The 120,526-nt window shown below is 42.6% G+C and overlaps 4 protein-coding genes, 1 non-coding gene and 1 pseudogene across 6 annotated transcripts; 2 read left to right on the forward strand and 4 right to left on the reverse strand.

Annotated features, from left to right (window-relative positions):
* Window positions 1–6,467: 6,467 nt before the first annotated feature.
* On the reverse strand, window positions 6,468–39,807 carry TTC33 (tetratricopeptide repeat domain 33). Its single transcript, XM_040977489.1, has 5 exons — window positions 39,707–39,807; window positions 35,096–35,317; window positions 19,315–19,396; window positions 15,538–15,669; window positions 6,468–8,239 (listed from the first exon to the last, which is right to left on the reverse strand). The coding sequence occupies exons 2-5, from the start codon at window positions 35,314–35,316 to the stop codon at window positions 7,880–7,882; spliced, it is 795 nt and encodes a 264-aa protein (XP_040833423.1). The 5' UTR covers window position 35,317; window positions 39,707–39,807; the 3' UTR covers window positions 6,468–7,879.
* LOC121154690 lies at window positions 15,273–15,375 on the forward strand (annotated as a pseudogene).
* Window positions 39,808–45,435: 5,628 nt separating the features above from the next.
* PRKAA1 (protein kinase AMP-activated catalytic subunit alpha 1) lies at window positions 45,436–67,853 on the reverse strand. 2 transcript variants are annotated; one of them, XM_040977492.1, is made up of 7 exons: window positions 67,746–67,853; window positions 52,800–52,944; window positions 52,138–52,225; window positions 49,383–49,607; window positions 48,429–48,915; window positions 48,200–48,326; window positions 45,436–47,064 (listed from the first exon to the last, which is right to left on the reverse strand). In XM_040977492.1, exons 2-7 carry the CDS (start codon window positions 52,873–52,875, stop codon window positions 46,820–46,822), a joined length of 1,248 nt encoding a protein of 415 aa, XP_040833426.1. In that variant the 5' UTR covers window positions 52,876–52,944; window positions 67,746–67,853; the 3' UTR covers window positions 45,436–46,819. The 2 variants fall into 2 exon arrangements, with proteins under 2 accessions (XP_040833426.1, XP_040833425.1); XM_040977491.1 differs by lacking the exon at window positions 67,746–67,853 and adding an exon at window positions 59,580–60,718.
* A 186-nt stretch (window positions 67,854–68,039) lies between these two features.
* CARD6 (caspase recruitment domain family member 6) lies at window positions 68,040–107,514 on the forward strand. Its single transcript, XM_040977490.1, has 5 exons — window positions 68,040–68,302; window positions 70,682–70,784; window positions 98,509–98,830; window positions 100,804–101,392; window positions 104,659–107,514. The coding sequence occupies exons 3-5, from the start codon at window positions 98,567–98,569 to the stop codon at window positions 106,908–106,910; spliced, it is 3,105 nt and encodes a 1,034-aa protein (XP_040833424.1). The 5' UTR covers window positions 68,040–68,302; window positions 70,682–70,784; window positions 98,509–98,566; the 3' UTR covers window positions 106,911–107,514.
* RPL37 (ribosomal protein L37) lies at window positions 91,196–93,207 on the reverse strand. Its single transcript, XM_040977493.1, has 4 exons — window positions 93,129–93,207; window positions 92,497–92,632; window positions 92,321–92,405; window positions 91,196–91,310 (listed from the first exon to the last, which is right to left on the reverse strand). The coding sequence occupies exons 1-4, from the start codon at window positions 93,129–93,131 to the stop codon at window positions 91,241–91,243; spliced, it is 294 nt and encodes a 97-aa protein (XP_040833427.1). The 5' UTR covers window positions 93,132–93,207; the 3' UTR covers window positions 91,196–91,240.
* LOC121154709 lies at window positions 91,388–91,471 on the reverse strand. The gene has a single exon (XR_005883595.1). It is a non-coding gene; the product is annotated as a small nucleolar RNA SNORD72 (small nucleolar RNA).
* Window positions 107,515–120,526: the final 13,012 nt, after the last annotated feature.

Consider the following 120,526-nt stretch of genomic DNA (forward strand, 5'->3'; position numbering starts at 1 on the left):
TAAATTTATTTATTTATTTATGGGAAATGTAAGACAGAAGAGAGGAGGACAGGACAGGACAGAGAGAGAGTGAACTCCTACCCACTGTTTCATTCCTCAAATGCCCTCAAAAACACTGGGCTTCAAGCAGAGCAAGGAGACAGGAATACAATGCAAGTCTCCCATATGGATGCCAAGAACCCTTAATTGCTTGAGCTAGCACCGTTGCTTCTATGAGGCTGAAATGACAGGAAACTGAAAAACCAGAGCTGGAAATCAAACCCAGGTACTGTATGTGGAAGTTGGGCATCTTAACTGTCAAGCTAAATGCCTGCTTGAATGGAGTACACATTGCTACCAAGTGTGTAAGGCTGATGCTACCAGAATGAAAACTATGTCAAGTAGCAAACAATCCACAGGGATGAGGCAAGACTCACACCTTCTCCAAGTTTTCCAGGTTATTTTTGGGTTACATCAGAAAAAGTAAGACTGTCAGAAAAGCACTGTGATGTAATGGGAAAAGTGCCAACTGTGATGCCAACATCCCACATGGGTACCAGTTTGAATCCCAGCTCCTCCTCTTCCAATCCAGCTTACTGCTAATGTCCTGGTAAAGCAGGAGATGGCTCACACGCTTGGGATTTGCACCCACGGGAGAGACCCAGAAGAAACACACTGTTCTTGGCTTTGGCTGCTGCAGACATCTAGGGAGTGAACCAATGGATATAAGATCCCTCTCTCCTTCTCTCTGTTACACATTCAAATAAAAATAAATAAATCCTTTAAAAAATAGGTTTGTCATTTCCACAGACATACCAACAGTGATTCTCAGCTGAGGCAGGGATGGTTCAGCAAAGGAACCTCTAGGCTAAACCACCTGAAGGGTTTCACTCTGCCAGGCTAACCAGTGCCGAGAACCAATGTTTACAGAGAATATCTTACTTAGGAAACAGAATTTCAGGTAGTTTTGTTGTTGTTGTTTCATCTTTTGCCTTCACACAATGAGACAGCAACAAACTTTATATATAAATGTATACACATTTATTCATCAGCCATGTTCAAGGGGGGGAAGCAAGGCCTCATTCAGAACTTAGTATCAATACTACTCCAGACATAATCAGACTCATCTTTATTTTACCTTGGGTGAATCCTTAGTTGAAATATTATACACCATAACATTTAAAATGTTATATCCTTTAAAATATTTTAGTACATTCACAGGGTTAGGCAAATATTACTGCTATCTATTTCCAGAACATGTTCCTCATCCTCAAAATAAATCATATGCTTCTCACCCTTCCCTCCCCCCAGGTCCTGGACACCAACGTATCTACTGCTTTGCACATTCCAGATATTACATATAAATGAGATCATGCTTTACACAGCATCTTTTCCTCTGCCTCCCTTCACCTACTGGAATGCTTTTGACATTCATTGATGATACAGTTTGAATCAGTACTTCATTCCTTTTAATGGCCAAATAACACCCCAATATATGTACATGCTACATTTATTTGTGTGCCTCAGTTAATGGGCATTTTCTCCACTTTTAGTCTACTATTAACAATGCTGCTGTGGTGGGTGCTGTGGGCAATTAAATCATTGTTTGAGATGCCCACCTATCAGAGTGGTTGGTTCGAATCCTAGCTATGCCACTCCCAATCTAACATCCTGTTCATACGCAAACTAAGAAGCAGAGATAATGTCTCAAATACCTGGGTCCTGGATACCCTTTTGGGAAACAGAGATTAAATTCCAGACCCCTGGCTTCAGTCTAACAAATTCCTGGCTCTTGGGGGCATTTGGGGAGTAAGTCAACAGTTGGAAGGTCCTCACACGAAAAGAAGTTTTCAGTTCTTTCAAGCATCTACTTGGGAATGAAATTGCTGGAGCATATGGTAACGTTAAATTTCGGAGGCAATGTCAAACTGTGTTCTAGTAATTATATTCTGTTCCCACCAGCATGTCTATGTCTGCACACTCTTTTACATTTATTATAGTCACTCTAATGGGTATGAGGCGGAATCACACTGTGGTTTTGAATTGCATTTTGCTAATGTAAAATGATAGTAAGAATCTCTTCATCTATTTACTGGATATTAGTATAACTTGAGAGAAAACGTCTATTGAAGCCTTTGTCCTTCATCAGCAGAGACTGCTACAACAGCAGACCACAGCCTGGGAGGCTGTGCATTTCCTCAGCATTCTGGAGGCTGCAGGCTCAACCTCAGGATATCAGCTGGTTATTCTAGAGGCACTCTCTGACTTACACACAGCCCTTTTTTCTAAGTGCATACACTCCTGGTGCCTCTCTCTCTCCTCATAAGGGCAAAAGCCACAGTAGGTTAGGACCTTGTCCTTAGGACATCATTCAACCTCAATAACCTCCTTATAGAGCCTATCTGCAAATATAGTCACAATGGGATTATGGCTTCAACAAACAAATTTTAAGGGCACATGATTCAATTCATAATATTGTTGAATAGCCAAGTAAAAAAGAATTCCATCATTGTTGTCTCTTGTTCCATTTATTGTGTAAAACTTAACAGATAATGCAAGGATTGGCTTTTGTTTCTTGCTAAAGGACACTGGTTCTGGACTACTTCTACAACTTCAAATTTTCTACACATCAAAGTTCTGATGGTCTGACTTTAAATCTTACTTGGTTCTAATAAGATAGAAAAGATGGGAGAGTAATTGTAGTATCATCTCCTAAGCGTTGAGTTAATCTAATCATCCAGGTCAGCCAGTTAGGAATGATAATGGGATTGGTAACACTGTTTGAGTGGAACATTGACCAAGAAGCCATGTAATATAAACATGAGAACAGACTACTTAGTACAGAGCTTCCCTGGGTCCTAGCTAGGTGCTTCTGTAGCCCAGAAGCACCAAGAAAGCAAAGAAATACAAAATAGAAAGCTTGTATTTCCATGCATGCCATCCAAATTGAAAATTAGAATTTTTAAAAACACTCTTAATAACGCAAAAGAGTGATGCACCTTCTGAAAACAAAGAGGCATTCCCAAGAAAAATTAAACAAAAAAATAGCTATACCAAGTGAAAAATTCAAAACCATAATATCGTCAAGTGGGAGTACTTTCTAAACCGATTACAGATACAACATGATTCTGATTAAAATTTCAGTGGGTTTTTACAGAGATAAGCTGATTCTAAAGCATATATGGACATGCCAAGAAACCAGAACAGCTACACGATTTTAGAGGAAAGGCAAAATTGGAAGATTCATGCTGATATTTAAGACTTACTATAAAGCTACACCAAAACAATGAAAGAAAGCACATACAGACAGAGCAATGCAACAGAATACAGAGCTCAACCTGACCCTCAGATGCTATTAACCACTTCCAACAAAGATGCTAAGGTATTTCAACAGAAAAGGATAGTTTTTTCAACAAATGATACTGGAATAGCTAGACATGTAAAAATACACACATCAAACTTTACCATACATCAGATACCAAATTTAGCTTAACCTGGATCACACACTTAATAATAAATGCTAAAACTATAAAATTTTTAATATAAAAGAAAAAAGTCTTTATAATTCAGGGATATGTACAGCTTTCTCAGCACATGAGCAGCACAATCATAAAATCTGTAAAAAGCATGTAAGCTGGACTTTAAAATTTAAAACTACTACTCTTTAAAATGTATAATAAATAACACAAACAAGACATAGATGGGGGCAGGGCAAAACTTGTAGAACACATATCTCATATCCCAGAAACGATACATTCTTACAACTCAAGATAGTAAGACAATCCAAACAAAAATGGGCAAAATATTAGAATAAATAACTTAGAAGAAGTATGCAAATATCAAAGATGAAATAATGAGCAACAAAATCAGTGAAATGAGTACTGAAACCACAATGAGATACTAAGGAGGCTAATTTTTAAAAACTGAGGGTACTAAGCCCTGACAAAGATACGGAGCAAATGAAACTTCTAAATACACTGCTGTTAACACATACTAACACGTGAACACAAAAGCACAGATGCTTGGCAAAACAGTTTGGCAGTTTCTTCTATAATCGTATCATACACTTATTTTAATTAATTCATCCACAGATATCTACCAAGATATGAATACATATGTCTACATAGAATTGTCATATACACAGAGAGCAGCTTTATTCATAATAGATCAACACTTGAAACAACCCAGATGCTCACCAACAGATAAACAATTAAACACTGTAGTTTAGCCACACAACAGAAAATTACTCAGCAATAAAATGAAACATATTACTAATTTACACAACAGGATGGATTTCAAAGCATTATGTATGCTAAGCAAAGAAAAAACTGATGCAAGAAGAATACACACTATATGATCTATTTGAAATTCTAAGAAAATCAGATCTAATTTTTAGTCACAGACAACAGCTAAGCAGATGAACAGGGCTGCCTATTTGAGGTAGAAAGGAGCTGAATGCAAAAGGGCTTTAGACATCTTTCATCCACCACAGCACACAGAACAGGTGGGGTCCACATAAAACACCATAAAGCAAGATGTGTGCAGGCCATCTTATCTTCCATCAGTGTTGCCATATTTATTTGCAAATGACTAAGGGATATAACTTTAGGAGTTAGCTCCTTTATATCATTTTAATTTACTTTGGTAAGCAAAGAGCTTATTATAAATTTCCATATTTTATTACTGGTTAAAAAAAATACTACCTTCATTTCTCAATCCTAAAGTATCATCAATTATGAGTACATTAGTTTTAATAATAAGCCCTCAGGGAAAAAAAAAACATGTTTAACATGTCTACTTTAGATAATACTATGGAACCATGTATCTTGGGTCAATTCATTTAGATACATTTATGTCACTAAATCACAGTTCAACCAATATAGCAGAGCTTCTAACTTGAAATTAAAGAGATGAGTCATAATTCTGTTGACAGAATTAGCAAAATACGTTTTTTGCATCATATAAAATCATAGTGTTGGAGTGCTAGCACTGTGGCATAGTGGGCTAAACTGCTGCCTGCCATATTGGGTGTGGTTCAAGGCCCAGCTGCTCCACATCTGACACACCTCCACAATGCACCTGGGAAAGCAGCGGATGATGGTATACGTGCTTGGTCCTCTGTACCCCAGAGGAACGAAGCTCCGGGCTTTTGGCTTCAACCTGCCCTGTTGTGGCTGCTGCAGCCATCTGGGAGTAAACCAGAACACAGCAGACCTCTCTCTCTCTATTGCTTCATCCCTCTCTTACTCTATCACTACCTCTCTCCCCCTCTCCTTCACCTGCTCTCTAGTTCTGCCTTTCCAAGAAATATAAATAAATATTTTTATAAGTTATAGTTCTCAAATTGAAAAGATTATGCTGCTCAGTTAAAGCCAAAGGAATGCTGGCTAAAACACAGCTTTTTAAGTTTTGATATGTAACATCAATTTAAAAGGCATGTTTGCCTAAACCATTAAGTTTTTTATGTAGGCCTCAATTGTGGCAGATCTGAGTTCTGTAATCTATGTTGCACATGACTGATGCTTTAGGTCCTGTTAGCTTATACCTAATAACTACTCTAGTACCTAAGTACTCTATAACCTAACGATCTGTTTTCTACAGAATGATTCTCAGGAGATCAGGCACGTGTAGTGCTCTAATAAGTGTCTATTCCAACAACTTCCAAACAAGAACAATACAAACTATAGCCTACACAGTTTGAACATTAAACAGTGTCATTTCAAAAAGTTAAACATTTATAATTAAATCATTATCCTTAACTTCAATTATTTATCTTCAGACTGAAAAAGGCGTGTTATTACAATTAACAATCTTATTAAATATTTGTATAGCAATACATCCTTGAAAAACAACAGATGTATCTTTTTCTTTGTGCATAGAAGAGTGTCAGCTAAAATAAGCATCTTTGGGGGCCTGGAGAAATGAGCGGGCTTCCTTCTCCATTATTCATTATTCCTTTTTCCTCCATCTTACAGTGAAACTATTTAATTCTTATTTACATAAGGCTGAAACTAAAGTGGTCCAGCAATGCCAATACGAGCAAACACTGGGCTCTTTAACATGGTGGCTATAGGTAATCCACCCTGACACTTGCCTTCTGTGAAGCTGAAACATAAACTTGATGCCAAGAAAGAACTCCACTGACAAACCACCTGTCCTATCAGAAACACAAATAGTAAAAGCTCACTCCTATACAAGAAAGATTAAGAAGGTCTCCTTTCATAAATCAGAAGAAATTGAGATAATTTCTAAATTAACACTAGTTCCTTATTGAAATAGCAAGCATGAACTGAGCACCTCATATGGGAAGAATCATGCACAAGTTTTACATATACAACTTGCACCAAGAAAAAAGTACACTGATTTTTTAAAGAGCTTACACCACAGAAAAATCTTCAAAAGGCAGAAAAAAAAAACTTTGCAACTTACGCAACCAAAAATAAACACTGCTCCAAACAACACAGGGTACTTTCTTCCAGGTACTTATCTGTATCTATGAGAATATTCCTTTATTAAACAAAATGCATTAATTTTTTTATCATTCCAAAACTGATCTCTCCATTTAACAATGGTAACAATTTCTCCAACTTCAGATAAAAAGGAAGAAGAAAGAAGCATTTCACCAAAATAAATTTTTCAAAAATCTGCCTAACAATTGACTATTACTTATATATTCGTATACTCAACAGCTACAAAAAGTAGTTACTTTTCCTCTAACAAAAATTAACTTAATTTTATACTAGTATCTTCCTGAGTGCCAAAAGTAATAGTATTCAATAGTTCTATGCAATTATACTATTCCACATAAGATACACAAAAAACTCACATCAGCAATCACACTCTTGATTTATGAATTTAATCATGAGTTTTTATAAATTCTTTCTTTAATGTAGTCTCCTACTAGTAGGACAATACTTAAAAATACATCCCAACTTCTATGATTTTGTAATAAAATTCATTAACTTTCATTATAATACTAACTACATTTTTTATTCCTAGAAAGAAAGTAACTACTAGAATTCTAATAATTATTTCTCATTTCACTGAATAATTCCAAAAAAAGTTACCAGAAAAAACAATTCTAAATCATCAGTTGCAAATTCAGAAGCAAGAAGTATTCTGAGTTTCAAAAATAAGAAAAAAATAATGCTTTTTGACTGGGAAAACTAAGTGGCATAATTTTAATACTACATCCATAACATCATTCTTTTAAAACTGGAGATTTCAAAAATTACTCACTGTGGTTAGGACTACTCTAATTACTATAAAAATTTTAAAAAATCATTCTGACATTTAACAGTACTTTAAACTCGTAGCAAATATTGAAGGATAAAATCAATATTGTTACAGAAGCACAAACCAAAAACTAGAAAAAGCTGAGAAGACACACATTTTCATGCATTTTCAGTCACACTTTCAAAGATTCCACATATAATGAAATGACAACTTTAAACCAAAATTAGTATCAAAAACACTCAAACTTTGTGATACACATACTCTAGAGAAACAATAAAAATAAAACAGTAATAGTTTATTTCTAAGACAGAAAGAAGCCAAACACTATCCATAAAACAAAAGTTGATAAGTCCACATTTTAATAACATTTACCATCAAGTTACCAGCTGCACACAAACACACTTTTCAAGCTGCATCATTAAAATGTGTCCAATTACACATTTGGATTAAGTTTATTTATCAAAAAACATTTGCTCAAATTCTAATCTTTACATTATAAGTCATAGCTTATGAAAAAATTCTACCATTTAGCTTTTGTTTCATGCCTCATCTGAAGGACTTACATTATAAGCAGGAGTTCTGCTCTTTTGCCAGAAAAAATATCCCTATGGCTACACTTTTTGTGCCAATCAAAAAGACTCAAACAATTCCTCTAAGCACAGTTTCATCGGGCTTTGATAAAAGCAGAGCTGTCGGGTGGCGTAGCCCCATCTTCCTTCTCGGTTATGGTCTCAGCAGTCCCAGAAGCGGACACAATCACCATAGTTTTATTGGCTGAAACCTGCTTCTGTTTCTCAGCAATAGCTGCACAAACAGCAATAATCTCCTCACTTTCAAAGTCATAGTCGACTTCCGGAATCGACTTCTGCGAAAACTGTGTCACCGCATTTGGTGCTTCACTTCTCTTGATCCTCTGTGCAGCTTTCTGCTGCTCCAATAACATTCTTGCCCAAGAAAGGTCTTCTTTCCAAATTTCAGGATTCATTGGATAGATGTGAAGGGCTACTTGAAAACTTCGAATTGCCTAGAGGGAAAAAAGTCAGAGTTTTTTGTTTGTTTCACAACAAACAGGCTTAATACAATTGGGAGTGTGTGTGTGTGTGTGTGTGTGTGTGTGTGTGTGTGTATACGTTAAATTGTGTACACACATTACATTACACACATTCTAATGCATTTTATTTATGCATTACAACACACAGGATAGAAATATGTGCTTTGCCTAACCAGTGGATAATGAGTACAGTGTCAGAATGTTAGAAGTGTGAAGTAAAATTACTGGCAAAATATTTACAGATTAAGTCAACATACGGAGGTACTGATGTTAGAGTTCAAAGAAATGCAGATAAACTATTTAGCTTGTTCACACTACAAAATATATTGATCTTGGATTTCCCTAGGAAAACCATAATCAGGAAAATATGAGGAATGTATGAATTTGATACTAAGAGCTTGCATCTTAACAATGCTAATATTTGGAGCCAGTGCTGTGTGGCAGAGCAAGTTAAAACACCATCTTTGAGGCCAACTAACCCATACTGGAACCAATTTAAATCCCCTGCTCAGCTTCTAACTCAACTCCTTGCCAAGGTATTGGGAAAGCAGCAGAAGACAGCCCAAGTGTTGGGGCCCTGTACTAACAAGAGAGACCCATTCACAAGAAGTTCTGGGTCCCTGGCTTCAGATCTTACCAGTTCTGGCCAAAGTAGTCATTTGGAGAGTGAGCCAGCAGATGAAAGAGCCCTCGTCTTCTAACTACCCCTCTCTCTATAAACTCTTGTCTTTTGAACAAATAAATCTTGGGTCTGGCATGGTAGCCTAGCAGCTAAGGTCCTTGCCTTGAACGCACCAGGATCCCATAAGGGCAGCCCCGATTCCCATCCAGCTCCCTGCTTGTCGCCTGGAAAGTAGTCAAGGATGGCCCAAAACCTTGGGACCCTGCACCCATGTGGGAGACTCAGAAGAGGCTCCAGGTTCTGGGTTCCTGGCCTTGGTTCAGCTCAGCTCCAGCCATTATGGTCACTAAGGGACTGAATCAGTGGATGGAAGATCTTCCTTTCTGTCTCTCCTCCTCTATATATCTGACTTTGCAATAAAAATAAATAAATATTTAATAAATGAATACCAAATAAATAAATCTTTAAAAAGAGAAAGAAAAGAAAAAAGAAAAATGCTAACATTTAATGTGGTTTACTATGCTCCAGACACTAGAGATCAACACATTTTAATTCAACTTCATGCTTGTCTCATATTAACTCAATCAGCCTGGTGACAATGCAATGAAGTAGATGGAGACATGGTTATTACTTTCAAAGCTTCTTTATAGACACCCGGAGATCAGTTACCAAAGGTGCCAGCTAGGAAGCGGCAGAACTGAGATATAAACCCAGGATGAATTCACAGTGCTCTTATTCACTGTTACAGTGCTCTCACCTAAGGAGCCCATTTCATTGGATTCAAAGTCAACCTAAGCACTACTGATTATCTAGGGTAAGGGGGGCAGGGGGTTGGTCCAGGTTCTGTGGACAGTTTAGCCACATCCCTGACCTACATCCACTAAATGCCAACACAGTATCCGTCCTATATCCTAAAAACTAAAAATGTCTCCAGATGTTGACAACTGCACCCTGGAGGGAAAAGTGCTTCAAGTTGAGAACTGCTAGTCTGCATCTACTGTGTGCTCTTCTCTGAGAACACTCACTCTATGGAGAGAGGGTCTTTATGCAAATGCAGCTTTGTTTTAGGATCTCACATATTCTACCAAACCTGGTCCTTTAGAAATCATCAAAAAAAAAAAAAAAAGAAATAGGTATGTAAAGCAATGAATAAAAAGGTAAGTTACAATCTTTATAATTTTATTTATTGATTGATTTGAAAAGCAGAGAAATGGAGACAAAGAATGAGAGAGAGTGAGAGAGAGCGAGCGAGAGCGCCCATCCACTGAGTCACTCTCCGAACTGTTCAGAATAGACAGGGCTGGATCAGGCTGAACCAAAGAGCAAATCATGAAAATATAATGAAATTCTGATGACTCAACTTTATTCAAAGGTTAAAATCAGTCAATTAGTCAGCAAATATGCAAACATGCCAGAGCCCTATAAAGTTATCATGAATGTTGAATGTTCTTAATATTCTAGGACAAAAAACCCTATGAATATGCAAGAATGTTATAAAGCAGATACCTAACAAAACATTAAAGTGGTGACTGTATTTGTATTCACTAAGTTTTTCAAAATTATTTAATTTTTACTTCAAAAACAGAGAGAAAATTAAAAAAAAAAAAAAAAAAGCCCTTCCATCTGCTGTTTCAGTTTCCACATGCCTACAATAGCAGAATTTTGGCCAGACTAAATCAAGGAGCCAGGAATTCATCGGAATGTTCCCTGTGGACAGCAGGCATCTGAGTACCTCAGCCACCACCCGCCACCTATGAGAGTGGACATGAGCAAGAAGCTAACGTTACAAGTACAGTTAGCGACTCAGATCCAGTACTTCAGTGTGGGGGGTGTGTCCCAAAGTGGTACCTTAACTGCTGCCAGAGCTCTCTCATACCCCCTCAACACTTACACCATTCACGTCATTCAACGGTGCTATGGAGCCATCACCAAAACAAAATTCAAAACATTTTGTCACCCCAAAAAGAAACCCTGCATCTATCAGCATTTCTCAAGACCCCAGCCTTAGGGCAATTATTAACAAATCTTTGTGTCTCTAGATCTGCCTACTTTACACATACAATATAAATGAAACCACACAACATGTGGAGTTTTGCATCAGGTTTATTTCACTTAGCATATTATTTTCAAGGTTTTCCCATGTTGTAATCACTACTTCATTTCTTTTCACTGTTGAATAAAAAATTGTAGAGTTGTATCAAATTTTGCTTCGTCAGCTGGTAGCATTTCAATTATATTAATTTCTTGGACATTATACTGTTACATGAACATTTATGTGCAAGTTTTTGTGTATACACGTATCTTCATTTCTCTTGGATATAAATTTGACAGAACTGCTTTGTCTTATGCCAACTGTATAATTCCATTTTCTGAAAAACTTCGAGAATGTCTCAAGTGTCTGTAACAATTCATATTCTCAATAATACCCTCAGTAACATTTGATGTTGTTCACCCTTTTTCTGACAGCTATCTTAGAGGATGTGAAGTAGCACCTCAATACAGTTTTATATTGTAATTCCTGATGTTCAGGTTGCTTAGCATCTTCTAAGATGCTTATTAGCTGTTTGCATGTATACTTTCTTTGCAAAAAATGATCTTTCGCCCACTTAAAGACTTACTGTTTGTCTTCCTGTTGTTGAGTCGTTTAACTTCTTGATATATCCTTGGGAAAAGAGCCTTTTCAAATACATAATTTCTTACATTCTTTGGGTATTACCTTTTTTCTTTTCTTTTTTTTTTTTCTTTTTTGCTTTTTTTTCTCTTTCTATCCTCTGAGGCAAAAATGCTCCTTTTTGATGTCCAATTTTCCTCTGGTCCCTCGTTACGTAAGCTTTAGATGTCATATTCAAAAAAAAATGGCTCATGCTCACCACTTCTACTCAAAATTGCACCACACAGAGAAATTCGGTAAGAAATAAAAAGACACCCAAATCAGAAAGAAGTAAAAATAGCCCTTTTGCAGACAACTTAGTGTTACATACAAAAAGTCCTAGTCACTCCACTTAAAAATTGTTACAACAAATGAACTGGTTGCAGAACACAATCCAACTGTGTTTTTATACAACAATCATCTGAAAAGGAGATTACAATAACAACTCATTTTACAAAAGCACCATAAATAATGAAAAAACATTGAGGATAACTGTAACTATGCAACACTGCTGGAATTCAAGAAGACACGAATACCTTTCCATGGACCAGACAACTTAATACCATTAAAACATTCACACTATCAGCAATCAACAGATCCAGCAAAATCTCAACTCATCTTTCGATAGAAATGAACAAACTGTGCCTACAAAACACAAGCAACCAAAAGAGAGCCTGAGCAGACAAATGTACCTTGAGAAGAAAAACAAACATAGAAGCACACATCTCCCAATTTCAAGTACATTACAAAGCTACGATAAACAGAAGATGTAACTGGTGAAACATCTTACGTGGACCAATGGAAAGAACAGAAGGCCTAGAAAGTAATTCATGTATACCAAAGTACTTCAAAAACTTCATGGAAAATGGAATTAAAAATAAGTTTATTCCAGTGCAAAAAAAAAAAATGAAATCCATGCATAATTTTTCGTAAAATCCTTTCTCCAAGAATTTTTGAAGACTTCCCTTATATATGGGCAACTGATGTTCAACAAGGAAGTCAAGTGCACAACAGGAAAAGCAAAATCTCTTCAATAAATGATGCGGGAAAAATTGGACATCAACACACAAAAGAATGAAACTAGATCCTCCTCTTATACAGTATGACTCAGAATGGATTATAGACTTACAACATATGAATCAAAGCTATAAAACTTCTAGTGGAAACAAAAAAGCTTCGTGACATTTGTCTTAACAGTGGCTTCATGGACATTAACAACAAAGGTACGTGCAATAAAAGAAAAAAATAGGCAAATATGACTACATCATAAAAAGTGTCCCCTAAGCAAAGGAAACACTCAAGAGTGAAAACAATCTAAAGACTAAGAAAATATTTATAAATTATGTAATTTTAACACATAAGATATGTAAGAATTTCTATAATACACTTGCAATAAACACAAACAGGAATATAAAATGATACTCAATGTCAGTAAATCAGTGGGGAAATGCAGATGAAAGCCACAATGAAATACTACTTCACATGTTTTTTCTGACTTGTAATAATGAAAATAGAGAGTACTAAACAATGTAATACATAGGAGTGATTGTTTTCTCTACTTACTACTTGTTGAATTCTCTATTTAGTGGAGGATTAAGCTTGTGATCATAAAGTAAACTGAAAGTATGTCATCATAAAACTTAAAAAGAAAAATACAGAATCATTACGAAGGGTGGGAGTAAGAAGACGAGAGAGGAAGTATCGTACATTCTACATATACAAAGTACATGAAATCAATCTGCTCCATAGGAGTACATATGCTAGTGACTGTGAAAAACGGGAATTCTTATACCTTGTTGACAGAAATTCAAATGTGACAGCTGCTACATTAACAGTATGCAGATTTCTTTAAAAACTAAGCACATATATACTATGATCCAGTAACCTTGCTTCAGACATTTAGCTACAGAATCGGGATGTCAATGGAGATACTAGCACTTCCGTAATCACTGGAGCACTATTACCAACAGAAAATACATGGAAACGGTCTAAATGTCAACTGACAAATGAACAGTTTACAAAAAAATGAAATAAACATAAGATGGGATATTATCTAACCTTAAAATCCAGTCTGCAATGCACTGTAAATGGGTATAGTAAATGAAATGAGTCAGTTACAGAAGAACAAAAATTCTGTAATTCTACTTATATGAGGTAACAAAAATAGTCAAATTCATGGAATCAAAAAGGAGAACTGGGATTCTCAGCAGAGGGTGGAGGGGAAGAGGAAAACGGGAAGTTGTTAACAATGAAGACGCAATCAAGTAAAGCACACAGGCCTCGGCAGCTGCTGCTGCGCTACTGCACTGCATTCAGTGATCAATACTTACACATACAAAAATTAAATGGGCAAACCTGATATTAAGTGTTCCAAAGAAAATTTATTTTTATATGATAGGACAATAATATAAAGTTCTTAAAACCATTTATTTTTATTTTTTAATTCTTACCTTAAGTTTCAACATGCAGAATTTTTCACTAATAAGTTGTGCTCTTCAAGATTACCAAAGATAAAGCAGCTTGACTCAGACAGAATCTATAGTAGTCATTAAACTAAACATTTATGAGGGTAGGTATTTGGCGAATGGTTAAGTCACTAGTACAGTCCCGTATCAGAATGCCTGACGCAGGCCCTGCTACACTGCTGATGCCAACATCCTGCTGGTGCATGAGACGCGAGGCAACTGAGTCCCTGGCACCCACATGGAACACTTGGACTCAATTTCTAGTTCCCAGCTCCAACTCCAACTCCTGGATGTTATGGGCTTTTGGGAGACACTCAGAGCAAATAGCTGTATTCTCTTCTTCTTTATCTGTCTCTCTCTGACTTTCAGAAAAACAATTTTTTTTTAAGTTTACAACTGTAAATCTTTTTTTTAAGGATTTATTTATTTTTTATTGAAAGGCGGATATACAGAGAGGAGAGAGTGAGGAAGCTCTTCCATCTGATGGTTCACTCCCCAAGTGACCACAACGGCTGGAGCTGAGCCAATCCAAAGCCAGGAGCCTGGAGCTCTTCTGGGTCTCCCACACAGGTGCAGGGTCCCAAGGCTTTGGGCCTCCCTTGACTGCTTTCCCAGGCCACATGCAGGGAGCTGGATGGAAATCAGGGCTGCCGGGATTAGAGCCGGCGCCCATAAAGAATCCTGGGCGCATGCAAGGCAAGGACTTTAACCACTATGCTATCACGTCAGGCCCAAGTTTACAAATGTAAATCTTAAACCTTTCATCTTCTTTTTCAGAGAAATAATCACTTATCTATCCCATTGGTGTAAAATAGTTGTCATTAATTTACTTAATGAAAAAGACTGACATTCCTATGTTAGGTTTACCAATACTTATTTAAAAAGTTAAGCTTTTTTAGCCATAAATCAAAACAAAAACGTGACAATTCTCACAACTAATTCCTTATGCTTAGCCTTTGTTATCAACAAGTAATGGTCAAATTGACAGACACATTTATAACAGCTCTTGGTAGATTTCACACCTTCTACCCTCCCCCATTTTCCCCTCCAGAAGCCAAGTAACTTTGCATTCCAAAAACTCACCACCATTACTTTACCATATTCTCCTTTCTTCCTTTCACTACAAAATCTATTTCCACAATCATACGAACACACTTTCATACTGTGGAAAACTCAATGATCCAAACAACTAAGGTAAAGTTGCTTATTACCTATTTAATACAGCTTATCAACACCAGGTAATGTTTTACTTTAAGTATTATAAATTATATCGCTTCTTGGCCTTTTGGCTAAGATCAAGCGTAGTATTGTAAATTATGTCAAATAACTAAAAAATATTTTGATTATGATACAGTTGTCATTTGTAACCAAAAAAGATGTTCAGCAAAAATCTGATTAGTGTTTATAAGTTAATATCTTCAAGAGGCAATTCTGGTTTTTTTTGCATAGATTTGCTAAGTGGGTATTCACTGACTTGCTGATTCAGTAGATATAAACTTCAATTTTAGCATTCATAATAATCCAAATTCCTTACCAGAAGTATCTCTCCTAACCCAAGCTGAGCACGTCCCAAAGTTTGCCAAGACTCCCATGAATGTGGATTGCACTGGACAGCCATTTCTGCTGCATGTACCGCTGGGAATATTTCATGAAGAGACATTAGGACCTATAAAGCAAAAAGAAGAAAAAAACCCTTACATTAACATTCATAAGCTGAAAAAGCACTGATCGACAAGCACAACCAACTGCTTTTAAATTTTTCAAATAAGTTTGTAATCTGATAAATAGTACTTCACTGGGTTTTTCCCCTCCTCTACGACTGAGGGTCAGGAATTTAGTCCTCTTCACATAAACTATTCTCTCTCCAGTGACTGAACCCTACATTCACAGGTTTAAACCTAAGCAATCACACTGTAGTTTTGGCAGCCCAGAGCTATTTCAACCACCAATTTCATTTCTATTTAAATTCTATTTACACCAGGTCTTGCTAGTAAACTAGGTAAACTAATTTGTTCAATCAGACATTCTGTCCCCAGGGAATATACACGCCCTAAAAATAATCAAAAATTCCAAAGACCATCTCACAGTTATACTTTTCGAATCATTCAAATCAGAAAAAAAAAAAGTCTGTCTGAGGTTATCACAAGGGGCTGAATTTTGTCAATAATCTGAGATCATTAACATTCTAGAGGATTTATGACAAAAACATCATCAGATTCCAAATTAAACAGCTCTTTATAAAGTTTCCCACAAATCCCCTCTCTCCTTTATCTTTCAATTGGAAAGGCAGTTACACAGACAGGACAGAGAGACCATCCATCTCCAAGTTTACTCCTTAAATGATCACTACAGCCAGGGCTGAACTGATCCAAAGCCAAGAACCAGAAGCTTCTTCCTGGTCTCTCCTGAACCCCCAGGTGGGTGCAGGGGCTCAAAGAATCAAGGCAGCCTCCACTGCTTTCCCAGGCCATCAGCAGGGAGCTGGATCAGAAGTGAGCAGTTGGAACTCACACTGGCTCCCATACAGGACACCAGTACTGCAGGTGGAAGCTTAGCTTACTATGCCACAAATCCTTCTATTAACACAAATAATCAGGCTGGCGCCTTGGCTCAACAGGTTAATCTTATACCTAGTTGCACTGGCATCCTGGCATGTGCACCAATTCCTGTTCTGGCTGCTGCACTTCCAATCCAGCTCCTTGATAATGGTCTGGAAAAGCAGCCGAGAATGGTTCAAGTCCTTGGAATCCTGAACCTACATGGGATACCAGAAGAGGCTCCTGGCTTTGGACAGTTCAGCTCTGGCCATTTGGAAGGCTTTTCTCTGTTAAATCTGCTTTTTCAATAGTGAATAAATCCTTAAAACTGTATAATAATTATTTAAGATTAAAAATTAAAAGCATCCAACTGATAAGCCCCAGAGCACCTGACTCAGTGAATTTATTTGGATTTTTATTATCTAAAGTAAAAACCAAATTGGTCACAGGAGTATCTACACCAAAAACTACCATCTGAGAAATATCCGTTAAGGATGGAGACCATGGCGGAACTATCTGACACTGTCTGTACCAACAATGTCAGGATACACTTAAATAACAGACTGCTAGAATTATGATTCCTTATGAAGGACTACACCCATGCAGTAAAATGGGGAAAATCTGTTGGTGAGTGGGAGTTGGAGGGGGAGGAAATCCCATTCTATATGAAACTGTACCACATGATTCAAAATACAAAATAAAAACATATTTTTAAAAAAGGATGGAGACCATGGCTTAAGTATAAAAATTCTCTGTTAAAAATACAACTTGTTAACAATTGAGGCACAGAACAGTTTTAGCAGAGGTTTGCAGAGAAATCTTCAATACCCCAGTGAGGAGTAACTAATCTTTGTGTTCTACCTAGTAAGGAATATGTGAGTCCAAGCTGACCATTTCCTGTCTGTTCTAAGCTTCCTTTATGGTCTCTGTCTATCTAGCCTTATTAGAGTTTTAAGCTTTTTTGGATTATCCTAAAATTTGCCAAATTAAGTAAAAATCATGTTTCAATACTATAAGCTGCTAAATATAAAAATGAAATTAGACACGAGACTGCTGAATAGTACCCTATAACAATTTTAAGGAGTATAGCAGCCTGTTGTGTATAAACTAAATTTGAAACATCAATGAAGTAGTCACAGGATGTGGTTAAGAACTTGCATTTTCTAACATATTGGTCACTCAATACCATGTCAATTAACTCCATAATGTTGTAAATTGTTGCTGATGTTATGCTGTGGCTTTCCATTGAAGGGGATAATATTCTGCCAGCTCTATTTTCAGACTAGGGATGGTCTCCCAAGGAAACGGTTGAACTTATCTGGACAATAAGAGGTTGGACTCTCTGTATGGTACATGCTCGCAATGAAGGAATTATGACTGGATATGAACTATACTACTGCAACAATGTGGAGGAATCCAACATGGGGGGAGGGCTTGGGAAGGAGTTGGCGGAATCCCAGAGCCTATGAAACTGTGTCATAAAACAAAATTTAAAAATAAATAAATAAAAATATGTCTTGTGCTCTGTTTGAGATCTTCAAGAAATCTTGGCTAATGTAACTTTGGTGTTCAGAGACTTTCTTTACAAACTTTTCCATAGGACATTAGAAACCTGTTTTTGAAGTATAATAATCAATTTTATTTTTATATTAGTTCATACTACTTTAAGCTAGTTTACACTATTTTAAACTATTAATAAATCAATTAATATGTCTGACCTTTTGCTAAAAACAAGTTTATTTTTAAATTTCATCCAGATCCCAATCCATGCTCATGTTAAAGAAAACCGAGCCAAGTCTACCACGATCAATTTACAAAGAAAGCAGACATGTTTCATTTATTTAAGAGATCGTCTATAATTTTTTTTAAAAATCAATCTGCTCTCTTATAACTCACTGGGTGGGACACAAAGATTAGTTACTCCTCATTGGGGTACTGAAGATTTCTCTGCACACCCCTCCTAAAACTGTTCACCTAAACTGTTGACATATGTCTTGCTAGAGTTATAGAGTTAGACTACCCGAAAAGCAGCCAGGTTCAGCAAAATCATGCTTCAACACTATAAACTGCTAAATACTAAAATTAAAATAGATGTGAGACAGCTGAATAGTAATCTATAGCCATTTTAAGATGTATAGAACCCGGTTGTATATAAACTAATAACTGAAATGTCAATGTAGAAGTCACAGGATGTGGTTCAGAACTTGCACGTTTTTTTTCTCTTTTAACATGATGGTACCATGTCAACTATTCCATAACGTTATAAATTGTTACTGATGTTATGTTGGGGCTTTTAATTGATTGGGATGATACTCTGCCAGCTCTACCTTCAGATCAGAGATGGTCTCCCCAAGAAACCGTTGAACTTATTTGGACAATAAGATGCTGGAGTTTATGCTTGGTAGATGCTTGCAATGAAAGAATCTCAACTGAATTTGAACTGTGGTAATGCAACAAGGTGGAGGAATTCACCATGGGAGGGGGGACAATATCAGTGCCTATAGCACTATGTCACATAATGCAATGCAATCAATAAAAAAAAATCAATCTGCTCGTATTTTATAATTAGCTAGAATAGCTAACCTCATTGTGAAAACAAATAAATTTCTAATTTGATGCAAAAAACAGAACCACAAATAAAATGGTGATTATTTTTCTCAATATATTATATTTGAAAAAGAAAATGGGAGGATATACTACTTCAGCTCATCACTGTTTATGCAATAAATGTAGCAAATTTCATGAAGACATGTGAAGTTGTTCACAGTTATTACCTGTGCTTTCATCTCATGGAGGGCAGCCTCATTGGGGGTTAAGTGCAGTGCTTCATCCCACCTCTGAATCGCCTCCCGGTACCTGCGGTTGGTAAAGTCGCATTAATATTATCTTTCCCAATGATTCTTTAAGAATACATGACAAAATTTCAAAATCAGTTACTAGTTAACAACTGTTTCATCAGTAAGTATTCAGGAAATGATGACAGTGATTTTTTTTAAAGATTTATTTTAATTTTTTCAAAGGCAGAGGTACAGAGAGGGGGAGAATCAGAAAAGGAAAGAAATCTCCATCCACTGGTTCATTCCACAAATGGTCGCACAGCTGGGGCTGCACCAGGTGAAGGCAGGAGCTTCTCCTGGGTCTCCCATGTGGGTACAGGGGCCCCAGCACATGGGCCATCTTCCACTTCTTTGCCAGACATATTGGCAGGCAACTGGATCAGATCTGAAGCAGCCAGAACTTGATGCCCACATGGAACACTAGCACTGTAGGAGGTGGATTAACTCATTATGCCACAATGCCAGCCCCAATAGTGAAGTTTAAAGGCAGGAAAAATTAAAGTGATGAAAGAAAAGGATAACAAAAAGGAAAAAGGCAAAATACAGATAAAAAAAGATCTTAAAAAACTGTCTTACAAAATTTTACTTTAACTCCTGGGCTTAGAAATCACTACCAGAATTTCTCTTTTCTTATAATCCATTAATCATGTCTATATATGTCCTCATCCATTTCAGATACTTCACGAACGACATGAGAACGTATTACCCAGTTCTAACCTGGGTGCTGTCACAGCAATCTATCTGACATGGACACTGGTTTGAACAGATGCCAATTTTGTAAAGACCCTTAAGTTTTTGCTCATCACTATTAGTAGCCATACAGGAAAAGCTGATTAAAAAATGAATAAAACAAGCAAAATACGGTTTTGAATCTGGTGACTTCCATTAGCACTTTTTCACTGTTGCTCTCCCAAATTTTTTAACTGAGTCCCTGCGCTGACTCCTGAGTGTTCGCAACACTAACTTTAAAAGCAGTAACTACATAACCCGAGAGTGCTTGCACTCCTTAGGCACGGTGTTGACGATTTCAGGCCTTGTTAAGCAGCATTTCCAAATGCTGTTAGAGATACAACCTGAAAAATTCTGGACATTATGTTCTATCTTTAGAAAACGAACTTACGTCTTCATAATAATGCTTCTAGTTACAATTTCCCAACAAACACAGCAGTAAATTCCTTTAGAATTACTAGCAGTAATGTGTTTTCTCCAGTATTAGCTTCTTGAGTTTTTTCCGACCACTCCCCACCCACACCGCATTTCATTCAGCTGGGACCCCCCCCTGTCCCTGTGTCATCCTAAAGGACCCTGAGATGCACAGACCCACGCACTACTGGGATTATTTTCTTCTCACTTATTCAAAGCCTTCTTCTTCTCTACCCCAATTTAAATGCTCTCTCTCTTTTTTTTAAGATTTATTTATTGATCGACTTTTGATGATTTTTACATAGTTAATTAGGGTGATAAGTGTCGAGGGCTACAGGAAGTTGGGTGAGACCATTATTTCCACATTCTCTTTTTCTCCTTCTTGTACCTAGGGAATTTCAATACAATTATTCAACATACAATTATTTCCACAAACTCAAGTCACTTAGTATTCAAAGTCATATGATACTGGCATTACTCTTCTCATTTTACTGATGAGGAAACGAAAGTTGAGAGCAGTTACAGTACTAAGTCTAATAGTACACTGTAATAATCTCACAAAAGCAACTACAACACAAATATTTTCTCCAAACATTCCAAAATTGTCCCCACTTTTTTTTTCTGATTCTTCTATATATTTTTGTCTTCTCTTCACTAAAGAGCTTAGGGCCATGAGCAGAACAGTTTGTATTCTGTACAGAATGCAGACCACTTTTTGGTACCTAGAAAATTCTGCCTGCCTCACACATCCTGCTTTCTCCATGAGAAGGAAAGGAAAGCATGAGAGACATGAGAAGGGATGGAAAGTACCATACCAACAAGACATCAGAAAAAAGGATAGGAGAACAGAAATCCCACCCCCAGAAAAAAAGGTAAATACCTTGTTCCTACTTTGTTCTAACTCATGTTTCAGGTATAGAAATTGTAAGAAATCTTAAGACTATGCGAATGTGAATATGGATTGAAAAGGCAAAACAAGATTACAGTTGTAAGTACAGCAGAGGGATTCTGAGATCTTAGATATTTCGGGCATCTGCAGAATATAAGAAGGGCACTGAGCATCTCCAGAGCAAAGGTTGGCATGGTAAAGGTCCAGTCAGTATTTTTAGCTTTGTAGGAGACATACCATCTGACCCAACCCAGTTCTACCAATAATATCAGCTTTATGCCAGTCATAAACAAATGAGCACAGCTGTTTCCCAATAAATCATCATTTATCAAAAACAGACTGTGGTTTGTCAACCAAAGCTACACTTTTCCCAACAACTATAAGGTCTGTCATATTTACTTTATGTCCTTTTTAGTTTCCATTCTTTTTTGTCTGCCTGACAAAGTCAAAGGCACAGTTATCCCCCACAAGAAAGCACTTACAGAAATATACGGAGGCTGTTTTGGTTATCACTACAACTTGAAAGCACCAGTGTCAGGGGTTGGGGATGTTAATGGCCTACAAGGCAAGGGAAATCTAGTACAATAAAATGTCCACTAATGTTGCACTACTGTTGACCAACACAAAGGCTTACCCCATGCCTATCCAACAAAGCTACCTACACACCTAAGTTCCTAAAGTTCAAAATAAACTAAGGTCAAGATGACATTGACCACAAAACTAGTTTTGTTTTCTCTTTTCACTAGGCAGGTAAACACACAGAAACAAATGGAGCACATGCTGCAAATACCAACACACAATTCTAATGAAACAAACAAAAAAAAGGTCCTCTCTTCTCCACTATGCTTTTCCTTTGAAAACATTCCATTATGCCAACAAAAGCATCACTAAACGTACCTTGTCACCCACCAGGCACAGAAAAGTTCAAAGAAACAGAAGAACTATTTTCTACTGTCTAAACTGGAATAAGAACTACCGGGCATTTACTGACTTCACTATCATCAACTCACTGAATTTTGCCCCTCAATTTCCATTTCTCTCTGTGTTTACTTCTCAGCCTACAGATAGATAAAGGGTGATATCACTTAGATTCTCCATTTCTGAACCATGGAAAACTTGGCACCTAATAAATCAATGGTTGTAACTTCTGCAGAATGAGTATCTCTTAATTCTACTTAGGTCTGTGACAAACTGGACAGATTCAGCCCTTCTGTAGCTTGTTGGATAGAAGTATTAAAAGATAAAAACTTGGTTTTAAGTCACTGTGGTTAATATATGACCAAGGATTGATTCAGCCAGTTAAAGACAAGCTTAACAACATGCAACTGAAATAGCACGCGGAAGGAAGCAAAATGAATAGTTCCAGAGATTACTCAAGGACAGAATGAGATAATACTTTACACTAAGGTAAAGAACAGCTGGTGACCAAGCCAAATAGGTTAGATTGCACACTCATTACCAGACAGAAGCATTAGGGCATTTAGCTACTCTACTCCCAATTAGATCTCTAATTTATAATTTACAACAGACTCAAATTTAATGAGTTATATAGTTAACAACTTAGTCATTTAATAAATATTTATTTGGCTCTTCCTCTGGGTCAAGCAGCATTGCCAGTAAAGATATAGCACTCAGCAAAATAGAAAAGTTCGCAATTATACTTTCACAACTTACTGTCTAGAGTAGCTGCATGTGTGGAGACAGGGAGGAAAGGACAGCAAAGGTCAAATATAAGTGTTATGATTTAAAAAAAAACAACGGAAGGATGGAAAATAGTCAAGCAGTTTCCTGGGCCATGGTTATAGCTGTGGATTTAAACACATGTGTGATAGGGAAATACGGACATGCTCTAATTGACATTTCTTACAGGCCAATTAGGCACAGGGAAGGAAATATGCCATATGAGTATAAAATTTGCACAAGGAGATATTACGAAACTACCAGAGTAATTAGCATAAAAGATAACTTTAAACTAGGATTAACAGCAGTGGAAACAAAAGAGGAAGAAGAAAAGTTCTAAAATATATTAGAACAGTAATGTCAAAAAAAAAAAAACCAGATTGTATATGGAGAGCAAAAAAATGGACATTGAGGATGGTTCTCATCATGGGTTACCTAGCTGGTGTCCAAATCATACTAGCTAATTCTTCACTGAATGGAAACATCTTAGGGAAGCTAGACTTAGAGGAAAGACAAATCAGAAAGGAAGAAAGAGTACAGATGAAGGCGATGCTAAATGAGAAACACCTCCACGAACAAACAGAAATGACTGTTGGTCTTCTGGAACTTCTTCAGGGACTATACAAAGCAAAACCCCTGTGTAATGGAAACAATGCAACAGAGACAAAGAGGAAAGGGATCTATTTTCAAGCTCCCCAACATTTCCTCTCTCCCACTGATAAAACCGTCCCATAAAGCTTTAACCTACTCACATTCAAGCCAGTCTTTCCAGAACCTCTACACATTTAATTTGATGTGTGTCAAGGTATGGTTTCGGCATCACCCACGCGAGTCTCTCTCGGCTGTGCCTGAAGTAGCCAGGCCTCTGTGGTCACGCAGTGTGCACTATCCCAAAGGCGCAGAGCACAAGCCTTGTACAGCTGATTAGCTTTAGAATGGCACATAAACCAACACTTGTAGTTTGGGGCTTATGTAACTGGGTAAATAGTGCCAACTTTTACTGACAGTATTTGAGAGAAAATCAGGCATTTTTCCCTGTGGATGTTAAATGTGAAATACTGATTTTATGTCCAAATAAGTAGAGAGCAAGAATTGGAGATTTAAGGGAAGACAGCACCGCGGGCATACATTTTGCAGTCATCAGTACAGATAGTACTGACTGCAGAAACTATGTAACTTCAAGATGGAAAAGACTGCAGAAAGAGGGCCTTCAGAAGGTTCATGGAGGGGCTAGTGTTGTGGCACAGTGAGTGGGTAAAGCCACTATCTGTGCTGCCAGCATCCCATATATGGATGCCAGTACATGTCCCAGCTGCTCCACTTCCTATCCAGCTCCCTAATAATGGAGTGGGAAAGCAGAAGACAGCCTAAGTCCGTGGGCCCCTGCACCCATGTGGAAGACACAGAACTCCCAACTCTCGCATAAGCCTGGCCTGGGAAGAAACCAGCGGATGAAAAGATCTCTCTCTTTCTGCCTCTCTCTCTCTCTAACACTCTCACTCTCCCTGCCACTCTACCTTTCAAATAAATAAATCTCTCAAAAGAAACGGAGTATATAGCAATTGACCATCAGCCAGCAGTCCACACCTATGTCTATTGGCTCAATGCCCCAAGTTTGCCCATAAACAGACTTCAAAGCAAAAAGAAAGTGCAACCAATGGAGAACCCCACAGAAAGAGGTGAAAAAAATAAACCTGCACCCTTTCCTCTTGGATCACCATCTGCTCCACCTCTACGACCTCCGGGACCACCTACCAGCCTTCCTTCTGGCCCACCTGCAGGGGTTCTTCCATTTCCGAGACCACCCGGAATGCCAGGACCCTGAGGGCCTTGACTCTGATGTTTACCACCAGGTGCACCCCCAAGGTCTTCCTCCTGTTCCTCTCCCACAAAAAGGCTAGACCCCAAAAAGGCTAGACCTCTCCCCACACCTCCAGGCTTCCCTACACCTCATTCTGACATGACAGGCCCACCTTTTTTGCCTCCGCTAAGAACTGCCCCACCTGGACTTTTCCCACCAGCTCCCTTGCAGGACCAAGAGGTAGTGTCCCACCAATTTGATTCAATGATCCAAGGCGCATGATCCAAGGCTGCCACCATGAAGAAAGCCACAGAAACCATCAATGCCATCACTAATCACAAGGCAGAAATCCCTCGATTTGTTGCCGCTGCACTGAGAGTATATCGGGAGAAAAAAGGGGTTTCTGCTCCCCAAAGAATGTCAGAGGAGGATTCTGCTGTGCCTCTTGCCCAAGTCTGGTCCTGCTGCTCCAGTGACCATCCAAACTAAGGATGATGTATATGAGGCTTTCTGAAAGAGACAGAAGGTCTACTGTGACAGGGGCATCTTAGTTATTTCTTCAGACTCCTGTGTGCTGTCGGCACTGGGACAGACCACCAGAAAATCAGTGCGCCTCATCCTCCCTTTTGTATTTTAATTACTTTTAGTAATTTCTTGTAAATATTTTGTCTCACATTACCTGTAGTAAAATGGATCCCACTATCACTTCCTAATAGAAAGCAAGATATATGAGAAGAAAACGTACAATTCTTTGATTAAAATTATTTCCCACTGACCTAAAAAAAACCAGAATGTGTAGTTTAGGGCAAAGAGAAAGATGGTACAGGTTGTTGGACGACAGAAGCAGCTTCTTAAAGAAACAATCTCGGGGTATATTTGTACACCAGCGACAAGGAATCAAACCCTGAGAGGAACAAGTGGTCCAACTATGAGAGGATCATCTTATGAACAGTGTTTCTTGGAAAGCCTGGAACACAGGCCTCCATCACAGCAGAATGAAGAAAAGTAGTATGGCACAAATTATGGCACAAAAGTAGTATGCCACCAGATTAGGAGAGACTGAGACAAAATTTCTGTCCTGAAACATTGCTACACTCAGCAGAACGCACATCACACAGCCATACGGCTCTCCAGTGAACCTTGGCTGGTACACTGTTTCTACAGAAGAGATAAAACTCACGGTAATTTCCTTTCTCCTACTTCAGCCATACATTCTGATCCCAACTAAAATTGGCCATTTAGCTACATAATGAAATATCGCCACCTAGTGGCAGAAATTGTAACAAACCAATTTATCAGTTGAAAGCTACCTTGTGACTCTTTAGGTTACATGGGTAAGTAGTAATTCTAGAGACAGACATATGAACAAAACAAAAAGAAAAAAGTTAATACAGAATGGCATGTACCAATAACATACAATCCTAAAACACAATACCTAAAGTACATTTACTTGGTGCTTACTATTTGCCAGGTGGCATGCTTGAACTTATTACTTGAACTTGCTCTTTAATCCTTTAATATTCCCTAAAATCAGTGTTATTACACATGATACGCAACCAGAAATTAGCAGAGGAATTAAAAATAACTGCCAACAGTTTATAAAGACAGAAACAATAAAATTGGGGCTTTAAAATACCATGGCTTCATAACCTAAATTCTTAATAACTATACTAGCTATTCTCTTTAACCAAAATTATTTTAGAGTTGCACAGGAGTGTAAACAAGTTTTTCTGTTATGAAGCACTCTGAATATTCTAAAGTAGAACTTCAGAATTTTAAAAACAACTCAATTGCTAATTACATTTGCCTAGAAGTTATAATCATTCCTTACTGACAAAGTGTCCTAAAGAGATACTCCATGATGATAAAAGACTCCATAATAGGGCCCAGCACAGTGGCCTAGTGGCTAAAGTCTTCGCCTCGATTGCGCGCCCAGGATCCCATATGGGCACCAGTTCTAATCCCGGCAGCCCCGCTTCCCATCCAGCTCCCTGCTTGTGGCCTGGGAAAGCAGGGGAGGACAGCTCAAGGCCTTGGGACCCTGCACCCAAGTGGGAGACCCAGAAGAAGCTCCTGGCTTCAAATTGGCTTAGCTTCAGACATTGCAGCCACTTGAGGAATAAACCAGCAGATGGAAAATCTTTCTGTCTGTCTCTCCTTCTCTCTGTAAATCTGACTTTCCAATAAAAATTTTAAGAATAAAATTTAAAAACTTAATTAGAAAATAGTTTTTTTTAAAAAAAGATAATTAGAAAAAAAAAAAGGCAAAAGAACACATCCTTGGAAACGGAGGTTCCTCCAGCTCATCCACCTCCCTCTCCTAAGCATTTCCTGCAGGGGCATCCTTCCTGTGTACCACCATAAGCACTCCCACCCACTCCAAATGCAAAGCTCGTCCATGCTTTCTTGCACTTGCTACGGAACAAAAGGATCAGGGTAAGCCATCAAGTGCTACACAGCACCTAGGTGTCAAGCTGAAGAGACCGGATTCAAACTCAAGATTTGTGAACACCTGCAATGGTAGAAAGGCCCATCGCCTTCTAGCCTAACCTGGGATGCCTGCCACTGCCTCACATACGGTACACACGAGGTACTGAAGACTTACAAAGTGATACAACGCCCACAACCCCAGAATTTTCAGTATCTAGATTCAAGATTTTATTGAAATGTAAACTGTAACTTCTACCAATTAACTTTCAAAATAGCACATTCAGAACGAAAATACACTGAACATGCACAGAAGAGTAGGAAACAAACAGAATTATTTCACACATTTGACAAGTACTCAGCACTTTTATTAATCAATTTATTGGAGCAGCACCTAATGTCACTTAAAGCATGCTGCTGGGTGAGTTCTGACAAATGTCAGACCTCATAAATGCTGCCACAGAGAAAGAACATTTTTAGCATCCTGATTGGTCCCCCACCACAACCACCCTGCCTGAACACCGACCCCCTCCCTGTCACTACAGATTACAATTTGTCTCTGGTGAGATTTATATTAACGGAACTAGACAATACAGTTTGTCTTCTTTCACTCAGTATTATTATGCGTATGTCACTCACTTTTTCTCATTGCTCAGCAGCATACCATTGTAGGGATACAACACATTGCATTAATACATACTCTGGTTGCTGGACATTTAAGTTGCTTCCAGTTCATGACTAAAGTAAATAAAGGTGCTAAGAACTAAGAACGTTTTTAGATCAATCTTAGTACTTCTCCTAAGCATCTACTTTTCAAAACAAAGGAAAAAGATTTATTTACTTCCATTGGAAAAGTAGATTTTATACACAGGACGAGACAGAGAAGATCTTCTATCCACTGATTCACTTCCCAAATGGCCACAGTGGCCAGAAATGAGTGGATCTGAAGCCAGGAGCATCTGCTGGGCCTCCCAGATGGGTACAGGGTCCCAAGGGTTTGGGCCACCCTTTGCTGCTTTCCAAGGCTACAAACAGGGAGCTGGATGGGAAGTGGTGAGGCCAGGACATGAACCAGCACCCATACGGGATTTTGGCACCTAAAGAGGGAGGATTAGGCAACTGAGTGATTGCACCAAGCAGCCTAACTCTCTAGAAGTAGCATTTGGGAACTGTATTATAAGGCACATGCTGCTAACTTCATAAAGGCCAGGCTGTTTTTGAAATATAATACTATTTAATTTCATAAGCGATGTATGAAAGCTTCAGTGCTCCATATCCTTCTCAACAGTTGGTACTGCCATTTTTCATTTAGCCAACTCTCACGGTGATTTTAGTCTGAAATTTTCTGCTGACTACTGTTGCTGAATAACTTCCCACATGTTTAGTGGCCACCTATGTACCTTTTTTTGTGAGGCTGTGTCTTTTTCTGTTTAAAATTTTTACCCACTCTTTAGGTGGACAGTTGGTCATCTTGATCAATTGCTAAGACCTCTTCCTACAGTATGGGAACATCCTATGTCAGATGTATGCAATGATTTGCTTCCAATCTGGGGTCTGACTTTTCATTTTCTCAGTTACGCCTTCTGATAATCCTAAATCTTAATCTTTTTTTTTTCAAAAAGGCTCTGCCCCTTACTGTTTTTTTAAAAAAAAATGTGGCTTTTTAATCTTTAATTTTGTGATACAATTCCATAATCTTTAATCAATGATCACATATACTAATATGTGAATCATTTCCATATCTTATATTTTTTACATTACTGTACGTATGTCTATCTTTGCCCTATTACAATAAGGTGCAACATTAGAAACTATAACATGTTGACTGAAGTAACATAAGTTCTCTAAGGCTTTGTTACATAAAACTGTTTTGGCTATTCTAGCTTCTTTGTACTTTCATGTAAATCACAGAATACATTTTTCAAGTACTATAAACACGACTTTACCTAGAGTCTGGTTAAAAATGCTTTAGTTGGGCCCCGCACGGTGGCCTGGTGGCTGAAGTCTTTACCTTGAACATGCCGGGATCCCATATGGGCACCGGTTCTAATCCCAGCAGATGCACTTCCCATCTAGCTCCCTGCCTGTGGCCTGGGAAAGCAGTTGAGGACGACCCAAAGCCTTGGGACCCTGCACCTGAGTGGAAGAGCTGGACGAAATTCCTGGCTTCTGGCTTCGGATTGGCGCATCTGTGGCCAATGCAGTCACTTGGGGAGTGAATCATCAGACGGAAGATCTTCCTCCCTGTCTCTCCTCTCTGTGTATATATCTGACTTTGCAAAAAAATAAAATAAATCTTTTTTTTTTAAATGCTGGCTTTTTACATTGTTTCAAAATATTTATTTTATGCCCTCTGTCCAAATTTTAGTGTTTGGGATTTCCAGGTCTGTATATGTTGTAAACACTCTCTTGTGGTAAAAAGTAGGAGTCCACATTTCATTTTTAAGGTATTTTTATAGGGCCTGGCACATGGCATAGTACGCGAAGCTTCACCCAATGGCACTGGCATTCCACATGGGCGCCAGTTAGTATTCCAGCTGCTCCATTTCCATTCCAGATCCATCACTATCAGAATGGCTTAAGAAAATTGAAGTTGGGGCCAGCATTGTGGCACCGCAAGCTAATCCTCCTTCTTATGGCACCAGCATCCCTTATGGGTCCTGGTTCATGTCCTGACTACCCCACTTCCTATCCAGCTCTCTACTTACCGCATGAAAATGCAGCAGAGGACAGCCCAAAGCCTTGGAAACCTGCACCCACATTGGAGACCTGGAGGAAGCTTTTGGCCAGCTATAGATCAGCTCAGCTCTAACCGTTCTAGACAACCAGAGAGTGAACCAATAGATGGAAGATCATCTCTCTCTTTCTCTCTCTCAAATGTGCCTTTCAAATAAAAATAAATAAATATTGAAAGGAAAGAAAGAAGGAAATAAGAAAAGTAGGTAAAGTTGATCTGGTGGGCAGGGAAGTCTTTTTATTATTATTATTTAACTTCATTTTTTCTCCTTACATTACCTTCACTCAAGTTCAATAGCTCCAGATATTTTTTAACTATTAGCCTTAGAGTGGTCCAACTACTCAGTTCTGCAGGATGCTTTTGGTAGAATCTGTTCAGTTACTTTTAGAGCTTTGTATACATTATCCAAAAGCAAATGCTGAAGAACACTCTCACAGAGTGTTCCACTCGAATCAATATGCAATCCAGTTGATCCGAGTATTATGACTCAATGCTCTGGCCTGTAGGCAGAAACAAGAGTTATTCTGTTTATCTGTAACGTTGATCTCTCTCTTCTGCAGCAGGAAATTCAGAGAGAATCCCAGGGCAATAACTGAACAGCTTTTCCCTTCTACACACTCATGTGGTCTGGAGTAAGGGCAAAAACAACAGTTAATGAACTTTTAACAGGCATTTACAGGAATTTCTAAAGATGTTTTATGGATGTTCTGAAAGTGATTTCATAAATCTGGAAAGTTTACAGTTGGTTTTCTCCTAACACAGAATGGCCAATCTTGTAAACTTTTTGCAAGAAGAAAGTCTTTATGCCAAAAATATCATAAATTCACGCTCCAACATTGTCAAAATGTTCACTGATCTTCATTGTTCTTCACTTCCCTACCCTTCATTCCCGATCTGAGATCCTAATACACTGTAGTATAATCACCATTTTGCTTATATTTTTAAAAACAATCAAAAAATAACAGATTTAAAAGTATTGTCCAGCTATTCAATTTTGATTCATATATGAAAAAAAGGAAGGTCGAAGGGTGGAAGGGAGGAGGAAAAAGGAGGAAGTATGATTCTTTTTTTTTTTTTTTTTCATTGGAAAGGCGGATATACAGAGAGGAGAGACAGAGAGGAAGATCTTCCGTCCATTGATTCACCCCCCAAGTGAGCGCAACGGGCCGATACTATGCCGATCCGAAGCCAGGAGCCTCTTCTGGGTCTCCCACGCGGGTGCAGGGTCCCAAAGCCTTGGGCCGTCCTCAACTGCTTTCCCGGGCAACAGGCAGGGAGCTGGAAGGGAAGCGGGGCTGCCGGGATTAGAACCGGTGCCCATATGGGATCCCGGGCGTGCAAGGTGAGGACCTTTAACCACTTGCGCCACCACGCCGGGCCCGGAAGTATGATTCTTGAGTACTACTGCTCCGTTTTCTTTTAATTTCTCAAAGTATTCAATACCACATGCAAGATACCACCCCAAGACACATAGGTCTCATCTTAGATATCTGGGATGTGAAGAATATTCTGTCCCAATCAAAGAATGTTGGTAATAGATATATCCTTCAAAAAAATCATGGATACAATGCAATTGAATCAGTAATTCTCATTTTATGAAAGAAATTTTGCTAATACATTTTCTTCACCAATAAGTACTTTGCCACCTGTAATATTTGCATTTATATAATATAATAACAGCTGCTCTGTTTCTGATCCAGCTCCCTGAAGATGGATCAGGAAAGGAAGAAGATGAGCTAAGTCTTTGGGCACCTGACACCCAAGTGAGAGACCAGATGGAGACCAAAGCTTCTGGAATCAACCTGTGTCTCGTCTGGGGGCTGGAAGGCCATTTGGGGAATGGACCAGCAACTGGAATACACCAGTTTCTCTTCCTTCCCTCCCCTTTCTGTTTCTCCCGTTCTCTGTTACTCCACTTTTCAAATAAAGAAAATTTTTAAAAATAATGAAATACTAACACTTGTATGAAAACATGACAGTCAGTAGACAGCGTAAAGAAGGACTTGGGTACAGTTTCTTTGCAATGGCTACACTAACAGACAACAACTAACATCATTCATGTACCAAAATGATGCAACAGAAAGTACAAACATTGCTTAGAACATACTCTTGCCAAAAATGATGAGACTCTAAATCAAATCTGTAAGGTAACTCAGTTTCTAAAAAATATTTGAGAAATAAAACAAGCTGAATAGGGTACACAAGGAAGCAGATAAATAATACACTGGTCTGGACTCCTAAAAACAATGTCAGTGTATTAGGGGATTAAAGTAGCAGTTGAACATGAACAGATTAAAAGTCAATTATCAAATATAATATGGTTTAGATCCTGGTTTTAAAACATACACATATACACACACACACTCTCTCTCATGGGAAAACTAAAAATATCTAACTATGAACTGAAATTATATAATTGTAAATTTGGTTAAATTTGATAATGGCATGTTAAGAAAGAAAAATCCTGGGCCTGACATGATAGCCTAGCAGCTTAAGTCCTGGCTTTGCATGCGCCAGGATCCCATATGGGCGCCAGTTCTAAACCCAGCAGCTCCGCTTCCCATCCAGCTCCCTGCTTGTGGCCTGGGAAAGTAGTAGAGAATGGCCCAAAGCCTTGGGACCCTGCACCCATGTGGGAGAGCCAGAATAGACTCCTGGCTTTAGATCAGCTCAGCTCCGGCTGTTGTGGCTGCTTGGGGAATGAATCATTGGACAGAGGATCTTCCTCTCTGTCTCTCCTCCTCTCTGTATATCTGCCTTTCCAATAACAATAAATAAATCTTAAAAAGAAAAATCCTTATTCTTAGAAGCATGTTAAATTAGGAGTAGTAGTCACAAGGTGTACAATTTATTCTCAAACAAGTCAGCTGAACAAAGCAAAACCAAAACTAATTAAACAATTTTACAAGTGTATCTATTAAGCGTTTTTAAGGGGTCAGTACTGTGGTACAGCATGTTACACCGGGACCTGTGATGCTGGCATCCCACATGAACACCAGGCTGGAGTTCTGGCTGCTCCAGTTCCATTCCAGCTCCTTGCTAATGTACCTAGGAATGCTCCACAAGATGACCCAAGTGCTAGGGCCCCGGCCACCTGCATGTGAGAACTAGAGGGAGTTCCAGGCTTGTGCTATGAGCTGCCTCAGTCCAGCTGCAGCAGCTATTTGGCAAGTGTACCAGTAGACAGACCTCTGTGTGTGGGGTATGTGTGTGTGGATGTGTGTGTGTGGATGTGTGTGTGTGGATGTGTGTGTGTGGATGTGTGTGTGTGTGGGGTATGTGTGTGTGGATGTGTGTGTGTGTGGATGTGTGCGTGTGGATGTGTGTGTGTGTGGATGTGTGTGTGTGTGGATGTGTGTGTGTGTGGATGTGTGTGTGTGTGTGGATGTGTGTGTGTGTGGGGTATGTGTGTGTGTGGATGTGTGTGTGTGTGGATGTGTGTGTGTGTGGATGTCTGTGTGTGGATGTGTGTGTGTGTGTGTGGATGTGTGTGTGTGGATGTGTGTGTGGGGGGGGGGGTGTGTGTGGATGTGTGTGTGTGTGGATGTGTGTGTGTGTGGATGTGTGTGTGTGGATGTGTGTGTGGGTGTGTGTGTGTGTGTGGGTGTGTGTGTGGATGTGTGTGTGTGTGTGGATGTGTGTGTGGATGTGTGTGTGGATGTGTGTGTGGATGTGTGTGTGGATGTGTGTGTGTGGATGTGTGTGTGTGTGGATGTGTGTGGGGGGGGTGTGGATGTGTGTGTGTGTGTGGATGTGTGTGTGTGTGTGGATGTGTGTGTGTGTGGATGTGTGTATGTGGATGTGTGTGTGTGTGGGTGTGTGTGTGGATGGGTGTGTGTGTGGATGTGTGTGTGTGTGGATGTGTGTATGTGGATGTGTGTGTGGGGGGGTGTGGATGTGTGTGTGTGTGTGTGGATGTGTGTGTGTGTGGATGTGTGTGTGTGTGGGGTATGTGTGTGTCACTTTACCTAGATGATGAACATATCCTCTATTTCTTGATCTTTTAACAGACTGCTTTAATTTTCATATTTATATTTAATCCTCTAAAATCCATCTTTATATGTGCTAACAGAAGTAGATTTAGTTTTCCTTTGTTCCATATAATGATCTCATTTTCTGAATACAACTTAATGAGCAATTTATCTTTTTCTTCTTGACCGAAGTATAAATTCAGTCCCACTGAAAGGGACAGAGGACAGAGAGAGGAACAAGGACACAAGAACTAGAGAAGAAAACAACCCTGAGGGGCCGGCTATGTGACACAGCAATAATACTGCCACCTGGGACTCTGGCAGCCCAGACTGTGCCACTTCATGTCCCAGCTGTTCCACTTCTGATCCAACTCCCTGTTAGCACACCTGAGGACGCAGCAGAAAATGGCCCAAGGTGTTGGGCCCCTGACACCCACATGGGAGACCTTAAAGAAACCACTGGCTTCCAACCAGCCCAGCTCCAGCCTTTGTGAGCACGTAGGTGAGCCAGCAGGTGGAAGACCTTTCTCTTTGTTTCTCCTTCTCTGTAAACATGGCCTTTCAAATAAATAATCATTTTTAAAAAGAAAAGCAACAACAAGAAACAAGTATATAAAGAGAATCCATGCGAATGTAGTTAAGGAAGAGCACTGAATAAAGGATGTATGTATAAAACCACATTCACCTAAGATGATAAAGGATTGTCAAAAAAAAGTTTTTAACGTATATGCCCCTAAACGCATTCAGGAAATGCCCAACCTACCGACTAATGATCGCCTAAGGAGGAGGCTCCTGGGGGATCTGGCACATCCCATTAACAGTGCACTGGGTTAGGTTTCACTCGGCAAAGCACACACATTGCAATCACATGGAAGACTCTTACAAACTGATTTTCTTCCTGATCAGGAGAATTTTGAGGTAAGTCTAATATGCTTCATTTCTTGAATTCATTTAGTACCTAGACTAGATTTAAGAAACACAATTTCTAGCATTCATGACTCTTCACCTAATTATTGACAGTGGGTCAGAAAATGTAAACCGTTGTCCACACAATATTCCTAAAAACACACCTTTTGTTTTCAGCCAGACTGGCTCCTTCATCCTTCAGCTGTTTACTCCTCTCAGCACAGCCTTCAAGCAGCACTTCCTTCCTGCGCTTCGCGGCGGGAAGCCACCCCCCTTCCTCACTCTCCACGGCCTCCTTCTCGTCCGCAGCCTCTGCTTCAAACTGCTGCGAAGTGACCCTGGAGACCTTCTCACCAATTTTCCTCTTCCACCCAAAGGACGCCATCCTGGAAAACCACAAAAAAGTGAAAGCTTTAAAATTCAAGCTTGGACTCTTCCAGAACTATGACAACCAACAGGCGAATAAGGCATGACAGAAAAAGAACATCACCCTTTTAAACCCCTACTTAGTGGATTTGGGAGATAATCATTACTGGTTGCTAACATCACAAGGAAATGGAACTGAATATCCTGCTCCTCCACGTGAAATGGCGCATCAGCACAGGAAGTACTCTTGGAAAAGTAATCTTCAATTAGAGCAAGTCCATAACAGATGACAAAAAATAAGAAATACAAGTAAACATGCTCAGTGATGACTCTGGGATGTAGATGTCATGAAATTAAAACTAAACAAAATTGGGATCTTCAATAAATTGCCAGGACAAAGAGGAAAATAATTTACTACTCAATCAATAGAGACCTCAGAAACACACTAACCAAACATGTGTAACTCCTGCTTTGCTCATGACTCAAAAACAAAAATCAGTGAGGAGGAACCACCTAAGAAAATAGGAAAACTGGGAACACTTACATCTGACATACTACTTTTCTGTGTGTCACAATAGCACTGAGACTTTGATTATTAAAACAAAAAAATTTAACTTTTAGTAATACAAATTAAAATTGAACATTTGAAATGATATACTATATATGAATTATTCCAATGTAATCAGCAGAAGTGGGGAATACAGTAAAGATACAGATGAAACAATACTGGTTTGGGGCCAGGGCCGTGGCCTAACTGGCTAATCCTCCACCTGTGGCACTAGGATCCCATAAAGGTGCCTACTCAAGTCCTGGCAGCTCCGCTTCACATCCAGCTCCCTGCCTATGACCTAGGAAAGCAGCAGAGGATGGCTCAAGTCCTTTCGCCCCTGAACTTGCACGGGAGACCCGGAAAGAAGCTCCTGGGCTCCTGACTTCAGATTTGCTCAGCTTTGTGTTTATTTGGGGAATGAACCAGCACATGAAAAAAACTTTTTTTCTGTCCCTCTTTCTCTCTATAAACCTGCCTTTCAACAACAAGATGATTTTGGGGAGCTGGTGTTATGGTATAGCGGGTTAAGGCACCACCTGTGACACCAGCATTCCACTAGGTACTGCTGGAGTGTCAATTGTTCTTCCATTCCCAATCTCTGCCAGTGTGCTTGAGAAAGCAGTGCAAAACGTCCCTGACACCTTGGGAGAGATCCAGACGGAGCACAGGTTTCTGGCTTTGGCCAGCAAAGGCAAGACCACTGCAGCCATTTGACAGTGAGCCAGTGGACAGAAGGGCTCTGTTTCTCCATCTCTCTATATGACAGTCTTTCAAATAAATAATATTTAAGAAAAATAATTCTCTGAATTGAAAAATCAGGAAGTTGGGTGATAAGTACATATGACCTAACGTTCTTTCATATATGCTATAATTCTCCATGATAAAGTTTTAGAGCCTGGCATAAAGTTTTACTGATGGCTCAGTAGCTAAATGCACCAGGATCCCACATGAGTGCTGGTTCGTATCCCGGCTGCCCTGCTTTCCATCCAGCTCCCTGCTTGTGGCCTGGGAAAGCAGTAGAGGATGGCGCAATGCTCTGGGACCCTGCACTGTGTGGAAGACCTGGCTTTGGATGGACTCAGCTCCAGCTGTAGTCACAGAACCAACCCGACAAGCAGGTGTTTTTAGAACACTTCAGCAGAGTAACAGATTATAAACTATACTAGGGAATTAGACAAAACATACCCTCCCTCCAGACCCACTATAAAACGGACGGATACATTTTTTTATGTTTGACTATTACAAGTATCCAAGGAGTAAAAACCAAAAATGGTAGAAACTTGAGACTGAGGCCCAGGAGGGTGATTACTAGAAAGACCTCAGAAGATGCCCAAAGTGTTATTTACGACTGTCCCGAAGACAACAGGAATGACACGGGTTCAGACACAGGAGACACCTGCTGCCCAGGACTAGGATGCCCGGGTTCAAGCCCCAGCTGAGCTTCCCATTCCCACTTCCAGCTAACGTGGACCTGGGAAGTGGCAGGTGATCGCCCAGGTACCGGGGGCCCCATCAACCATGACGAAGACCCAGATCAAGTTCTGGGCTTAATTTACATAATATCATTATACTAAATTATCAATTACATAGCACTGGTCCGGTCTGTGATTATTGGAAGCAGAGGTACGATGCAGAAGAAAAGAAAAATGTGAACATTCAAACCACCTGCTTCTCTGTCTTCCAACTCTAAGCTTACCATGAACAGAAATGCTGAGGCCAGGCACAGGTTAAGCCCAATGTGGTGACCCAAACAGAGAAGGTCTCACACACACTGCCTCAGCTCTCTGCAAATCTCCAGAGATCTGCTGGAGATAAGAGGCTCGCAGAGCAGGATCGGGTTATCAAGGTACAGGAGACCTGACGACAGGAAAAAGGGACACACTGCACCCCGGAGTGAGGGATGAAAAGGCGCTAGCACTGAGTGAAAAGCTCAAGGCAGCAGGGATGAGAAATGCAGGATTTCTCAAGCAAATTGGAGGCCAGACATCTCCCTAAGGTGAATGGCACACATATGGGTGAGCCCTTCAGAAAAAAGATAGCTGAAATATTCACCCCAGAAACCAGAAAAACATTGATAAGAAATGAGTGAATAAATCAAACAGTACTGAGAGCCAACTGAGTCCAAAGAGCACAGAGTGCCTATCAAGGCTATTAGCACTGTTTTCTAATTTTTCTCAAAAGTGTGTGGATGGGCCCACATGGTGACACAAAAGGCTGGGCTGCTGCCTGTAACACAGGCAGCGCACAGCAGCAACCTAGTTCCAGCCCCAACAGCTCCACTTTTGAACCCGTCCCCTGCTAATGCCTTTGGGAAGGCTAAAGAACATGGTACCGGGGCCATGCCACCCCTATGGAAGACCCAAACAAAGCTCCAGGTTCCTGGCGTCAAGGGTTTTGGTCATTTGGGGGATGAATTAGTGGATGCAAGATCTCTTTCTCTGTCTCTTCCTCTACAGCATTTTACATTTCAGATAAGTAAATATTTAGAGCAAGAAGCAGGCCAAGTGTTTGCAGAGCACAGGAGTAGTCAACTCCAGTACAGAATGAGAGGTACAAGAGAGTAACAAAGGATGCTGTGAGCAGTCAGAGAAGTCACCTGCAGCCCCAGTCTGGAAGACTAAGTCAGCCAGCCTTGAAATCAGGGAAAGTCAGGCAACACATGCCAAACACCTTCCTTTTGGGAAACTTGAACACTCCAGGTGGTCTCAGATATATATTTTTAAGATTTATTTATTTTTATTGGAAAGTCAGATTTTCAGAGAGAAGGAGAGACAGAGAGAATGATCTTCCATCTGCTGGTTCACTCCCCAAGTGGCTGCAATGGCCAGAGCTGAGCTGATCCGAAGCCAGGAGCCAGGAGTTTTTTCTGAGTCTCCCACATGAGTGCAGGGCCCCAAGGCTTTGGCCCATTCTCCCCTGCTTTCCCAGGCCACAAGCAGGGAGCCAGAAGGGAAGCAGAACAGTTGGGACACGAACAGGCAACTGTATGGGATCCCTGTGCATGCAAGCCAAGGACTTTAGCCACTAGGCTACCACACCAGGCTCTGTAGGCCGACAGTGTAAATGCAGAGAGTGGTTAGAAACAAGGAAAGACTATTATGAACTCCATGGAGTTTCTTATGCATCTAGATGTTCTAGAATTGATTACAATGGTGGTTGTGCAATTCAGCAAACCAAGGACCACATATTTCAAACGGCTGCCGGGCACGAAGTATGAATGACATCTCAATCAATCTATTTTCATTAACGAATGGATATATTCAGTCATATGCGTTGACTGCTCCTATAAGGCTATTTCAAGATGGAATTAAAACATTCAGGAGGTTTTCCTGAAGCTACATCCCATTGCACGGAAGGCAGACATCCTGTACTGAAGCGTTCTCCACCCCAGTAAACCTCACGCAGACTTCACGCTCACCTTGAGCGCCCAAGTTCCACATTCCACACGGAATAACATTCCACGAAAGCCACAAAAAAAATGCTCAAGGTCGTTGTCAAGCCTGGCAGCACGGTCACTGCGCAGGCTGGGCATCGCCCCCCGAGGGAAGGAGACGCCCACGGCGAAAAGCCACGGGTGGAACAGGTTCAGGAAAGCCCAGCCCGAAGGGCACACGGGGTGGACGCAGAGGGATTCGGGAAACGACCCACGGGACGTCGCCAGGGAAGGGCCAGTGTTGGCGACCCTGCTCCCACCCCCGACGACCCGAGGGTCACGCAGCGGCCCCAGCCCGTCGTGCGCCCGCGCTGCATGAGCAGGCCCGACCCCCGAGCTCTCCCGCCCCTCGGGCCCCTGCCGGACGGTCCGGCTCCGCCAACTGCCCCTGGTGAAGCGCCCTCCTGCCCTCACCACACCACCTACTCGTCTCGCTCTCCTCCTCTTGCTCAGGTTCCCGCAGCGCGCCGGACGGCCTCACACACCCGCGGCCCACAGTTTACATTCCGCTTACCCTTTGACACGAGGAAGCGGAAATCGTCACTCGTTTCTCCCGCCCACCCCACACACACCCCTCCCTCCCGTTACCATGCACTTACCCGCCGGCCTTTCTTCCCTAGTTTCTCACGACGAGGGTTGAGCGCACCCCCAGAGGGCCTCCAACCCCCCCGACAGAAAGCGGCCTGAGGGAGACCGCTGTTCGCGTATCCCCGGCGCCCAAGCCTTTCCTCGGAGCAGCCATCCCCGAAGCCACTGCGGCCCATCCGCCGCATTGCCTTTCGGGATTTGTAGTCCAGGACCGCCCGACCCGGTGCGCCCTCTCGCGGCCGCCCGAGGCTCCCGGCGCACGGGAGACGGCCGTGCGTGAGCGCGTGAAAACGCGGCCGCCCGGTCTGAGGCGCGCGCGAGGCAGGGCCGGGCAAAGAGATGGCGAGGAGGAAAGGAGTCAGGTATGGTCGTGCGGTGTTAGAGCTTACAGTGGGACTAAGGAAACCGCGAGACACAGAAGACAGAGAAGCCAGACTCGAGGGGGACGGGGGAGTGGCGACTGAACCGTAGGCTTCCGTGGCAGCGACGAATGAGTGGGACCCAGAAGAGGGAATTACTTGTGAATGATTTAATATCTTAAAGTATTTGTGAGGTCCTGTCCTGAAAATCAGTAGGCAACTGTCACGCAGGTGTATCTGAAAAACGCGTTCGTTTCCAGACCCCGCTCTTTTTCTTTTTTTTAAGTAAAGATTCATTTTTGGACATCAGGTTTTCTCCACCTCAGCTGAGGGAAAGAGCTGCCCGGGTGTGGCAAGGTGTGCCCCTTGCATGGCACTGGCTTTCCCGTGGCCAGTGCTAGTTGACAGGCTGATGGTTTCCCTGCAAAGTTAACAACAAATACGCGTCTGCAGGAAAAGCTGTGCCCCACTGCAGCGGCCAGAGTCACGGGTGCAAACCCTGATCTGAAGTGATGTGCAGCCGAACATCGTGACCTCTGTAGCCCCTCTCACCACCTTGACACATTGTCCCGGCGGTGAGAATGCAAGGCTGGAGGGAATCACACCGCTGGCACTCGGCACCAGGAAATGTGCTGCTGGCCTTGTGCGTTCTTGGCCACCACTCGCTGACAGTAAGAAAAAAAAAAATGTTGCCACACGCACATCTCATCCAGTTCTTGTCCAGCTTCCTGTTGAGGCGCTCCCTGAGTGGCCACAGGTGATGGCTTCCCTGTGTGGGCTCCTGTGACAGCAGGACACCTGCCTGGAGATCCTGCCTCCCCGCTTTGGCCTCCCACATCCTTGGCTGGTTGGGGGCTTTTAGGAAGTGGACCAATGAATGGATGGAAGATCTCTCTTTCTGCTGCTTTAAAATCAATGAAAAAAAAAAGTGGAAGGGAAAAAAAAAAAAGCTCAAATAAAACTTTACAAATTATCAAGATGTTTTGATTTAAAGCAGAAATTTTTTTTTATTGAAACTTCCCGGGCCCGGCGCAATGGCGCAGTGGTTAAGGTCCTCGCCTTGCACGCCCGGGATCCCATATGGGCGCTGGTTCTGATCCCAGCGGCCCTGCTTCTCATCCAGCTCCCTGCCTGTGGCCTGGGAAAGCAGTCAAGGACGGCCCAAAGCTTTGGGACCCTGCACCTGCTCGGGAGACCTGAAAGAGGTTCCTGGCTTTGGATCGGCATAGCATGGGCCATTGTGCTCACTTGGGGAGTGAATCATCAGACAGAAGATCTTCCTCTCTGTCTCTCCTCCCTGTATATCCGCCTTTCCAATAAAAATAAAATAAATCTTAAAAAAAAAGAAACTTCTGATGAGAACTCCAAGTAGTTCTGCCCATCAAAATGTGCTGTCTGAAGGAAAAACACTTGTCACATAGATAATTTCTTCATGGAACACAGCTTTTATTTTTACACTTGATCTTAGCCAAAAGGCCAAGAAGCAAGTCACAACTTTCATTTTTAAAGACCATGGTTTCTCAGACTTGTATATTAAAGAGAACTTGAAAATCACCAAAAAGAGCCTATTGCTTAAAAAAAAAAAAAGTAGCATTGTGGCATAGCAAGTTAAGCTTCTGCCTACGATGCAGAATCCCATATGGGTACCTATTGCAGCCAGAGCTGCTCCACTTCCAATCCAGCTCTCAGCTGATGTGTCAGAGAACACAGCGGGAAAGGGCCCAAGACCTGGGACACTGCACCTACATGCAAGACCCAGAAGAAGCTCCTGGCTCGCAGCTTCAGATCAGCTCACTCTGGTCATTAAGGCTATATGAACCAGTGGATGGAAGGCCTATTTCTTTCTCTCCTCTTCTGCCCCTCTCCCTCTCCTTCTCCCTGTAAAATCTGCCTTCCAAATAAAAATAAACCTTTTTTAAAAAATCAAATTCCCTAAGATTTCTATCATACAGTGCTTTGTTCATACTGCAGTGAGGGGATGTAGTTTGAGGAGTAAATAATTAAATGGTGCCTGATACTATGCCTGTTCCCAGGAGTTTTTCCCAAAATCTGCAAGATGACTTAACTTAAATCCACATCACGCTATTAAAGTAGGGTCTCCCCACCAACTAAGTTTTTACAATTCACCCACTACTTCTCTACTCTTGGCCATGACCTGGACTCACCTATTGATTCATTCACTATGCCATCTTTTTCTAAACATAATTATCTTTCAAGTTGCTAAAAACACTATTAGTTAAATTTTATTAGCATTTGCAGTAATTAAAAGCTTATTTACAGTAAATATTGTCTTTTCAAATGAAATTTCAACAATGCCCTCGAGATACCAGATTTAAATTTTATTTTGAATATTGTTTATAGAGTTGTGAGGGATGCACACCCATGTGGACATCCAATTAGGGTGGCTCACGTGAGTGCCCGGGGGTGGGGATGTTCATTTGATGGCAGCTGAGACCCCATATGGGGAAGGATGTTTTCAGGGTGGTTCTGATAGTTCTGAGAAGTTGTTGGTTTTGTTGCTCCAGGGTTGAGAAAATCTTCCCAAGGTCTACTGGCTTAGTGGGGATGCCAGATCTAATCCTAAATGAATTCTGACTATAGTATAATCCTAACCAAATCTGGTATTAGCAACTGATAAATGGTAGCTGCTTTTGCTTTTATGTGATGGATTGAGTATACTCTTGAGGCGTTTTTTTAGGTGAGATCAAGACTATTTAGTTGTGACAGGGATGGCAATGTTTAGATGCTAAGATTTGACAAGTGCAGTGTTTATATGCAAGTTCATTGTTAAGGAAGATGCGTACAGATCTGCAGCCACTGAGCAAGCTTCCGTTCCCCATGTAAGTTTCTCAGAAGGTAAATAAGACATTGTAACAGATGAAAAATGAAGTTTGTCTTTATTAGACCATCTTTCTAAATCAAAGTACTTAGAATTATATACTTCAATCAAAACATAAACCACAGGAAGTTGATTTCTAGCCTTCTAGCAATGTAGTTATGATGCATGTGGAACTTCATCCTGTCAGGAGAACTCACAAACAAAATGATATTTTTGTTGTGGATGGGAGATAAGGGAAGGAGGTAAAGAACTGAAGATCCAGACAACACACTTTGTTTTTTCATTCCTAAGGGACCAGTGCTGCGTGGGACTCAGCCAGCCACAGGTTACCCTGCATTCACTCAGTATTACTGCAGGATCAAAAAGTGCAGTGGAAGAACAGGAAGGAAGAATTTTGTATAAAATTATCTAAAACTCTGAGATAAAGTATAAAAGCATCATATGAAAACAATCAAAATAAACATAATGGTTATTTGTTTCAGTGACATTATTTTAAATTAGATGTGACATATTAAGCTCCCATATGCCCCAACCTGGTAGAAAAGCTCCTCTCAACGAGAAATCAATTTTAATGGCAAAATCTTTACAGATCAGTAAAATCTGTTATATTTAAAACTATGTATACAGTACATTTCTGTCAAGGACCTTATACATCTTTCAGTTGTCAAGACAAAGTAAAAATATGGTTGCAAAAAATATAAATTGCCTGAAAAAATAAAAAAAGATTAAAAATCATTTGCATTGACTCCCTTTATATCATCAAAATTAGTAAGAATTTGCAAACTGCAATAAATTTGTGAAAATTCTATTTCAATCTTCATACACTTAACCAAAAGTTGTCATTTCAAATATCCTAGCTTAAAAAAGAATTTACTGCAATAGTCTGTGCATTTTTGTACTATTTATACAAGTGCAATATTTAAATATCTTCAAAATAAAACTCAGTAACTAAAAGGAATCACAATAACTTATAAAGAATGCAAAGTTTACAAAATTAATAAATTTTAGAAGTTCCTATTTAACTCATTCCTCTTTTGAACCCCCTTCACACACACATACACGCATAACAGCTTAAAGAGACATTACTTAGCTCTATATACAATTCTGTAACTTTTTTTAAAAATACAGTCTTCTGCTCTTAACATCAGGAACATAATGCTGCATTTTGACAGCCTAAGTGTTATCAGTAACCTCAAAAGAAACAGCCACATACAAGTCATAAATACACTTTTGAACTCACATTTAACATGAACTTCCATTAAATAGCTTTCAAATTCAAAATCCAATATAACAACCCCTGAAGGAAAAAAAAAAGCAAGATTATTCCTTGAATTCAGTGCATGATTTTAGAGATGCTAGAGTCAAAATTACAACTACAGTAATCACTTATACAAGTTACGACATCTGAGTAAATTATCTGGGAATAGAGGTGCTCAGTATATTTGCCCAAAAGAAATCTTAAATGCAGTGCTACTTGAAATAAAATAACTGTTGCAATGCGAAAATGGTTAATATCAAAACGAAAAAAAAAAACCTTTAAATAATGTAAGGCAAATAGGGATGATACCCATCTTTTATTAACATACATGATACCAGTCTTATCTGAGGCAACTTTAAGTTCTTATGTATACCTGTTATATGATGCTATAAATAAGCGAGGAAAAAGAAAACATAAATCTTAGATCTTAGGAAGGTTAAGCGTTTTTAGGCCTGTCAAGACACCCACGTGCCAAATCTGTGGGCTGGAGTTCTCAATCTCCCTCTGCTCCCGTTTCCAGCTTTCTTGCTAACAAAGAACCTGCAGAGGCAAAAGGTGATCGCGTGCCAGCTGGTTCCCTGGCACCCACGGGGGAGACCTCGGTTGAATTCCTGCTTCTGCCTTCCCCAGCCCCACCATAGCAGGCATTTCAGGAATGAATGGGAATTGTGTGCCCTCTTGTCTGTCTGCCTCTCAAAGAAATTTTTTAAAAACTGAAACCTAGGGCCCGGTGGCATGGCCTAGTGGTGAAAGTCCTCGCCTTGAACATGCCGGGATCCCATACGGGCACCGGTTCTAATCCCGGTAGCTCCACTTCCCATCCAGCTCTCTGGTTGTAGCCTGGGAAAGCAGTAGAGGATGGCCCAAAGCTTTGGGACGCTGCACCTGCGTGGGAGACCCGGAAGAGGTTCCTGATTCCCGGCTTCAGATCAGCGCAGCTCTGGCCATTGGGCTCACTTGGGGAGTGAATCATCGGACGGAAGATCTTCCTCTCTGTCTTTCCTCCTCTCTGTATATCTGACTTTCCAATAAAAAAATAAATAAATCTTTAAAAGAAAAAAAACTGAAACCTAAAAAATGTGAACATTTAAAACTGTTCTGTTCTACCTCCTATCAAATAATGTTATATATGATTAAAAATGTAACCAAATGTTATGGTTAAAATAACTGGACCCTGTTTTGAGATACCCAACTATAAAAGCAATGGGCTAAACCATGAGGGAAATAAAAATATGAGTTAAGATTTAGATGACACTAAAGAATTACTAATTGTCACTATGGAGTCACAGTAAAATGTCCCTATTTTTGGAGATGCTTGAAGTATTTAGGAGTGATAAATGTGTAGCATCCTTTGGGTTCAGGGGTAAAAAAAGCATGTAAATACACACATTTATACATATATGAGGAGGCTTCAAAAATATGCAAAATTCATGTTATCTAATTCCCTTTTCGCATGAACTGTTTAAAGCCTTCCTTTACCTATACAGAAAACAGATATGGCAAAAAAAGTATCAGTTGTTGGATGCGAGTGGCAGGTACAGAGGTGATCACGCTGCAGTCTTCCAACTTCTGCTGAGGCAAATGCTCACATGAAGACTGAGGGACAAAAGGCAGATCAAAGCATTTAAAGTCTGTGAGAGATCATTTTTTTCTATGCACTCAATTTAAAAGACACATAACCAAATCATTTAGAAATGTTTGCATACATTCAATACTGGCTGACATGATGAGCCAGAAGAATTTATGAAATTAGCAAAACAGCATCATTTATTTACAGTTATATGCAGCTCGGCTCTTAAAGCAAAAAGAGCAGTTTATATACACAATATAGCAGGGTAAACTGTAAGGTTAAATTCAGTGCCTAAAGTACCTGAATATAAAAATTATTTGCAACTTTGGACTTCCTAGGCTAAAGGAAAAAAATTTTTAATTGAGTCTAATTTTCAATATGTCTTAAGATATAGCATAGAATTTTAAGAAGGAGATATGGAAGAAGTCATCCAGACTGTTACTACTACTAGAAAATACCAGCCATTTAAAAAGTTAAGAAGTTCGTTAAATAAAATCACCTAAAATGGTCACTGGGGATTCTAAGCAACTATTTATTGAATTAAAAAAATGAAGCAATATATAACATATCAACATGTAATAATACATGAAAGCCCTATGGTAAATTAATATTTTGTGAAGCCCTGTGTACACTAAAATTAAAACAGAAAAAAAAAAATCAAGTGAGCCTGAGAAACCTATAATTCTTGTACATATATTATATTATGATAGATGCCTGCTGAACAATAAACAACAAAATGTTCTCATTTCATTTCTGCACCTTAGGCTCCTACCTACCACTCATGTTCCAATCTCTGTGCAAACTGTGTTCTAAAAGGCTAATTCCCCAATTATAATTATGTATAACTTGATTGCAAATGGAAGTATTCAGCTGTTATTTATTATGCATGCTTATTGCTATCAAAGAAATAAGCATAATTTTAGATTTACTGTGCAAGGATTTTGATTAGATTTGCACACATCTCAAAAAACTCTATTGTGTGACTTCCAGGTCTTGGAGCCAAGTCAACAGGAGAAGAGTCGAGTGAGGTCACAGATGAGGTAAGAGAAACTTCTGAGGGTTTTCCTTGAGCGTCAGCATCTGAATCGTTCCTTTGGCTAGCTCGATAGTTGCCGACGGATCCTGACCTCTGTGGGGTAGCTGTCCCTGATTTGGCTTCTGTAATTTCATCTAGGTTAAAAGAATTGCATTTGATTAGAACCAGTGATTTTCCCTTGAAGTTTCTTGGATTTACTTCTTTAAGTAAAACTATTCACCAGGTATTAAGAACATGTTTACTTAAATATCATCTAAAACTGGGCAGTGAGCCTATATTAAGCCACTTACCTTCTTCACAAATAACATGTGTATTCTTTTGAGGAATACGGCATACAGCTACTTATCAGTCTTACAAAGATCAAAACTCTACAGTAAACTAATCTGATAAGCTGGGATTTAATAAACAACATTATCTAACAACAAAAGCTAATATTTCCATATAAAAATTATATAACCGATGCGCTTAATACTAGGAAGCTATCTTAGAAATCATCTCATTCAGTCACTCATCTTGTGGATAAGAAAACAGAAACCCAGGAAAGTTAAAAGTAAAAAAATGAACAAAAAACCCCAGTCTGGAAACCACATCTCATAACTAGCTCAGCACCTTTCACTCTGATCAATTCTAATGAACAAAATGAAAGAAACTATACTTGGGAAAACAACACAAAGTTAATACATAGTCATTCAATTGGTAAGTCCATGTAGGTGCTAGCAAGTCTAACATTGAAATTATCTCATGTTGTGTTAGTGTTAGCAAAGAGGTAACTGTCCAGACAGAAAGATCATATTTGTCTGACATATTTGTACTACTTTTGCATTTATAAAGAGAGCAATTCAAAGGTAAACCCATAGATTAATTAGTCCCATAGGGCTTCCTCAAAGATGACATCTTTATCTTCATTGATTTGGCCATTGAAGGTTTCCTAATAACTTTGTACTTAGTTTTGAAAATAATAATAAAACCTTCCAGCCAAGTTAACTTTTATTTCAAATTAAACATTTTATCTTACCAAATGAACCACACCAAAAACTTTGAAATGTGGGATAAAACTATCATTTTAGGATTAGACTGCAAATCATCATAAGAATTTTTACTTGACAATACAGTTTAAGAATAAAAGAGTAACAAAATCCACAATAACACAGTCACATTTTGTATTTTATTGTGATTGACTAAGAACAAGAAGTGTCAAAATAAAAAAACTAAAAAGCCAAGTAGTAAAGTCTCGTAGAGCTCCTACGTGGCTTTGGCAGCTGTACGTACCATCAATACTCCGGAAATCCAGTAAGTAAGTTCTACTGTCCACTTGGTACAGCTGTAGACTCATTTTGGAATACGTGCTTGTCACAGGATTCTTTCTTCGTACCCGCAAATAATAGGGATTTACAACCTAGCATACAGTATGGATAAACACAAAGTCAAATCAGTACTACAAATTCTTCTACAGACTACAGGTTTGCCACACGTGTTAATCATCAGGATGCTTTCTTACCTTCCACTCATAATCCAACTGCTTAATTGCTCTACATACTTCTGCCATGATATCGTTTGGTCGACTTTGACTTCTAATTCCCAGATGCCATTTTGCTTTCCTTACACCCTGGTGTTTGGATTTCTGTGGATTTAATTCATCAAGGGTGTGGCGTGTCCTTGGTGCCTCAGCAACTAAAAATGGTACTCTTTCAGGATGGGGCCGAGTTAAGTGGTGATCGTCAAGAAAAGAATCAGGTGGGCTGGTTGCCAGGTAGAAATCTTTGGCTTCGTTCATGATCCTCCTGTTATCTATGATAAGGTGGTATGCCACTGCCAGTGGGTCCTGGTGATTCCTGTTGTAAAGGCAGCTGAGCACCTCTTCTTCGGAGCACTCAAACTTCTCACACACTTCTTTTAACGCTTCATCATCAATCATGGTTGAACTGTATGACGGATCCTCAGGAAAGAGATATTTTGGAAGGTCTTGTTTAAACCATTCATGTTCCCTGAGGCAAAATGGCAGGATTGAGGAAAATAAGTTTGAGTAGAGCTGAGACTGAAAGTAGTAGTTTGAGGAATTTGAGGCATGACTTATATTTATAGCCATATTGTATTAGCACTTTGTTTTAACTAAGAGTTTCCCAAGAGCTTGCTCTTGGTATCTGTTGAGGAAAGTGCTGAAGGCTGCCTGTGCTTTTAGGAGGAAAAAAGTAGCAATGAGAAAACAAATGTCAACACTTATGTTTAATTTTGGAACAAATGACAATGACAAAGAACAGCCTATTTCCAGCTCAGATTATATACTATACAGCCTCATTGTATAATTTATCACATTTGATGTGATGATAACTTAAAAAAATTAGTAACATGTAAAAAAGGGTTACGCTATATATTCTGTTGTGCAACTTTTCACTTCATGTAAGTAACATTATGTATACTATTAGATCTGAACATTTCCATATTGCTTTATTACCTGATGTCTTTGATGGTGGCTCTCTTCATGGGATCCACCTGCAGCATATGTTTCAGAAGGCTAATCACCGAAGTGTTTAAGTACTGAGGGGTATAAAATATCCCATCACATATCTTCTTGAACAGAGTTGGCACATGATCATCATCAAATGGGAGAGTTCCACAGAGTAAAGCATAAAGAATAACACCACTGCTCCATATATCTACCTCTGGGCCTGCGTACAACCTGAAACAGGAAATACCAGCTGAATTAAATGGCCATGAAAGAGTCAAGAGCGAGTGCATAATCAAAACTCATAGATGGATATTTCGCAGAAAACAGTCAGAATATGGCGTCTGTTGCCACTGCCTCATATTACACCAACAGGTCTTAAGTCTAACAGTGTTACTTCTGAAAACCAAAACAAGTGTTGTCAGCAGCAGAATATGGCTTGGGCTGCTTGCATTCCTGGCATCACATATCTGAATGCCTGTTCAAGTCCCAGCTGCTCCTGTCCCTGACATGCCCAGGAGGGCAGCGCAGGGGGGCCCCAACACCTGGGCCCCTGCCACCCTTCTGGAAGATCCAGAGGAAGTTCCTGGCTCCTGCCTTCAGCGGGGTCCTATCCTGGCTGTTTCACTCTGTCTTCCAAATAAATAAATCTTTTTTTAAAATTATAGATATGACTAATATTCTATTCTTGCTGTCTTACTTTGGCTCTTAAAAGCTACTACCAATGGGCCAACCACTGAAAAATAGCATTATCAAATTCAAAGCCATTGTTTTTTATCACAGATCAAATTCTTCAGTGATAGACTTAGGAATTCACTCTCATTAACTGAGACACCCTAAGGAGGAACAAAGAAGCCTGAAGCTGTGGGAGGAAGCCACACTAATGGTTCAAGGCAGATTTTAATCTCCTATTTGCAACGCTCCACAGGCAACTGCATTAAGCTGCAGACTAGTTAGATCACCCATCAGAAGTCAGGCTGCAAGGAAAGGATATCTTTGAATTAGCCAAACAGATTGTTGAATTGATCAAGAGATAGTTTTTTGAAAGTACAAGTTTCCATTTACCCAAACCTCAAAGAGACCTTATCTAAAATGGGAAAATGAGATCAGTTATACTTCATTGCATGTACACACAATTATAATGCACTTCTTATTTAATCGCATTGTCTCCATTATCCAGGCCCTAAAATGTTTTCTTTCTGAAAGAATTATGATGGACAAAACAGACAAAATAATATAAAAAGAATTTTAGATACCAAATAGATATTATGAAACTTGATAAATCTAAAATTAAGTATTCTTCTTGCCTTTATGTAAATACAATTTCTTTTGAGAACCCCATTTCTTGTCTTTTTTTTTAAAGATTTATTTATTTTTATTGGAAAGGAGGAGAGACAGAGAGGAAGATCTTCCATCCGACGATTCACTCCCCAAGCAGCCTCAATGGCTGGACCTGAGCCAATCCGAAGCCAGGAGCCTCTTCCAGGTCTCCCATGCAGGTGCAGGGTCCCAAGGCTTTGGGCCATCCTCCATTGCTTTCCCAGGCCACAAGCAGAGAGCTGGATGGGAAGCAGAGCTGTCAAGATTAGAACCAGCACCCATATGGGATCCTGGCGTGTGCAAGGTGAGGACTTTCACCACTATGCTATCGCACTGGGCCCGAGAACTCCATTTCTACAAGCTCATGAAAATAGGAAATACTAATGTTTTTTTCAACATTCTGAATTAATCAAGATTTGAGACATTTTAGCATAATATGATTTGGATGAAAAGTTATTAAAACTTAATTACAAAAACTAGTAAACAACTATCTCAGTGATCCACTGAAGAATAAAGGTTACTCTTGAAAAATGAAATTCTCTTCTTTTCTAAACCAAAAAGCCATGTTCAAATCTCATGTTCTCAAAGTTAGTAGTTACTACACTGCTAACGTAAAATACTGGTTTCTTGAAAGATTTAAACAATGAAAATTAAACATAAGTGAAGTTTGAGGATCTTAAAAATATTTCAGTCTAATTCTCCAAGATATTTTCTCATAAAACTTAAAGCTATTACAGAATGTCAACTCGTAAAAAAACAAAAACTACATATTTTACTTTCACTCTAAATAACCATTTCTAACTACTAGGTATTTCAGTATTACGTAAGTTTCCAATGTTTTACCTACCTCTAAAACTCACTAGTTTTAAATTCTTAATTTCTTCCACTAGGGAAAAAGTTAAAATACTGTAGACTACTTACTTTAAAAAAAAGTATCTATTTATTTGAGAGAGAGAGAGAGAGACCCAAATGGCCTCAATGGTCAGAACCAGGCCAAGTCAGGAGCTCAAAGCTTTTTCCTGGTCTTGCACGGGGGTGCAGGTGCCCAAGCACTTGAGCCATCTCATACTGCCTTCCCAAGTGCAGTAGGAACATTAGATGGTAGCTGGATTGGAAGTAAAAAGCCACGACTTGAACAGGCACCCCGTATATGATGCCAGCACCACAGGTGGCAGCTTTACTCACGACACCATGGTACCAGCCCCACAGTCTACCTACTTTAATAAAATGCTAACCTACAAACCAACATTTTCTCCTATAAATGGAGTCATTAATTCTTATCCATTTACAATGTCCTAATTTTAAAAGAATATTCCCATATAATAATGAAGTTTATATTTTCTTACTTTCATTAGAATTAAGTATGACACTACAGACTATCCAAATCTAGGAGAATAAGAGTAAATATAAGCACACTGGGGGTGGGAGGGTGGTCAGATACTACCTTCCTGAAATTACTTCTGGTGCCGCATAGTTGGGGGAGCCACAACTTGTTCTTAAAAATTCACCATCTGACATCATGTTTGAAAGACCTGAAAGTGCACAGAATTAGCTATTCAGGAATCTCCAAGGACAAAAATAAAAACAAAACCCCATTAAACAATAAAGTGAATTTGCATTAAAGTGATTTTGTTCTCTGCTTCGACAAAATCTAATACTTTGCTACTCTCGAATATTATATGCCCTAAGATGCATAAAATAGTTCAACATTAACATTAGTGCATTGTTGAAGTTTAATCAGTATTAAGTTCTTGGTAACTGAGGTTTTACTAATACAGCAATTAGGGAAAACAATGTAAAAGATCAATAAATGTATCAGTGTACTGAAAACAGGGGGGAATGTTCACAAGAGTTTCCTTTTCCACAAGAGGTTCATTTTCCTGGCAGGTTTAATACTGAATGAGTTCACTAATGCTGCCAACTTAGACTGTTTATCTGCTATCCTGAAATTCAGTATTAAAGCTAAGAAGAGAGGATGCTCATTTTGGTACGTTCATAAACCAAATAGAACGCTTCTAGATAATCAGTCTATTACAGAACATCAAAGCTATTAGAAGGATGCTACTTATGTATGATGAATGTATGAAGCTGTAAAAATATCCTTACCAAAATCAGCTATCTTTGCATTCATGTGCGCATCAAGCAGAACATTTTCAGGCTTCAAATCCCTGTGCACCACCATATGCCTGTGGCAATAATCCACACCAGAGAGAATCTGCTGGAACAGACGTCGGCTTTCTTTTTCATCCAGCTAGGAAAGGCAGAGAGGTATCTTAAAGATGTGTTTTCAAAATAAATTCTTCTACCTAGAAAAGGGTTTAGAATGCTTGAAATCTCCCCCAATGAACTTCACTCATGAGACATATAGAACTACAAAGTAGATACACGCAGCACGAAACACCAAGACGATCTCAGCACCTAAATCAGCATCTCAGCCCTGATACCATTGGCATCACGACTACACTGCAACATGAGACACACAGGAACGCTAATTCCAAACTTTTAACTCTTGTTTGAAACTAGGCATGTTTTTACCTAGATAGCAATGTTTAACCCTTCATTCCTTTAAGAAATACGAATTGTTTTTGTATACTTTCATTTTGCTACACATTGTTATAGACACTATGATAGAGCAATAAATAAAACCAAAGGCACTATCTAGTTGACAAAAATATACAATGAATAAATACAGCATCGAGGAGTAACATTGCTTTGAATAAAAAGAAAGCAAACTAAGGATAGGGAATGACACTGAGGTGAGATGCTATTTCAGACTATGAGAAACACGTAAGTACCGTAAGCCCATTAGCAAGCAATGACAGCAATTATCCCCAACTGAAAGACGTTCAAACTTTAACGAAAGAAAACTTTTCATTGCAGCCATCTGGAGAGTGAACTTATATATACATATATATTTTTTTTAATTCTCTAGACAAAGAATTCTAGTATGCAACCGTATAGTGCAAGTCATAAATTAGCATTCTAAAGCCAGAATTCCACACCTTAAAGGGAATGGATGGTCTAGGATAAAAAACACATTGCTAACTTCCTTTGAAAACAAAACTAAAACTATTATTGAAGTACTATGGTTTACACTGCCTCTAGGAAAAACAAACTAATGTTTTAGCAATCAACTTTTTACTGCTAGAAGAAATGTAGGTTAAAGATACATTTATTCTTATTGCAAAGTTAAATATATAGAGAGAGGAGAGATCTTCCGTCTGATGATTCACTCCCCAAGTAACCCCAAGCAGCTGGCACTACGCCAATCTGAAGCCAGGAGCCAGGAGCTCTTCCGGGTCTCCCATGTGGGTGCAGGGTCCCAAAGCTTTGGCCCATCCTCAACTGCTTTCCCAGGCCACAAGCAGGGAGCTGAATGGGAAGCAGAGCTGCCAGGATTAGAATCGGCACCCATATGGGATTCCGGTGTGTTCAAGACAAGGACTTTCACCACAAGGCCACTGCACTGGGCTCAGAAATGTAGGTTTATGAATAAAAAATATTTATTTAAATATGAAGGAGCAGAAAATATAATCAATTGAATAAAATAGAGGTAGAATATCTAGGTAGGCAACAAAAAATGAAAAATTCTGTATTCATTACAAATGGAGTACAACAGATAAATGAGATACCTATAAACAAAGATTAGAAAAACCAACACATATTTCCAGGTAAACATGCCAAAATGAATCTATTATTTTCATTCTTTGAAACATCAATAAAATGATATAAGCAATAAAAAAGCATACAGACAAAAAGACCCTAACTGTAGGTAACTGCCTAGGTTGCATTGTACCCAGGCAAGTGTTACACTGCTGGAAGAAAAGCAGCCAAGGATGGTGGGCATCCTGGGCCTGGTTAATGCCAAATTTGCATTAACTATATCAACACAGTTGTGTGCCAGCACAGATGCCTATTCTATTCTGGTTTTTTTTTTTTTTTTTTAAAGATATATGGAGAAGGTGGGGAACTCGGGGCAGGGACACACCACCCTGGCCCCCAGGCAAGGAGCTGCAGACTGCCCAGGAATATCTGGGGATATTCTGGAATGGGAGTGGCTGAAGTCATGTTTGACAGGGAGGAATTACTTCTGGGGGCTTCAGGGACCCAGCCACTGCACTTGCAAGTAGGTGAGGGAACTGAGATGGAGTGGTTTTTAGGGAGAAAATCAAAGGGCATATCTGGGTCAGATCAATGCACTCGCCCATGTGGGAGACCTAGGCTGTGCTAAATACCATATTCCGCAGACCACTGGTGCACCCAAAAGTTGGGGCTAGGAAACATGCCTGGCTGAGCTAGCCCACAGGACCCGCCTGGGAGTGTTGGAGCACTTGGGCTTGAACCACATCAGGCTGGGCCACAGCACCCACCAGAATGCAGCAGAACTGGATCTGGAGACAGATTCTGTAGGGTACTTGTGGGCTTGCCTCTATAACTCCCCTGCTAGGCTGCAGCTCCCAGCGGGCAGCACAACAGTCAGGGCTGGGGGTGGGCCAGGGAAGGCAGGCTTCAGCGCTCCTCACCATTTGCGTGGGCTGGATGGGCCTGGGGCAAGCTAGGCAGGGCCAGGCCACAGTACCCACTGGCATGCACAACAGCCAGGAGAGAGTGTGGGTCACACTCAATTGAGTTAAGCTGCAACATCTGCCAGCAAGAGCTGAGACTATGGGTGGGTCATGCTAGGCTGGGTTGAAATACCCACTAGCATGCACATCATCTGAGGCTGTGAACTGGTCTGGTAGAATTTTGAGGACTGCCCTGTTTGCCTGCAATTCCCACTGGGGAATGTGAGAGCCAGAGTTGGGGTTTGAGCAGGCTGCATAAGGCTGCAGCACCTGTCAACATGCAGGTGGCCTTGGCTTCATGGTGGGCCAGATGGGGCTAGGCTCCAGTATCTGCTGGCACTCATAAGAGCCTGACTGGGTGTGGGACAGGACAGGCTAGGCCTTGGCACCTGCCAGTTCACATGAGAACTGAGTAAGGGAGTGGGCCACATTGAGCTAGACTGTAGCACCCAATGGTGAGAAATGGAATGGGTGCAGGCCAGTCAGGCTATGCTGCAGTACCTACCAATGAGTACAGAACTAAGGGCCATCCATATCAGCTGAGCCACAGCACCTGCTAGCACATGCAGGGCTGGCAGTGGGTATTCCCTTGCTGAGCCAGTGCTTCTACTGGTTAAAATGAGAGCTGGGACTTGGGACGAGCCAAGCTAAGCTAGGCTGCTGCACCCACTGATGCCATGGGAGCCAGAATGGATGTAGGCCAGCTGGACTAGGCCACAGCACCCGTTGGCAAGTGGGAGGAACTGACTAGGCAGAGAACTGGAGGAAGAACTGACTAGGCAGCTGCATCCACCAGTGTGTGTACTGCCTGGTGCAGATGACAGACAAAACCCGACCCTACAATGTCTGGCACATATAATAGTCACATCTAAGGTCACCACAGGTGAATTTTTTGGAAGACTCCCCAACTAGATGGCTGGACTCTCACCCTGGCCACAAGGGAAAATCATAGCATGTATGGTCCTACGATGGAGTGTATGTATCGGGCAGAACTGGGCCTCCTGAGTTGCTGATGCCTGTGTAATGGTCAGCACGCCCAGATACACACAGAATCCATGACGGCCAGTTCATCTGAGCCAGCAGAGGATGTTGAGCACCTCATCAGAAGAAAGCAAGCAGAACAGGCTAGAGCACTCTCCAGACCAACCTTTGCAACATGTTCCTGGGCCTATAGATGCACACTGAGGTGGATCTGGTCAGCCAACACACCTCGGAAAGATTTTTCTCAACCCTGGTGCAACAAAGCCCACAAAATCTCAGAACTATGAAAACCAAAAGTTAAAACCCTTAGCACATCCTTCCCCACACTGGAGTCTCTAAGGCATCATCAAAGAACTGTCCTCCATCCCCAGATGATGTTGTAGTTTGATATCAAGGAGTGTTCCCTCCTCCTTCCTCCTTAGCAGACTAAGAGAATAAAAAGAATTGAAACATTTGTCCAAGACACCTTCCTTCCTATCTTAACCATCCCCACCCTAACCAAAGACCGACATGTGTATGCATCCCTCCCAACTATGTAAACAATATTTTAAAAAGAAAAACAAAAGATAGAGTACTAATTCAGAAAAATGGCCAACTTGGACACCAAATGAATAGTGATAAACACAGCCAATAACATAAAGCATAAACCTAAGTCCACAGGGATATAAATAAGTAAGAAATAAATTCTTTTGTACAAACAACCTTGGAAAGGCTTTGACATTGGAAATATGAGGACATTCTGAATGTGGAAGGGAGAATTGGCTGAAAATAAGACAACTCATTGAAGTAAGAAACTTAATTCATCACCAATGGAGGATAGGAATTATGGTATATTCCAGTAAGGTTGGAGAGCTCTGTTCTCAGAGAGAAGACAAATAGGAATCAACATGAGGAAAACACAGGGATTAAGTCAAAGTCAACATATTAGCAAGACTTGTACACTCCAAGAGCTCACTCAGCTCTTGGAACAATAGCACTAAGCAAATAATAGTGTCAAGAAGATCGAAAGGTTTCTTCTGGAACAAATATCAGATGTAAGATAGACTACCTACCAATTCAACCTATGGAAAAGCCTCATAATCAGTAAGCTCGACCCATGGGAGCTCAGCCTTTAGTACATCACTCTTAAAAATAAGTAGACAACCAAAATCACCAAATATCTGAAGAAGGGCCATGTGCAGAAGACAAGAGACACACAGAAAACAAGAAACATGTTTGAAATAGAAAATATGACAGCAGAAATCTTAATATGAATCAACAGGTAAAACTGAAGAAAATCTCATAATGTCAAACAAAATGACACACAGCATAAATGCAAAACAAATGCTAATGTAACTTGGGCCTGGTTTCTTGATTTGCTTGGGATTTTTTGTTTTGTTTTCTTTGTTTTTTGTAGAGCTGTTTTGTAGGGAGGAGAGGGTTGGGGACATAAATGAAAAACAAACCGTGCTAAAAAAAAAAAAAAGGCAAGAACAAGGTGGCACTATGGGTTGAACTAGCACATAGGATGCCTGCATGCCATATGAAAGTGCTGATGAGTCTAGCTGTTCTAGCTCTGGCCCGCCTTCCTGTTAAGGCACCAAGGAAGGCAGCAGAGGATGGCTCAAGTGCTTGGGCCCTTCTCGTTCCTATGGGAGGCCCAGACAGAATTCCAAGCTCCTGGCTTCAGTCAGGACCAGCCTTGGTGTACAGGAACCTGGGGAGTGAGCTGGCAGATGGTCAAGATCTCTCTCTCTTCCTCTCTCTCTCACTCTGCCTTTCTGTCACTCTGCCTTTCTAATAAATTAACATATCAATCTTTTTTTTTTTAAGAAATACTAAAATCATGGGGCAGTATTGTGAAAGCTAAGCACATTAACTCACTGCTTGGCCAGCCTACATTCCACATCAGAATGACTTCGTTCTGCCACTCGTATGGGAGACGAGGATGCAGTTCTAACTCCTGACACTGACCTGGCCCAAGCTTGGTTGTTACAGACATTGTGAAATGAACCACCGGTTACAAGATCTCTCCATCTATCTCTCTACCTTTCAAATAATCTTGAAGAAAAAGAAATGGTAATATGAATGATGACTTGGTTAATGACTTTGATTTTGGTGAAAGTAAAAGTATTCTTTATATAGCAGAAGAGGACGAAAAGGCCCAGTGCAATGTCTTGATTGGCTAATCGTTCAATTCCAAGTGCTAAGATCCCATTCACCGGTTCATGTCCCAGCTGCTCCACGTGCCATCCAGCTCCCTGGAAAGCAGTCGAGGACGGCCCAAGGCCTTGTACCCTGCACCCATGTGGGAGGCTTCAGATCAACTGTTTGGCTGTCATAGCCATTTGGGGAGTGGAGTGAACAGCAGATAGAAAACCTTACTCTCTGCCTCTCCTTCTCTCTGTAAATCTGTCTTTCCAATAAAAATGAATGAATCCTAAAAAAAAAAAAAAAGAAAAAAGGATGGCCCAAGTAATTGGCCCCTGCACCCACATGGGAAACCCAGATGAAACTTCTGGCTCCTGGCTTCAGCCTGGCCCAGCACTATCTACTGTGGCCATCTGGGGAGTAAACGAGCAGATGGCAGATATTCTCTCTCTCTCTAACTCTCAAACATAGATAAACTTTTTTTTTAAAATGCTAAGTGGAATGAATGAATAATATCAATAAGTTTAGAGTAAAACAAGTTGTCTTCTCGGAGCTGATCTGGATTTCCAGAAAGCGGGTTATGCAAACCACGTATCTAGGAATGAGAAAAAGTATGGGCAGCGGTGGAGCTCAGTTTTTTCAAATATCTGCTCAACTTAAGATACTGTTCAAAATGTCTTCTGAGGTTCCTTCCACCTCTAAATTCTTAAACTCTAGTTCCTACCTCCTTCATGAAGCCTGTTCTTACTACTCCAGGTACATCAGATTTCTGAAACCAAAAAATGAATGCAATTTAAATGTAACTAAGGTTGACTAGCAGCATTTAGATGTTTAAGTATTCAATAAAACATCTCCAAAGAGAAATTATATACTTTACTATGGATATTTTTTAAAATTTGCATATCCCAAAAGCATTAAGTACAAGGATTATGAATTCTGGGGTCTGAATCTAACTCTTTCATTAACAAACAAGGTAAGCTCGACCAAATATTTAATTGTGAGGCTGGCTCAATATCCACATCTATATAAGTATGCTAAGAAGGTAATCTTCAAGGTGCTTTCTAAGTCTAAATAGTCTGTGATTCTAAATAAAGACATGCCCAAAGGAACAAGTTATTAAATATACCTATTAAAATTACTTTCTGACATCATGATGCTAGCAAAAAATACAGGGAGTTACAAGATACAAGATTAAATCAGAACTGCTTACCCTTCCATTTTTACAGATATAATCAAATAGCTCTCCTCCTGAGACATATTCCATCACCATGAAAATATCAGATGGTGTACTGATGACCTGGTACCTGGTGAGAGAAAACATTATCTACTAATATTAAGACATGTATAGCCATTCAATAAATATTTATTAAGCACCTGCTATATACCAGGTTCTGTAGTAGAAGCTGGAAAAACTGCAGAGAACAGAACAAATTCTCTTGTCTCATGGAGTTCATACTCAAGGAGCCAGGAAACAGACAATAACTAAGCAATAGCTCAGGTAGTGGAACATGCTAGTAAGAGAAATAAAACTCTTTCATATGTAGGAGTCAAGGAAGATCTCCAAAACTGTAACTTCTGGGCAGAGCCTCAGGAAGTAAGGGAACCAATCATTCTCACATCTAGGAAAGTGACCTGGCAGAGGGGACAGCAGCGCCGGTGCAGAATGCCTGGCATGCTTGAGGAAAGGGAAGCAGGCTAGGACAGAGCAGGCTGGGTAGCAGAAACGCAATGTGGAGTGAGAAGTGTAACTGGAGGCCAGAGGCCGCAGAGCTGTACGACCATGATGAAAAGCTCTTGAAGGTTTTTAATAGTCATGTGGCCTGGCATGTTACAAGAAAAATGTGTCAGCAGTGTAAAGAATGAGTAAATGACAAAAGTAGAAGCAGAAAGCTACTGCTGTGCTCATGAAAGAGGTGAAGGGGACTCAGACCAGTCTGATAACAATAAAGAAACTGAGAAAAAAGCAAACCCTAGATATATTTTTAAAGAAAAAAATGGGATAGTAGAAGTAGGAGACAATAGGGAAGTAAAAGATGGTTCTTAAGTTTTTCCTCTTGGTGACTGGCTGTTAACTGAGATGGGGGCAACCGCAGGATGAGCACATTTGAGAGGGTAACAGAGCTCGGGTTCGGCCACACAGGGCTTGCCTTATGGATACCACATGGAGCTGTAAAAGCAGCAGTGAGTGCAGCAGTCTGGAGTTCACACAAGAGGTTTCAAAACAGGAGCTGTACATTTAAGGAACAATAGCATATGGATGTTTCTTGAGCCCATCTGGGGCTCGCGTTATGGTATAACAAGTTAAGACTCCACCTGCAACACCTACATTACATATGGGAGCTAGTTCAAGTTCTAGCTGCACCACTTCCCATCCAGCGCCCTGCTAATACATACGAGAAAGCAGATGACCCAAGTACCTCCTGCACCTATGTAGAAAACCTGGAAGAAGTTCCAGGCTCGTGGCTTAAGCCTGAAGCAACAGTGGCAATTGTAGGCATTTCAGCAGCAAGCCAGCAGATTCTCTTTCTTTCCCCTCTTTTTCTGTTTCTCCCTGTTTCTATTGCTCTGCATCTCAAATAAGTAAATCTGAAAACAACACACACATCCACAATCAGAAGCGATAAGAGTGAAACAAATTTTGAATCATGCAGTTCAGTAGAAAAAGTGTATACAGTTTGAAATGATAACCTGCATTCTGAAGCACAGAGTAGGCAGTAAACAGTTTATCTGTGGATCCGACCACTAGCAATCATAAAATAGGATTACTGGGGAGCAAGCTTAGTAGCCTATCAACTAAAGTCCTAACCTTGCACACACCAGGATCCCATATGGGTGACGGTTCTAATCCTAGCGGCCCCACTTCCCATCCAGCTCCCTGCTTGTGGCCTAGGAAAGCACTAGAGGACGACCCAAAGCCTCGGGACCCTGTACCCACGTGGGTGACCCAGAGGAGGCTCCTGGCTCCTAGCTTCAGATTGGCTCAGCTCTGGCTGTTGTGGTCACTTGGGGAGTGAATCATCAGGTGGACGATCTTCCTCTCTGTCTCTCCTCCTCTCTGTACATCTGACTTTCCAATAAAAACAAATAAACCTTAAAAAAATAGGATTACTGGATTACTATTCTTTTCAAATAATAAATTCCTATAGTTTTGTTATGCATACATATATAGCAGATATAAATAAAAAGAGAGAAAATGCTTTTCACCGCATTGTCATTAATGAGGCTGAATGACATGAAAATTTGGGGTTTGTCTTAAGGATTTATTTCTTTTTATTGGAAGAGCAGATTTTTTTTCTAAGACTTTATTTCATTTTTAATGGAAAGGCAGGTCAGAAAGAGACAGAGAGAATGATCTTCCATCTGCTGGTTCACTCCCCAAATGGCCACAAAGGCCAGAGCTGAGCCAATCTGAAGTCAGGAGCCAGGAGTTTCCTCTGGGTCTCGCATGTGAATGAAGAATCCCAAGGCTTTGGCCTGTCCTCCACTGCTTTCCCAGGCCTCAAGCAGGGAGCTGAATGGTAAGTGGAGGAACAAGGTCATGAACTGGCACCCATATGGCCTCCCAATGCTTAAACGTAAGCAGTTAGCCATCAAGCCATTGTGCTGAGCCTGGAAAGGCAGATTTTTACAGAGAGGAGAAAGAGAAAAAGAAAGATCTTCCATCTGCTGGTTCATTCCCCAAAAGGCTACAATGACTAGAGCTGGGCGAATCTGAAGCCAGGAGTCAGGAACTTCTTCCAAATGTCCTGTGTGGACACAGGGGCTCAAGCACTGGGGCTGTCTTTTGCTGCTTTTCCAGTCCATCAGCAGAAGCTGGATGGGAAATGGACCAGCCAGGACTAAAACCGGCGCCCATATGGGGATGCAAGTGCTACAGGTGAAGGCTTAGCACACTACACCATTGCAAAAGCCCCTGCAGATCATTTTTCCTAGCAAGTCATTGTTGGTTCAATAACAGTAGGCGTGTGGGACATTATTTTTCAGAAGGACACCTGTCCAGAAAAGGAAAGAATAGGGATAATAACTAACAAACACAAGGTCAAAATACAGACAGGCTAACCTGACTAAACAGGGTGAGAAAACATGTGAACAGGAAGATTCTTTCCAAACCTTCAGGAAATAGAAATATTAATAATGTTTCTCAAGAGAAAGGTTAATAAAAGTGGCAAAACAAAGAGTTAAGCATATTTAATGTAAACAGCTTACAATTTAATTATATGAGGATGCCGGAAAAGCTTGAGGTTCTGAATTTCTCTGCGGATTTTTCCTACCACATCCAGACTGCGAATCTTCTGTCGATTCAGTATCTTCACGGCAACTTTATGCCCAGTCAATTCATGTTTGCCAACTGTCAAAAATAATAATAATAATAATCAATTAGAAGCTGGCTTGACTAATAATATATTTAGATATATATGTATGTATTTAAGATTTATTTATTTTTATTGAAAAGTCAGATATACAGAGAGGAGGAAAGACAGAGAAGATCTTCCGTCCAATGATTCACTCCCCAAGTGACTGCAACAGCCAGAGCTGAGCCAATCCGAAGCCAGGAGCCAGGAGCTTCTTCCGGGTCTCCCACGCGGGTGCAGGGTTCCAAGGCTTTGCGCTGTCCTCCATTGCTTTCCCAGGTCACAAGCTGGATGGGAAGCGGAGCTGCGGGGACTAGAACCAGCACCCATATGGGATCCTGGCCCATTCAAGGCGAAGACTTTAGCCACTAGGCCACTGTGCCAAGCCCTAGATATGTATATTTTTTTAAGGTTCATTTATTTTTATTGCAAAGTCAGATATACAGAGAAGAAGATCTTCCACCCAATGATTCACTCCCCAAGTGACCACAACGGCCAGAGCTGAGCCGATCCGAAGCCAGGAGCTTCTTCTGAGTCTCCCACATGGGTACAGGGTCCCAAGGCTTTGGGCTGTTCTCCAGTGCTTTCCCAGGCCACAGGCAGGGAGCTAGATGGGAAGCAGGATTACCAGGGTTAGAACCGTCACCCATATGCAATCCCGGTGTGTTCAAGACGAGAACTTAGCCACTAGGCTACAGCACAGGGCCCCTTAGATATATTCTAAGAATAGTAACCTTAGCAATCTCAGGAAATAAACAGATTTATGTTCCTTTCTGCCCATTATTTGTTGTGAACATGGGATGGTTTAGAATGATTCAGGAAAAAACATTAAGAAAATGGTAAAAGGGAGTTCTTTCAGCTAGGAAAGCTGGAAGGCTTAGATGAGAAAGAAAAGAGATTCCTTTTTGCTGTATACATTTTTAATACTCTTATTTTTTTAAAGATGTAGTTATTTTTATTGCAAAGTCAGATATACAGAGAGGAGGAGAGACAGAGAGAAAGATCTTCCACCCACTGATTTATTCCCCAAGTGACCACAACAGTCAGAGCTGCGCCAATCCAAAGCCAGAACCTTCTTCTGTCTCCCATGCAGGTGCAGGGTCCCAATGCTTTGGGCCAAGCTCTACTGCTTTCCCAGGCCATAAAGTAGGGAGCTGGATGGCAAGTAAAGCAGCTGGGACATGAATTACATGGGATTCTAGTGGATGCAAGGCAAGGATTTAGCCACTAGGATCCCATCTGGCACTGGGCCCTCATCCCTTTTTTAAAACTTGAAACTTTGACACACTGTTACTATTTTACCAAAGTGTTGAAATGTTTTTGCTTTTCAGTAAGGTTGAGAAAGACATTTTGGCCAAGGAAGACTTGTAGGTCATCCACAGCATTCCCTGGCCGTCTGCCCCACAAGCACAGCAGATTAGTCAACTAAGTATTAGCTGATAACAATGTTACTATAATCTAAAAGAAACTTTTTCTAACTGTAATAGTGTAACAAATGCTCTTCTAATCATGGATAATCCTGAAGTGAAACAAGATGATATTTTGAAAGAGAAGATTTTAGTAGGATAGGGATACTGCAAAGACAGAAATATCCACTGACAATGTTCCAACTACCTAGCAAATTAAAAGAATAAAAACTTCACTGCTAAAAATATCAGGGAAATAGCTTAATCCTGGGGAACAGTAAACTTTGTAAGCTATTGATGGACATTTAAACTAACTTTCTAACATGTCAAGCATACCAAGACATTCACCAAATAATTACTTCCACAGGCTTAAAAAATGAAATAGATACCCGTGAAGCCTTTTTCCTTCTTCCTTGCTCCCCAGAGGTAACCAAGATCCTGAATTTGGTATTTGCTTTCCACTCTAAAGATGTTACTACACAAATAAGAATTTTTAGAAATACAGTAATGTTGTTTTTCATGTGTTTTCTTTGCAAACTTAATTTTATGTATTTTTATACATAACACATGCAGTACATAAACAATTCAAAAGTACAAAAGAAAATATACAGAGTGGGTGTTTAACCAGTGGGTAAGGTGCCTCCATTCCACATGGGACTGCACATAAATGCATTTCCAGCTAGTTTCTGGGTCTAGCTTCCTAGCACTGCAGTTGCTGGGATGCAGCAGTGATAGCTCACATAATTTCAGCCCTCCTGCATCTGGGAAAGTTGTTGACTCCGACAGTCTTCGTGCCCTTCATGAGGGGTACATGTGAGGGGAAAGTGAAGTTTAAAGAACAGAAGTCAGTGAAGAGATTCACAGCACAGTCACATCACAAAGCTCCAATCCAGAAAATGTCTTCTTCCTTCCCAGCTACTATGCCAAAAGCCGATTAGCAAGTAAGGAAATAGACTCTGCTCCGATCTATTTTAAGGGAATGATGAACACCCCCATCTAAGCAGAATTCTGAGAAGGAGTTGAGGGCATCAGTGTGGTCTTTCTCACTATATCAGAGCCATTAATGAGCATTTCTTCAACTGCTGGGAAACTAAAAGGCTGTTTATAATCACTAGCAAGAAACAGCAGAGCCAAAAATAAAAAGTCACGCAGCACAGACCCCCCCCACCCTAGCGGCTGTCATTACAAATAAGGAATTTGATCCTAACTTCCTTACATTGTTGACCCTGTCTTTTTCATAAGGAGTTAAAGCACATCACTGTTATATAGCGATACTGTACATGCAGGACTCAAAAAACACAAGACAGCACGGTGCTTGGCCAACCAGTGAACGTGTCCTTGGGATGCCCCCATCCACACCAAGTGCCTGGCTTTGAGTCCCAGTTCCCCTTCCAGTCCCAGCTCCTGCTAAGGCACACCCTGGAAAACAGCAGGCAATAGATCAATGGAGTCTCTGCCACTCATGCACCAATCCAGATTGAGTTATGACTCATCATTTCGCTGTGGCTCAGTTGTGAGATATTTGGGCAGTGACCCAGTCAGTGGTTGGAAGATCTCTGTAATAAAATAGAAGAGGAAGATGTTTGTTTGGTTCTGGAGACTTTGATAAACCTTTTCTTCCAGGTCAAATATTTACCAAAACCTTAGTATATACCAGCCATAGTCTTATTTATCCAGAGCCAATGAAATATCTTATCAGTTTCAAGCATCTTTTTGCCACATTCCTAATTTAAAAAATCATTTTTTAAAAGGAAAAAAACAAAGTCCTGAGCATCACAAAGTTATAATTTAAACTTTTTATCCCAGGATTGGACATGAGACGAAGCTATTCCAAAATCCTCAAGTTGTTAAAGAAGCTCCACACCTAACAACAACAACAAAAAAGATGAACTGTAGTCTGACGCTGCCCAGATGCCCCTGGGGGACACGACAGCTCATTGAGGCCTGTAGAAGATGTCTAATCCCGTGCAGAGGATGAGGACAGAACAACTTCGATCACTCTCTTGGCCAAGCCTTGCCAGCAAGTATCTGGGTGAGTGGAGACTCTAAGCTGGGCTATGTCAGCCAAGGGACCTTGGAAGAAATTCCTCAACCTTGCAGCAACAAAATCAACAGCATCTCAAAACCATCGAATCACTTAAGAAATATCCTCAGAACATCCACATTGGGGGTCCTAGGAAGACATCAAGTGGCTGTCCCCCTCCCCGCACCCCTGAATGCCCACGCGGTCTGGAGGCGGCCCTCTTCCTTTCTTCTCCCTCTATCCCCAGATACAAGAAGGAAAAAAAAAAAAATGGAAGCAATTGTCTCACTCACTTTCCCCCATACATCGACCCTTCCCACCCTAATCGGTGGTTCACACGGGCACACATTCTTCCCAACTATGTAAACACCATCAAGGATAAATTTATATTTAAAAAAGTAGATCAAGTGATGTGCACTAGTTCGCTTATTAAATATAAACACCCTGTGGACAGCGTTTTTCTTGGGAACCACTTAGGGCACCTGCACCCCCCAGGACAGCCTGGGGTTCCAGGCGTTACTCCCTGGGCACCCCAGCTGCCTGTGAATGGCAGTCCAGTAGGCAGCAGGACAGCCTGGGGTTCCAGGCATTACTCCCTGGGCACCCCAGCTGCCTGTGAATGGGCAGTCCAGCAGGCAGCAGGACAGCCCAGGTACTTCGGTCCTTGCCTCTCAGCCAGACTCAGTTCCAGGTTCCTGTCTTCTGCCCGGCCCAACCCCAGCTGTTGTGGGCATTTAGGGGGTGAATCAGCAGATGGAAGCACACTGTGACTTTCTATCCCTACCTTCCAAGTAAATTAAAAAACTAAATATTTTAAAAGTAAAACTGAGTATCTTTTGAAAGGAAATGAAGACTACTAATTAATAAATTCTGGAGGCAACATCTATACTAATTACCAGGCTTAGCAAGCACTCTGTGCAAAACTGGTTAATTCAGAAACACTGAAGACAGGAAGGCTACAAGGTAGGTAAACCCTGCATCGCACCAGAATGAAGTCAGTAATCCTTTCCGACAAAAATGGACTTTAAAAAAAATTCTGTAGGTTTTTCACAAAGCAACGTAACTTGGGAAAACATCTCCGGTGCTCAGGAAATAGCAGGGGCCGTTAAATATTTTCCCTAGCCTGAAAAGGACGGAAATACGGACAACACGTAGGACCATCAGGGCAGCGATGGACTGGCCTGGAGCCAAGACCACACGCCGGGGGACCAGGAGGCCGCGTTCCGCGCCCCCCGGCTCTCTGCCGAGACCCCCAGGGCCCTTCTCTGCAGCCTGAGCGCGAGGGGGCAGCTCCCAACTTCACCACCGGGGAAAGTTCGCATCTCTGCATCCACGCCTTCGCACCGACCCACCCCTCCTGCCGCGGCGCCGTCGCCATGGGAACCAGCCCCCAGCCCCACCCCCTTCACACCCTCTCCAGCAAAGCGGAGAAGCCGTCCTCAGTTCCCGCCGCAGCTTCGGGTTCGGTTCCCCGCAGAGCCCGCACAGGGGCTGCCGAGAGGGACCTGGGCGACCGGGAGAGGGAAGAGGTGCGAGAAGCGGAAATCAGCCGGCTCCAGGACAGCGACCAAAGCTTGCCCCCAGGGGGTCCTCACCCTTCACTTTGCCGAAGGTGCCGACCCCCAAGGTGTCCCCCAAGATATAGTGTCCGATCTTCACCCGCCCGTCGTGTTTCTGCTTCTCGGCGGTCGCCATCTTCCTCCGGGAACTGAGTCTGCGCAGAGGCGCCGCGGGAGGGGGCGGAGGGGGCGGGTAGGGCCGCGCCGGGGGCGGGTAGGGGGTGGGGACGCGGGAGGCCGCCGGGCTGGGCCGGGCTGGGCCGCTGCCCTGCGCGCCCCGTGCGCCCCGTGCGCCCCGCGCGCAGTCCACTCCGGCCGCCCAGCGCAGCCGCTCCCCCTGGCGGGGCCCTGCATCCTCCGGGGTCTCCTCTAGTGACCCCTCGTGTGCTGTGCGCCCGGGTGAGGGCCTCTCCCGGTGGGGATGGGAGCCGTGTGAATTGGAACGTGTCAGGGGACACCGCCCTGCCCCTGTTTTTTAGCCATCACTTCCCTCTTTCTCTTCCCGGGCGTGAACTCGATGCCACGGGGAGTGTTCGCTTGTCTCCTGGCTGGACTTTTCCCCGGGCGCACCTCTCGCCCTTGGCTGTGAGCCAGTAAGTTATGCTTGTGCACCGGGACGGTTCAAGTGGCCTTGTTGGTCCTTTCTTGGAGGAGGAAGGCAGAGAGAGACGGGTGTGTGTGTAGGGATGTGGGATGATTTGGTGGAAGGTGATGTTAGCCAGCCCTTTGTGTTTAGATGATCAGTAAATCGCACACTATCAGGAGACAGCAGCTACAACAGAGTAACTGATGTTTGTGGTGCTAGCGAGAAGTAAAACTGCAGTCTGTTGTCTGGGCAAATGGAACCGTACTCTGATCACAGCAAACGCACAGTATGCTTATTTGTGATCCAATTTTAAAGTGAGTTCTTTATGCAAATCCACAGGGAGCGTTCACTTGCCTGGAAACAGTGGGCAAAGTCATGTGTGTCAACCAAAACAAAAAGTTTATGCGCTGTCAGTTTTGCAGTGTCATAGCATCTGGGCCAGAGTCAACAGGGAAACAGTATAGAAAGTGAAATAAGTATTATCTTTCTTTCCAACAGAAAGCAGTTGCCCCTGGAAGTCCATTCGCTCCCACTTCCTTCTCAGGGCCAGTCTGTCCCACTCCTGGCAGACCTCTAAGTTGGCATCTTGTCTGTGTGTCCAGCTTCTTCAGGAAAGCGAAGGAAATCCCCTGCTGTTCCTTGAGCTTCAGAGATGTTCTCCAACTTAGGTTGCTTTGAGACTAACCTACAGAATGTTAAGTTCATGACTTCCAAACATGCCAGGTCCTACTGACTCCAGACTCTGCCCAGCAGGAAGGCTGTCACTCATTTCAGCCTCTTGACCTGGACCAGAGCTGTCACCTGCTGCTTCCTTCTGCAGTTTCCTCACATTTGAAACTGGGGAAGAACACCTGCAAGCAGAACCATTGTCACACTATTGGGAGAAATTAAATAGTAGTGTTATTAGTTGAATGTTGCTGTTAGTACTGAATGTCTCCTGTTGTGAAATCAGAGTAACATGTGTTAAGGACTGTTTGGTTCCAAAGAAGCTCTTGCAAGGGAAGCGCAAATCCCTGCCTTTAGGCATAGTAAAGGAGAAGAGAGAAGATTTTTTCTGTGCACTGATTCACTTCCAAAACTGCCAGGCTAAATAAAGCCAGGATCCTGGAACTCTATTCTAGGTCTACTATAGGGTAGCAGGGGGCCAAGCACCTTGATCAACTTTTGCCACTTTCCCAGGCACATTAGTTAGGAGATAGATTGATAGTGGAGCAGCCAGGACACAAACAGGCACTTGGATGCTGGAATCACAAACTGTGACTTAACCTGCCTCACCACAATGCCAGCCCTGGTAATAGAATCTTAAATTAAGTTTGCATCACGTCTAGAATTCAGCCTAAGAGAGTTTCATTATTTTTTCAGTAATAAATTTATTTTCTTTTTGGTGATGTTTACATAGTTGAAAGTCATACTAGCCCATATGAACCATCGATTAGGATGGGGAGGGTCAAGAGATGAGAGAAAATGGGTGTGACAATTGCCTCCAAACTCCTTTGTTCTTCCGGTATCTGGGGAAAGTGGAGAGAGAGGGGAGAGGCCAATTGCAGCAACCCACCTGCCTCAGTGTCCAGAGGTAGGGGAAAGCCACCTGATGTCATTTCAGGGTCCCTGATGTGGAGCATGTTTTGATAGTACTGATATGCTGTTGATTTTCTTGTCTCCAAAGTTGAGGAAATCCTTCCAAGGTCCATTGGCTGACACAGCCCACCTTAGAGTCTCTGTTCGCCCAGGTACTCGCTATCAGAGCTAGGGGAGCTGTCCAGTTTGTCCTGCCCTCCATGGTACTAGACATCCTCGGCAAGCTTCAATGAAGTAGTTGTCATGTTCTCCATGAGCTTCTGGGCATGCCATCAGCTGCACAGGTCTCAACAACTGATGAGATCCATTCGTTTTGTTGTTGTTGTTAAGGTTTTGGGGTTTTTTTTGTTTTTTTTGGTTTTTTTCCATTGGAAACATTTACAGAGAAAAGGAAAAAGAGAGGAAGATCTACCAGCTGCTGGCTCACTCCTTAAGTGGCTGTAACGGCTAGAGACAAGCCAATCCAAAGCCAGGAGCTTCCTCCAGGTCTCCCACACAAGTGCAGGGTCCAAGGCTTTGGGCCACCCTCTCCTGCCACAAGCAGGGAGCTAGAAGGGAAGTGGAGCAGCTGGGAAATGAACTGGTGTTCATAGGGGATCGTGTTTCATGCAAGGCAAAGATCTAGCCACTGAGCCATCACAGTGGGCCTGAGGAGCTCCATTTTGACACATGTACTCCACAGTCAGACGGCGGATCCTCTGATTTTCAGCGTAGTTGGAGTTCTGAGTCCAGTGACTTAGTTGAGGTGGGTCCCCAAAGAAGCCTTGCCAGAGGGGACCCTAATCTGACTCCTCTTTGTGCCATTCAGGAATGGGTCTGATGTCTACCACGGTAACCAGAGAAGGGCAGAATTTGCCTCCAACCAACCAAACCAGGAACAGATGGCAGAATTCTGGCAGGCCCCTCAGGCGGTGAGATCACCGTTGCACCAATGAGGGGCGCAAACCCATATCCCCCCACCAATAAGGGCCGAGGCAAGCACCATTTCGGCTTCTGTGTCAAGGAGAGTTTAAAAAGCCTCTTCCCTGTCTCTTCCGCACTCTCCCTCTGCAGCTCACTCCTTCACATCCATCTGTCTGCTGCACAGGGAAGGGAAGCCCGTGACCGTGGTTCCCTGAAATAAAGGCCATCTAAATTCTGTTTATATATTCGGCCGAGTTATTCTTTCCCTGGTGGTCGGCGAATCTAACAGGGTCCAGTTCAGTCCATCACCCACATCAGCCTACATACAGATCAGCAGTTCTAGTCACCTGCTCAGTTCTCTCCCCAGCCCCATCTCATATGCAAACCAATGGATGCTACAGCCCAGACTAACCCTTCCCATCACACACTCGGCCCCCACTCACACCAGTGGGACCTGCAGCCTAGTTGGAGCAACCGCTAATAACCCTCACCAGGCTGGCCCCCAGCCCTGGTTTTTGCACATGCCAACATATGCAAAAAACTGGTTCAGTCTGTCCCACATCCTATTCAGCTGTCATACAAAGAAGTGAGTACTGAAGCCCACCTCAGCCCAACCAGCCCCACTATCCAGCCCATTCTCACGCCAGCAAGGTGCCACTGCCTGTCTAGACAGCCTTCCCCTAAGCCCTGGTTCAAATGCTCACCAGTGGGAGCTGCAGCCCAGTAGAGCGGTGCTCAGAATTTCACTACTAGGCTCCCTCCCAGCCCTGTATTTTGCACTTTCCAGGTGGTTCTATGCTCTAGCTTGACAGGATTTGTCCCCAGTCCCAGCACCTGCTAGCCAGTACTACAGCAAAGTCCAACCAGCTTGCACTTACTCTAGCTCATGCATATACCAGTGGATATGGTCACTTAGCCCAGCCTGGTTCTCCCATTAACCTATTTACATGCAGGCCAATGTGTGTTGTAACCCTGCCCATCCTGGTCATCCCGTGGTCTCAGCACTCATGCTCACCAGTGGGAAGAGTAGCCCAGCAAGGGAGCCCCTGAGGCTCCCTTACTAGGTTCACCTCCTCCCTATTCTGGGTCTCACATATGCTGGTGGGTACTCCAGCCCAAAGTGGCATGGTTCTCCTCACTTGGATTCACCAGCGGGTGCTATAACCTGGCTTGGCCCGGTCTGCCTCCAGTTCCAGCTCATGCTGATGGATGTTGCAGCCTAGCCCAGCCTGAACAATCTGCAGTCCTGGCCCTAATGTGAACGGTCTGGTGTTCTGACCATCCAGACCCATCCCATACCCCTTCCTGGATATCACATCTGCCATTGGTGCTATGAATTGGTCCAGCCTGGCCTGCCCCCAGACCTGACCCACATATACGCCAGTGGGTACTATAACCTGGCCTGGTCTGGGCAGCTCCTAGCTTTGGTTCTTGTGCTCACTTACAGGGACTGTGTCCTGTCAGAGAAATTCCCCCAAGCTCCTCTATCAGGCCACCTCCCAGTGGCAGACCTCACATACACTAGTGGGTTATTGGCTCAGCCTGAACTGGCCCACTTCCTGTCCTGCCAGGTACAGTGGCCTTGCCCAACTAACCCACACCTATTCTGGTTCTTATTGTTGGGTGCTACAACCCAGCCCTGCCTGGTCCAACCCCAGACTCAGCTCTCACATAATTCAGTGGGTGTCAAGACCTAGCCTAGCCCATTCTACACCCACTTTGGCTCTTATGAGCATCAGCGGGTATTGGAGCCTAGTCCAGTGTGGCACACCACAGATCCAGTCCACACCTATGTAAAGGGGTATTGCAGCCATGTCCAGGCAGGTGTGCCACCTCCATGGTCACCAGTGGGAACTGTAGCCTCTGAGGGGTGTCTCCTTAACTTCCTGACCAGGCTTGCTCCCAGCAATAGATCTTGCACATGCCAGTGGTTGCTCCAACCCAGCTTGGCACAACCCATCACCTAACCTGGACTTTGGCATCAGATGCTGCAGCCTGACATGACTCAGCCTGCCCCCAATGCCAACTCTCACTGGTAGATTCTGCAGCCTAGCCCTGCCCAGCCTGCACCTACCCCTGGCTTTCATGCAAACCAGTAGGTGTGATAGTTTAGCCAAGCCCCGCATTGCCTGCTCCCTATCCTGGTTCCCACACATGCCAGTGCACTATGGTTTAGTCTGGCCCTACCTGGTCTGCCCACCCCCACCCCCGAGCCAACTCACACACCTGTCAACAAATGGAGTAGCCCTGCCCAGCCTGACCAGTCCCCATCCCTGACTCACGTGCTCACCAGCAGAAGTAACAGCCCCTATCAGGGGAGTTCCTCAAGTTCTCTGACCAGGCCCATACCTAAACCCAGAACTCATGTGTGTTAGCAAGTGTTAGGCCCTTACCCAGCACAATTTCTGCACCCACTCCTACCCCAGTGTTAGCTTTTGTGTGTGTGCTAGTATATGCAGCCTGACCTGCCCCACACCCAATTCATGGGTGTGCCTGTGGATGCTGCAAGCCTGGACCATCCAGGCTTGTTCCCAACCCTATTACCCAAGAGTGTTGGTGAGTTCCATGGTCATGCCTAGCTGTCACCAGCCCCATCCTTCAAGCAAACCAGCTGTTATAGCAGTCCCACAGGGGTGAGCCCACAATCTGCTACAGAATCTGCTCCTAGACCCAGTTCTTTTGTGAGCTAGTTAGTGTCATGGCCCAGCCTAACATTGTCCACACCCTGCTTCAATGCTCGCTGGTAGGTACTGTGCCCAAGCTCTGCTAGGCAAGCCCCCAAATCATGGCTCTTGTGTGTAGGTAGTGGTTGATACTGGCAAGCTCAGCTCAGGTCTCCCTCGTGGGTGGGTACATTGCTTTGTCCCAAAAGATCCCCCATCTTCCTCCTCTAAACCAGCAGATTTCAGTCCCCTCATGTACCTGCAAGTGCTGTGGCCACCTTGAAGGATGTCCCCTAGAAGTTGCTCCTCACCTGTCATATTCTCCCTTAGCAGACCTCCCTCCCACATATCCTCAGACTCCCTCCCCTGAGAAATCCACAGCCCCCCTCCCATGCCTTCTAGAGTGCAGATTTCCAAGCCTGGTTCTCTAGCATTGTGCTGTGCCAGGCTGGTGCCCTGCTCATATTTGAACACAGGTCACCAGACCCTGTCTGCTGGCATGCTAGTGTCTGCCCCCCACATATCTTTTTTTTTTAAGACTTTTTTTTATTGCAAAGTCAGATATATACAGAGAGGAGGATAGACAGAGAGGAAGATCTTCTGTCTGATGGTTCACTCCCCAAGTGAGCGCAGTGACTGGAGCTGAGCCAATTCAAAGCCATGAGCTTCTTCCAGGTCTCCCATGTGGCTGCAGGGTCCCAAGGCTTTGAGGCATCCTTGACTGATTTCCCAAGCCACAAGCAGAGAGCTGGATGGGAAGCGGGTCTGCCGGGATTTGAACCGGCACCTATATGGGATCCTGGTGGGTGCAAGGAAAGGACTTTAGCTAGTAAGCCACCATGCCGGGTCCCATGTATATCTCAAAAAAAAAAAAAAATAGAATAGGCAATTATGCTGGCACACAACTATGTTGATATAGTTAACACAAATTTGGCCCTAACCAGACCCAGGATGCCCACCAGCTATAAGCTGCTTTTGTTCCAACCATGTAACACTTGCCTAGGTACAATGTAACCTAGGCAGTTGCCTACAGCTGGGGGAAGAGTTCCATTATTACCACTTAACATAAAAGAAATAGATCACAAGAGACCTCAGCTCTATGTCAGTTAAGCCACTAAGCCTCTTGGGAAGGAGAACACTGAAACTGGCTTTGGCAAATCCACTTGCCGATCTCATTATGAAATTGTGAAGGCTTCGGGGGCTGCACAACGGCACAACAGACTAATGCTTAGGCTAGTCCTCATATGAAACTATGAAGACTCAAAAAAGTAAACATTTTTGAAGCAAGAACATTGCTTTGTCTATTTTATGTTGCTGTAGATTGTAATTGCATGTTGTAAGCAGCCATTAGATGTCATTGCCATTAAAGAGCATTGTTGGGGTGGTCAGAGCCTAGAGCCATAGGCCCGAATAACATCAGAGTCTCCGTTTAAGTAACATTAACTGGATGATATTTTTGGGCTTATCTTATGTACTGTATGTTCTGTTGTGTGTGTGTTTTTTAAATTTATGTTGAATCCAATTACAGTTTCTAAAATAATGAATAATAAACCTCTTGTGGTCCTTTGCTTTTTTCCTTCATTTCTTTTTTAAAATGTTTGTCCCTTTCATTCCATCTTTTGGAATCATCCCCAGGTCTTCACTGTCCTCTTTTAAGCTTTCGTAAGCAGGCAGATACTATAGCGAGTTTCCTTTCTCAGAAAAAAAAAAAGTGAAGTAACGGTCCCTGTCCTGGAGGAAGCCATGGTGTGTAGTGGCTGTTCTTTAAATACACACCCTCTTAACCAACCAGATGGAAGTGAAGATAAGGCGGACTCGGCTTACGGTTTCTAACCTATCAGCTGTAGTTCTGTATCTCTCCGAGCCAAGTGCATTGGAATATGAGTGGGAGTGACATTAGAGAAGTAACCTGAATCCACCCTCGTTTATGAGGGAAAAAGTAAATCACCAACTTTAGGACTTTAGGGCTTTTCTTTTCTTTTTGAAGTTCAGGTAAGCGACGGGCTATCTCAGCCCTGAGGAAGACATGCCCTGTGACGTAGCACTAACTGGGGAACATCTGGTCTGGTGGAGAAGTAGGTGGTTCATGGTCAGTGCCTCCTTTTCTAGCTGTTTTGAGTTCAAGTATTTCTGTTGGTTTTTTTCTTAGGGCCATTACAGTGTTGTTGGACTCTATGCTATCAGGTGGACATTACATTGTGTCCACGTCAGTCTCTAAATATGATGGCCAAACAAAAAAGTCTGTGTGTTATATTGCTGTGAATGTAACCTAACACTTCCTTAGCCTGGTTGTAGTTGTCTCGTAATTAGTAGTCTATCTTTATTAAATAAAGTTGTTCTTGCAGTTTGCTATACCCTGGAGACTTAAACAAAGGAACACAGTATCTACCTTCTAGTGGCAAGCAAAGCAATGTGATAGGTGTCACAATACACACTTATGTGTCGTCCTAAAAGGCATCATGAGAGGAGGGTGTAACATTTCTCTGTGAAGGTCTTCCAAGGCTTTGATCTGAATATGTAAACAGAACACTATTAAAATGCCGTTTTTTTGCCTAAGGAAAAAGTGGCATGGAAGACAGACAGAACCCAAGGAAAGGCATTCCAGGCAGAGGGATCTAATATGAAAAACCACAGAAGTTAGTCTTACTTGGGTTTGGGAAGAATTAATGGGTACAGGAGATGGATTCTGGGTGTTGAGGGACTTGTTAAAAGATGAGAGATAGGGCCCGGTAGCGTGGCCTAGCGGCTAAAGTCCTCGCCTTGAACATGTTGGGATCCCCTATGGGCACCGGTTCTAATCCCGGCAGCTCCCCTTCCCATCCAGCTCCCTGCTTGTGGCCTGGGAAAGCAGTCGAGAACAACCCAATGCTTTGGGTTGTCCTCGGCATAGCATTAGCCATTGCGCTCACTTAGGGAGTGAATCATCAGAGGGAAGCTCTTCCTCTCTGTCTCTCCTCCTCTCTGTCTCTCCTCCTCTCTGTATATCTGACTTTCCAATAAATAAGTAAATCTTTTAAAAAAAAAAAAGATGAGAGATAAACAAGAGAAAATGTTGAAAGGCTCATGTGCTTCTCAGTTTCAGCCTTTATCTCATAGACTAATAAGTCATGAAAATATATGAGTTAAATGTATTTTAGAGACATTCTTTACCCAAGAAGTCGGTGTCAAAACTGGTGCCTTTGAAAAAAACTTCCTTTTGACTAACAGTCCAGTGCAAGGAGCAGACTGCATATCCTTGTGTAACTTTTTTAAGGCAGAGAGAAAAAAGACATAGATTTTCCATCTGCTGGTCCATCCTCCACCCTGTGCCCTGAGCAGCCCTGCAAAGCCTAGGCATTACAACGAGCTGGGAACTCAATCCCTGTCTTCTATCTGGGTAGCAGGAACTCAGCCACTTAATCCCTCACCCACTGCTTCACACCAACTGAAAACTGGGTCCCACCAACAGAAAGCTAGAATCTGGAGTAATGCTTAAACTCAAATCAAAGCATTCCAATATGGGATACAAGCATCCCATGCAGCTTCACAAATGTCTACCCCACCCTTGCAACTTTTTATTTTAAAATTTGTGCGTACATTGTATTTTTTTAAGGTTAGCTTCTTAAAAAAATACCTAGGGGCCACTGACATGGCCTAGCCAGTAATGCTGTTGTGACATCACACGGGTCCTGACTTGAGTCATGAGTGCTCCACTTCTGATCCAGCTTCCTGAACTGCCTGAGGAGAGTGGAGCAAGATAGGCCAAGTGCTTGGGCCCCTGCCGCCCTGCCACATGGGAGACCTAAATGAAGTTCCTGGCTTTAGCAGGACCTCCTCGCCCCCCCCACCCCCCAGCAAATGAAGATATCTCTGTCTTTTTGTGTAACTCTGACTTCCAAATAAATAATATATATTTTTAAAAATAAGTAAATAAAAATAAAACTAACTTTAGTCTGGAGCCAATTGAAGGAAAATGCCAAGCAGTAAGAAACAAGACAGCTGCTGTCACTTCCTTAGTGATACGGTGTGAGGCAGCCACTGTGTATGAGAAGGGAAAACTCAAGACCTATTTAGGAGGTGGAATTAACAAGCACAGAGATTGTTGTGGAAAGACAATGAAGAAATGCTTAATTACCTCCTAGGCTTCTACTGCGATTTCAGAATGATGGAGGCTTAGTTGAAACCAGGAAATGTTCGTAACATCAGGGCACCTCAGAGACATTTAGGTAAAGATTTGCATGTTGATACTAAGAACACAGGTCTGTAGTTCCACCGAAGAAAAGTCAGCCTAGGACACAGATGGATTGTCCTCACTAAGAAGATGGCAGATGATGCCAGCAGTGACCACGGATGAGGCCTCCCCAGTGTGTAGGGCAAAGGGATCCAGGGACAGACCAACTGCTTCCGTTCATTGTGGAGGAACGTGAAATAACACTAACTGTGGAAAAGCCAAAACGGTAACTGATCCATCTGAGAAGCTCCCCAAGATAATAGAAAGATGGAAACTATGACTAATGTAAATTATTTCTACTTCCTCCTTTGAAATTGCTTTGGATGAAGATATTTACAGATGCCTCATGATGATTAACTTTAAGCGTTAATTGCCCTTGTAGAAAAAGGCTTAGATCCCTAGGGAAAGCCTTGGCACTGTTTACAAGGATTGCTTTGACCTATTTCCAACTGCATAGGATTGGCCAGTCATGCGTTCCTCAGTATTAAGACGATATCATCCTTGCCCCCTCTTACCTGACTAGCTGTGTTTCAAACATTCACTACTGTCAGCACTCAGCAGTACCAACTTATTCATTTGCTACATTAAGGAGCTCCAAAGTCTTACTGAACTGCTTTTATCAATTAAGACAGAAATATCCTGCATTGGTTACCCAGGTCAACAGTCCCTTCTTTACTCATTATTAGAATTTTCCTTTTACTGAGTTACACTTCAGCAATACAAAGGGCTGATAGGGCCTGGTGCAATGGCTCTACTGGCTAATCCTCCACCTCCAAGCACCAGGATCCCATATGGATTCATGTCCCAGCTGCTTCACTTCTCATCCAGCTCCCTGCTTATGGCTGAGAAAGCATTAGAGGGTGACCCAAAGCCTCGGGACCCTGTGCCCACATGGGAGATACAGAGGAAACTCCTGATTTCTGGCTTCAGATTGACTCACTTCCAGCCATCGTGGCCATTTGGGGCAGTGAACCAGCAGATGGAAGAGCTTTATTTCCCCTTCTTTCTGTATATCTTTCCAAATAAATAAATAAATCTTAAAAAAAAAAAGATAAACACACACAGATACCATAAGCCAATCTCAGAACTGCAGGAAATAAATTTTTGTTGTTCATATCTGGAATTGGGGCCAAAGATCAAAAGTTAAAAATGCTTTCTTTACCAGTCTCCCTATCTAAAGGATTTTAGGAGCTGTGTAATAGCAATTGTGGCTAGAGATCAACTATATGTTTTTTATATTACAGTATCACAGCAGCCCCAAAAGCAACTGTGTCTCTTTATAAACTTCCAGGAAATGGCAGTTTTAATTCCTTATTTTAATGTCATTGACAGTGTTATGGTTACTCAGATACTTAAAGAATGTCCCTCTATCAGCCCAGCGCAGTAGCCTAGTGGTTGAAGTTTTTGCCTTGCGTGCACTGGGATCGCATATGGGTGCCAGTTACTGTTCTGGCTGCTCCACTTCCCTTCCAGCTCCTTGTTTGTGGCCTGGAAAAATAGTGTGGGACAGCACAAAACCATGGGACCCTGACCTGCGTCGGAAACCTGGAGGAAGCTCCTGGCTCCTGGCCCCTGGCTTTAGATTAGCTCAGCTCCAGCTGTTGCAGCTACTTGGGGAGTGAACCAGCAGATGGAAGATCTTCCTCTCTGTCTGTCCTTCTCTAGTAGATCTGACTTTCCAATAAGAATAAATAAATCTTAAAAAAAAAATGTCCCTTGCTCAGAGCTCATTAGTTCCTCCCAAAGCTAAAATGGTGTTGTGGGTTAGGAGAGCAGGAACACAGAGAGAATGGTACAAGTTTTATCATAACTTAACACTTGTTGTTGACTGTGATTGACTGACAAAGGCACTGTCACATTTTAAAATTAAGATTTTTTTTTATTTTATTTTTTATTGGAAAGGCAAATCAGAATTACGGAGAGAAAGAGAGACAGAAAGGTCTTGCATCCAGTGGTTCACTCCCCAAGTGGCCAAACAGAGCTGAGCCGGTCCAAAGCCAGGCATCAGGAGCTTCTTCTGGGTCTGCCACGCGGGTGCAGGGTTCCAAAACTTTGGGCCGTCCTCGACTGCTTTCCCAGGGCACAGCAGGGAGCTGGATGGGAGGTGGGTTGCCAGAACTCCAACCAATGCTCATACGGGATGCTGGCTGTGCCACAATGCCCGCCCTGCTGATCAGGTTTTTCTTTGATGAACGCTTTCTCTTCTGTAATCTTAGGGCAGAAGCCATTGGTGACAGTCCACACTGAAAAACTGGGGGTGCATGCTATCCTTCCTTTAGGGTAGAATACCTATGGACTTTTCATGGAAGATTTATTTCTTCTCTCTCATGTATTCATGTATTTATTTGATCCATCACTTATTTATAGCAGTATGAACTCATGGGTTGTTTTATCCACTGGATTATGCTCCTGTGCTACTTGATTGTTCGGATGCTTCCGTGTTCGATCAATGGGTGCTCTTTCTGTTGGCCCTGAAGCCTGTTGACTCCCCCGAGCTAGTTTCTTGTCTTATTGTACACTAGTTATTTCCTACATTAGTCTCAGTGTCAACCGTTTCTCCGAGGAAGCTAGTTTCTTTCATTGTAGACTGGTGTGGGAAAGCAAGATTTGGTGCGAGGTGTGCACATTATTTCTGGAGTGCCATTTTTCCTAAGTCTGCTTTGCTGATAAAGCAAGTAAATAAATGGTTGTGCACTAACCAGTGGATATACCTATATCTCTAAATGTGTCTACATGAATGGCCATTCTTATTCCATGAACATAGCTGAAACAAAGTGCTTAGCCTGTGTAGCTCACAAATAGCACACATTGATTTCTCAGAGTAAGAAAGACTAGGAAGTTCAGAACCAGGACACCAGCTGAGTCAGTGGCTGGTTAGAGCTCATTTCCTGATTCATGAAAAGTGTCTTCCTGCTGTGTCATCTCTTCGCTAAAAGAGCGAGGCCACTTCCTAGGGCCCATTTCATAATGGCACTTTGCTCATTCAGGAGAACTTATTCGTCATGAACCTAATCACTTCCCCCAAACCCTGCATCCCATCCGCATAGCGCTGGTGCTTAGGTTTCAGCATGCGTTTGTGGGGACATAGACATTCAGCCGCACAGGATATCACTGTTTAAATTAAGCCAAACGTGACTTCATACCGATACCTATGAATGGGATCAACCCGAACCCATCACCACATAGGCTGTCTGAGCAGTCTCCTTGTGATTATTTGTAAACTCCTACTCTAACAGTGAGAACTCTAACTTGCGTTATATAGCATTCATTTAATTAGTTGGACTTGATTTTTTTTTCTTAAGATTTAATTTTTGTATTTGAAAGGCAGAGACACAGACTGAGAGGGAGAGACAGATATCTTCCATCTGCTGGTTAACTCCACAAACGGGAACAGTTACAGAGGCTTCCGAGGCCATAAAAGTTTACATGTTTAAAATTGGGAATGCTGGGCCCAGCGCGATAGCATAGAGGTTAAAGTCCTTGCCTTGAATGCGCCAGGACCTCATATGGGCGCCAGTTCTAATCCCACAAGTTCCACTTCCCATCCAGCTCCCTGCTTGTGACCTGGGAAAGCAGTCCAGGACAGCCCAAAGCCTTGGGACCCTGCACCCGCGTGGGAGACCTGGAAGAGGCTCCTGGCTTCGGATTGCCTTAGCTCCAGCTGTTGAGGCCGCCTGGGGAGTGAATCATCGAACAGAAGATCTTCCTCTCTGTCTCTCCTCCTCTCTGCATATCCGCCTTTGCAATAAAAAAAAAAAAAAATGAATTGGGAATGCTACTTTGGGGCTCTCCGGTGTTCCCCTAAGTAGCTGATTTTAGTTTCGGGTTCAAACCCAGATGCATCCCGGTCACCCTTGTTGAATAATCAGTCTCTGCTTAACTGCGTGCTAGGATAGCTATGCCTGATCCTAAACAGTGCACGCTAGCCTGCTCGCTCTCTGCCACACCACATTGCTAATTTTCCTCTTAGTTTACTTTGAATTAGTTCAAGTCTGTAGAATGCTGCTTTCTCAAATATACAAAACTAAGATGCTCTTTCAGGGTTTACAAGAGAAAATGTGTAACAAGGCTGCCAGGAGCATTCTCTCTCTCTTTCTCTCTCGCTCGCTCACTCTCTTTTTAAAAGTTATATTTTTTTTTATCAACTTAACAAACCAATTTTCAAAAAATTCTTTTTTTAAAGTTACTTGTTTTTATTGGAAAGCCATTTTCAGAGAGGAGGAGAGATGAGATAAAGATCCTCCATCTGCTGATTCACTCCCCAGTTGACCACAAATGGTGAGAGCTGAGCCCATCTGAAGCCACGAGCCAGGAGCTTCTTCTCGGTCTCCCACGTGGGTGCAGGGTTCCAAGGCCTTGGATCATCCTCTACTACTTTCCTAGGCCATAAGCAGGGAGCTGGAAGAGAAGCGATGCAGCCAGGACATGAACTGGCACCAATATGGGATCCCAAGGCGTGTAAGGCAAGGACCTTAACCACTAGGCTACTGCGCCAGGCCCTCAGATAATTCTTAATTATCTGGGAGTAGATTAACGATTGCATGAGACAATGAAATACACAGTACAGTGCCATTAAGTGAATATAGATAACATGACCTTGAGGTTGAACATGAGATTATGTGACAGGTGTCAGTACTGAATATTCTCTGTTTTCTCCTCCTTTCAGGCAAATCTCCTTGAGGTAGCACCCGAACCCCTGGTAAAGATAATCTCCAAATGACTAATGAAACTGTTTGGATAATAAAAGTTGACTACACTTTTGCTTCCGACATGACTTGGGCTTCTCCATGCCCACCTCCCTCCCTCTCTTTCCGTTTTCGTTTACTGACATATCCCCTTCGTCTATATCAGCATCTGAACAGAGTATTCAATTTAAAGTTGTAGATAGGTTATGTAAAAATAAGTGTATCAGGGCCAGTGTTGCCATGTAGTGAGTTAAGCTGCCCCCTGCAACACCAGCACGCTATGTGGGTGCTGTTTGAGTCCAGATGTTCTTTTCCTGACTCACCTCCCTGCTAATGGCCTGGAGAAAGGAAAAGATAACTCAAGTGTTTGGCTGCCCCGCCTACAAGAGGGACTCAGATGAAGCTCCTGGTTCCTGCCTCCCCCAGGCCCAGTCCTGGCTATTGTGGCTGTCGAAGAGTGAACCTGCAGATGGAAAAAGTCTCTCTTTTTCTAACTCTTTAAAATAATTAAGTTAATTTTTGAAATAAATAGTTAGTGTATTGGGCAGGCATATGCAATGACTCCTGTACTGCGTGGGATGTCCACACCCTTGATCAGAGAGCTCGGCTTTAAGAACTTCCTCCAGGGCCCAGCGCAGTAGACTGGCGGCCAAATCCTTACTTTGCAAGCCCCGGGGTCCCCTTGGGTGCCAGTTTGTGGCCTAGCAGCGCCACTTCCCGTCCAGCTCCCTGCTTGTAGCCTGGAAATCAGTGGAGGACGGCCCAAAGCCTTGGGACCCTGCACCCACGTGGGAGACCTGGAGGAAGCTCCTGTCTCCTTGTTTGGATCAGCTCTGCTTTGGCCTTTGCAGCCGTTTGGGGAGTGAATCAGCAGGCAGAAGATCTGTTTCTCCTTTCTCTGTATATCTGCCTTTTTAATAAAAATAAATAAATCTTAACCAAAATCAAAACAAAACTTACCCCAGCTCCTTACTCCAACCTAACTGCTAGTGAAAACACTAGAAGGCAGCAGGTGATGGTCAAGTATTTGTGTCCCTGACACAAGCTCCTCTCGGCTCGGCCCACCCAGGCTGTTGTAGACAGTGCCACTGGAGAGTGAACTGGTGGATGGGAGATGTGTGTGTGTGTGTGTGTGTCTATGAACCTTTCTTTTTTTTTTTTAAAGATTTATTTTTATTATTTTTTTATTGCAAAGGTGGATATACAGAGAGGAGAGACAGAGAGGAAGATCTTCCATCCGATGATTCACTCCCCAAGTGAGCGCAACAGCTAATGCTATGCCGATCCGAAGCCAGGAGACTCCTCCGGGTCTCCCACGCAGGTGCAGGGTCCCAAAGCCTTGGGCTGTCCTCGACTGCTTTCCTGGGCCACAGGCAGGGAGCTGGAAGGGAACTGCTGGGATTAGAACCGGCACTAACCACTTGCGCCACCACGCCGGGCCCCTATGAACCTTTCAAAAGAAAGCTTGCTGAATGTTCATTCATCATGGGCACTTAATGTGACCTTCCCTGATTGTAAGAGCCTTCGTTGTTCTGGTGAAGTTGGAGTCTCTGTTCCCACAATGCTCTAGCCTCTGCTTACAGCCTAGACCATTCATTACAGTTAATTCACTAGTATACGTGTCATCCTACAGGGTTCTATTTTCTTGTTATTTTCAGAATGACAAGTGTTATTCAGAATGATGCCTCTACAGAATAGCAATTGATGATATTTATCAAGCTCCTAAACTGGCCAGGCATTGCACTGAGCACCTGTCATGCACCATCTCAGTTTGTTCTCATGCTAATGTGTATAACAAAATGATGGAATTGTTACTTTTTTATTGCTCTACAGGTAAAAACAAAACTAAAAAAAAAACCTGTGTTTAGATTAATTTTTCTAAACACCCGAGCATTTTATGTGTTTTAAATGTTTTTACTTACTTACATGTGCATTCAACACTTTTCTTACTGAAGAAGAAAAATGTCTAGGTTTATAGGACCCAGTAAGATAGCCATCAATTACATATAGCTATTTAACATTTAAAATATGGCTACTCTGGAGCCCAGCTCTGTAGCCTAGCAGCTGAAGTCCTCGTCTTACACGAGTGTGCCAGAATTCTATATGGGCGCTGGTTCTTATCCCAGCAGCCCCACTTCCTGCCTGTGGCCCGGGAAAGCAGTCGAGGACGGCCCAAAGCCTTGGGACCCTGCACCCCTGTGGGAGACCCGAAAGAGGCTACTGACTCTGAATTGGTGCAGCTTTGGCCGTTGTGGCCATTTGGAGAGTGAATCAACAGATGGAGGATCTTCATCCTCTCTGTTTCTCCTACTCTCTATACATCAGACTTTCCAATAAAAATAAAATAAATCTAAAAAAAAAATTTTAAAGAAAAATATGCCTGCTCTGACTTGAAATTTGCCCAAGATTTAGTATGAAAAAAGAATATAAACTAGCTTGTTTTATACTTATTCTAGCATAAAATGTCAATATGTTGGAGACATTGAGTTAACACATTATGTTCTTTGTTTACTTGAAAGAGTAGAAAAAGAAAGAGGCAGACACAAGGAAAGTTCCATCTGCTGATTCATTCCCCAAATGACCACAATGGCTGGAAATGGCCAGTTCAAAGCTAGGAGCCCACATCTTCTTCCTGGTCTCCCATGTGGATACAGGGGCCTAAACATTTGAATCATCCTCTGCTGCTTTCCCAGGCTCATTAGTAGGGAGCTGGATCAGAAGTGGAGCAGCTGGGACTTGATATGTTAGACCTCTGTACCTTATGACATATGTCTAGTACTGTGGTTCTCATTCAGGCTGTAGTTGAGTATGAATTCTTTTTTTTCCTGCATCTATTAAGTTTTTAAATTTTTCATAATTTTACATAGTTGATTAGGGTGCAAAGTCAAGGGCTAGAAGAAGGTGGGTGAGACCATTATTTCCACATTCTCTTTTTTTCCTTCCTGTTTTTGGGGAAAGGGGGCGGTAAGGGGAGAAGACACACCAAGCCCCCAACCACTCCAGGGTCCCTGATGAGGGGCACGCTCCGAGGGTCCTGCTCAAGAGGTTTTGATAGTTCAGCAGTTGTGAATTGCTGCCAATCTCGCTACTCCAAACACAATGTCATCTCTCCAGAATCCACTAGCTCATAGCGTCCCTCTTAGTCTCTGTTTGCCCAGATATCACTGCCAACACTTGGCTGGGGTAGTTGATTGATTTGTTCTCTGTTCTGTTGTGGTACCAGGTATCCTCTGCAGACTCCAATGTACTGCCATGTCCTCCATGTGCACCTGGATATACTGTCCACTGCTCCATCTAGGCCACTGAGGAGGCCCAGCTCTGACACATGCACTCCACGCTCAGACCATGGAACCTGCAATTCTCTCCACGGTTGGAGAGCCAAGTCCAGCAGTTCAGTTAGGTGGATGCCCCAAAAATCATCTGAGGTGATTTGAGTATGGATTCTAATCAATGAAGATAAAACTGGCAAAAATAATCTTTTATTATACAGTAATGTTTAACAACAAACGGATATATACCAACATCTTCACCATGAAGAAAGCATAAACCTTCAACAAATAATCTCTCCGTACATCTGCTCCTCCCTGCGATAGGAGTCATACCATCCCAAGCCTCTGTAGTTCTACAGCACTGCCACATGGAGCTCCCTCAAGGATGCTCCGGGAGGGTTCTCTCCCCAGAGCTGGGCCTAATAGGATAAACTTCTGTCTGGGCTTGCCGCTTTGTTTCTCTCCACTCCCTGGGGGTATTTCTTCTCCTCTAAGGGCCAGCTCCTCTGTGACTTTGGGACCATAAACAGTTTTTTCTGGGACTTTTCTCCTGAGATTGTCCCATTTACTCCAATGATTCTGTTCCTGATGTAATCGCATCTGCAATCTGGCCTGTCTCAGCAACCTCAGATCACTGTCCTAACTTGGGGAAACTAAACGTTTCTCCTGTCCTATGCTACAGGTGCATTTTGACATAACTTCTGCCTAAAAAGGCTTATTAATTTTTATCATCATAACAGCACTCATGTGTAAATCATTTTGAACATTTTTGAAAGTAAATACGTATCTTTAGATGTCTCCAGAGCTTGAGCACTTTTAGAATCCTCAGCCACATTATGGATTTAGAAAGGATCCAGGGAGACCCTACTGTGGACATTTCTTTGATGAGAATTTTAAGTGCTCAATCCGCCTTTCTTAGAAAAGGGGATGACTACCTTCTAGCCCCAAACTTACTGAAAGGAACTTCAAAGAAACAGTTCAGGGAGCTCTGAAATATGTTTCCAAGTGCTCTGGTGGGCAGTGAGGACTACTCTGACATCTCCCTGCACTCAAGAATTTACTCCCTGTGGGATGTGAGAATGTTTCCAGTGGCCCAAATGTAAGCCACTCAGGAGAGCCCATAGGGATTAGAGGCCCAGAAGTAAAGAAGAAAACAAAACAAACAAACAAACAAAAAATAAGGCCCGGTATGGTAGCTTAGCGGCTGACGTCCTGGCCTTGCATGCCAGTTCTAATCCTGACAGCCCAACTTTCCATCCAGCTCCCTGCTTGTGGCCTGGGAAAGCAGTCGAGGACGGCCCAAAGCCTTGGGACCCTGCACCCGTGTGTGTGGGAGACCCGGAAGAGAATCCAGGCTCCTGGCTTCAGATTGGTGCAAGCACTGATCATTGCAACTGCTTGGGGAGTGAATCAGAGGATGGAAGATCTCTCTCTCTCCTTCTCTCTGTATATCTGACTTTCCAATAAAAATAAATATTTCCAAACAAAACAGCATAAACAGGTAGAAACTTGCTAGTAAGTGAATAGAAGTGCCCCCCCCCCTTTTTTTAATTGGAGAGGCATATTTACGGAAAGAATGAGACAGAGAGAAAGATCTTCCATCTGCTAGTTCATTTCTCAAAGGGCTGTAATGGCTGGAACTGAGCTGTTCTGAAGCCAGGAATCAGATTCTTTCAGATTTCCCATGTGGGTGCAGGGTTCCAAAGCTGTCCTCCACCTCTTTCCCAGGCCACAAGCAGGGAGCTGGATGGGAAGTGAAGCACCTAGACATGAACTGATGTCCATATTAGATCCTAGTCCATGAAGGACTAGAAGGCCAACTGAGCCTTGTTCCAGGCCCTAGAAGTGACTAGTTTTGAGACAGATCCAGTAGATTCAAGGGAATCAAAGTTCTTCCTGGGTAACCTCCCAAGAGCTTCTACATGTGCCCCACAAGAAGCAGCTGTATTTAGTCTTCTGCTGGGCCCATCAACTGTGAAGCAGCTCCACCGTGACAGAACCATCCATCCCCACATCTCTCAACAGGCTTTCCTCCTGTCTGTCCTTGAGGAATGGAAATTGCAGCCAACCAGCCAAACATATCCAGAAAGAAAGCAGAGATTAGAGGGATCATGCCCCCGCCACTGACAGGTGACAGCCCAAAGCAGCCTTAAGTATGGAAGAAGAGTCAAGGTTCAGTCAAGTTTTTTTTTTCTTCCAGATTTATTATTTAATTTACTGAGAGACAGTTGGTTCATTCTCCAAATGTCTGCAACAACCAGGGGTGGACCAGGCTAAAGCCAAGAGGTCAATCCACATCTCCCACTCGGGTGACCTGGAACCAAGCATTTACGCCATCTCCTGCTGCCTCCAAGTGTGACCCTTGGCAGGAAGTTGGAATTGGGAGAAGGGCCAAGACTCAAATCCAGATTCTTCAATTTGGAATCAGGGCATCCCAACTGGCATCCTTACTAGGCAAAGCCTCTGCACCCCCCCCAAACTTCTCAGCAACTATTCTAAAGCACTGGACACTTCACTTACTACCTCTACATAATTAAGGACCTAAAAAGAAAAGCTGTATACTATTTAAATTTCAAATCAGATACCTTGCCTCCTCTACCAACTTGCACACACATCTTTCTCATGGATTTTTCCCATTCAGGGCTGCACTGTGGTATAGCAGGTAAAACTACCACCTGCAATGCCAGCAAGACACAGGGCCTCGGGTTCATGTTCCTGATGCTCCACTTCTAGTCTAACTCTGCTGGTGGCCTGCGAAGGTCCAGGTCCTTGCTCTGTGCCATCCATGTGGGAGACAAATGAAGGTCCTGGCTTTTGCCTAACTCAACTCTATTATAGCCACTTGGAGAATGAGCCAGCAGATGGAAGGTCTCTTTCAATCTCCCTCCTTCAAATAAAACCTTTACAAAATCCCCCTTGTTGCTATTTACTGCTTTATTGCTTCCATCCTTGATTTCCAAGGTCTGTTCAGTCTTCACCCTACACTTTCTCATAGATTATGAACCAAGCTTTTGTTTCAAGATAAATTTGCATCTATTAATTTGCAAAATTATCTGAAACTCTTAACAATTGTATAATACATTAATTTGCTTTTCTTGCATGCATATGGTAGTGCAAAGTTTTAACCAAATTTCAGCCAAGACTAAGTGTAACAATCTGGAATTCAAAGAGCTGAATATAGTGGCTCATCATGGTTCACCTTTTATTATTTTTATTGGAAAGTCAGATAAACAGAGAGGAAGATCCTCCAACCATTGATTCACTTCCAAAGTGGCCACAACCAGAGCTGAGCAGATCAGAAGCCAAGAGCCAGGAGCCTCCTCTGGTCTCCCATGCAGGGTCCCAAGGCTCTGGGACTGCTTTCCTAGGCCACAAGCAGAAAGCTGGACCAAGCTTCCAAGCCTTTGGGTAAGCAGGACCTGGGCCAGGCGCTTCTCTGGGTCTCCCACACAGTGCCGAGGACCAGCTCTTGACCCACTGCTTTCCTGCACCATTAGCATGCAGCTGCATTAAAACTGGAGCAGCCAGGGCTTGAACTGGTGTCCACATGGAATGCTTTGCCGCTGCAGGCGGTAGCTTAAGCTTGTACTTCGCAAGCCCCAAAGTCTTTTTCTCACCCTTATTTCCAAATGCCTACTGGATCTTAACATTACCTATTATTTCCATTATTCTAAGCCTTAAAATGTCTCCTCCACAAATGTTCAGCAAATGAACTATCTCCTTTAATTAGTGAGACACCTAAACTTATCTAAAGGAATACTTCCCGATTAGTATTTCTGAAGCTTGCTACTTCACTGCTGCAACCACACAACCCTCAAAGATACACAAAACAATGCAGAAAGGCCTGGATTCCTCTGATTCACCTCCAATGATCTGTGCAGACACCTGCCTCCCACTCCTGCAGCAACCTCACTGCCTTTGCTGTAATATGGGCTATTTAAGAATCCTTGGTCAGGTTTTCCCGCTTCATCTAAACCTTCCACAAGAATCACACCAAAATGGTAACAATCATGACATCAGTGATATTCCAATCTCCAGAATGAATCCTTCTTGACCCCTGCCTACTCCTAAACCCTCTCTTCCCCAAACCCCTCCCATCATCCTGCCCTGACAGATCTGGTGACTGGCTGTAATTTTTGGCTGTTCCATTGCAGAGAAAGCCAATTAAGCTGTCCCACTGATGCCCAATTTGGCTCAAATCTTAGCATATTCATCCAGAGTTTTAACTCCTTTTAAGAATTCTCACAGGAATCTGTGCATTTATCTTTGCAGCATGTAAATTGTGTGCTCTATTGTTTTTAATTTACAAGCACAGGGCAATTATACACCATAAACCTCATCACCCTCTTCACCTGACCTAGTACCTCACTTTATGTAACGAGAAAAACCACCTTGTGAGGTATAGACATTCCAATTCCAACATGTGGGGTATTAGTGGGGACGAAGCAAGTCATTTCAGGTTGCAGGACCTGGTTAGATTGAAGGTGCTAAATGGGAAATTAAGGATACTTCTCACTGGACTTAAGAGTTAGCACGATGGTTCAATTGGCTAATTTTCCATCTGCAAGCACTAGCATTCCAAGCGGCTGTCCTGGGGGCTATATTTCCAACCCAGCTTCCTGTTTAGGGTCTTGCAATGTGGCAGAGAGAATTCCTTAAGTGTTTGGGACCCCATACCCACAATAAGACCTTTAGGAGGTCCCTAATCAGCTCAGCTCCAGCCATTGCAAGCATTTGGGCAATCAATGAATGAAAGATGCTTCAATCTCCCCCTCTGGAAATCTGCCCTTACCACCAAAAATGAATAAACATGCAGAGCCTATATTCTGGGAACACCTGGGGGCTTTGAAGTGATCAGGCACATCAGCCATTATCTCACTAAAGCACGCGTGGCGCAAACCTTAACATCATGCACCCTCGCCCTCCCCCTTAGACCAACTGCTTTGCTTTTTTGATCCTACATTGCACATTGGATCAGTGCCCAATTGTGCATTCTCCATAAACAAACAAAAAAAACCCCAAAAGATTTGGAGAGGAGGTAAAGATCTTCCATCCTCTGATTCATTCCTCAAGAAACCACTATGGCCTGGAGCTGCACTGATCTGAAGCCAGGAGCCTCTTCCAGGTCTCCCGCAGGCGCAGGGTCCCAATGCAGGCCATCCTCTACTGCTTTCCCAGGTTGTAAGAGAGCTGCAAAGGAAGTGGAATCGGTGCCCATATGGGATCCTGGCTCCTGCAAAACAAGGATTTAGCAGTCACAGAGCCACTGTGTTAGGCCCTCTCCAGAGAAAACTTGGTGAATAAATCGGTAGATTTCAATGTGAAAAGTCAGGACATGCCTATACACAGCCTTAAATCCTAGTTGCCTAATTTGTAAACTTTCATCTTTTTTTAATATAAAATCCATTCAACACCTGCTTGGTCTGCCACAGGAGCCATTATGACTGTACCTAATGGTATTTCCATGCTAGATGTACTCCCAAAAACCAGCTGATTTTGTAAATCTGAACCAAGCTGCCCCATTTTGCCAAAACGATAGCAACTCCAATTAACATATGAAACTAACAAAAAGATACCTTAGCACACAAGACAGTTTTTAAAACCAAAATATTTATTGCCTAATTGTTGGAATTCTTCTCAAGATGAACTGGATGCGGCAACAGCTGCCCTCTTGGGTTTAGGCGTTGTACCTTCACGGAATCCATGTCTGCATCACAGTAAAAGCAAAACAGGCCACTCAGCAACAGTACATACTTAATTTTTTTTGTTAAATCTATCTCAATGAGCTTATCTCAGTTAAATGTCAAAATCAGTATTGAATCATAAGTTCAGACATTTGTAATTGTAATTGAGCATCACAGATAAGCCATTGATTACCCCAATCTACCTAGATATCAATTTTAATTTATAATCGATCTCAATTGCAATAAAGGGTATGTGACTTACTTGGGTTACATCTTAGTAATTCCCTCGCAAACAAAAACCAAAAATATTTGAGATTTTTATCTACATTTACTAAGAAAGGTATTTTTTAATTTCACTTCTAGAGACAAGTGAATTGAGGCATTGAAAGATGAAGCTCATTAGGTGTGGTTCCAGCTCACCACACTAGCGTGTAAGACACGCATGAACTGCCTTGCAACCTGTAACAATACTCCAGGTATACAGCGGACAGCGGATCAAGGTATGAGATCTGTAAGACTGTCTTGGTTTTACACACAGGCCCGAGAAAAAAATCACTCAGTCTAGTATTTATAAAAGCACAGGCTTCCAAAGTGGAGGCAGAGGTTAAAGCGCTCGGTCCCTGCTCCATCTCTAACCCGGGAGGCCACAGAGAGCATTTCAGGTACCAAGGTTCCTACACCTATGTGGGAGCCCAGGACTGCAGTGCTGAGGTTTCAGCCTGACCCAGTCCACGGGCACCAGGGAGCCTCATGCAGACGAGGCCTGAATGCTTCCCCATTTCAAACAGATCGCATCCCTTTGCGTTCTTCCAAACCCTCATCATTCTCCACGTCAGCTCTAACTCAGAACAGACTAGCTTCAGAAATCACTGTGAAAATGCAAGCTCTCAGTGGGATCCCATGGCATTTCAAATTCCGCATTTTTAGCCGACTCTGCTACAGCCTGAACGTACAGTACGGTCTCACACAGAACCCTTCCCTGCAGCCCTCCTCCCAAGATGCAGGCTAAACTACTCCGTGGAGAACAGCGTACCTGAACCTGCGGTACACGATTTTGAGGTGCCTCATCCGGCCGGTCCCCGTGGTGTTGCGTCTTTTAGCCTTAGCACTCCAGTTATCTGCAACGCAAGGGCAAGGGAGGTTGTAGGCGGTGTTGCCCACGTCTGATTTCAGGGCAGCTTTACTGGGGGGGCCCCCTCCCCGACTCACACTTCCTCTTGCGCTTGGCAGGGTAGCCGCACTTGCCGCAGGTGGACTTCTGCAGGTGGTAGGCCTTGGAGCCGCAGCGGCGGCACAGCGTGTGCGTCTTGTTGCGACGCTTCCCGAACGACGACGTTCCCTTCGTCTGCAGGGGAGAAAGGGGGGTCGCGGCTCAGCAGCCCCTCGGCACGCTGCCTGCGGCTACCGGCATGCCGCCCTGCAGGGACCCATCACGGTGACGGTCTCCATGTCACCCCGAGACGGGAGCATGCCGAGTCGGCTCCCACCGGCTGGCGCTGCACCCAAGGCTGAGCCCAGAACTGCACAGGCTAAGGGTCCCCGCACGGCACCTCGGCAGCCGAACTCCCTCCCCCTGCCGGCAAGCACACACACCATCTCTGCGCGCCCACAAGTCAGGGACCGGGCGAGGCTCCTAGCCCGGCGACTCAGGACTCGGACCCCGGGCAGACATCCCCCGATCCGGAGCCATTCTCCCAGACCTTGCAGCCACCGCAGGCCCCTTTTCTGCCCACCCGCTCCCTTCCATCCGGAACGCTGCCGGTCCCCTCAGGAAAGCGGGGCAGCGCAGCCCCGAGTCGGAGGATGGAAGACGATTCCGGGGCGCGCTAAGTAGAACTCACCATTTTGCCTCTACGGCCGAGACCAGAAAGGGCGGAAGGGGAGGCACTTCCGCTATATCACGCTCAGAAGCTTCCGCCCAGGGAAGCACTTCCTGCGGAGCGCGGCCTTCTCCCGGCATCGTCGCAGTGAGCGTGAGGATCAAGAGGCGGGGCCAGAGCCATAAGAGTCCAATCGGGAGTCAGCGTCCTTCGGTGGGCGGGGTCCCGCCACCAGGAAGGGGCGTGTCGGCTCTGAGCCGGCCTGGGCTGGAGTCGGCGTGTGGCGCGCGTAAGGTCCGCCCTGGGCTGCAGTTGCCGTCTTGCGCGCGTTGAGGGCCGGCCTCGGGCGCGTTGAGGGCCGGCCTCGGGCGCGTTGAGGGCCGGCCTCGGGCGCGTTGAGGGCTGGCGTCGGGCGTGGGAAGGGCCGGCCCTCTGTGTGTGTCCGTATCCCAGGCGTCACCGCCGCGTGGGCTCCGCTCTTCAGTCGTGGGGCGGGCGCAGAGTGTGGGTGTTCGCCGCCTGCGCTCGGCAGGACTGGGGCACTTGTCCGGGGGGCCCCCAGCTTCACCGAGCGGCTCTCGGCTCCCTCGGCTCGCAGCTTTCGGATTTATATTTTACTTATTTATTAAATAATTTTTATTTTAAGAAAAAGTTTCAGCGTTGCTGAGATTGCCTGTCTTTTCATGGCAACTGTAGGAAAAGCCTCTCCCAGCTTCTGGCGTCTGGCTAAGCTACGTGGTTTGTGGCCCGTGTCCAACTTCAAAGCCAGGCATGTGTTAGTAGTGTCTCTCCCACTTTGAAGGTCTCTTGTGATAACCTTGGTCCAACGGCGATCATTTCTCTATTTTATGATGACCTATAAGGCATTTCACATCCGTCTGCACCCTCAGTCACCGCCTGCCACCTAAGGCTTTCTCGGGCTCTGGGGGGTTAGCAGATGGAAGAGTCCAGGGGGAGGGGAGGGCGCCTGGCTGCTGCAGGCGTGCTGGGAAATGAGATGGTGTAGGAATGTCAGGCAAGTGTCAGCCACTGAGGAATCCAGCACAGGTGGGGGCACAGCCACTGTGGCAGGCGTTATGGAGGTTGCCAACTAACACCCTCAGAATCGAAAACATCGAGAAAATTCAATACTTTCCCCACTTCACCTTAATAGGTGCTTTTCTTTCTTTTTGAAGATTTGTTTTTTATTGGAAAGTCAGATATACAGACAGGAGGAAAGACAGAGAGGAAGATCTTCTGTCCAATGATTCACTCCCCAAGTGACCGCAATGGCCGGTGCTGCGCCATGCCAGAGCCAGGAGTTCCTTAAAGTCTCCCACACAGGTGCAGGGTTCCAAGGTTTTGGGCTGTCCTTGACTGCTTTCCCAGGCCACAGGCAGGGAGCTGGATGGAAAGTGGAGCTACCGGGATTAGAACCGGTGCCCATATGGAATCCCTGGTGCGTTTAAGGCGAGGACCCGAGGTGGTTCTTTGTTGTTGCTTTAATTTAGCCATGGTCAGATAAGCCCTCAGTCCACCAGCGAACCATGGAACGTCTCCAGATCCTCCAGGTTCCCATTCAGCTGCCAGGTTTAGATTCAGCAACAGCTTTTAAAATTTTTGCAATTTTTATTATTTTATGTATTTATATTTTATATATTATTTATGTTTTATATGTTTATGTCTATAATATTTTAAAAAGATTTATTTATTTTTATTGCAAAGACAGATATACATAGAGGCGGAGATACAGAAAAGATCTTCCATCTGATGATTCACTTTTTTTTAAAGATTTATTTATTTTTATTGGAAAGGCAGATATACAGAGAGGAGGAGAGACAGGAAGATCCTTCATCTGATGGTTCACTGTCCAAGTGGCCGCAATGGTTGGAGCTGAGCCAATCTGAAGCCAGGAGCTTCTTCCGGTCTCCCACATACGTGCTGGGTGCCAAGGCTTTGGGTCATCCTCGACTGCTTTCCCAAGCTACAAGCAGGGAGCTGGATGGGAAGCAGGGCCGCGGGGGATTAGGGGGTACCCATTTGGGATCCTGGCGCCTTTCAAGGTGAAGACTTTTATCTCGCTGGGCCCTAATGATTCACTGTTTTAGCTTGGCCCAGCTATGCTTCCAGCTTTTTGTTTGTTTCCCCCTGGTGGCAGGAAATATCTTCCAATTCTGAGATTGTTTCTTTTGCATCATTCATTCTATTTTGGAGACTCTCCACTGTACTTTTAATTTGCTCCATTGTATCCTTAACTTCTGAAATATCAGCTTTCATTGGATTCATTTCCTGTGGGACATATTGCTTAAATTCCTTGAACTCCTGTATCATGCGGGTCAGAATCTTTATTTTGAGTTTTCTGAATTCTGTGTCCCCCATTTCTCAATGTCTCCCTCAGTTAAACTCTGAGGGTGACAGCAGCTTTTGCCAGACTCTTGGGTAACATAGTGCCTCTGTCTTCTTTTTACATTTTGTCATTTCAGTCCTTGTTGGCAGATTCTTCTTAGCGCAGGTTCCAGGGTGTCCAAGTCGGTTTTTAGGTTCAGTCAGTGTCCTGGAATTGGAAGACGCCAGCTGTCCTAAACAGCTGATCTTGTTAAGTCTGCGTGCCTCCTGGAGTTCTTGTGGGCGGAGTCTGTAGGGTGCCTTCACGGAGCTATGTTTTCTGGGAAGGCTGTGTGCTGCTCTAAGCTGGAAGTGGTTTTGTTCCCAGGTTAGCTCTTGTGCAGCTCAGCTGACCTCCAGACTAACACTGCCTGGTTCTGTGAAAATGGCCTGATTATAATTTTTAAATGAATAAAACTTTTGAGGAAGTCTCCAAAAATCTTTAATAAAAACATAAGCTTAAGATTTTTTTTCAATATCAGAAAAATCAGAATTGGAATCATCATTACACTTAATTTCTAATACATCAGTGCATACTTAGGTTCATACATGACTTGATTTCATTTGCATTTTAATACTTACCTTTAGTAATACGTTAAATACTGATACACCCACTCTGCCAGGATGTCCTGTAGCTAAATGAACAGTCTCCACTCCCAAAAATCCCATTCTATCATTCTTAATGCTTTTTACATGATTTATTTTTCAGAATTATCTTTTTACATTTTTATTTGAGAGCCAGAGAGACAATCAAAAAGAGCCCCTTCAACTGCCAGTTCACTCTTGAATATTTACAAAAACCTGAATCCTGGAGCCCGGACCTGGTCTGGGTCTCTCACGTGGGTGTCAGGGTCCTCAGCAGTTGAGCACCTGCTACCTCCCAGGGTGCATAGTAACGAAAATCTGAATTACAACGGAGGTACAAGTAGAAACAGGCTTCCACCATAGGCCGGAGACACCCTAAACTTTACAGCTTTACTGAACTTTAACCCTCCTCTCTAAATGCAGCTTCAGTGACCATGTATTCATCTGTTCCTAAATGTGTGTTTGAGCCGTGCAGCTGTAAATAAGAACTAATTATGTAGAGTTTTAAAAAATAAAAATGAATTAAATACTAAATAGTTGTGCCTAAAATAGAAAGACTAAATTCCCCAGTAAACATATCCTCAGGGATATCCACTGTTAAAATTGAGGTTTTCTTTTCTAGACTGTTTTTTTCCCAATGTATTGTATAACTGTATAAATGCATAATAAATCATATACGTTAATTTTTAAAACAAATATGATCCATAATTGCAGTTTCCTATAACAACATATTATGGCTATCAGTACTTGTTAATATATAAAGAGACCTAGGGACAGGTGTTGTGGCATGGCAGGCTAAGCTGCCTCAGCACCAGCATCCTAATAGTAGAGTGCTGGTGTGAGTCTGCACTGCCCTGCTTCGGTCCAGTTTCCTGCTGGTGAAGCTGAAAAGGCAGCATGTAACCCAAGTGCATGCTTACTTGGAATTCCTGGATTCAGTTCCTGGCTCCTGGCCTCAACTTGACTTACCCCTGGGCCTTCGGGCAATTTGGGGAGTGACCCTACAGATGGAAGGTGCCTGTGTCTCCCTGTCACTCTGCCTTTCAAATGTATACAAAAATAAATATATGTGTATGTAGTAAATATGTTTGTATATATGTATATAAAGAGAGAGATACTCCATTCTTGAGGAAACACATGTGCCCGGTATAGAAGCCTAGTGACTAAAGTCCTCGCCTTGCACATGCCGGGATCCCATATGGGCATTGGTTTATGTCCTGGCAGCGCCACTCTCCATCCAGCTCCCTTCCTGAGGCCTGGGAAAGCAGTGGAGGACGGCCCAAAGCCTTGGGACCCTGCACCCACGAGGGAGACCTGGAGGAAGTTCCTGGCTCCCGGCTTTGGATTAGCTTGGCTCTGGTCCTTGGGGAATGAATCCGTGGATGGAAGATCTTTCTTTCTGTCTCTCCTTTTCTGTATCTCTGACTTTCCAATAAAACAAAATAAATCTTTAAAAGAAAAGAAAATGATTTATTTTACTTGAAAGATGGGAAGACAGAGATGTCTCATTGGCTGTTTTATTTCCCAGATGACCACAATGGCTGGAGCTGGACCAGGCCACTTGGGTTGCAGGGATCAAAGTATTTGTGCTGCCTTCTCAGTCACGTTAGTAGGGGACAGGACTGGAAAGAGCAGCTGGGACTCTGATGTGGGATGTGGGATGCAGGATAGTAAACTGTGGCTTCATCTGCAGCCCCTACTTCATTTCTTCATGGTTCTTTGATGTTTTCCAGTTATTTTCAATTTTCTGCTGTTACAAGTAGTGTTGTAATACTGTTTCTTTCTTGCTTTTTTTTTTTTTTTATTGGAAAGGCGGATATACAGAGAGGAGAGACAGAGAGGAAGATCTTCCATCTGATGATTCACTCCCCAAGTGAGCTCAACAGCCGGTCCAAAGCCAGGAGCCTCTTCCGGGTCTCCCACGCGGGTGCAGGGTCCCAAAGCTTTTGGGCCAACTGCTTTCCTGCGCCACAGGCAGGGAGCTGGATGGGAAGCGGGGCTGCCGGGATTAGAACCAGCGCCCATATGGGATCCCGGGCGTGCAAGGCGAGGACCTTAATCACTGCGCCATCACGCTGGGCCCTACTGTTTCTTTTACATTCATCTTTGTGCCTTTCTGGAATTATTTCATTTAAGATCATTTTCTAGTAGTGAATTGAAGGGTATGAGTTTTATTTATTTACTTATGAGGACCCTTCAAAAACCCAGTTTACATTCTTACCATCACTGCAGAGAGCTCAGAGCGGGGACTATCTTGTCAAGCCATCCTTTCAAAAGAGGCATTGTGGAAGAGGTGACTGGGCACTACCTCGTGATGAGATGCAGTCAGACCAGCAATAGAGCGGAAAAAATAATCTGCAGGGCGCCAGCATCGGAGTGCTGAGGGCTGGGCACCCCATTGTGCTCGTCCAACCCCTGACATCATTTACATACTGACTTTTTTTCCCTCCAGGTTATCCTTCAGAAGGATTTTGTAACACGCATTTCCTTGTGTGAAGAACACAGGAGCCATGGCCACCAAGAGTGTTCCATCAGAAACTGTAGAGAAAGAACGAGAAGCTCTGCTCAAACTCCTCCGGCATGACCCGGATTCCAGCCTAGACGTGTTGGTCTCTCGAGGGCTGACTGCCCGGGAGGGCTCTGAGGCTTTGGAGGATGTCACAGACCCCCGGAGGAAAAGTGGAGAGCTAGTCCTCCGGGTGCGGAGGGACGGGGCAGTGAACTGGCAGCCTTTTCCCCAGTGTTTATACAGTGCGTTTCCAGGGTCAGCTGCCGTTTGGCACCCGAACCCGAGTGGTGGTAAGTTGATTGTTTACACTTTGGAGGGCGTGACGGAGGGGATAGATTTTCTGGGAAAAAGAAAATGTTTGCCTTTCATTTGTGTTTGTCTTTTTCCCAAAGATAAGTTTCACTGAAGTGCGAAGGGGGAAAATACCTTGAAGGGAAATGAGCTTCTTCAGAAGGTTGAGAAAAGGCTGTTCAAACTGTCCCTCCAACTTGCAGCTGCCTCGGGGGTCAGTGCTCTGGCGCTGGTTGATACCCTGGACTCTCAGGGCGAGAGAAGGCTCTTACTAGTGGTGCTGTCTGAGGTCTCTTCCCTGTGAGTGAATGCACTGGGACTCGTGGTTCCAAGCAGTGTCTTTCACTTAGCATAGCTGTCTTGAAAATGTAGGGAAAAGCATGGACCTGATGCAGTAGCGTAGTGGCTAAAGTCCTTGCCTTGCACATGTTGGGATCTCATATAGGCGACAGTTCTAATCCTGGCAGCCCGGCTTCCCATCCAGCTCTCTTGTGGCCTGGGAATGCAGTGGAGGATGGCCCAAAACCTTGGGATCCTGTACCCGTGTGGGAGACCTGGAAGAAGCTCCTGGCTCCTGGCTTAGGATCGGCTTGTCTCTGGCTGTTGCGGCTGCTTGGGGAATGGATTGGTGGAAGGAAGATCTCTGTCTCTCCTCCTCTTTGTATATCTGACTTTACAATAGAAATAATAATAATAATAAATGAAATCTTTAAAAGAAAGAAAAAATGTAAGGAAAAACAATTGTTAGTATACATAAATGGTGGATCAGTAACTTCATTTTCCCTGAAATAATGTTACTAGAACCCCAGTTTTCTGAAATAATTAACATGTAAATGCTGTCTCTTTTCAAAATTATTTTTTTTACTATGTTTTGAATTTTTATAAAATATTTATTTATTTATTTATTTTGGGGGAAAGATAGATTTACATAAAGGAGAGACAGAAAGATCTTCCAGCCAGGGGAGGATTGGCCAATCAAGCCATCATGCCATGCCTCTTGAATTTTTAAGAAAAGATTGATTTATACATATGAAAGCTACAGTGACAGAAAGAGGGAGAGACCAGAGGTCTCCCACTCAATCCCCAGAGACTCCCAACAGCTGGGACTGCTCCTGGCTGGAACCAGCGCCTTGGAACTCCATCTGGTTTCCCCTGAGGGTGGTAGCAGCCATCCTCCACTGCTCTCCTGGTGTGTTAGCAGGGAATTGGATCAGGAATGGAGCAGCTAGGACTTGAACCAGCACCAATATAAAAGGCCAGCATTGGGATTGGTGGACTAATATGATGTATCAAAACACCAAGCCCTATGTTTTGATTTTAGCTGGCAACTAGTAATAGTAATTGTACGTATTTGTGGGGTGCAATATACTGTGTATGTGGCCGTGTGAATCATTCAGTCTACTGGTATATTCATAACCTTAAATATGTATCTTTTTTGTATTGGAAACATCCACACCCTCTCTAGTTATTTTGAAATGTAGAAAATGCTATTTCTTCAGTGTTTCGAAGATAGTCAATGGTAGATAAGGGAACAGTTTTTCGAAAATGTATATTTAGCAGTTCTGTAAATTGCCAAAATAGGTAGGCGTGGTTCCTTTTCTAGGCACTGAGAAAATATTCCGGATTATTTTAAGGGAAGCTAGAGTTGGATAATTCAGAAAAAGCAGTGAACATTAGTCATAAACACTGTTCATAAGGTTGAATTATTTTGTTTTACTCTGTGAAACTATTGGAAAGGCTCAGGCTTCAGAGCAAAGTGGTGATATAGTCTGATTTTTTCCACCCTCTGAGAAAGAAGAAAGTTCTGACAATTAACTTGTTTGTGTGCAAATATTGTGGGAATGGAATCTATTTCTTCCTTCCAGTGGAAAACAAAGAAGAGGGGTGATATTTTTGAGATCTTGAAACTCAAGTTATTTTAACACTTTCATTTTGTTGGTTGAAAAGCAATGCCAATTACCATTCTTTTTCTTTCCAGAAAGTTTAACATGTGATGATAATGCAGCTTGTCCATCTCTGTGGGTCAGCCAGAATCCAGAGGATGAGGCCTTTGCCCCTGGAAAGGAGCAGCCTGGGAATCCTGAGACCACAAGGTCTTTCCAAGAAAAGAAACTCTTAAATTTGGAAACCTCTGGGCTTTTCAGAAACCAGAAAACTACATGTAAGGAACCAGTCTTGCGCTCCAGGGAGAATAAGAAAGAACACAACACAGTGAAAGTCTCATTGCCAAAATCAGTTGAGAAAGTTGGACATCAGGTTCCAGCAAGGATTACCTACTTAAGGGATGGAGAGAGATATGAGGAGCCCGATGATTCTTTATATTTAGGAGAAGAGGACTATCAGGAAATTACTGGAATGCCTGAAGATGCAGAACCCGCTGTGACAGAGAGAAGTTTGGATGACCCAGGGCACATGGCACATGACAGCGAGGGCGACTCTGAAGATTCTGAAGCCGCAGAATTTTTTGGTGGAGAGCAGAGCTGTGAAGACTCAGAAACCAGCATTTGCTTGGAGGAGGAAGAGAAAAGTCTGGAAGGTAGGGTTGCGACGTATGTGTAGTTAGGTGGGTAGCAGCGTGAAGAGGCACTCAGAACTTAGGCAGTTGTTTTCCAGAGAATTCCAGGATTCCTTAGGGATACCAAACTCTGTAGAATGCTAAACATTACCTCGTCTTTGCATCGCGTCTATGCATGTTGTTCCTCCACATATTTTATTATTTCTTTCTTTATTTTAAAATATTTATTTATTTTCTTAAAAGATTTATTTGTTTTTATTGCAAAGTCAGAAATATAGAGAGGAGGAGAGACAGAAAGAACTTGTCTGATGATTCACTCCCGAAGCAGCCGCAACGGCCAGTGCTGTGCCAATCTGAAGCCAGGAACCAGGAATTTCCTCCAGGTTTCCCATGCAGGTTCTGGATCCCAAGGCTTTGGGCTGTCCTTGACTGCTTTCCCAGGCTACAAGCAGGGAGCTGGATGGGAAGCAGGGCGGTTGGGACTAGAACTGGTTCCTGTATGGGTTCCCGGTGGGTGCAAGGTGAGAACTTTAGTCACTAGGCTACTGTGCAGGGCCCAAAAGATTTATTTATTTTTATTGTAAAGTTAGATATACAGAGAGGAGGAGAGACAGAGAAGCTCTTTCGTCTGTTGATTCACTCCCAAGAGGCAGCAATGGTCAGAGTTGCACCGATCCAAAGTCAGGAGCCAGCAGCCTCTTTCTGGTCTCCCATGTGGGTGCAGGGTCCCAAGGCTTTGGTCCATCCTTCACTGCTTTCCCAGGCCACTAGCAGGGAACTGGATGGGAAGTGGGGCCCCTGGGATTTGAACCAGTACCCGTATAGGATCCTGGACCATGCAAGGTAAGGACTTCAGCCACTAGGTTCCTGAGTCGGGTATCTTCCATATACTTTAAATCACCTCTAGGATATTTTTTAACACCTTATACAATGTAAATAGTTGTTAGATTTTATTGCTTAGGGAATAATAACAATACAAGTATCTGTACGTGTTCAGTACAGATGTAAATTGCTTTTCAAATATTTTTGATCTGTGGTTGGTCGCATCTGAGAATGTGAAACCTATGACTACGAGGGGATGACTGTTTCAGCAAAAATAAATATTGATTGTGGGCTCATAGGCTTCTGTCATGACCTGCCATCTAACCCTTCACCTTGGGTGTTACCTTCCATTGTCCCGATTACACCATGTTACTCATTTTAGTGTCTATGTGAGCAGAGGCATGGACAACATAGATATGACCATTGAAGAGGAAGTACTTAGTAGACATGTTTAAGGTGAATGGTTTAAGATTCCCAAAGCTTGTTGCTTGGCTTGATCTAGACCTTAGTGTCTTTTTTATTTTTAAATGCTTATTTTATTTATGTAGAAGGCAGAATGACAGAGAGAAACGGAGAAACATTCATCTGCTCCTTGACTTTCCAATTGGCTCAATAGCGAGGGCTGAGCCAGACTGGAGTCAGACCAACTGAGCTCGTCTTCCACCTCGCCAGCAGGGGCCCTCACACTTGGGCTCCTTCTGCTGCTTTCCCTCTGCCTTAGTAGGGAACAGGATGGGGTGTTGGGCATCCAGACCTCTAACTGGTTCTCTGATGCAAGATACTGGAATCACAAGTCGTGAATTAGCCTGCAAGTGACAGAGTGCCACACCCCATATCATCTTTATAAAAAAATTATTTCAGTAGAGTATGTTTTTCCTTCTTAAGTTTTTTATTTACTTATTTAAGTTGAAATGCAGAGAGAGAGAGATCAGGTGGTATTTCATATTCTGGTTCACTGCTCAAATGTCTTCAATAGCCAGGGCTGTCTGAGGCTGACTGTGGGAGCTTAGAATTCCATCCACGTCTCCTTTAGGGGCAGTTGGGACCGAAGTGTTTGAGCTATCATCTGCTTCCTTCTAAGGTGTGCAAAAGGCTGGGCTGAAAGCAGAGTAGCCAGAATTCAAAGCAGCCTCTTCAATAGGGAATGTAGGCATCCTAAGTGATGTTAACTGCTGTGTCAAACACTTGTCCATCAACATGGTATCTTGAGTCTGAATATTTCTTCCTTTTTTAAAAGTCTTATTTATTTTTCTATTTCAAAAGACAGAATCACACACACACACACACACACACACACACACACACACACACACACACACAGAGAGATCTTTGTCTGTTAATTTGTTTCCCAGATGTCTGCAACAGCCAGAATGAGGCTGGCACAAAGGAGCCAGGAGCTTTTTTTCCAGGTGTCTCATGTGGGTTCAAGGATCTGAAGACTTGGGCCATCCTCTGCTGCCTTCCCAGATGTATCAGCAGGCAGTTGGATCAAAAGTAGAGTGGCTGGGACTCAAACCAGTGCCACAAGAAATAGCTCTGCCCACTATACTACAGCACTGACCCCCCCCCCCGAGTATTTTTATGCAAATTCAAACCATGAGAAATGCTTCATTTGGAAAGAGTTTGCTGGGGCTCTTATAACAACAGGCCACAGAGTGGATGACTTCAATACCAAATAATAGAAATTAATTAACCTAAAGTCTGAGGTCCAGGCTCTGGCAGGATGGTTTCTCTAGCCAGCTGAGCAGTTGTGACAGCCCCAAATGAAAGATTGCTCTATGGTGAAATAAAAGAATATAACAAGAATGCCATTATATTTCAAAATAATTAAAAAAATAAAACCACATTTCGTCTGTCTGAATTACAGGGAGAGGAAAGTGAAAGAGATCTTCTAACTACTGGTTCACTCCCTAACTTGCTGCAACAGACACAACTGGGTCAGGCCAAATCAGGAGCCCAGGACTTGATTTACGTCTCTTACAAGTGTGGCAGGGACCCAAGCACTTTGGCCATCTTCTGCAACTTTCCCAGACACGTTAGAATGGAGCTGGACTGGAAGTACAGTAGCTGGAACTCAAATCAGTGCTCATTTGTATTGCTGGTATGACACGTGGTAGCTTAACTTGCTACATCATGATGTGGACCCTTAGTGTGATAGCATTTATGAAAAAATAAAACAGCGTCCAGTAAGCAAAGCTGTGTTTCTGCATATCCTTGCATACTTATGTGTTTGCATAGAGAAAGAATGGGAAACAATATGCAGCACTGTATTTATGCTCTGTTAGAAGCCTACAAGAAATGGCAAAGTGGGTAAAAGGGGACGGACTTTCACTTTCTTTGCATTGTTTCATCTCTCTCTCTCTTTTTTTTTTTAGTGAAAATAACAATTATTTCTGTCTTAAAAGTCAGTGGAGGAAGAATTAGACTCTGAACATGGTATTCACTGAGTATCTTCTCTCCTACAGAAAGAAAAAGGGTATTTAAAGATGTCCTGTCACATTTGAACATGGATAGAAGCAGAAAACTTCTGCCAGAGTCTGTCCACCAGTTCTCCTTAGATCGAGGAAACAGGTGGAACCCCAAGACTGCAGGAGACTTAGCTTGGGATTTCTTGATGAAGGTTCAAGCCCTGGATGTGACAGCCAGAGATTTAGTCCTCAGGCATACGCTTGTAGATGAAGAAAACCAAGAGGAATCACCAACTGGAGTGCACAAGTTGGAAACGCCAGGCACCCAAGCCATCAATCCCCTGGATGTCATTTGTGCCTGCATGCTGTGTGCAGGCAACGCTTTGCAACGTGAAATCATGTCAAACATGTATCAGTGCCAGTTTGCTCTTCCCCTGCTGTTGCCAGATGTAGAAAACAACAGAAACATCTTAATGCTGGGGGCCATGAAGGACATTGTGAAGGGACGGTCGACACGGTCCTCAGGAAGCCCCATGCGGGACACTGAAACATCTCTGGCTGGCATGAAGATGCCTGTCATTTCCTTTGTGCGTCTGGGACACTGTAGCTTCTCAAAGTCCAGAATCCTCAACACACTGTTGAGCCCTGCCGAGCTGGAACCACAGAATGTATTTCTGCACCAGGATTTGGCTGTTTTGGTGCTTCCCCGGCAAATTTCTGATGGCCTGGTAGAAATAACGTGGTGCTTTTCGGATAACATCCATTTAATGGAAAACTCGAGTTTCTTGCAAAAGCCTGTGGCGATAGCCAACCTTCGTGGCGATTTAGAGAGCTTTTGGACACAGTTTAGTTTTCTGATGGAAATTTCCTCAGCTGTGTTTTTTTTCACTGACTGCTTGGGTGAGAAGGAAAGGAACCTGCTCATGTTTTTAGGAGAAACAGCCATGAAAAGGTGCTGCTACTTTGTTCTCAGTCCTCAGGCCAAGGAGACTGAAGAGGCTCAGATTTTCCAGAGGCTCCTCAAACTGAACCCATCACAGCTATTGTTTTGGGAAGGAGAGGAACATGCAGACAGGAGGGAGAACATGAAGGGTCTTCAAGCTGCCCTCCAGGAAGTGATGTCCTCGTCACTCAAGTGTGTGTCTGTGGAGGACATGGCTCCCCTGGCCAGGGAGTTGGGAATTCATGTAGACCAGGACTTTGAGAACGATCAAAGAAGTCAAGTTTCTTCTAATAAGCACATGGCTGGAATAGCTGAAGGTGATGGTCTGCAAAGCTTATCTGAGACCCAAGATAAGATGCCTCATAGAGAGCCTGGGGCTAGACATGAAATGAGTCAGAATGGTCAGAATTTTCACCACATCCCAGTATTCATGTCTCCTGGAGGGAACTCCCAAGCCTTACTAACCAGAACTGGAGATAACTCTAATCAAGTTTCCTTGAAAGTCCCCATGATTGTGGGCTCCCGCCTTGGATCGGAACAGAGTTCTAAATGGTTCTATTCTGTCTCCCTTCAGAATACAAGGGCCCATGCCCAACGTACAAGTTTGGGCACTCAATGCTTCCAACCCCAAATATTTCATTCAGAGGCAAGACTCATGAACTTTTCAAGAAGGGCTCAAGGAAATCCCTCTGATGGAATACTTGGGAGGCCACCCATTCCCATTTTGCCGTCAGTATGGGCCCTTCCTCAGAGAACACAAACAATGGGAGCTGGGGCATTGGTCTCCCAGGTGGGTCACTCTAATTCTCTGGGTTTCCAGCTGGCAGGAGCTGGCAGGAAGCCACAGCCTGGGCAAGCTTGTGCCCGAGGAACACAGCTGACTAAGGCAGCTGACACATATAGGAGAATAACCTCTGATATTAAAGAGCCTCATATCTTCCAACCAGCAGGAACAAAACCTCTTCCTCAGCAAAGTGCCCAGCTAACAATACAAAGGTGGCCTTCAAATCCTGCTCTTTCAACAGGATCCTATTCTATCACTGAGAACAAACTTTCACCCAGCTCTCAGTCCAAATCCCATCAGCCCATGCCATCCCAAGGAGTCCAGCTTTTCCAGTCTAAATCTTCTTCACCTGTGTTGTTCCAAACTACACAGGAAAACTCCTGTCAGCCCCAGCCCTCCCATGCTGGACCCGCTCTACCCAAAGTCACTCAGCACAAGCCACACCGGGCTCACCCCTCTCAAGATAAACCTCCCCAGCCCAGATTCAGACACAGTCAACCCAGCTCATCTCAGATTGGTTCTTCAAAGAGCAAAGCAAAGAGTCACTCAAGAGCAAGACCCAAGAGGGCTGGGAGGCATTAAAGTGCCTTAGTCTAGGGATTGTATAGGCCACTCCCAGCCCATAGCAACCACAAGAGAAGTTCCTGTCCTTGGCCTGACATGACAAAGCAGATGCAAGGCTCACCTGGATATCATTCATGATATCTGCATAACTGTTGTATCCACCACCAAGAGGAAAATACAAAAGTGATTCTGAGTAGAACTCAATAGTAACCAAAAGAACTGAATCCGCAGCCTTGAAAGCTGGTTAATGTATAACTTGAATCCAGGGCATGAGGACTGTGAGATGGCTCCATTTGAAGAAAACTGAAGTTGGGGTCTCTTGTTGAAGGGCTGCCATAAAGAGGGCTCCGGTTGTCTCACTGTTGTGAGACAAAGTGCCTTTGATGTTGGCTGCTCTGGAGGAGACCTGATCAAGTATCAGCCACTGGAAAGATAACCTGCTTTGGGGATGATGACATCAACTTGTGCTAATATGGAGGCAGTCTCAGTTGGCTTGGATAATAAAATTCTAACAACCAGTAAAATGAATTATTTTGCATTTACTTGAAGAATGACCCGCATTTGTTTCATATGTTGAATGTAACAGTTAAGAAAATATGGTTTATTAGAAAATGTTGTATATTAGTCTCACATTTTTAATTGTAAAACATATTGTATTTTTATTTTAGGGTTGTGATTTGGAATTGAACAGATTGAGAAATTTCCGAAGTTTGTAAAAAGAACTAGAATGCTTAACATGATATAAGACACACAAAATTTATCTCCTGAACACTTAAAAAAGATTTATTTTTATTTGAAAGGCAGATTTTTAGAGAAAGAGAAAGAGGGATGGTTCACTCCCCATTTGACTGCAATGGCCAGAGCGGAGCTGATCTGAAACCAGGAGTCAGGACATACTTCCTGACATCCCACATGGGTACAAGGGATCAAGTCCTTGGGCCATCCCCTGCTGCCTTCCTAGGCCATAAGCAGGGAGCTGGATGGGAAATGGAGCAGCCAGGAACCAACTGGTACTTAAATGGGATGCCAGTGCTTGCACTTGGAGGATTAGCCAGTTGAGCCAGTAAGTTCTGCTAGTTAGAAGCCTTAAGTAAAAAGAATGCATTAAATTAAAAATATTTAAGTGAGGCTTAATTAGCTGTTTTGGATGACACCACTGCCAAGTCCCTATTTTTCACAAAGATAAATTTCTCAGATATGGTAGAGGGTGGATAAAGTGGAGAGTGGGTCAGGAGGTTAGCGTGTGCGTGCTCTCTGAAAGGCCCACAGTCCCTATCCAGTGTCTGTGAAACGTCCTTGGTCCAAAGCAAAGATAAAATTTGACTACTGCCTGCCTTGGCTCTCTCTCCTTCCTCCCACAAATGGATTGCATGAAGGGATGGGGTAGGAGAGCAGGAATTGCTACTCAGTTAGTATTGCTTCAGCTATCCCAACAGAAGAGTACCTTGGGTACTGGGCACAGAGTGCCAGGCACAGCTTGAGAAAGGCAGGTGTAAGTGGGGATCAGTGAGTAGCAGTGAGTTTGGATGGAGAAGCCCGAGAGGGTGTTGTGGAAGGCCTGTGTAGGGACAGCCCAAGAACAGCAGAGGTGACCTCTAACATTTTATCAAATCAGAGCCATTTTCCTTCTTTATAAATTGAAAGCTTCAATTTTTTTGTGCCTGATAGAAATCGTGTTTTTTTATGCACTATTGTATGATACTTTGATTCATATATATGCTATGTGTTTTTCAAATCAGGAAGAATGCATCTGTCTCCTCAAACATTTATCTTTTTTTTTTTTTTGGTGATTGATGAAAACATTCAGAATCCTTTTTCCTAGCCTTTTTAAAATATAAATATACAGTTATAACTTGTGTGTTCACCAATTTTCTCTCTTACCCTCCTACTATTTCCAACCTCTGGCATCTACCATTCTGTTCTCTCAACTTTTATGAGATTAACTTTTTAGATTTCACAAATGAATGAGAGAATGTGGTATTTGTTCTTCTGTGCCTGATTTATTTCTGAGAGTCTGTTTCAAAGAGGGAAGGATGCTTTCATGCTCTTTCACTATCTATGTTAGCGTAAACAATCATTGGCAGAGATAGTTCATTTTATCTGAAGTTCCAGAATTGATTTGGGGTTGAGTGGACAGGAAAATTCCACTCATCAGGAAGCAACAGTAAACAGTGCAAAACCATAGTTTTGTTCAGGGAAGTATTATTTTTAATAGTAGCATGCTCTGCGTATTGCATCGGTTCCTGTGTATCATTAAACACTGTTCTTTGTTTACTGACACTACAGACTCAGTCACAGTGTACTGATCGCATTAGGAAAGACCAACCCTTAGGGTGTGGTAGGCACCAAGGCATTTCTTCACCCCCCTAGGATCTCTTACAGCATTAGCCAACTGTGTCATTTCGGAAATAACACATACTCTGGCCCTACATGGCTCTTACCGTCTCAGATTAGAATTTCCAGGGTCAGGCCCAGGGTGATGGCTCAGTGGTTAAATCCTTGCCTTGCATGATCCAGGGTCTCGTATGGGTGCTGGTTCATGTCCCAGGGGCTCCACTTCCCGTTAAGTTCCCTGTTGTGGCCTGGGAAAGCAGTCAAGGATGTCCAAGGCCTTGGGACTCTACACCCACGTGTGAGACCTGGAGGAGGTTCCTGGCTCCTGGCTTTGAATTGGCGCAGCTCCGGCTGTTGTGGCTACCTGGGGCATGAACTAGCAGGCGGAGGATCTTTCTGGATATCTGCCTTTCCAATAAAAATGAAGAAATAAAAAAAAAGTTCCAGGATCCTTAGGTAGCACTAAACATGCTGGCATTTTTTTAGCTTTATCTCACATTCCTTATTTTAGCCTAATTTGAAATTTTGTCTTTAGACCAATTAACTGCAAACTCATATTCATTTTTTTTTTGTTTTTTGAAATTTTTTTTCTAATTGGAAAGTCAGATTTATAGAGGGAGGGAGAAACAGAAAGATGTCCTCAGGGTCTTCTGGACATAGCTCTTTTTAGCATGATTTTCCAATTTCCTTCTAAGCCTTTGAGAAGCTGTGTGTAGAATTAAAGCTGGCAACTTTGAATGTTCATTGGAGTCCTGGTGTTTTCATGAGCTGGGTATGTTGGTAGATCTTATGTAGTCTTCACAACGGCTTTATGGGGTGTACATTGCCAAGGCAACTTCTTTGACAACAAAACACTCAGGAGATGAGGGGATTAACTCAACAAGCTGAAATTGGAAGTAAATATTCTTGTAGCCCGTGCCATGCATGTTCCCCGAACAGTCCTGGTCGTGTCTTGTCTGTGTGGTAGCTTTCTTCCTCTCATTCCCTACTACCATGTGATCTTGCGCATTTTGAGAAAAAAAGAAGCTGAAAGTGGCTCCAATACAAATATTTTCAGATTTTGCATACCTTCCTCCCCCAGCAGCTCCCACAACTTTCCAGGACTCTAAAATTCAGAAAAATGTCACTATACTGCCACCTTCTGGATCCATTGAATGCTTACATATTAATGACCACAAATAGTTAAGTTGTATTCAAGTCTTTCCTACCATGGGACTGACATATTAAACTGTGTAAATAATGCTTTTCTTTGAAAAATAGAGGCAGTAGCATATCTTCCATAGTTGATTAGGAAATTCCTTTTTAAAAACTTAACACAAGAGCTGATATCATGATTCAACAGACTAGTCCTCCATCTCCAAGTGCCAGCATCCCAAATGGGCATAAATTCGGGTCTGGACTGCTCTGCTTCTGATTCAGCTCCTTCCTGAGGGCCGGGAAAAGCAGCGGAGGAGATCCGGAACAGGCTCCTGGCTTTGGACTGGGAAAGCTCTGACTGTTGTGGCCATCTGGGGAGTGAATCAGCACATGGAAGAAAGATCTTTCCCTCTCTGTCTCTTCTCTCTGTAAATCTGCCTTCCCAATTAAAAAAAAAATCTTTAAAGCCTAACACATATCAAGTATGGAGGCCAAAAGTAAATTCAATCAGAGGTCAATTGTTTCTGTTTACAGGTAATGGAGAGAAACATACTTGACCAATTAATTACCACAGACAATCCCACAGCCTCTTTTTGGCCACTAATTTCAAGCTCTTCCATTTCTTCCAGTTAAAGTTTTTAAAATTAATATTTTAGCAAATAACATTTTTTGGGGGGGGGGGTAAAAAAATCAGTCCACTGCTGGGGAGTGCATAAATTATAGTAGCTTTTTTGGAAAGGAAATGGGATTATATTTATAAAATAAAGTACATGTTACTTTTGACACAGAAAATCTACTTTACGATCTCACTGTACATATATTCCTACTATGGTATGCAAAGATGTGCAATTACAAAGCATGCATAACCTTCATTTTATCAAAATTAGAAAAACCCAAAATGTTCAATTAAGTGATGTTACTATACCGATGCAATATAATCCTATGTAACTGGTTAAAAAGAATGGTGTGAATGTGCCAAAACAATAACTTTACTGTAGGATTTTATAACATGTTTTAAATCGTTGAACCTGGATCTGGGAAATGTTATGGACAATAAGTACTAATGGCAGATGCATATGCAGCAAAATTACATTTTGGTCTGTTCTACTAGAAGATTCATTTATTTTTACTAGAAATGTAGATATTTGCACATAGAAGGAGAGACTGGTTCACTCCCCAAAGGGCCATGACAGCCAGAGCTGAGCTGATCCACATCTGGGAGCCAGGAACTTCTTCCAAGTCTCCCATCCGGGTGCAGGGTCCCAAGGCTTTAAGCCATCCTCTTCTGCTTTCCCAGGCCATAAGCAGGGAGCTGGATTGGAAGTGGAACAGTCAGGACACCAACCAACGTCCATATGGGAAAGTTGGCACTCGCAAGTGGGGGATTAACCTGTTGAGCCACCATGCTACCCCACAATCAGGACTCGCTTCAACTGGAATTCTGTTAACATTTCCCAGCTGGAACATTTGCTTGAAGCGAAAAAGAAATTTCTAAGGCTAAACTTTTAGGCTTCATGAGAAAGAAACAGCTGGGTCAGAAGTGTCTGGAAAGGATGACTGAAGGTGCATAGAAATCGGGGAAACTTTTTGTTTGGAAGAGACATGAAACTAAAGCGGAAGACAGAGCTGACAAATATGGGGAAGTTTTTCAGTGAATTTATGTTACCGCCAACTCAGGAGAAAATTGCTGTAATATATCCTGAACAGACCCTTTTATTACCCGGGAGCTTAATTCATCAGTGACATTGTTTCCACATATTTTCTGAAGCTGATCTCAGTTGAGATATAAAATGCTTTAGAAATCTAATTTTAGTTATGGATAGATCATATTTTTTGTATTCTTGCTGAAGAAACTTGGGTGAACTTAGGGTCAATTTCATTCTTTGTCTCTGATATGACATAAGCAATCACTCAGTGGATTTACTGGTTATGAGAGTGAAAATTCTAGAGATTTAATAAGCTTTCACTTTTAGCAGGGGCTTCATTCACATACCTTATAGTACTTTTCTGAGGGCTCACATCAACAAATGAGAGAGAATTTTAGCTACCAGGTCAACTATTGCAAAAATGCTCCAAGTGGTAACTAGAGAATCAAATGCAGAGTCTAGCTGGTACAATGACAGAAGGACAAAATGAAAGCATTTAGAATTAAAAGTATCTTGATCTTAAAAAAGATGTATTTATTTTTATTGGAAAAGCAGATTTACATAGAGGAGAGTCAGAAAGAAAGATACACCTGCTCATTCTTTCCCCAAATGGCTGCAACGACCAGAGCTGAGCTGATCTAAAACCAGGCGCCAAGAGCCTCTTTCTGGTGCCACAAGCGGGTGCAGAGTCTCAAGGCTTTGAGCCATCCTTCGCTGCTTTCCTAGGCCACCAGCAGGGAGCTGGATGGGAGGTGGAGCAGCTGGGACGTGAACCAAACACGCATATGAAATCCTGGTGCTTGCAAGGGCAGGATTAACCATTGAGCTAACATGCTGGGTCCAAAAGTATCTTCTATAGAACTTGTTGATTGATAGGGTAATGGAGACAATGAGGAAGAAGCGAAAATCAGCAATGATCCAATCATGTCCATCATTTTAAAATTCTCCTAATTTAACTATATATATATTTCATTAGAATATATATTTCCTCGACCATGCTTTGTCGTATTCAACTTTATGACAATTCAAAGAAGTTAGCATAATGTCACAAAGAAAGACATGCTAATTTATTGAATAAATAAATGTGAAAATTTTAAAGAAGGAATTTAAAAGCAGATTACTGATGAATAGGTAGTTAAAAGTTTTTAGTGTCTCGACCACTCCATGTTACCAAGTACAGATGCTATTTATATGTGTCTTTCCTGGTTATAAACACGGAGTTTGTTCTGGGAGAGTGTGAGAGGTGATGGTTTTGGACACACCTCAGGTAAAGTAGCAGGTCTATTTTCTTGGGTCTGTGACATGCAACCCAAGAGTGTGCTCAGTTTCCCCTGTGAACAGAAAAGTTCCCTGTTGTGTTTAGACAGTTTAAAAAATCTACTTTTTGAGACTGGCATTGTGGTATAGTGGATAAAGCTGCCATCTGTGGTACAGGCATCCTTTATGGTCACTTGTTTAAGTTCCAGCTACTTTAGTTCCAATCCACCTGCCTGCTAATGCATCTGGGAAAGCGGTGGAAGATGACCCGAGTACTTGGGATTCTGCATCTGCATGGATGCTGCTCCTGGCTCCTGGTTTTGGCTGGGCCCAGTTTTGGCATTGTGGCCTCTGGGGAGTGAAACAGTGAATAGATAACCTCTCTCTCTTTCTGTCTCACTGTGTGTGTGTGTGTGTGTGCGTGTGTTTTTCCCTCTTTCTCTGTAACTCTGTCTTTGAAATGATAAAAAATACATGTTTTAAAAACCCTGCTTCTCATTCTGATACTTCCTCATTTTCGTTTTGCTGAAGTCATTGAGCTTTGTTGTCTCTATCCTAAGTGCTGTTGGGTAAAGCTCTTCGGGACTTGCCAATCAGATGCCCTCTTCATTCTTCACTAAGTCACATATTCTGAAAAACATTTTTCTGATAACAAAAACATTTTTAACATTACTTGTTCACTTCTTACTTAATTGAGATGATAGCAGGCAGAATTGCCAATTTGACTTCCTGATTCGTGTGAACCAGATGGTAACTATTGAATACTGGCGGATATGATTTTCATATAAAAATGATTTTGATCTTTGATAAGCTGGAGAAATCAGTCCATTTTAGATCATATGCATATTAAGGTAGGCTTACATATTCAACAACTAGCTTCTGAGACCCATAAGGATCAAACCATATAATGGTAACTATTAATTTGATCCAGACTTAGTGTTTGTAAGTTGATTTGATTGTTTCAGAAAGCTGGCCTTCCAACTAAATATAAAATATATCCAGGAATACTTTTCATATTTAAAAGACCTATTTATTTATTTATTATTGGAAAGGCAAATTTATAGAGAGAAGAGACAGAGAAAAGATCTGTATCTACTAGTTTACTCCCCAAGTGGCCCCAACAACCAGAGCTGAGGTGATCCAAAGCCAGGAGCTTCTTCCAGGTTTCCCATGCAGGTGCAGGGTCCCAAGGCTTTGGGCTATCCTTAGCTACTTTTCCAGGCCACAAATAGGGAGCTGGATGGGAAGTGGAGCTGCTGGGATTACAACTGGCACCTATATGATATCCTGGTGTGCACAAGGTGAGAATTTAGTCATTGAGCCATTGTGCTGGGCCCACAAAATTTTTTTTTTTTTAAACAAATGCTTAGCTTGGTTCATGTTTCTGGAAGTGCAAGATCCAGGGGTCTCAGGTGATGATGTCCACTTTGTTGGCTGAGTTCTGAGGCAGGATAGGACATTATGTGGCAACAGCGAGCCCGTGGGTGTGTCTTCAGGGACATATCTGAATGCAAACTCTTTTATTAAAATTCTTCTCTGGCTCACATTTATGTATGTGTGTTTTCTTTTGCTGTTCTTAGATGTGGAGCCCATATGTGCTCAGGGTGCTTTAGTATGCATTTTATATCTGAAATCTCAACAATGCTCTAAAGAAAATCTCATTATCCTTTTTCAATGTCAGAAAACAGAGGTTTAAGAGAATAAATGACAAAGCTGAAAATTGAAACAAGGTTTGTCTAATGCTTTTTTGGCAAGCAACACTTCCTTCTGGAAAAGAGCTCATCCAGTAGAAGCTGAAGAAGGTGTGAGAATATGACCAACCCCTTTGGGAGTCTGTGTGATTTATTACATCTTCATGTAGATTTAAATACCAAGGATTAGAGATATTTACTCATAGGCTCACTGTGGAAAACAATGCATTTAGAGCATCATCATATAAAAAGGAGACATACTGGCAGTGCACTAAAGTAAAGATCAATAAATCTCTTTCTCTTTAAAAATATTTATTTATTTTTATTGGAAAGCCAGATTTACAGGAGGAGGAGAGACAGAGAGAAAGATTTTCTGTTTGATGATTCACTCCCTAAGTAGCTGCAATGGCCGGAGTTGAGCTGATTCAAAGCCTGAAGCTTCTTCTAGGTCTCCCACGCAGGTGCAGAGTCCCAAGGCATTGGGCTGTCCTCAACTGCTTTCCCAGACCATAAGCAGGGACCTTGATGGGAAGCGGGGCTACTGGGATTAGAACTGGCACCCATATGGGATCTCGGAGCATAAAAGGAAAGGACTTTAGCCACTAGGCTACCATGCTGGGCCCAAGATCGATAAATCTTTACACCTGTCTTCCAGAACTTCCTTTTGGCCTTGGTGCTTGTGAAACATTTCAGTTTGATTCCTGCTTCTGGTAGAGCTATGTGTATCCTTATCACACTGCAATCTCTGCAAACAAACAAATGAAGGGAAAAGCAAGCCAGCACTGGACTAAGAACAGCGAATCTATCTGAAGGGATGGGTGCTCACCATAGCATGTAGATACTGGTTAAGGCATGGAGTGCAAAGTTTTGATACCCACTTCTGGATCTGGACTTCAGCTGCCTGTCCATGTGTACCACGGGAGGCAGTGGTGATGGTCTACTGCATGCAAAACTCTTGGTCTAGAGAAAAACCAGAAAATAGAAATCCACTTCTTTTGCTGCTTGGGTGTTATTGGCCTGAAGTGTAGATCTGATCAATGGCCTTGTCCTCTGACAGTCGCCTTCTTGCACATAACACAGTTACAGAATCACTGATGGCTTTGCATTTCACAGCTTCCTCCTCAGAGCTGTTTGACTTAACTCAAATCGAAACCAAATGAAATGTGTCTTGGCCTTGCCTGCTGCTGCCTGGATGTCCATCGCAGAGAACTGAAACTGCAGATTTCATTCAGAAACCTCAGCAGATGCCATCCTTCCCCTCCATACAGCAAGTGCCTGCCACCCCCCAGCACCCAGGATGAAATGTCTTACCGCCTCCAGGCTGTAATTTGGTCCTTCCCACCTGCAGGTATTAGGGCCACCCAGGGCAAAAGCTTGGCCAGCATCGCCATAAAAAGGACAGTGACATCTATCAAAGGTGAAACCCTGAAAAAGTATTTTAAAAAATCTACTTAAACTTTAAGCAACAGCCTTATGAAGGAATAGAGCCAACAGGGAGTATGGGGTCTGGTGACCCCACTTTAAATTAATGTAGGAATCACTGTGTTTAAGGCAGTGCTATCCCCAGAGGTGGGCAGCATCTCATTAGGTATAATAATAAAGCATTGAACAAGCATTACTTGGCTGAAATCTTCCTTTGGATAAAGCACCGCCGGGCAGCCATTTTTCATTCTCAAACGGTTCACACAGTGACACTTTAATGGAAAAGACGATACCACCTGGAGTACTTATTAGCTTAACAAGCGCTTGCCTGGGAGCCCCTGTCCTTCTCCAGCGTTTTCACGCCGGAGCTGCAGCCTGCCGCCAGGGGCTGCTGTTGCTTCTTCGCTCCAACTCCTGGTCGCCTTCATCTCAGTGATTTCATTTTAGCACAAGCTTCTATCCAGTGAATTCATTGGTCTTAAGCCATCCTTCCCTCGCACCAACCCCGGCACCCCGCTCCCAGGCCGGCGCAATCTGTTGGAACAACACAGAACAGAATTTAATAGTTAATAAATGAAACAGCCTCGTTAAAATGTTTTTCCAAGTCTCTCCCTGTGGTGGACCAGGACAGCGCCTTGGTGTTATCAATGCTCTGATGGGGCTCATATGGTTTTTGAGGCTCTGCCAAGGGAACTGAGGGGAGGGCATGTGGAAAAGAACTGGTGGGTCAAAGAGATGAGGAGAGAGCTGGACCCTTGCTGATCTTTTCCAGTTCTTGGAGAAATCATTTTTTCCCGTACTGATTTTGGTATTGCTCAGATTCTGTTTGCCAAAAACCCCCCAGTTTTGGGGGCTGTTAGAAATCCAAGTTCTGCATTCAGGTAACCTTGTGAAATTGTGGGATGAAAAAGCTTAAAAAGTGTTATTAGGAGGTGGATGTTTGATGCCCGTGGCTCCTATCAGAGTGCCTGTCCCGAGTCCCAGCTATTCTTCCTATCCAACTTCCTGTTCGTCTTCATCCTGGGAGGCCATAGCTGATCCCTCAAGGATTCTGGTCTCAGCTAAGCATGTGGAGGACCGTAGTCCAATCCTAGCTGTCGCAGGAAGTTAGGGAATGAACCTGTGGCTGGAAGATCTGCCTTTTTTTATCTGTCTCTTTACTGTGTTTCTCGAATAAAAAGAAAAATGGGGATGGGGGGAAAGCCCCACCACTTTTATTTGCTGCAGATTTTCACAGCAGTTAATTTATAATGGACTAGATTTTTAGGATTTACAATGAACGTGTTCATGGCTGGGCATTTTTAAAAAAGGATTTATTTTATTCATTTGAAACGCAGAGTTATAGATGGTATAAGAGAGACACAGAGAGACATCTTCCATCCACCGGTGCACAACCAGGACTTGGCCTGGCTAAAGCTAGAAGCCAGGAGCTTCTTCCTTTTCTCATTGGGTACAGGGGCCCAAGCAGTTGGGCTATCCTCCACTATTTTCCCAGGCGCATTAGCAGGAAGCTGGATTGAAAGTGGAGCAGCCAGGGTTTGAAACAGTGCTCATATGGGATGCTGGTCTACAGGCAGTAGCTTAATGTCCTAAACCACAGTGATAGTCTCCTGTGGCCGGGCATTTGCTGGGAATAGACATTGCCACAGTGACTCCCATTCAGTGAAGGAGGGGAGGGCTTGTTTGCCCCCAAGGGGACACTTGACAAAGTCTGGAAATATTTTTGATCATCGTGACCAGGGAAGGATGCACTGACTTCTAGGGCCTGTGGACACTGCTGAACATCCTTCCTTGTGCAGGGCAGCCCTTTCCAAAGAACTGTGAGACCCAGAAGGTCAGCAGTGTAGAGATTAAGAAAGCCTGCTCTGTGGAAGAAGGCTTTAAAAGCTCATGGAAAATGCTATTCCTAGATAAATTAATTTTAGGGCAAAAACTTTTGAAAATCATACATAGCATTTTTACATAGTATATATTTTTCATGAACTTTATGAAGATCTTGCTATATAATTTCTTACATTTACTTAACCACAAAGTTCATATTTTTTCTATTGTGTCTTGCAACAGCAGAGTCTTAGGGAAAATAGATCGGCAAACTCTGCCTTAAGCTTGTCAACAGGCTTCTCATTGCATGGTGGTATGCTCCCTCACTAATACTCATTCTCTTTGACCTCCGTGTGGCTTTTGTTGTTGTTGACTGGCCCATTCTTGAAATTCTCCCAAACTGGCCCGAGGCTGCAGAGTACAGATTTCACTTCGTCTCTCTATTTCCTTTTTGGCTTTCTTCTTTCTCTGAGTAATTATACCTGTTCACTTACGTGTTGGATGTCAGCCAAGGGATGCAGATCAGATGCTCTCCAAGAAATATCTCCTTCCAAAAATATTTACAATTTTAGCTGGATGTCTTCCTTGAAGTAAAAATGCTACCTTTCCCGAACCATCCTTTTCTCTTGGACTATTTTCCTTCTTCAGTTTGTTCCTAGATTCTTCCAATTATGCTAGTCAATCAGACTTGAAATTGTGTCTAATCATTATATATTGTGAATCTTCCTAGCCCTCTTACCTGTCTATTCTCTCTCCTTTTTTTGTTTTGTTTTACCTGTCTTTTCTTAAAGAGGGCTTGATGTTTCTTGCCTGAACTGCTAAATTCCAAAGACTTCCCCCATTACCCTTCTTATGCTATCTTCACGCTGTTGTTGTTTAGCCATGATGAACACCATTTTTTTTCTTTTTAAAAAAGATTTATTTTATTTTTATTGGAAAGACAGACATAGACAGAGAAGGAGATACAGAGAGGATGATTTTCAATCAGCTGGTTCACCCCCTAAGTGGCTGCAACAGCCCCAGAGCTGTGCCAAACCGAAGCCAGGAGCCACGGGCTTCTTCCAGATTTTCCACAAGGGTGCAGGGTTCCAAGGCTTTGGACCATCCTTGACTGCTTTCCCAGTCCACAAGCAGGGAGCTGGATGGGAAGTGGAGCAGCCAGGAACAGAATGGGGGCCCATATGGAATCCTGGCGTATGCAAGGTGAGACATTAGCCACTAGGCTACCACGCTAGGTCCTTGTTTTTTTCTTAAAAGCTTCCCATGGGTAAATTTCCACTGACCTTTAAATAAAGTCCATGCAATTTATACTGGCAGTTAAAATCTCCTCAGTGTAGCTCTTATGTATATTTAAGGTCTTTAAATTGTTCTAGTGGCTTCTCCATTGAAATTTCAGGCAGACAAAATGCTAATGTGAAATCAAAGATGTAGAAATGAGACCATGAAAGCAAGACAGGGAAATAGTATTTCTGCAAACCTTTTAACATTGAATAATCTGCAGAATGCCTCAGATCAACAATTCAAGCTCTAAAGTATTAGAGAGACATTCAAATCATCATCTAAATTAAGGATACATAAATGGACTAGTAGGGTTATTTATAGGTAGTAAAGACTGGAAATAAACAAGGACCTGTCAGAATAAGGACCTGACTATCACAGTACACCTCTTCAATATACATTTCTTGAATTTAGAATCAGCAAATTAATGAAGGAATAAAAGCCACTATAGCCAATGTTCTTAGTGTCTTCCCCAGGCCTCACCACCTGCAGCTCCATGATGAAGACAAACACCTGCAGATTATCTGCAATGCTACTGAAACTTTTTGTTTTTAAAAATGATTTATTATTTTACTTGAAAGTCAGAATTACTGAGAGAGAGAGAGCGAGAGCTTGCATCCATTAGCTTATTGCTCAAATGGCTGCTACTTCCAGAGCTGGGCTGGTCCAAAACTGGGACACAGGAGCTTCGTCTGGGTCTCCCACATGGATGCAGGTGCCCAAGGGTTTGGGTCATCCTTTGCTGATTTCCCAGATCATTAGCAGGGAACTGGATCACAAGCAGAGCAGCCAGGACATGAACCAGCACCCACAGATGGGGGATTAGTGTGCTATGCTACAGTATCTGCCCCCAACCTTTTCCTTTTTCTGGCAGGCAAGCTAGAAATGACAGCGAGCAGATGTCCCAAATCCAGACACCACCTTTACCAGCCTTGGACAGGGTCTTGGTGGGTAAACATCCCAACTTCCAGCCCTTAATCAGACTCACTCTGAGGCGTGCTCTGCTTTGCCTTCTGAGATTCACCCGGAGAATGAATTCCAGTGCACT

The sequence above is a fragment of the Ochotona curzoniae genome, unplaced genomic scaffold (assembly GCF_017591425.1).
Source record: "Ochotona curzoniae isolate NIBS_2020 unplaced genomic scaffold, NIBS_Ocur_1.0 contig_2754, whole genome shotgun sequence".
Lineage (NCBI taxonomy): Eukaryota > Metazoa > Chordata > Mammalia > Lagomorpha > Ochotonidae > Ochotona > Ochotona curzoniae.

Bases quoted from the DNA above. Each gene is read 5' to 3' on its own strand.
- TTC33 (XM_040977489.1), bottom strand. From the start codon at position 35,316: ATGGCGTCCTTTGGGTGGAAGAGGAAAATTGGTGAGAAGGTCTCCAGG. The intron at 19,397-35,095 runs GTGTGTTTTTAG...TACCAACCGCAG, and splicing joins AGTCTGGCTGAAAACAAAAG to GTACCGGGAGGCGATTCAGA. The intron at 15,670-19,314 runs GTAATAACTGTG...TTTGCTTTATAG, and splicing joins TCCATGAGATGAAAGCACAG to GTCCTAATGTCTCTTCATGA.
- PRKAA1 (XM_040977491.1), bottom strand. From the start codon at position 59,690: ATGTTTTCTCTCACCAGGTACCAGGTCATCAGTACACCATCTGATATT. The intron at 48,916-49,382 runs GTAATAAAGCAA...ATTTTGCCTCAG, and splicing joins GCCACCATCAAAGACATCAG to GGAACATGAATGGTTTAAAC. The intron at 48,327-48,428 runs GTAAGAAAGCAT...ACTGTATGCTAG, and splicing joins AGTTGGATTATGAGTGGAAG to GTTGTAAATCCCTATTATTT.
- RPL37 (XM_040977493.1), bottom strand. The intron at 92,406-92,496 runs GTGAGTCGGGGA...CTTGCGTTGCAG, and splicing joins TGCCAAGCGCAAGAGGAAGT to ATAACTGGAGTGCTAAGGCT. The intron at 91,311-92,320 runs GTACGCTGTTCT...ACTGTGATGCAG, and splicing joins ATCGTGTACCGCAGGTTCAG to ACATGGATTCCGTGAAGGTA.
- CARD6 (XM_040977490.1), top strand. From the start codon at position 98,567: ATGGCCACCAAGAGTGTTCCATCAGAAACTGTAGAGAAAGAACGAGAA. The intron at 98,831-100,803 runs GTTTGGCACCCG...TTGGTTGAAAAG, and splicing joins CGTTTCCAGGGTCAGCTGCC to CAATGCCAATTACCATTCTT. The intron at 101,393-104,658 runs GTAGGGTTGCGA...TCTCTCCTACAG, and splicing joins GGAAGAGAAAAGTCTGGAAG to AAAGAAAAAGGGTATTTAAA.